Source organism: Syngnathus floridae, chromosome 14 (assembly GCF_059516105.1).
Source record: "Syngnathus floridae isolate MCC-2025c chromosome 14, RoL_Sflo_1.0, whole genome shotgun sequence".
NCBI classification, from domain to species: domain Eukaryota; kingdom Metazoa; phylum Chordata; class Actinopteri; order Syngnathiformes; family Syngnathidae; genus Syngnathus; species Syngnathus floridae.
In genome coordinates, this window is record NC_142426.1 from 118,820 (window position 1) to 238,615 (window position 119,796).

At 47.7% G+C, this 119,796-nt stretch overlaps 5 protein-coding genes and 5 long non-coding RNA genes across 12 annotated transcripts in view; 9 read left to right on the forward strand and 1 right to left on the reverse strand.

Annotated features, from left to right (window-relative positions):
* Nucleotides 1–928, forward strand: part of LOC148386868 (uncharacterized) — an 8,088-nt gene extending 7,160 nt beyond the window's left edge. Inside the window, exon 7 of the long non-coding RNA XR_015862665.1 lies at nt 1–928. This exon is cut by the window's left edge and continues 140 nt beyond it. This is a non-coding gene — a long non-coding RNA (uncharacterized LOC148386868).
* Nucleotides 929–5,808: 4,880 nt separating this feature from the next.
* LOC148386869 (janus kinase and microtubule-interacting protein 3-like) lies at nt 5,809–8,256 on the forward strand. Its single transcript, XM_088396533.1, has 9 exons — nt 5,809–5,868; nt 6,084–6,146; nt 6,233–6,331; nt 6,417–6,650; nt 6,771–6,836; nt 6,898–6,966; nt 7,043–7,120; nt 7,177–7,410; nt 7,490–8,256. Exons 1-9 carry the CDS (start codon nt 5,809–5,811, stop codon nt 7,604–7,606), a joined length of 1,020 nt encoding a protein of 339 aa, XP_088252659.1. The 3' UTR covers nt 7,607–8,256.
* Nucleotides 8,257–20,664: 12,408 nt separating this feature from the next.
* Nucleotides 20,665–22,726, forward strand: LOC148386870 (uncharacterized). The gene is made up of 3 exons (XR_015862729.1): nt 20,665–21,004; nt 21,117–21,193; nt 21,661–22,726. It is a non-coding gene; the product is annotated as an uncharacterized LOC148386870 (long non-coding RNA).
* A 4,888-nt stretch (nt 22,727–27,614) lies between these two features.
* LOC148386871 (janus kinase and microtubule-interacting protein 3-like) lies at nt 27,615–30,086 on the forward strand. The gene is made up of 9 exons (XM_088396534.1): nt 27,615–27,674; nt 27,896–27,958; nt 28,045–28,143; nt 28,237–28,470; nt 28,591–28,656; nt 28,728–28,796; nt 28,873–28,950; nt 29,007–29,240; nt 29,320–30,086. Exons 1-9 carry the CDS (start codon nt 27,615–27,617, stop codon nt 29,434–29,436), a joined length of 1,020 nt encoding a protein of 339 aa, XP_088252660.1. The 3' UTR covers nt 29,437–30,086.
* A 7,002-nt stretch (nt 30,087–37,088) lies between these two features.
* LOC148386872 (uncharacterized) lies at nt 37,089–39,146 on the forward strand. The gene is made up of 3 exons (XR_015862735.1): nt 37,089–37,428; nt 37,541–37,617; nt 38,085–39,146. It is a non-coding gene; the product is annotated as an uncharacterized LOC148386872 (long non-coding RNA).
* A 1,192-nt stretch (nt 39,147–40,338) lies between these two features.
* On the forward strand, nt 40,339–40,968 carry LOC148386873 (uncharacterized). Its single transcript, XR_015862759.1, has 3 exons — nt 40,339–40,404; nt 40,466–40,534; nt 40,611–40,968. It is a non-coding gene; the product is annotated as an uncharacterized LOC148386873 (long non-coding RNA).
* Nucleotides 40,969–45,628: 4,660 nt separating this feature from the next.
* LOC148386874 (uncharacterized) lies at nt 45,629–84,204 on the forward strand. 2 transcript variants are annotated; one of them, XR_015862660.1, is made up of 7 exons: nt 45,629–45,794; nt 45,918–45,995; nt 47,812–47,900; nt 52,546–52,575; nt 52,767–52,934; nt 53,047–53,123; nt 53,591–54,651. It is a non-coding gene; the product is annotated as an uncharacterized LOC148386874 (long non-coding RNA). The 2 variants fall into 2 exon arrangements; XR_015862661.1 differs by lacking the exons at nt 47,812–47,900; nt 52,546–52,575; nt 52,767–52,934; nt 53,047–53,123; nt 53,591–54,651 and adding exons at nt 83,828–83,998; nt 84,122–84,204.
* Nucleotides 59,522–61,958, forward strand: LOC148386875 (janus kinase and microtubule-interacting protein 3-like). The gene is made up of 7 exons (XM_088397003.1): nt 59,522–59,593; nt 59,821–59,883; nt 59,970–60,068; nt 60,158–60,391; nt 60,512–60,577; nt 60,639–61,151; nt 61,231–61,958. The coding sequence occupies exons 1-6, from the start codon at nt 59,525–59,527 to the stop codon at nt 60,765–60,767; spliced, it is 660 nt and encodes a 219-aa protein (XP_088253129.1). The 5' UTR covers nt 59,522–59,524; the 3' UTR covers nt 60,768–61,151; nt 61,231–61,958.
* On the forward strand, nt 79,179–80,775 carry LOC148386876 (janus kinase and microtubule-interacting protein 3-like). The gene is made up of 6 exons (XM_088395656.1): nt 79,179–79,238; nt 79,457–79,519; nt 79,606–79,704; nt 79,790–80,023; nt 80,144–80,209; nt 80,271–80,775. The coding sequence occupies exons 1-6, from the start codon at nt 79,179–79,181 to the stop codon at nt 80,397–80,399; spliced, it is 651 nt and encodes a 216-aa protein (XP_088251782.1). The 3' UTR covers nt 80,400–80,775.
* Nucleotides 84,205–111,999: 27,795 nt separating the features above from the next.
* On the reverse strand, nt 112,000–114,127 carry LOC148386877 (janus kinase and microtubule-interacting protein 3-like). Of its 2 annotated transcripts, XM_088397213.1 has the most exons (9): nt 114,004–114,127; nt 113,715–113,777; nt 113,530–113,628; nt 113,211–113,444; nt 113,025–113,090; nt 112,895–112,963; nt 112,741–112,818; nt 112,451–112,684; nt 112,000–112,371 (listed from the first exon to the last, which is right to left on the reverse strand). In XM_088397213.1, exons 1-9 carry the CDS (start codon nt 114,070–114,072, stop codon nt 112,255–112,257), a joined length of 1,029 nt encoding a protein of 342 aa, XP_088253339.1. In that variant the 5' UTR covers nt 114,073–114,127; the 3' UTR covers nt 112,000–112,254. The 2 variants fall into 2 exon arrangements, with proteins under 2 accessions (XP_088253339.1, XP_088253340.1); XM_088397214.1 differs by lacking the exons at nt 112,895–112,963; nt 113,025–113,090 and having other exon boundaries at nt 112,741–112,800; nt 114,004–114,125.
* Between the last annotated feature and the right edge of the window lie 5,669 nt (nt 114,128–119,796).

A 119,796-nucleotide genomic window follows, 5' to 3' on the forward strand; every position in this document is an offset into this window, starting at 1 on the left:
GGACGTCCAGTTAGAACTTCAGCAGGAGAAGAACAAGGTGAAAACCTCAACAGACAGACACTGCCTGCCTCCCTGCCTGCCTCCCTGCCTGCCTCCCTCCCTCCCTCCCTCCCAGATTTCCCGATGTAGATTAGACATGCGTGTGCCATGACTGTGTCAGCCTACATCAACAAATGCACCGAGGACGTCAGCACCACTAAGAATATCATCACCCGGGGGCAACCAACGACCCTGGATGACTGAGGAGGTACGTCAAACGCTACGAGCGCGGAACTCTGCCTTCAAGTCTGGCGACAAGGAGACACTGAGGACAGCGAGAGCCAACTTGAACCGTGCCATCAGGATAGCGAAGCGAGACCACAGTCGAAAATTTCAGGATCGTTTCCACGACGTCAAAAACATCAGGAGTATGTGGCAAGGCATACGGGCGATTACAGACTACAACTCACCCTCCCCCCCCCCGCTGGGTGTAGTTGATGCTGACTTTCTAAATGGTCTAAATAACTTCTTTGGGAGGTTCGAGGCACTAAACGGCACTCCAGCAGTTAAAACTGTCCCCCATCAGAAAGAGGAGGTACTCTGCCTTGACTCCGCCGATGTGTTGAAGACCCTGAGGAGAGTCAACCCCTGTAAGGCCCCTGGCCCCGACAACATTCCTGGGCGTGTGTTCAGGGAATGTGCAAGTCATCTGGCTGGGGTCATCACAGACATTTTTAACACCTCGCTGGGCCAAGCCACAGTGCCGGCGTGCTTTAAGACTGCCTCCATCATTCCGGTGCCGAAGAAACCTCAAATCACCTCATTTAATGATTACCGGCCTGTTGCACTGACTCCGGTTATGATGAAGTGCTTCGAAAGGCTGCTTAAAGGTCACATCGTTTCCAGACTCCCCCTATTATTTGACCCGTTCCAGTTTGCCGACCGGCAAAACCGCTCCACTCAGGACGCCATCTCCTCCGTTCTTCACCTGAGCCTGGCTCACCTGGAGGAGAAGAACACCCATGTGCGGATGCTGTTCCTGGACTTCAGCTCAGCGTTTAACACCATCATCCCACAGCATCTGGTAGGAAAATTGGAACACCTGGGCTTCAACACCCCCCTTCGCAACTGGCTGCTAGACTTCCTCACCAACAGACCTCAGTCAGTCCGGGTCGGACAGAACACCTCTGATGTCATCACCCTCAGCACAGGCTCCCCTCAGGGCTGCGTCCTGAGCCCCCTGCTGTTCACCCTGATGACACACGACTGCGTCCTCAGGTTCACCACCAATCACATCGTGAAGTCAGCAGACGACACAACGGTGGTGGGGCTCATCAGAGACAACAACGACCTGGACTACAGAGAGGAGGTGGAGCAGCTGGTGGGCTGGTGCAGAGAAAACAGCCTGATCCTGAATGAGGAGAAGATGAAGGAGATCGTCGTCGACTTCAGGAAAAAACAGCCTCACCACGCTCCACTGATCATCAACAGCTCAGCTGTGGAGGTGGTCAGCACCACCAAATTCCTGGGGGTCCACATCACAGAAGACCTCACCTGGACTATGAACACTACGGCACTGGTCAAGAGGGCACAGAAGCGCTTGTACTTCCTGCGGAGGATGAGGAGAGCCCACCTGCCCCCACCCATCATGAGGACGTTCTACAGGAGCACCATAGAGAGCATTCTGACAAGCTGTCTCTCTGTATGGTGTGGAGGCTGCACCGCCTCCGATTGGAAGAACGTGAGGAGAGTGGTGAGGACAGCAGAGAGGATCATAGGGGCTCCTCTTCCCTCCATTCAGGACATTTCATCTCAGCGCTGCATGTCCCGTGCCCGTAACATCATCAATGACCCATCACACCCCCACCATGGACTGTTCTCCCTGCTGCCCTCTGGGAAGAGGTTTGCAGCATCCGCTGCAGGTCCACCAGGTTCTGCAACAGCTTTTTCCCTGCTGTCATCAGACTGTTGAACACTAGAACTGTTGAGCTCTAAACTGAACTCTGCATCACACATTCACAGAACTGTACTTTATGACACTACGGACCTCTATCTTGCACTATCTCGCACTACCAACTTTACTGAACTTGTATAAACCCTTTAAATAGAAGTTTAATACATGGTTTAGCATTCCTCTGCACACTCTTGAATACTGTTTTGCCTACTTGCACTATTGCATAATTATCACTGCTGCACTTTATACTTATTTTTAATATATATATATATATATAGTATATGTATATATATATTTTTTCATAGGATATGTTACTTCTATTCAACTGCAATATCACTACTTTGTTGTAAGACGTATGCAACGGAATTTCGTTTTGTATGCACCATGTGCAGACAAGATGACAATAAAGTTTGTCTAAGTCTAAGTCTAAGTCATGTCAGGTCAGCTGTCTGGAGAGAGAGAGAAGTCAGGACCTGCGGGCGGAGCACCACCGTGCCACCGCCGCCATGACGGAACTCAAAAGCAAACTCCATGAGGAGAAGCAGAAAGAGTTAGCCATTACCAGGGAGACATTACTGCGGCAGCATGAAATGGAGCTGATGAGAGTGATCAAAATCAAAGATGGAGAGATCCAGCGACTGAATGCCTTGGTCCTCAGCCTGAGGGACGGCTCCATGGACAAGGTGATCCGCTCTATCCGTGTCTGACTATCCGCACGCCACGTCGGGCTTCGATGCGGCCGCTACCGTATTGTGTAGCTTGTCCCCAGTAAGCGTCGCGGCGCTCCGTTGCGGTCTCAACGGCCCGGTGTGGCGCAATGTCTGCTCAGGTGAGGAGGGGGGGCGCTTTGCTGGCGGAGGTGGAGGAGACGCGGCGGTGTCGGGAGACCGAGCGGTGTCGCCTCCACCAGGAGCGCGGAAGAAGCCCTGGCAGCGGCCCAGCAGGCCTGGCAGTCCCGAGCGGCCGAGCTCCGATCGGCTCATCACCAGCATCGGGAGGAGCTGAGCCGAACCAAGAGAGACTGCGAGAGGGAGATCCGCCGACTGGTAGGACTGATCAGATGCGCGGTGCGTGGCTATGTTCCCAATTTCGTTGTATACCTGCAGTGCAATGACACCTAAGGCATTCTATTCTATTCTATTTCACAAGAAGAAAATGTCCGGTTGCTCGCTTCGCTTTTGTCACAGCAAAGGTGTTCTAGTCGATTCAAGAAAAAAATTGGCCGGTTGCTCTCTTTGTTTTTGTCACAATTCTGGCAAATGAGTTTGCCCGCCTGCCTGAGCGCTCCCCGTTTGTACATCCAGACGGATGAGATCAAGCTGAAAGACAGAGCGGTTAGTGTTTTGGATGAAGCCCTGGGGCCGGCCACGTCCACCGCCTTCAGCTGCAGACTCAGGCTGCCGAGCAGCAGATCGCTGCCCTGAGGGATTCCCAAAGGGCGGGCCTAAACTACCCTGGAAGTGGGGTCAACGCCGCTACTAGCAATCCTCTTCATTGCGTAAGCCACCTCATCACACACTTGCAGTACGCATGACTTAGTTCGTTGCTGGAGGAAGGTAGCACAAAAACAGTTTTGAACTTTGAACGAGTGCTTGTGTGTGTGTGTTGCGGGGCGTTTTCAGTCTCAGGAGGATCGGGACACGCGACGGTTTCATCTGAAAATCGCTGAGCTCAGCGCAGTCATCAGGAAACTGGAGGATCGAAACGCCCTGCTTTCTGAAGAGCGCAATGAACTGGTAATTTATTGACGGCACGCTTGAAGGTTTGCGCTACGTTTGATGCGCGCCATCCAGCGAGGCACCCATTGCGCTTGCTTATTAGTTGAGCGGCGCGGCGAGTCGGTTGCCTGGTAGATGTCTTTTATTGGGAGCCAAAGCCACGATTCCGTTCAAACCGATGCAAAAGGAATGGATACGTTCTGGCCCGCGTGTTGTGCGTCTTTCACATCCCGCACTTCATGCTTGCAGCTAAAGCGACTGAGAGAAACAGAAAGCCAGTTTCTGCCACTCCTGTACAAAAACAAACGCCTGAGCAGGAAGAATGAAGAACTCTCGCTGGTGCTGTGCCGCCTTGAAAACAAAGTGCGCTTTGTCACCCAGGAGAACGAGGAGATGGCAAGCTTGGTAAGTCGACGCGGACAACGGCGGCGTGCCAACAGAGTCCACTGCATTTGTGTTCCACAGAGAAGGCCTAGTTCGCTCAATGACCTGGACCGCGGTTGCGGCCAGCAGGACGGTGAAATGGAGTTCCTTGAAGTTGTGGAGCAGCGGCACATCATCGACGACTTGTCCAAGGTCTTCAGGCAGGCGACTCGGTGCACGTACGGCAGCGCCGCGCTCGCTCGCTGTCGCCAGGAAACCTTTTCCGTCCAAAGCTTGGCCGGCGGCCGCCATCCAAAAAATTGGCCCCTTAAATTCCGACCTTTCAAGCAGGAGCATTGTGCGCACGCGTTTGAACACGCTTTAGACTTGTTTTGCCGTTTTCAGCAGCTCAAAGCTCCCGTTTTGTCAGCGCCTTTGCCACTCGCTGTGCGCTGAAAACGACGGACTTGCCCGGCTGCTCAGCCCGTCAACCATGAGCCGCGAGCGCGACGTCATTGTCCGTAGGCAGCTAGTGGCAAAATGCACCCTGTTAGAGTTGCGCTCGCTCCAACTTATTTTGCAAGAACCACACGGGAGACAAGTAAGTTCTTTTGGACACCTGCAGGTGGAGAGTCCATCCGTTGTACGAATGAAGTCTGACTCTCGGCTCCTGCACGAGCATTTTAATTAAGAGAAACAGGGTGGGTGTAAGAGTGGATTGAATAGAGGAAGCCCTTGACCTCTAGTCAAAACATAGCAAGGGGTGTTTTACGACTTTGTGTAGGAAGGGATAAGCGATAGGGATAAATAAGGGATAAATAATATTATTTATTACAGGTTGCAGTCAAAGTCAAAGCAACATAATGATACGATAAAGATAATCTGGAAAACCCTGACACACCCTGTAGTTGTCACTTTTGGAAAAGACGAGCGTCCCTCCAATCATCGCCGGTGACGTGTTTTTCAGGCTCTGGAGACAGGAGCTCATGTCAGAAATGTCATTGTGAGTCGCGTTTGTTTCTGCGCCGGAGCCATTCGTTCCCTTTGCATCCAAAGAATCTCAAAGGCGGATTATTTGTGTCGACAGGAGAGAGATTTGCTGCTACGATACCGACGTCGAGAATCTCTGAGGAGGAACAAAGCGTGAGGTCCTGCAAGGTGAGTCTGTTTGTTTGCGGCTGCTTGGTGTTGCGCAAGATGAAATGGCCTTTTTCTCGCTATCGTTCCTCTCGTCGATTCATCGTGAGGTGTCGCTTCAGTTTGTTCAGAGAGATGTTTGCTTCCGCGCCCGCAGGTCATCGAAACATTTTACGGCTACGACGAAGACGTGTTGGTGGACTCGGACGGATCGTCCTTGTCTTTTCACACCGACAGAACCCCCGACACGGAACCCGAAGAGGTAGCCCGCCATTTCTGCCAGCGTATTGGCACCAAACATTCCTCTTCAGCCTGGAATCGGACTCGTCTTTGCGTCGCGGGTGCTTTGTCGCCGGTCTGACTGATTCTGGTACTAGTGCTGTGTTGCATTGGTGTGTGCATGAAGAGGCGGAGCTTCGCTACCGCCAGCTGACGCAAGAATATCAAGCGCTGCAACGAGCCTACGCTCTGCTAGCCCAGACCAGCGAAGGGGACTACGACGCCGAGAAGGAGATCAAGGTGGCGCCCCTTTCCGCAACCCCCGGCCGGGTCGCAGCCTCCCCGTTCTCACCCAGCCTCGGGTGTTCTCTGGTCTGAAAGGAGGAGGAGGAGCCTCCCTCCTCCTCCTTTCAGACCAGAGAAAAGCTGATGGTAGAAATGGGTCACTATCAAAGCAGAGTAGCAGATCTGGAGTCAGCGCTGAAGCAACAAGGACAGGTAAGCTCATCAATGAGCACACCTTTTTCTCAGACAAAATAGCTACATTCTTCAGTCACTCATTCGTCTGGCATTACTGGACCAACCCCCCCCCCCCCCCGAACGTGGCTGGGAAAATGCGGAGAAAAGCAAATGTCATTTTCCAGTCAACCAAAGAATTTGTGGATGAAAATGACACAACATTCCAAAGCTGTCCACGCGTTTGTCTCTTCTAGAATGTCAAGTGGGTGGAGGAGAAGCAGCTGCTGCGTCAGAGCAATCAGCAGTTGGCCGAAAAGGTGACGGAAAGAAAGGCGCTGGGCGGAGTTGCTTGGCGTCACACCCGTCGGGAAGCCCCGCAGATGAGGTCTGACTGTCTTTTCAGGTCAGGCGGATGGAGGCGGAAGAAGCGCGTCTGAAAGAGCACATCCAGGATATCCGAGACCAAAACGAACTGCTTGAGTTCCGCATCCTGGAGCTGGAGGTGGGAAGACTCGCACAAGCGTGTTGAGGCCAGAGATGTGACGGACGGACGGACGGACGGACGGATGCATGCCTCTGCCTTTCAGGAGAGGGAGTGGCGCTCCCCCGTCTTGAAGTTTCTGCAAGTCCGTTTCCCAGACGGCCTCAGCCCTTTGCAGATCTACTGCGAGGCCGAGGGCGTGAGCGTACGTAAGGCGTCCCTCGCAACCCTAACCTTAACCCGAGGTCCCAGAACACCTTACATTGCTCCTTGCGCCTTTCCCCCGGACATCGTCATCAGTGATCTGATGAAGAAGCTGGACATCCTGGGCTATAACGCCGTAAGTGCATGTCGAACTCCTTATGTTCGCACTCCACGAGACTCGGCGGCTCAAATGTGACTTTTGGAAGGCTTTGCGCTGAAAGAAGCTTGTTGACGCTGTGCCTTTGGGCTCTTGCAGAATCTCACCAACGAGGAGCAGGTGGTCGTGATTCACGCCAGGACCCTTCTCACCCTAGCCGAGAAGGTAACGCGCACGTCCACGCACGCTCTCGCATTCTGCTTATGTGACAGCAGCCTTTCCTCAGTGGTTAGAATACATCAAAGTGACCAAGTCAGCACTTCAACAGAAGATGTTGGACATTGAAAGTGAGAAGGTAGACAGACACGCGACATCAGCCAAGGGGAACTCCGGCAATGTGCCCCAACAATTCTGACCTTGAGCTGTGCTAGGATATGTTCTGCAAGCAGAAGGGCTACCTGGATGAAGAGTTGGACTTCAGGAAGTGTTCCATGGACCAGGCTCATAAGGTAAGCCGCCCTCAAATCTCCCGCCGGACCACTGATGGACGAGGATTGCGGCCCAGAGGATCCTGGAGCTGGAGGCCATGTTGTACGAGGCGCTACCGCAGCGGGACTGCCCCGCCACGGACGGCGAAAAAGCCAGCCACGCTGGCGTGAATGACGTGCTGACGGCGGATCAGAGAGAAGAGCTTAGGAGCGCCGTGGACCAATGGAAGCGAGCCCTGATGTGCGAGTTGAGGGAGCGCGACGCTTGCATCCTCCAAGAGAGAATGGATCTGCTGCACAGCGCGCAACAGGTAAGGGCCCAAAGCCAGCCCGGCACTTACTTGCACGCTTACTGGCTTTTGAATGCCACTTTCCATTTGTCCGTCCTAGAGGAACAAAGAGCTGAAAGAATTCATCGAAGCTCAGAAGAGACAAATCAAACAATTGGAGGAGAAGTTTCTGTTTCTCTTTCTATTCTTCTCCTTGGCCTTCATTCTGTGGCCCTAACACCAGCTGGTGAGTGAGCTCCAGCGGCACCGCACTCGACACCTCCGATACACTGCCAGCCGGTCTCAGACGTTGGCAGACGCTCCGATGCCAACGTATACCCCCCGCCACGGTGACAGAGGCACCGCGTCACACCGGCGCTCATCCAATCAGAAGGCAGGAAAAGCAAATTCACATGCAGGGCACTTTTGAACCAGAAGAGAGCGCCACAAAAAACGGTTGTTGCCCCAAACGCGCACTAAAAAGGGTCAGAATAACAAGAGTCCCACTGGCCAGCCGGGGCCACCCGTCCAGCTGTTTCTTCAGGGGGGAAAAAAATTGGAGTCACCGGTGAGTACATTTTGCATTTAGCTCTGCTTTTCTGCTTCTGTCTTCAAGTGTGTGGCATCCTGCGATCAAAGATTCAGCCAACCCCAAAGCGGTTGACCTCAACGTCCCACCACCATGCCTACCAGAGCAGGTGACGTGATGCTTTGGACATCCTTCCGTCTCAGATGCCCAAAAGTACTCTTTGCCACATCTGCGGCAATACGGTGTCTTTTCAAAGGTGCAAATAAATCCAGCGTGGGCGGAACACGCACGTCTTCGGTTTTTCCCGCTTTGTTTGTGTGACAGCTGTTGTGAAAATTTTATACAAATAAAGTTGTATAGTACAGGTTTGGCCAAGCCGCAACTCCCGAACCGCATGCGGCTCTTTTATGTTCATATCAACATTTGTGTGTGTGTGTGTGTGTGTGGGGGGGGGGGGGGGGGGGGTTGTGCGTGTTGGCTTCACTTGAGTTCAATTTGGTATTTTGGTCAAAAGCGCATGTGGTGAAATTCCACAAAGTAGGATGGGCAAACACATTTCTTTAAACTATGAGTGTCAATTGGGCTCTTGAAATGGCAGGGAAAAGATGCACAGCAAAACGAAAATACGTAGATGAACACAGGACGTTTTAATCAGAGTGGGAAAGTTTCTATTTTTTGTTGAACGTGATGGCAAACCATTCTGCCTGATATGTCAGACCTCAGCGCATTTCAAAGATTCAAATCTTCAGCGCCATGCACTTAAGCTCACTCCATGCTAACATTGATCAGGCGTCGAACCCGCAACATCATGCTTAAGAGGTGGCCATGCTAACCAGTGCGCCATTATGTCAACGCATAATAACTGTAAGTCTACTGATCAAAACAGCGGTTACTACATGACGTCGCTACGTCGTGGTCACGTGACGCAGACAAGACGTCAATGGACGTGGGCAGAGTTAACTTGTTTAAAAGGGAGTGGGCAGAAGAAATATTTAATTTATTTAAATCTATTTTGAGTGCACACCATTATGCCAATGCATAACAACTGTAAATCTACTAAACAAAACAGCGGTTGCTATATCGTCTGCCACGTCGTGGTCACGTGACGCGGACGTGACGTCGACGCCTACTTTACATCCCACCGATCACAGGACCCCTCGGCTGCATAACCGTGCCCCCTTCCCAACCAATCGGATTTGCTATACGCGAAAACGACGCCAATGGAAAGAGCTTCCGCCCAAATTTAAATCCGTGGGCGTGGCTCGCAGCAGGAAGTAGGAAAATGGCGGCGATGTTGACAAAGACACAGCGAATGGTAACATACGACTAACAAGAGAAATATTTTTATTTTCTGCTTGCAACTGGACCGTCCAGAGCGTACACGGTAAGTACAACTCATCGTTTTTAAAAAGAAGTACTTTTGTTGCCCTGAAAAGCGAGTGAGCGTGGCGTTTGTGGGGGACGTCGAATTTCGACGATTCTTTCTGGTCAACGGTTGTAAATGATTGTGTTGATTAAAAAAGAAAACTATGTAACTCTACTTTTAACTGCCGTTTCAGGTAGATTTGGAATTGCATCACATCCAATTTTGCCTGGGAACAAACAGATTAAATAAATCTTAGTTTTGAATAAGCCACTCCTTCTCAAACAAGTAAACTCTGCCCATTTTGCGCAGTAGATGTTCTGTTAATATCTAGTATTTATACAAAGTCATAATTTAAATTGCTTTCAACCTTCATTCATCGGTTCAACCAACATTACTCGCTCTTATTACCAACTTGTATTGATTTAACTAAGCGTTTAATACTTCCTATCAGGTCTCAAATCGAGATTTGGCAAAATACAATTTCAGCAAATCCAATTTTGCCAGGGAACAAAAATAGATTAAATAAACTAAATAAGTCCTCTTCCCATTAAATAAATCAGAAAAGTCTGTCTTGTAACCAGTCCTCTTCAAACAAGTAAAGTCTGCCCATTTTGTGCCGTAGATTTTGTGTCTATGCCTAGTATTTAAACAAAATCATAATTTAAACGACTTCTTTCCTTCATTCACTTTGGAAATTTGGAATTGCAGCAAATCGAATTTTGCCAGGGAACAAAAATAGATCAATTAAACTAAATAAGTTTTCTTCCCATTAAATGAATTAAAAAAGTCTGTCTTGTAACCAGTCCTTTTCAAACAAGTAAAGTCTGCCCATTTTGTGCCGTCGATTTTGTGTTTATGCCTAGTATTTATACAAAATCATAATTTAAAGGACTTCATTCCTTCATTCACTTTGGAAATTTGGAATTGCAGCACATCAAATTTTGCCTGGGAAGAAAAGTAGATTAAATAAATTTAATAAGTCTTACTACTTCCCATTAAATAAATTAAATACGTCTTACTTGTTTCCACTCCTTTTCAAAACAGTAGTTTAAAACGAGGGCCCTTCACTCAATCTTTAACCTCAACCCCGCACGTTGTGTTGTATCTGTGAATCTTGGTTGTGGCCAAATGATAGTTTTCTTTCATTCGTTTAGGTTCCAAGAAAACTTGATGTAACTCTACTTTTAACTGCCGTTTCAGATAAGCGGGTATTACGTCGCAGTCATGTGCCGCGGATATGACGTAATTGCCCGAACCTCCGCCAAAATTCAAATCTGTTGGCGCGATGGCCGTGAGCCGCTGAGCAGCGACGATTATCAACAGAAATATCTTTATTTTCTGCTTGCAACTGGACCGTCTAGAGCGTACACGGTAAGTAACACTCATTGTGTTTAAGGAGATTTACGTTTGTAATAGCAGAAGTGTAGCCGCGTTGCGTTGTACGTGTGAAAATTGGTCGAGGCGAAATGTTAATGTTTAATTTCATTCCTTTAGGTTCCACGGTGTTTGTTGGCTGCAAGTTTTCCACTGCAAGAAGAGGCTCGTATCATTGACCAGGAGCGAGCTACAATGGTGAGTAGCCATAACATTTATGTTAAACACTTCCTATTTCATGTCTAACAGTACTTGATTTAACAAATAACCATAAATAAATACAGTGTGGGCACTGAAGTTAACATATGTGATTATACTGCCTAATCTGTCACAGAGTAGATTGTTGCAAAGTAATATAAGATCCAAAGTTGTAATTCAGAATAGTTTTCAAAAGAAGGCCATTAGAATTATATACAAGTACGATTACCCTTAACATAACAACAAGCTATTAATTAAATCACAAATTCTTCAATTCAAAGATTTGGTAGATTATCAGACAAATAATGTCTAACAGTAATTGATTTAACACATCACGATAAGTAGATTGAGTGTGGGCACTCTCAAGTTAACATATATGATTATACTGCCTAATCTGTTACAGAGTATGTTGTTGCCAAGTAATGTAGAATAGATCCAAAGTAGTAATCCAGAATAGTTTTGAAGAGGCCATTAGAATAATAAACAAATCTGATTACCTTGAACATAATAACAAGCTAAGTGTTTAATATGTCCTATGAAGTCAAAATTGGGCACCATCATGTGGTGAAATTTGGAATTGCATCACATCCAATTTTGCCTGGGAACAAACAGATTAAATAAATCTTAGTTTTGAATAAGCCACTCCTTCTCAAACAAGTAAACTCTGCCCATTTCGCGCAGTAGATGTTCTGTTGATATCTAGTATTTATACAAAGTCATAATTTAAATTGCTTTCAACCTTCATTCATCGGTTCAACCAACATTACTCGCTCTTATTACCAACTTGTATTGATTTAACTAAGCGTTTAATACTTCCTATCAGGTCTCAAGTCAAGATTTGGCAAAATACAATTTCAGCAAATCCAATTTTGCCAGGGAACAAAAATAGATTAAATAAACTAAATAAGTCCTCTTCCCATTAAATAAATCAGAAAAGTCTGTCTTGTAACCAGTCCTCTTCAAACAAGTAAAGTCTGCCCATTTTGTGCCGTAGATTTTGTGTCTATGCCTAGTATTTAAACAAAATCATAATTTAAACGACTTCTTTCCTTCATTCACTTTGGAAATTTGGAATTGCAGCAAATCGAATTTTGCCAGGGAACAAAAATAGATCAATTAAACTAAATAAGTTTTCTTCCCATTAAATGAATTAAAAAAGTCTGTCTTGTAACCAGTCCTTTTCAAACAAGTAAAGTCTGCCCATTTTGTGCCGTCGATTTTGTGTTTATGCCTAGTATTTATACAAAATCATAATTTAAAGGACTTCATTCCTTCATTCACTTTGGAAATTTGGAATTGCAGCACATCAAATTTTGCCTGGGAAGAAAAGTAGATTAAATAAATTTAATAAGTCTTACTACTTCCCATTAAATAAATTAAATATGTCTTACTTGTTTCCACTCCTTTTCAAAACAATAGTTTAAAACGAGGGCCCTTCACTCAATCTTTAACCTCAACCCCGCACGTTGTGTTGTATCTGTGAATCTTGGTTGTGGCCAAATGATAGTTTTCTTTCATTCGTTTAGGTTCCAAGAAAACTTGATGTAACTCTACTTTTAACTGCCGTTTCAGATAAGCGGGTATTACGTCGCAGTCATGTGCCGCGGATATGACGTAATTGCCCGAACCTCCGCCAAAATTCAAATCTGTTGGCGCGATGGCCGTGAGCCGCTGAGCAGCGACGATTATCAACAGAAATATCTTTATTTTCTGCTTGCAACTGGACCGTCTAGAGCGTACACGGTAAGTAACACTCATTGTGTTTAAGGAGATTTACGTTTGTAATAGCAGAAGTGTAGCCGCGTTGCGTTGTACGTGTGAAAATTGGTCGAGGCGAAATGTTAATGTTTAATTTCATTCCTTTAGGTTCCACGGTGTTTGTTGGCTGCAAGTTTTCCACTGCAAGAAGAGGCTCGTATCATTGACCAGGAGCGAGCTACAATGGTGAGTAGCCATAACATTTATGTTAAACACTTCCTATTTCATGTCTAACAGTACTTGATTTAACAAATAACCATAAATAAATACAGTGTGGGCACTGAAGTTAACATATGTGATTATACTGCCTAATCTGTCACAGAGTAGATTGTTGCAAAGTAATATAAGATCCAAAGTTGTAATTCAGAATAGTTTTCAAAAGAAGGCCATTAGAATTATATACAAGTATGATTACCCTTAACATAACAACAAGCTATTAATTAAATCACAAATTCTTCAATTCAAAGATTTGGTAGATTATCAGACAAATAATGTCTAACAGTAATTGATTTAACACATCACGATAAGTAGATTGAGTGTGGGCACTCTCAAGTTAACATATATGATTATACTGCCTAATCTGTTACAGAGTATGTTGTTGCCAAGTAATGTAGAATAGATCCAAAGTAGTAATCCAGAATAGTTTTGAAGAGGCCATTAGAATAATAAACAAATCTGATTACCTTGAACATAATAACAAGCTAAGTGTTTAATATGTCCTATGAAGTCAAAATTGGGCACCATCATGTGGTGAAATTTGGAATTGCATCACATCCAATTTTGCCTGGGAACAAACAGATTAAATAAATCTTAGTTTTGAATAAGCCACTCCTTCTCAAACAAGTAAACTCTGCCCATTTCGCGCAGTAGATGTTCTGTTGATATCTAGTATTTATACAAAGTCATAATTTAAATTGCTTTCAACCTTCATTCATCGGTTCAACCAACATTACTCGCTCTTATTACCAACTTGTATTGATTTAACTAAGCGTTTAATACTTCCTATCAGGTCTCAAGTCAAGATTTGGCAAAATACAATTTCAGCAAATCCAATTTTGCCAGGGAACAAAAATAGATTAAATAAACTAAATAAGTCTTCTTCCCATTAAATAAATCAGAAAAGTCTGTCTTGTAACCAGTCCTCTTCAAACAAGTAAAGTCTGCCCATTTTGTGCCGTAGATTTTGTGTCTATGCCTAGTATTTAAACAAAATCATAATTTAAACGACTTCTTTCCTTCATTCACTTTGGAAATTTGGAATTGCAGCAAATCGAATTTTGCCAGGGAACAAAAATAGATCAATTAAACTAAATAAGTCTTCTTCCCATTAAATAAATTAAAAAAGTCTGTCTTGTAACCAGTCCTTTTCAAACAAGTAAAGTCTGCCCATTTTGTGCCGTCAATTTTGTGTTAATGCCTAGTATTTATACAAAATCATAATTTAAAGGACTTCATTCCTTCATTCACTTTGGAAATTTGGAATTGCAGCACATCAAATTTTGCCTGGGAAGAAAAGTAGATTAAATAAATTTAATAAGTCTTACTAGTTCCCATTAAATAAATTAAATACGTCTTACTTGTTCCCACTCCTTTTCAAAAAAGTAGTTTAAAACGAGGTCCCTTCACTCAACCTTTAACCCTATTTATTCACCTTCTAGGCTAAGTTTTAAAGGCTAAGTGTTAGAGGCTAAAAGCCAGAGGCTAGGCGCCAGAGGCGAGTTTTTGTGGGCTGAAGTTTTAGTGGGGTTAGTGTGAATACAATCCAAAAGAATACAACAGAATACAATACAATAGAATATAATACATAGATTAAATTCAATAGCTCTTACTACTTCCCATTAAATAAATTAAATACGTCTTACTTGTTCCCAATCCTTTTCAAAAAAGTAGTTTAAAACGAGGGCCCTTCACTCAACCTTTAACCTCAACCCCGCACGTCACATTGTGTTGTATCTGTGAATGTCTGTTGTGGCCAAATGATAGTTTTCTTTCATTCGTTTAGGTTCCACGGTGTTTGTTGGCTATGTTTTCCACTGTCAGAAGGATGAAAATACAAAGTACAACGCTTGGACGTGGGCGAAGACGTCACCGGTGAGTCCTTCCTTCCTATTTATTAACCTTCTAGGTGCTAAAGGCTAAGTGTTAGAGGCTAAGTGTTAGAGGCTAAGTGTTGAAGGCAACACAATACGAACAACACAACACAATACGAACAACTCAACACAATATGAACAACACAATATGAACAACACAACACAATACGAACAACACAACACAATACGAACAACACAACACAATACGAACAACACAACACATTACGAACAACACAACACAATACGAACAACACAACGATACTGCACTGAACAACACGATACCGCACTGAACAACACGATACCGCACTAAACAACACGATACCGCACTGAACAACACCATGCCGCACTGAACACCATGCCACACTGAACAACACCATGCCGCACTGAACAACATTATGCCGCACTGAACAACACCATGCCGCACTGAACAACACCATCCCGCACTGAACAACACCATGCCGCACTGAACAACACCATTCCGCACTGAACAACACCATGCCGCACTGAACAACATTATGCCGCACTGAACAACACCATGCCGCACTGAACAACACCATGCCGCACTGAACAACATTATGCCGCACTGAACAACACCATGCCGCACTGAACAACACCATCCCGCACTGAACAACACCATGCCGCATTGAACAACACCATGCCGCACTGAACAACACCGTGCCGCACTGAACAACATTGTGCCGCACTGAACAACACCATGCCGCACTGAACAACACCATCCCGCACTGAACAACACCATGCCGCACTGAACAACACCATGCCGCACTGAACAACACCATGCCGCACTGAACAACACCATGCCGCACTGAACAACATTATGCCGCACTGAACAACATTATGTCGCACTGAACAACACCATGCCGCACTGAACAACACCATCCTGCACTCAACAACACCACCCCGCACTGAACAACACGATCCCGCATTGAACAACACCATGCCGCATTGAACAACACCATGCCGCATTGAACAACACCATGCCGCACTGAACAACACCATGCCGCAATGAACAACACCATCCCGCACTGAACAACACCATGCCGCACGGAACAACACCATGCCGCACTGAACAACACCATCCCACACTGAACAACATTATGCCGCACTGAACAACATTATGTCGCACTGAACAACACCATGCCGCACTGAACAACACCATGCTGCACTGAACAACATTATGCCGCACTGAACAACACCATGCCGCACTGAACAACACCATCCCGCACTGAACAACACCATGCCGCATTGAACAACACCATGCCGCACTGAACAACACCATGCTGCACTGAACAACATTATGCTGCACTGAACAACACGATCCTGCATTGAACAACACCATGCCGCACTAAACAACACCATCCTGCACTGAACAACACCATGCCGCACTGAACAACACCATTCCGCACTGAACAACACCATGCCGCACTGAACAACACCATCCTGCACTGAACAACACCATCCCGCACTGAACAACACCATGCCGCATTGAACAACACCATGCCGCACTGAACAACACCATCCTGCACTGAACAACACCATGCCGCACTGAACAACATCATGCCGCACTGAACAACACCATGCCGCACTGAACAACACCATGCCGCACTGAACAACATTATGCCGCACTGAACAACATTATGTCGCACTGAACAACACCATGCCGCACTGAACAACACCATGCTGCACTGAACAACATTATGCCGCACTGAACAACACCATGCCGCACTGAACAACACCATCCCGCACTGAACAACACCATGCCGCATTGAACAACACCATGCCGCACTGAACAACACCATGCTGCACTGAACAACATTATGCTGCACTGAACAACACGATCCTGCATTGAACAACACCATGCCGCACTAAACAACACCATCCTGCACTGAACAACACCATGCCGCACTGAACAACACCATGCCGCACTGAACAACACCATGCCACAATGAACAACACCATCCAGCACTGAACAACACCATGCCGCATTGAACAACACCATGCCGCACTGAACAACACCATCCTGCACTGAACAACACCACCCCGCACTGAACAACACGATCCCGCATTGAACAACACCATGCCGCATTGAACAACACCATGCCGCATTGAACAACACCATGCCGCACTGAACAACACCATGCCGCAATGAACAACACCATCCCGCACTGAACAACACCATGCCGCACGGAACAACACCATGCCGCACTGAACAACACCATCCCGCACTGAACAAAACCATCCCGCACTGAACAACACCATGCCGCACTGAACAACATTATGCCGCACTGAACAACACCATGCCGCACTGATTAACACCATGCCGCACTGAACAACACCATGCCGCACTGAACAACACCATGCCGCAATGAACAACACCATCCCGCACTGAACAACACCATGCCGCATTGAACAACACCATGCCGCACTGAACAACACCATCCTGCACTGAACAACACCACCCCGCACTGTACAACACCATCCCGCATTGAACAACACCATCCCGCACTTAACAACACCATGCCGCACTGAACAACACCATGCCGCACTGAACAACACCATGCCGCACTGAACAACACCATGCCGCACTGAACAACACCATGCCACAATGAACAACACCATCCAGCACTGAACAACACCATGCCGCATTGAACAACACCATGCCGCACTGAACAACACCATCCTGCACTGAACAACACCACCCCGCACTGAACAACACGATCCCGCATTGAACAACACCATGCCGCATTGAACAACACCATGCCGCACTGAACAACACCATGCCGCACTGAACAACACCATGCTGCATTGAACAACACCATGCCGCACTGAACAACACCATCCTGCACTGAACAACACCATGCCGCATTGAACAACACCATGCCGCACTGAACAACACCATCCTGCACTGAACAACACCATCCCGCACTGAACAACACCATCCCGCATTGAACAACACCATCCTGCACTGAACAACACCATGCCGCACTGAACAACACCATGCCGCACTGAACAACACCATTCCGCACTGAACAACACCATGCCGCACTGAACAACACCATCCTGCACTGAACAACACCATCCCGCACTGAACAACACCATGCCGCATTGAACAACACCATGCCGCACTGAACAACACCATCCTGCACTGAACAACACCATGCCGCACTGAACAACATCATGCCGCACTGAACAACACCATCCCGCACTGAACAACACCATCCCGCATTGAACAACACCATCCTGCACTGAACAACACCATGCCGCACTGAACAACACCATGCCGCACTGAACAACACCATTCCGCACTGAACAACACCATGCCGCACTGAACAACACCATCCTGCACTGAACAACACCATCCCGCACTGAACAACACCATGCCGCAATGAACAACACCATGCCGCACTGAACAACACCATCCTGCACTGAACAACACCATGCCGCACTGAACAACATCATGCCGCACTGAACAACACCATGCCGCACTGAACAACACCATGCCGCACTGAACAACATTATGCCGCACTGAACAACATTATGTCGCACTGAACAACACCATGCCGCACTGAACAACACCATGCTGCACTGAACAACATTATGCCGCACTGAACAACACCATGCCGCACTGAACAACACCATCCCGCACTGAACAACACCATGCCGCATTGAACAACACCATGCCGCACTGAACAACACCATGCTGCACTGAACAACATTATGCTGCACTGAACAACACGATCCTGCATTGAACAACACCATGCCGCACTAAACAACACCATCCTGCACTGAACAACACCATGCCGCACTGAACAACACCATGCCGCACTGAACAACACCATGCCACAATGAACAACACCATCCAGCACTGAACAACACCATGCCGCATTGAACAACACCATGCCGCACTGAACAACACCATCCTGCACTGAACAACACCACCCCGCACTGAACAACACGATCCCGCATTGAACAACACCATGCCGCATTGAACAACACCATGCCGCATTGAACAACACCATGCCGCACTGAACAACACCATGCCGCAATGAACAACACCATCCCGCACTGAACAACACCATGCCGCACGGAACAACACCATGCCGCACTGACCAACACCATCCCGCACTGAACAACACCATCCCGCACTGAACAACACCATGCCGCATTGAACAACACCATGCCGCACTGAACAACCCCATCCTGCACTGAACAACACCTACCCGCACTGAACAACACCATGCCGCACTGAACAACATTATGCCGCACTGAACAACACCATGCCGCACTGATTAACACCATGCCGCACTGAACAACACCATGCCGCACTGAACAACACCATGCCGCAATGAACAACACCATCCCGCACTGAACAACACCATGCCGCATCGAACAACACCATGCCGCACTGAACAACACCATCCTGCACTGAACAACACCACCCCGCACTGTACAACACCATCCCGCATTGAACAACACCATCCCGCACTTAACAACACCATGCCGCACTGAACAACACCATGCCGCACTGAACAACACCATGCCGCACTGAACAACACCATGCCGCACTGAACAACACCATGCCACAATGAACAACACCATCCAGCACTGAACAACACCATGCCGCATTGAACAACACCATGCCGCACTGAACAACACCATCCTGCACTGAACAACACCACCCCGCACTGAACAACACGATCCTGCATTGAACAACACCATGCCGCATTGAACAACACCATGCCGCACTGAACAACACCATGCCGCACTGAACAACACCATGCTGCACTGAACAACACTATGCTGCACTGAACAACACCATGCCGCACTGAACAACACCATGCCGCACTGAACAACCCCATCCTGCACTGAACAACACCTACCCGCACTGAACAACACCATGCCGCACTGAACAACATTATGCCGCACTGAACAACACCATGCCGCACTGAACAACACCATGCCGCACTGAACAACACCATGCCGCACTGAACAACACCATGCCGCAATGAACAACACCATCCCGCACTGAACAACACCATGCCGCATTGAACAACACCATGCCGCACTGAACAACACCATCCTGCACTGAACAACACCACCCCGCACTGTACAACACGATCCCGCATTGAACAACACCATCCCGCACTGAACAACACCATGCCGCACTGAACAACACCATTCCGCACTGAACAACACCATGCCGCACTGAACAACACCATGCCGCACTGAACAACACCATGCCGAGCTGAACAACACCATGCCGCACTGAACAACATTGTGCCGCACTGAACAACACCATGCCGCACTGAACAACACCATCCCGCACTGAACAACACCATGCCGCATTGAACAACACCATGCCGCACTGAGCAACACCATCCTGCACTGAACAACACCATCCCGCACTGAACAACACCATGCCGCACTGAACAACATTATGGCGCACTGAACAACATTATGCCGCACTGAACAACACCATGCCGCACTGAACAACACCATGGCGCACTGAACAACACCATGCCGCACTGAACAACATTATGCCGCACTGAACAACATTATGCCGCACTGAACAACACCATGCCGCACTGAACAACACCATGCCGCACTGAACAACACCATGCCGCACTGAACAACACGACGTCGCACTGAACAACACGACGCCGCACAGAACAACACGACGCCGCACAGAATAACACAACACCGCACAGAACAACACAATACCGCACAAACAGTTTTAGATAATATTACGTCGCAGTCATGTGACGCGGACATGACGTCAATAGGCGGAATACACGGCAAAATTATACTCCGTGGGCTTGGCTTGCAACAGGAAGTAGGAAAGCGGCAATTCTGGCAAACAAGACACAGCGGTTAGTAACACGATGACTAACAAGGCAAATATTTTTGTTTTCAGCTTGCAACTTGACCGTCTAGAGCGTACAAGGTAATTACAACTGTTTTTTTTTGAGCCCTGAAAAGCGAGGGAGTTTGGCGTTTGGGAGGAACGTCGAACTCGGCGTCTGCTTCCAGCCACAGACGCCAAATTTCGACGATTATTTCGACTGGTCAACGGTTGTAAATTATTGCGTTGACTAAAAACTTTATTTAACTCTACTCTTAACTTTGCCGTTTCAGATATGCGGGTATTACACCGCGGAAATGACGTCAATAGGCTGAACTCTCGCCAAAATTCAAATCTGTGGGCGCAATGGCCTTGAGCGAGACACCGGATACAAACACGACGATTATCAACAGAAATATCTTTATTTTCTGCTTGCAAGTGGACCGTCTAGAGCGTACACGGTAAGTACAACTCATTGTGTTTAAAAAGATTTACGTTTGTGTAGTTTGCGTTGCGTTGTATCTGTGAATGTTGGTTGAGGCTAAATGTTAATGTTTAATTTCATTCCTTTAGGTTCCACGGTGTTTGTTGGCTGTATGTTTTCCACTGCAAGAAGAGGCTCGTATCATTGACCAGCAGGAGCTACAATGGTGAGTACCCCTTTCGTCTTCCATTTATGTTAAACACTTCCTATTTCATGTCTAACAGTACTCGATTTAACAAATAACCATAAATAAATACAGTGTGGGCAGTCAAGTTAACATATGTGATTATCCTGCCTAATATGTTTATCACAAATATGTCACTAATCACTAATATGTTTATTTGTTTATCACAACACCTTTGGACCTTCAGCAATCGATTATTTCCCTTCATCTACAGAGAGACAGAACGATGGTGTCTTAAACATCTCATTCATTTCACCAAATAACTTCACGCAGGTGGATAACGGCCGTCTCGGTCACGCTATGTTGCGTGATGCAGTTTTGAAGAACCAAATGCATTTATTCAATGAATAAGTCAAGCTAGTTCTATGTTTATGATGTTGTAAGTTACGGTACCGATTGAAGTTGAGTTCGAAGCCAGTGGAAAACAGCGCTGCGTTTGTGCTCTCCAGGTACAAATGTTGTGATCTCTGACTGACGACCGGGCGAGACTCGAGTAAGAGATGTCCAAACGAGCTCCGGCAGGGCGGGCCAAGGCGGAGCGAACGGACGCCCTTCAGGCCGCCAATGACGAGCTGAGAACCAAACTGATGGACGTCCAGTTAGAACTTCAGCAGGAGAAGAACAAGGTGAAAACCTCAACAGACAGACACTGCCTGCCTCCCTGCCTGCCTCCCTGCCTGCCTCCCTCCCTCCCTCCCAGATTTCCCGATGTAGATTAGACATGCGTGTGCCATGACTGTGTCAGCCTACATCAACAAATGCACCGAGGACGTCAGCACCACTAAGAATATCATCACCCGGGGCAACCAACGACCCTGGATGACTGAGGAGGTACGTCAAACGCTACGAGCGCGGAACTCTGCCTTCAAGTCTGGCGACAAGGAGACACTGAGGACAGCGAGAGCCAACTTGAACCGTGCCATCAGGATAGCGAAGCGAGACCACAGTCGAAAATTTCAGGATCGTTTCCACGACGTCAAAAACATCAGGAGTATGTGGCAAGGCATACGGGCGATTACAGACTACAACTCACCCTCCCCCCCCCCCGGTGGGTGTAGTTGATGCTGACTTTCTAAATGGTCTAAATAACTTCTTTGGGAGGTTCGAGGCACTAAACGGCACTCCAGCAGTTAAAACTGTCCCCCATCAGAAAGAGGAGGTACTCTGCCTTGACTCCGCCGATGTGTTGAAGACCCTGAGGAGAGTCAACCCCTGTAAGGCCCCTGGCCCCGACAACATTCCTGGGCGTGTGTTCAGGGAATGTGCAAGTCATCTGGCTGGGGTCATCACAGACATTTTTAACACCTCGCTGGGCCAAGCCACAGTGCCGGCGTGCTTTAAGACTGCCTCCATCATTCCGGTGCCGAAGAAACCTCAAATCACCTCATTTAATGATTACCGGCCTGTTGCACTGACTCCGGTTATGATGAAGTGCTTCGAAAGGCTGCTTAAAGGTCACATCGTTTCCAGACTCCCCCTATTATTTGACCCGTTCCAGTTTGCCGACCGGCAAAACCGCTCCACTCAGGACGCCATCTCCTCCGTTCTTCACCTGAGCCTGGCTCACCTGGAGGAGAAGAACACCCATGTGCGGATGCTGTTCCTGGACTTCAGCTCAGCGTTTAACACCATCATCCCACAGCATCTGGTAGGAAAATTGGAACACCTGGGCTTCAACACCCCCCTTCGCAACTGGCTGCTAGACTTCCTCACCAACAGACCTCAGTCAGTCCGGGTCGGACAGAACACCTCTGATGTCATCACCCTCAGCACAGGCTCCCCTCAGGGCTGCGTCCTGAGCCCCCTGCTGTTCACCCTGATGACACACGACTGCGTCCTCAGGTTCACCACCAATCACATCGTGAAGTCAGCAGACGACACAACGGTGGTGGGGCTCATCAGAGACAACAACGACCTGGACTACAGAGAGGAGGTGGAGCAGCTGGTGGGCTGGTGCAGAGAAAACAGCCTGATCCTGAATGAGGAGAAGATGAAGGAGATCGTCGTCGACTTCAGGAAAAAACAGCCTCACCACGCTCCACTGATCATCAACAGCTCAGCTGTGGAGGTGGTCAGCACCACCAAATTCCTGGGGGTCCACATCACAGAAGACCTCACCTGGACTATGAACACTACGGCACTGGTCAAGAGGGCACAGAAGCGCTTGTACTTCCTGCGGAGGATGAGGAGAGCCCACCTGCCCCCACCCATCATGAGGACGTTCTACAGGAGCACCATAGAGAGCATTCTGACAAGCTGTCTCTCTGTATGGTGTGGAGGCTGCACCGCCTCCGATTGGAAGAACGTGAGGAGAGTGGTGAGGGCAGCAGAGAGGATCATAGGGGCTCCTCTTCCCTCCATTCAGGACATTTCATCTCAGCGCTGCATGTCCCGTGCCCGTAACATCATCAATGACCCATCACACCCCCACCATGGACTGTTCTCCCTGCTGCCCTCTGGGAAGAGGTTTGCAGCATCCGCTGCAGGTCCACCAGGTTCTGCAACAGCTTTTTCCCTGCTGTCATCAGACTGTTGAACACTAGAACTGTTGAGCTCTAAACTGAACTCTGCATCACACATTCACAGAACTGTACTTTATGACACTACGGACCTCTATCTTGCACTATCTCGCACTACCAACTTTACTGAACTTGTATAAACCCTTTAAATAGAAGTTTAATACATGGTTTAGCATTCCTCTGCACACTCTTGAATACTGTTTTGCCTACTTGCACTATTGCATAATTATCACTGCTGCACTTTATACTTATTTTTAATATATATATATATATATATATATATATAGTATATGTATATATATATATTTTCATAGGATATGTTACTTCTATTCAACTGCAATATCACTACTTTGTTGTAAGACGTATGCAACGGAATTTCGTTTTGTATGCACCATGTGCAGACAAGATGACAATAAAGTTTGTCTAAGTCTAAGTCTAAGTCATGTCAGGTCAGCTGTCTGGAGAGAGAGAGAAGTCAGGACCTGCGGGCGGAGCACCACCGTGCCACCGCCGCCATGACGGAACTCAAAAGCAAACTCCATGAGGAGAAGCAGAAAGAGTTAGCCATTACCAGGGAGACATTACTGCGGCAGCATGAAATGGAGCTGATGAGAGTGATCAAAATCAAAGATGGAGAGATCCAGCGACTGAATGCCTTGGTCCTCAGCCTGAGGGACGGCTCCATGGACAAGGTGATCCGCTCTATCCGTGTCTGACTATCCGCACGCCACGTCGGGCTTCGATGCGGCCGCTACCGTATTGTGTAGCTTGTCCCCAGTAAGCGTCGCGGCGCTCCGTTGCGGTCTCAACGGCCCGGTGTGGCGCAATGTCTGCTCAGGTGAGGAGGGGGGGCGCTTTGCTGGCGGAGGTGGAGGAGACGCGGCGGTGTCGGGAGACCGAGCGGTGTCGCCTCCACCAGGAGCGCGGAAGAAGCCCTGGCAGCGGCCCAGCAGGCCTGGCAGTCCCGAGCGGCCGAGCTCCGATCGGCTCATCACCAGCATCGGGAGGAGCTGAGCCGAACCAAGAGAGACTGCGAGAGGGAGATCCGCCGACTGGTAGGACTGATCAGATGCGCGGTGCGTGGCTATGTTCCCAATTTCGTTGTATACCTGCAGTGCAATGACACCTAAGGCATTCTATTCTATTCTATTTCACAAGAAGAAAATGTCCGGTTGCTCGCTTCGCTTTTGTCACAGCAAAGGTGTTCTAGTCGATTCAAGAAAAAAATTGGCCGGTTGCTCTCTTTGTTTTTGTCACAATTCTGGCAAATGAGTTTGCCCGCCTGCCTGAGCGCTCCCCGTTTGTACATCCAGACGGATGAGATCAAGCTGAAAGACAGAGCGGTTAGTGTTTTGGATGAAGCCCTGGGGCCGGCCACGTCCACCGCCTTCAGCTGCAGACTCAGGCTGCCGAGCAGCAGATCGCTGCCCTGAGGGATTCCCAAAGGGCGGGCCTAAACTACCCTGGAAGTGGGGTCAACGCCGCTACTAGCAATCCTCTTCATTGCGTAAGCCACCTCATCACACACTTGCAGTACGCATGACTTAGTTCGTTGCTGGAGGAAGGTAGCACAAAAACAGTTTTGAACTTTGAACGAGTGCTTGTGTGTGTGTGTTGCGGGGCGTTTTCAGTCTCAGGAGGATCGGGACACGCGACGGTTTCATCTGAAAATCGCTGAGCTCAGCGCAGTCATCAGGAAACTGGAGGATCGAAACGCCCTGCTTTCTGAAGAGCGCAATGAACTGGTAATTTATTGACGGCACGCTTGAAGGTTTGCGCTACGTTTGATGCGCGCCATCCAGCGAGGCACCCATTGCGCTTGCTTATTAGTTGAGCGGCGCGGCGAGTCGGTTGCCTGGTAGATGTCTTTTATTGGGAGCCAAAGCCACGATTCCGTTCAAACCGATGCAAAAGGAATGGATACGTTCTGGCCCGTGTGTTGTGCGTCTTTCACATCCCGCGCTTCATGCTTGCAGCTAAAGCGACTGAGAGAAACAGAAAGCCAGTTTCTGCCACTCCTGTACAAAAACAAACGCCTGAGCAGGAAGAATGAAGAACTCTCGCTGGTGCTGTGCCGCCTTGAAAACAAAGTGCGCTTTGTCACCCAGGAGAACGAGGAGATGGCAAGCTTGGTAAGTCGACGCGGACAACGGCGGCGTGCCAACAGAGTCCACTGCATTTGTGTTCCACAGAGAAGGCCTAGTTCGCTCAATGACCTGGACCGCGGTTGCGGCCAGCAGGACGGTGAAATGGAGTTCCTTCAAGTTGTGGAGCAGCGGCACATCATCGACGACTTGTCCAAGGTCTTCAGGCAGGCGACTCGGTGCACGTACGGCAGCGCCGCGCTCGCTCGCTGTCGCCAGGAAACCTTTTCCGTCCAAAGCTTGGCCGGCGGCCGCCATCCAAAAAATTGGCCCCTTAAATTCCGACCTTTCAAGCAGGAGCATTGTGCGCACGCGTTTGAACACGCTTTAGACTTGTTTTGCCGTTTTCAGCAGCTCAAAGCTCCCGTTTTGTCAGCGCCTTTGCCACTCGCTGTGCGCTGAAAACGACGGACTTGCCCGGCTGCTCAGCCCGTCAACCATGAGCCGCGAGCGCGACGTCATTGTCCGTAGGCAGCTAGTGGCAAAATGCACCCTGTTAGAGTTGCGCTCGCTCCAACTTATTTTGCAAGAACCACACGGGAGACAAGTAAGTTCTTTTGGACACCTGCAGGTGGAGAGTCCATCCGTTGTACGAATGAAGTCTGACTCTCGGCTCCTGCACGAGCATTTTAATTAAGAGAAACAGGGTGGGTGTAAGAGTGGATTGAATAGAGGAAGCCCTTGACCTCTAGTCAAAACATAGCAAGGGGTGTTTTACGACTTTGTGTAGGAAGGGATAAGCGATAGGGATAAATAAGGGATAAATAATATTATTTATTACAGGTTGCAGTCAAAGTCAAAGCAACATAATGATACGATAAAGATAATCTGGAAAACCCTGACACACCCTGTAGTTGTCACTTTTGGAAAAGACGAGCGTCCCTCCAATCATCGCCGGTGACGTGTTTTTCAGGCTCTGGAGACAGGAGCTCATGTCAGAAATGTCATTGTGAGTCGCGTTTGTTTCTGCGCCGGAGCCATTCGTTCCCTTTGCATCCAAAGAATCTCAAAGGCAGATTATTTGTGTCGACAGGAGAGAGATTTGCTGCTACGATACCGACGTCGAGAATCTCTGAGGAGGAACAAAGCGTGAGGTCCTGCAAGGTGAGTCTGTTTGTTTGCGGCTGCTTGGTGTTGCGCAAGATGAAATGGCCTTTTTCTCGCTATCGTTCCTCTCGTCGATTCATCGTGAGGTGTCGCTTCAGTTTGTTCAGAGAGATGTTTGCTTCCGCGCCCGCAGGTCATCGAAACATTTTACGGCTACGACGAAGACGTGTTGGTGGACTCGGACGGATCGTCCTTGTCTTTTCACACCGACAGAACCCCCGACACGGAACCCGAAGAGGTAGCCCGCCATTTCTGCCAGCGTATTGGCACCAAACATTCCTCTTCAGCCTGGAATCGGACTCGTCTTTGCGTCGCGGGTGCTTTGTCGCCGGTCTGACTGATTCTGGTACTAGTGCTGTGTTGCATTGGTGTGTGCATGAAGAGGCGGAGCTTCGCTACCGCCAGCTGACGCAAGAATATCAAGCGCTGCAACGAGCCTACGCTCTGCTAGCCCAGACCAGCGAAGGGGACTACGACGCCGAGAAGGAGATCAAGGTGGCGCCCCTTTCCGCAGCCCCCGGCCGGGTCGCAGCCTCCCCGTTCTCACCCAGCCTCGGGTGTTCTCTGGTCTGAAAGGAGGAGGAGGAGCCTCCCTCCTCCTCCTTTCAGACCAGAGAAAAGCTGATGGTAGAAATGGGTCACTATCAAAGCAGAGTAGCAGATCTGGAGTCAGCGCTGAAGCAACAAGGACAGGTAAGCTCATCAATGAGCACACCTTTTTCTCAGACAAAATAGCTACATTCTTCAGTCACTCATTCGTCTGGCATTACTGGACCAACCCCCCCCCCCCCCCCCCCCCGAACGTGGCTGGGAAAATGCGGAGAAAAGCAAATGTCATTTTCCAGTCAACCAAAGAATTTGGGGATGAAAATGACACAACATTCCAAAGCTGTCCACGCGTTTGTCTCTTCTAGAATGTCAAGTGGGTGGAGGAGAAGCAGCTGCTGCGTCAGAGCAATCAGCAGTTGGCCGAAAAGGTGACGGAAAGAAAGGCGCTGGGCGGAGTCGCTTGGCGTCACACCCGTCGGGAAGCCCCGCAGATGAGGTCTGACTGTCTTTTCAGGTCAGGCGGATGGAGGCGGAAGAAGCGCGTCTGAAAGAGCACATCCAGGATATCCGAGACCAAAACGAACTGCTTGAGTTCCGCATCCTGGAGCTGGAGGTGGGAAGACTCGCACAAGCGTGTTGAGGCCAGAGATGTGACGGACGGACGGACGGACGGACGGACGGACGGATGCATGCCTCTGCCTTTCAGGAGAGGGAGTGGCGCTCCCCCGTCTTGAAGTTTCTGCAAGTCCGTTTCCCAGACGGCCTCAGCCCTTTGCAGATCTACTGCGAGGCCGAGGGCGTGAGCGTACGTAAGGCGTCCCTCGCAACCCTAACCTTAACCCGAGGTCCCAGAACACCTTACATTGCTCCTTGCGCCTTTCCCCCGGACATCGTCATCAGTGATCTGATGAAGAAGCTGGACATCCTGGGCTATAACGCCGTAAGTGTATGTCGAACTCCTTATGTTCGCACTCCACGAGACTCGGCGGCTCAAATGTGACTTTTGGAAGGCTTTGCGCTGAAAGAAGCTTGTTGACGCTGTGCCTTTGGGCTCTTGCAGAATCTCACCAACGAGGAGCAGGTGGTCGTGATTCACGCCAGGACCCTTCTCACCCTAGCCGAGAAGGTAACGCGCACGTCCACGCACGCTCTCGCACGCTCTCGCATTCTGCTTATGTGACAGCAGCCTTTCCTCAGTGGTTAGAATACATCAAAGTGACCAAGTCAGCACTTCAACAGAAGATGTTGGACATTGAAAGTGAGAAGGTAGACAGACACGCGACATCAGCCAAGGGGAACTCCGGCAATGTGCCCCAACAATTCTGACCTTGAGCTGTGCTAGGATATGTTCTGCAAGCAGAAGGGCTACCTGGATGAAGAGTTGGACTTCAGGAAGTGTTCCATGGACCAGGCTCATAAGGTAAGCCGCCCTCAAATCTCCCGCCGGACCACTGATGGACGAGGATTGCGGCCCAGAGGATCCTGGAGCTGGAGGCCATGTTGTACGAGGCGCTACCGCAGCGGGACTGCCCCGCCACGGACGGCGAAAAAGCCAGCCACGCTGGCGTGAATGACGTGCTGACGGCGGATCAGAGAGAAGAGCTTAGGAGCGCCGTGGACCAATGGAAGCGAGCCCTGATGTGCGAGTTGAGGGAGCGCGACGCTTGCATCCTCCAAGAGAGAATGGATCTGCTGCACAGCGCGCAACAGGTAAGGGCCCAAAGCCAGCCCGGCACTTACTTGCACGCTTACTGGCTTTTGAATGCCACTTTCCATTTGTCCGTCCTAGAGGAACAAAGAGCTGAAAGAATTCATCGAAGCTCAGAAGAGACAAATCAAACAATTGGAGGAGAAGTTTCTGTTTCTCTTTCTATTCTTCTCCTTGGCCTTCATTCTGTGGCCCTAACACCAGCTGGTGAGTGAGCTCCAGCGGCACCGCACTCGACACCTCCGATACACTGCCAGCCGGTCTCAGACGTTGGCAGACGCTCCGATGCCAACGTATACCCCCCGCCACGGTGACAGAGGCACCGCGTCACACCGGCGCTCATCCAATCAGAAGGCAGGAAAAGCAAATTCACATGCAGGGCACTTTTGAACCAGAAGAGAGCGCCACAAAAAACGGTTGTTGCCCCAAACGCGCACTAAAAAGGGTCAGAATAACAAGAGTCCCACTGGCCAGCCGGGGCCACCCGTCCAGCTGTTTCTTCAGGGGGGAAAAAAATTGGAGTCACCGGTGAGTACATTTTGCATTTAGCTCTGCTTTTCTGCTTCTGTCTTCAAGTGTGTGGCATCCTGCGATCAAAGATTCAGCCAACCCCAAAGCGGTTGACCTCAACGTCCCACCACCATGCCTACCAGAGCAGGTGACGTGATGCTTTGGACATCCTTCCGTCTCAGATGCCCAAAAGTACTCTTTGCCACATCTGCGGCAATACGGTGTCTTTTCAAAGGTGCAAATAAATCCAGCGTGGGCGGAACACGCACGTCTTCGGTTTTTCCCGCTTTGTTTGTGTGACAGCTGTTGTGAAAATTTTATACAAATAAAGTTGTATAGTACAGGTTTGGCCAAGCCGCAACTCCCGAACCGCATGCGGCTCTTTTATGTTCATATCAACATTTGTGTGTGTGTGTGTGGGGGGGGGGGGGGGGGGTTGTGCGTGTTGGCTTCACTTGAGTTCAATTTGGTATTTTGGTCAAAAGCGCATGTGGTGAAATTCCACAAAGTAGGATGGGCAAACACATTTCTTTAAACTATGAGTGTCAATTGGGCTCTTGAAATGGCAGGGAAAAGATGCACAGCAAAACGAAAATACGTAGATGAACACAGGACGTTTTAATCAGAGTGGGAAAGTTTCTATTTTTTGTTGAACGTGATGGCAAACCATTCTGCCTGATATGTCAGACCTCAGCGCATTTCAAAGATTCAAATCTTCAGCGCCATGCACTTAAGCTCACTCCATGCTAACATTGATCAGGCGTCGAACCCGCAACATCATGCTTAAGAGGTGGCCATGCTAACCAGTGCGCCATTATGTCAACGCATAATAACTGTAAGTCTACTGATCAAAACAGCGGTTACTACATGACGTCGCTACGTCGTGGTCACGTGACGCAGACAAGACGTCAATGGACGTGGGCAGAGTTAACTTGTTTAAAAGGGAGTGGGCAGAAGAAATATTTAATTTATTTAAATCTATTTTGAGTGCACACCATTATGCCAATGCATAACAACTGTAAATCTACTAAACAAAACAGCGGTTGCTATATCGTCTGCCACGTCGTGGTCACGTGACGCGGACGTGACGTCGACGCCTACTTTACATCCCACCGATCACAGGACCCCTCGGCTGCATAACCGTGCCCCCTTCCCAACCAATCGGATTTGCTATACGCGAAAACGACGCCAATGGAAAGAGCTTCCGCCCAAATTTAAATCCGTGGGCGTGGCTCGCAGCAGGAAGTAGGAAAATGGCGGCGATGTTGACAAAGACACAGCGGATGGTAACATACGACTAACAAGAGAAATATTTTTATTTTCTGCTTGCAACTGGACCGTCCAGAGCGTACACGGTAAGTACAACTCATCGTTTTTAAAAAGAAGTACTTTTGTTGCCCTGAAAAGCGAGTGAGCGTGGCGTTTGTGGGGGACGTCGAATTTCGACGATTCTTTCTGGTCAACGGTTGTAAATGATTGTGTTGATTAAAAAAGAAAACTATGTAACTCTACTTTTAACTGCCGTTTCAGATAGATTTGGAATTGCATCACATCCAATTTTGCCTGGGAACAAACAGATTAAATACATCTTAGTTTTGAATAAGCCACTCCTTCTCAAACAAGTAAACTCTGCCCATTTTGCGCAGTAGATGTTCTGTTAATATCTAGTATTTATACAAAGTCATAATTTAAATTGCTTTCAACCTTCATTCATCGGTTCAACCAACATTACTCGCTCTTATTACCAACTTGTATTGATTTAACTAAGCGTTTAATACTTCCTATCAGGTCTCAAATCGAGATTTGGCAAAATACAATTTCAGCAAATCCAATTTTGCCAGGGAACAAAAATAGATTAAATAAACTAAATAAGTCCTCTTCCCATTAAATAAATCAGAAAAGTCTGTCTTGTAACCAGTCCTCTTCAAACAAGTAAAGTCTGCCCATTTTGTGCCGTAGATTTTGTGTCTATGCCTAGTATTTAAACAAAATCATAATTTAAACGACTTCTTTCCTTCATTCACTTTGGAAATTTGGAATTGCAGCAAATCGAATTTTGCCAGGGAACAAAAATAGATCAATTAAACTAAATACGTTTTCTTCCCATTAAATGAATTAAAAAAGTCTGTCTTGTAACCAGTCCTTTTCAAACAAGTAAAGTCTGCCCATTTTGTGCCGTCGATTTTGTGTTTATGCCTAGTATTTATACAAAATCATAATTTAAAGGACTTCATTCCTTCATTCACTTTGGAAATTTGGAATTGCAGCACATCAAATTTTGCCTGGGAAGAAAAGTAGATTAAATAAATTTAATAAGTCTTACTACTTCCCATTAAATAAATTAAATACGTCTTACTTGTTTCCACTCCTTTTCAAAACAGTAGTTTAAAACGAGGGCCCTTCACTCAATCTTTAACCTCAACCCCGCACGTTGTGTTGTATCTGTGAATCTTGGTTGTGGCCAAATGATAGTTTTCTTTCATTCGTTTAGGTTCCAAGAAAACTTGATGTAACTCTACTTTTAACTGCCGTTTCAGATAAGCGGGTATTACGTCGCAGTCATGTGCCGCGGATATGACGTAATTGCCCGAACCTCCGCCAAAATTCAAATCTGTTGGCGCGATGGCCGTGAGCCGCTGAGCAGCGACGATTATCAACAGAAATATCTTTATTTTCTGCTTGCAACTGGACCGTCTAGAGCGTACACGGTAAGTAACACTCATTGTGTTTAAGGAGATTTACGTTTGTAATAGCAGAAGTGTAGCCGCGTTGCGTTGTACGTGTGAAAATTGGTCGAGGCGAAATGTTAATGTTTAATTTCATTCCTTTAGGTTCCACGGTGTTTGTTGGCTGCAAGTTTTCCACTGCAAGAAGAGGCTCGTATCATTGACCAGGAGCGAGCTACAATGGTGAGTAGCCATAACATTTATGTTAAACACTTCCTATTTCATGTCTAACAGTACTTGATTTAACAAATAACCATAAATAAATACAGTGTGGGCACTGAAGTTAACATATGTGATTATACTGCCTAATCTGTCACAGAGTAGATTGTTGCAAAGTAATATAAGATCCAAAGTTGTAATTCAGAATAGTTTTCAAAAGAAGGCCATTAGAATTATATACAAGTACGATTACCCTTAACATAACAACAAGCTATTAATTAAATCACAAATTCTTCAATTCAAAGATTTGGTAGATTATCAGACAAATAATGTCTAACAGTAATTGATTTAACACATCACGATAAGTAGATTGAGTGTGGGCACTCTCAAGTTAACATATATGATTATACTGCCTAATCTGTTACAGAGTATGTTGTTGCCAAGTAATGTAGAATAGATCCAAAGTAGTAATCCAGAATAGTTTTGAAGAGGCCATTAGAATAATAAACAAATCTGATTACCTTGAACATAATAACAAGCTAAGTGTTTAATATGTCCTATGAAGTCAAAATTGGGCACCATCATGTGGTGAAATTTGGAATTGCATCACATCCAATTTTGCCTGGGAACAAACAGATTAAATAAATCTTAGTTTTGAATAAGCCACTCCTTCTCAAACAAGTAAACTCTGCCCATTTCGCGCAGTAGATGTTCTGTTAATATCTAGTATTTATACAAAGTCATAATTTAAATTGCTTTCAACCTTCATTCATCGTTTCAACCAACATTACTCGCTCTTATTACCAACTTGTATTGATTTAACTAAGCGTTTAATACTTCCTATCAGGTCTCAAGTCAAGATTTGGCAAAATACAATTTCAGCAAATCCAATTTTGCCAGGGAACAAAAATAGATTAAATAAACTAAATAAGTCTTCTTCCCATTAAATAAATCAGAAAAGTCTGTCTTGTAACCAGTCCTCTTCAAACAAGTAAAGTCTGCCCATTTTGTGCCGTAGATTTTGTGTCTATGCCTAGTATTTAAACAAAATCATAATTTAAACGACTTCTTTCCTTCATTCACTTTGGAAATTTGGAATTGCAGCAAATCGAATTTTGCCAGGGAACAAAAATAGATCAATTAAACTAAATAAGTCTACTTCCCATTAAATAAATTAAAAAAGTCTGTCTTGTAACCAGTCCTTTTCAAACAAGTAAAGTCTGCCCATTTTGTGCCATCAATTTTGTGTTAATGCCTAGTATTTATACAAAATCATAATTTAAAGGACTTCATTCCTTCATTCACTTTGGAAATTTGGAATTGCAGCACATCAAATTTTGCCTGGGAAGAAAAGTAGATTAAATAAATTTAATAAGTCTTACTAGTTCTCATTAAATAAATTAAATACGTCTTACTTGTTCCCACTCCTTTTCAAAAAAGTAGTTTAAAACGAGGTCCCTTCACTCAACCTTTAACCCTATTTATTCACCTTCTAGGCTAAGTGTTAAAGGCTAAGTGTTAGAGGCTAAAAGCCAGAGGCTAGGCGCCAGAGGCGAGTTTTTGTGGGCTGAAGTTTTAGTGGGGTTAGTGTGAATACAATCCAAAAGAATACAACAGAATACAATACAATAGAATATAATACATAGATTAAATTCAATAGCTCTTACTACTTCCCATTAAATAAATTAAATACGTCTTACTTGTTCCCAATCCTTTTCAAAAAAGTAGTTTAAAACGAGGGCCCTTCACTCAACCTTTAACCTCAACCCCGCATGTCACATTGTGTTGTATCTGTGAATGTCTGTTGTGGCCAAATGATAGTTTTCTTTCATTCGTTTAGGTTCCACGGTGTTTGTTGGCTATGTTTTCCACTGTCAGAAGGATGAAAATACAAAGTACAACGCTTGGACGTGGGCGAAGACGTCACCGGTGAGTCCTTCCTTCCTATTTATTTACCTTCTAGGTGCTAAAGGCTAAGTGTTAGAGGCTAAGTGTTAAAGGCAACACAATACGAACAACACAACACAATACGAACAACTCAACACAATATGAACAACACAATATGAACAACACAACACAATACGAACAACACAACACAATACGAACAACACAACACAATACGAACAACACAACACATTACGAACAACACAACACAATACGAACAACACAACGATACTGCACTGAACAACACGATACCGCACTGAACAACACGAAACCGCACTAAACAACACGATACCGCACTGAACAACACCATGCCGCACTGAACACCATGCCACACTGAACAACACCATGCCGCACTGAACAACACCATGCCGCACTGAACAACATTGTGCCGCACTGAACAACACCATGCCGCACTGAACAACACCATGCCGCACTGAACAACACCATGCCACAATGAACAACACCATCCAGCACTGAACAACACCATGCCGCATTGAACAACACCATGCCGCACTGAACAACACCATCCTGCACTGAACAACACCACCCCGCACTGAACAACACGATCCCGCATTGAACAACACCATGCCGCATTGAACAACACCATGCCGCATTGAACAACACCATGCCGCACTGAACAACACCATGCCGCAATGAACAACACCATCCCGCACTGAACAACACCATGCCGCACGGAACAACACCATGCCGCACTGAACAACACCATCCCGCACTGAACAACACCATCCCGCACTGAACAACACCATGCCGCATTGAACAACACCATGCCGCACTGAACAACCCCATCCTGCACTGAACAACACCTACCCGCACTGAACAACACCATGCCGCACTGAACAACATTATGCCGCACTGAACAACACCATGCCGCACTTAACAACACCATGCCGCACTGAACAACACCATGCCGCACTGAACAACACCATGCCGCAATGAACAACACCATCCCGCACTGAACAACACCATGCCGCATTTAACAACACCATGCCGCACTGAACAACACCATCCTGCACTGAACAACACCACCCCGCACTGTACAACACCATCCCGCATTGAACAACACCATCCCGCACTGAAAAACACCATGCCGCACTGAACAACACCATGCCGCACTGAACAACACCATGCCGCACTGAACAACACCATGCCGCACTGAACAACACCATGCCACAATGAACAACACCATCCGGCACTGAACAACACCATGCCGCATTGAACAACACCATGCCGCACTGAACAACACCATCCTGCACTGAACAACACCACCCCGCACTGAACAACACGATCCCGCATTGAACAACACCATGCCGCATTGAACAACACCATGCCGCACTGAACAACACCATGCCGCACTGAACAACACCATGCTGCACTGAACAACACTATGCTGCACTGAACAACACCATGCCGCACTGAACAACACCATCCTGCACTGAACAACACCTACCCGCACTGAACAACACCATGCCGCACTGAACAACACCATGCCGCACTGAACAACACCATGCCGCACTGAACAACACCATGCCGCAATGAACAACACCATCCCGCACTGAACAACACCATGCCGCATTGAACAACACCATGCCGCACTGAACAACACCATCCTGCACTGAACAACACCACCCCGCACTGTACAACACGATCCCGCATTGAACAACACCATCCCGCACTGAACAACACCATGCCGCACTGAACAACACCATTCCGCACTGAACAACACCATGCCGCACTGAACAACACCATGCCGCACTGAACAACAACATGCCGCACTGAACAACACCATGCCGCACTGAACAACATTGTGCCGCACTGAACAACACCATGCCGCACTGAACAACACCATCCCGCACTGAACAACACCATGCCGCATTGAACAACACCATGCCGCACTGAGCAACACCATCCTGCACTGAACAACACCATCCCGCACTGAACAACACCATGCCGCACTGAACAACATTATGGCGCACTGAACAACATTATGCCGCACTGAACAACACCATGCCGCACTGAACAACACCATGGCGCACTGAACAACACCATGCCGCACTGAACAACATTATGCCGCACTGAACAACATTATGCCGCACTGAACAACACCATGCCGCACTGAACAACACCATGCCGCACTGAACAACACCATGCCGCACTGAACAACACGACGTCGCACTGAACAACACGACGCCGCACAGAACAACACGACGCCGCACAGAATAACACAACACCGCACAGAACAACACAATACCGCACAAACAGTTTTAGATAATATTACGTCGCAGTCATGTGACGCGGACATGACGTCAATAGGCGGAACTCACGGCAAAATTATACTCCGTGGGCGTGGCTTGCAACAGGAAGTAGGAAAGCGGCAATTCTGGCAAACAAGACACAGCGGTTAGTAACACGATGACTAACAAGGCAAATATTTTTGTTTTCAGCTTGCAACTTGACCGTCTAGAGCGTACAAGGTAATTACAACTGTTTTTTTTTGAGCCCTGAAAAGCGAGGGAGTTTGGCGTTTGGGAGGAACGTCGAACTCGGCGTCTGCTTCCAGCCACAGACGCCAAATTTCGACGATTATTTCGACTGGTCAACGGTTGTAAATTATTGCGTTGACTAAAAACTTTATTTAACTCTACTCTTAACTTTGCCGTTTCAGATATGCGGGTATTACACCGCGGAAATGACGTCAATAGGCTGAACTCTCGCCAAAATTCAAATCTGTGGGCGCAATGGCCTTGAGCGAGACACCGGATACAAACACGACGATTATCAACAGAAATATCTTTATTTTCTGCTTGCAAGTGGACCGTCTAGAGCGTACACGGTAAGTACAACTCATTGTGTTTAAAAAGATTTACGTTTGTGTAGTTTGCGTTGCGTTGTATCTGTGAATGTTGGTTGAGGCTAAATGTTAATGTTTAATTTCATTCCTTTAGGTTCCACGGTGTTTGTTGGCTGTATGTTTTCCACTGCAAGAAGAGGCTCGTATCATTGACCAGCAGGAGCTACAATGGTGAGTACCCCTTTCGTCTTCCATTTATGTTAAACACTTCCTATTTCATGTCTAACAGTACTCGATTTAACAAATAACCATAAATAAATACAGTGTGGGCAGTCAAGTTAACATATGTGATTATCCTGCCTAATATGTTTATCACAAATATGTCACTAATCACTAATATGTTTATTTGTTTATCACAACACCTTTGGACCTTCAGCAATCGATTATTTCCCTTCATCTACAGAGAGACAGAACGATGGTGTCTTAAACATCTCATTCATTTCACCAAATAACTTCACGCAGGTGGATAACGGCCGTCTCGGTCACGCTATGTTGCGTGATGCAGTTTTGAAGAACCAAATGCATTTATTCAATGAATAAGTCAAGCTAGTTCTATGTTTATGATGTTGTAAGTTACGGTACCGATTGAAGTTGAGTTCGAAGCCAGTGGAAAACAGCGCTGCGTTTGTGCTCTCCAGGTACAAATGTTGTGATCTCTGACTGACGACCGGGCGAGACTCGAGTAAGAGATGTCCAAACGAGCTCCGGCAGGGCGGGCCAAGGCGGAGCGAACGGACGCCCTTCAGGCCGCCAATGACGAGCTGAGAACCAAACTGATGGACGTCCAGTTAGAACTTCAGCAGGAGAAGAACAAGGTGAAAACCTCAACAGACAGACACTGCCTGCCTCCCTGCCTGCCTCCCTGCCTGCCTACCTCCCTCCCTCCCAGATTTCCCGATGTAGATTAGACATGCGTGTGCCATGACTGTGTCAGCCTACATCAACAAATGCACCGAGGACGTCAGCACCACTAAGAATATCATCACCCGGGGCAACCAACGACCCTGGATGACTGAGGAGGTACGTCAAACGCTACGAGCGCGGAACTCTGCCTTCAAGTCTGGCGACAAGGAGACACTGAGGACAGCGAGAGCCAACTTGAACCGTGCCATCAGGATAGCGAAGCGAGACCACAGTCGAAAATTTCAGGATCGTTTCCACGATGTCAAAAACATCAGGAGTATGTGGCAAGGCATACGGGCGATTACAGACTACAACTCCCCCCCCCCCCCCCGGTGGGTGTAGTTGATGCTGACTTTCTAAATGGTCTAAATAACTTCTTTGGGAGGTTCGAGGCACTAAACGGCACTCCAGCAGTTAAAACTGTCCCCCATCAGAAAGAGGAGGTACTCTGCCTTGACTCCGCCGATGTGTTGAAGACCCTGAGGAGAGTCAACCCCTGTAAGGCCCCTGGCCCCGACAACATTCCTGGGCGTGTGTTCAGGGAATGTGCAAGTCATCTGGCTGGGGTCATCACAGACATTTTTAACACCTCGCTGGGCCAAGCCACAGTGCCGGCGTGCTTTAAGACTGCCTCCATCATTCCGGTGCCGAAGAAACCTCAAATCACCTCATTTAATGATTACCGGCCTGTTGCACTGACTCCGGTTATGATGAAGTGCTTCGAAAGGCTGCTTAAAGGTCACATCGTTTCCAGACTCCCCCTATTATTTGACCCGTTCCAGTTTGCCGACCGGCAAAACCGCTCCACTCAGGACGCCATCTCCTCCGTTCTTCACCTGAGCCTGGCTCACCTGGAGGAGAAGAACACCCATGTGCGGATGCTGTTCCTGGACTTCAGCTCAGCGTTTAACACCATCATCCCACAGCATCTGGTAGGAAAATTGGAACACCTGGGCTTCAACACCCCCCTTCGCAACTGGCTGCTAGACTTCCTCACCAACAGACCTCAGTCAGTCCGGGTCGGACAGAACACCTCTGATGTCATCACCCTCAGCACAGGCTCCCCTCAGGGCTGCGTCCTGAGCCCCCTGCTGTTCACCCTGATGACACACGACTGCGTCCTCAGGTTCACCACCAATCACATCGTGAAGTCAGCAGACGACACAACGGTGGTGGGGCTCATCAGAGACAACAACGACCTGGACTACAGAGAGGAGGTGGAGCAGCTGGTGGGCTGGTGCAGAGAAAACAGCCTGATCCTGAATGAGGAGAAGATGAAGGAGATCGTCGTCGACTTCAGGAAAAAACAGCCTCACCACGCTCCACTGATCATCAACAGCTCAGCTGTGGAGGTGGTCAGCACCACCAAATTCCTGGGGGTCCACATCACAGAAGACCTCACCTGGACTATGAACACTACGGCACTGGTCAAGAGGGCACAGAAGCGCTTGTACTTCCTGCGGAGGATGAGGAGAGCCCACCTGCCCCCACCCATCATGAGGACGTTCTACAGGAGCACCATAGAGAGCATTCTGACAAGCTGTCTCTCTGTATGGTGTGGAGGCTGCACCGCCTCCGATTGGAAGAACGTGAGGAGAGTGGTGAGGACAGCAGAGAGGATCATAGGGGCTCCTCTTCCCTCCATTCAGGACATTTCATCTCAGCGCTGCATGTCCCGCGCCCGTAACATCATCAATGACCCATCACACCCCCACCATGGACTGTTCTCCCTGCTGCCCTCTGGGAAGAGGTTTGCAGCATCCGCTGCAGGTCCACCAGGTTCTGCAACAGCTTTTTCCCTGCTGTCATCAGACTGTTGAACACTAGAACTGTTGAGCTCTAAACTGAACTCTGCATCACACATTCACAGAACTGTACTTTATGACACTACGGACCTCTATCTTGCACTATCTCGCGGCTCAAATGTGACTTTTGGAAGGCTTTGCGCTGAAAGAAGCTTGTTGACGCTGTGCCTTTGGGCTCTTGCAGAATCTCACCAACGAGGAGCAGGTGGTCGTGATTCACGCCAGGACCCTTCTCACCCTAGCCGAGAAGGTAACGCGCACGTCCACGCACGCTCTCGCATTCTGCTTATGTGACAGCAGCCTTTCCTCAGTGGTTAGAATACATCAAAGTGACCAAGTCAGCACTTCAACAGAAGATGTTGGACATTGAAAGTGAGAAGGTAGACAGACACGCGACATCAGCCAAGGGGAACTCCGGCAATGTGCCCCAACAATTCTGACCTTGAGCTGTGCTAGGATATGTTCTGCAAGCAGAAGGGCTACCTGGATGAAGAGTTGGACTTCAGGAAGTGTTCCATGGACCAGGCTCATAAGGTAAGCCGCCCTCAAATCTCCCGCCGGACCACTGATGGACGAGGATTGCGGCCCAGAGGATCCTGGAGCTGGAGGCCATGTTGTACGAGGCGCTACCGCAGCGGGACTGCCCCGCCACGGACGGCGAAAAAGCCAGCCACGCTGGCGTGAATGACGTGCTGACGGCGGATCAGAGAGAAGAGCTTAGGAGCGCCGTGGACCAATGGAAGCGAGCCCTGATGTGCGAGTTGAGGGAGCGCGACGCTTGCATCCTCCAAGAGAGAATGGATCTGCTGCACAGCGCGCAACAGGTAAGGGCCCAAAGCCAGCCCGGCACTTACTTGCACGCTTACTGGCTTTTGAATGCCACTTTCCATTTGTCCGTCCTAGAGGAACAAAGAGCTGAAAGAATTCATCGAAGCTCAGAAGAGACAAATCAAACAATTGGAGGAGAAGTTTCTGTTTCTCTTTCTATTCTTCTCCTTGGCCTTCATTCTGTGGCCCTAACACCAGCTGGTGAGTGAGCTCCAGCGGCACCGCACTCGACACCTCCGATACACTGCCAGCCGGTCTCAGACGTTGGCAGACGCTCCGATGCCAACGTATACCCCCCGCCACGGTGACAGAGGCACCGCGTCACACCGGCGCTCATCCAATCAGAAGGCAGGAAAAGCAAATTCACATGCAGGGCACTTTTGAACCAGAAGAGAGCGCCACAAAAAACGGTTGTTGCCCCAAACGCGCACTAAAAAGGGTCAGAATAACAAGAGTCCCACTGGCCAGCCGGGGCCACCCGTCCAGCTGTTTCTTCAGGGGGAAAAAAATTGGAGTCACCGGTGAGTACATTTTGCATTTAGCTCTGCTTTTCTGCTTCTGTCTTCAAGTGTGTGGCATCCTGCGATCAAAGATTCAGCCAACCCCAAAGCGGTTGACCTCAACGTCCCACCACCATGCCTACCAGAGCAGGTGACGTGATGCTTTGGACATCCTTCCGTCTCAGATGCCCAAAAGTACTCTTTGCCACATCTGCGGCAATACGGTGTCTTTTCAAAGGTGCAAATAAATCCAGCGTGGGCGGAACACGCACGTCTTCGGTTTTTCCCGCTTTGTTTGTGTGACAGCTGTTGTGAAAATTTTATACAAATAAAGTTGTATAGTACAGGTTTGGCCAAGCCGCAACTCCCGAACCGCATGCGGCTCTTTTATGTTCATATCAACATTTGTGTGTGTGTGTGTGTGTGTGTGGGGGGGGGGGGGGGTGCGTGTTGGCTTCACTTGAGTTCAATTTGGTATTTTGGTCAAAAGCGCATGTGGTGAAATTCCACAAAGTAGGATGGGCAAACACATTTCTTTAAACTATGAGTGTCAATTGGGCTCTCGAAATGGCAGGGAAAAGATGCACAGCAAAACGAAAATACGTAGATGAACACAGGACGTTTTAATCAGAGTGGGAAAGTTTCTATTTTTTGTTGAACGTGATGGCAAACCATTCTGCCTGATATGTCAGACCTCAGCGCATTTCAAAGATTCAAATCTTCAGCGCCATGCACTTAAGCTCACTCCATGCTAACATTGATCAGGCGTCGAACCCGCAACATCATGCTTAAGAGGTGGCCATGCTAACCAGTGCGCCATTATGTCAACGCATAATAACTGTAAGTCTACTGATCAAAACAGCGGTTACTACATGACGTCGCTACGTCGTGGTCACGTGACGCAGACAAGACGTCAATGGACGTGGGCAGAGTTAACTTGTTTAAAAGGGAGTGGGCAGAAGAAATATTTAATTTATTTTAATCTATTTTGAGTGCACACCATTATGCCAATGCATAACAACTGTAAATCTACTAAACAAAACAGCGGTTGCTATATGACGTCTGCTGCGTCGTGGTCACGTGACGCGGACGTGACGTCGACGCCTACTTTACATCCCACCGATCACAGGACCCCTCGGCTGCATAACCGTGCCCCCTTCCCAACCAATCGGATTTGCTATACGCGAAAACGACGCCAATGGAAAGAGCTTCCGCCCAAATTTAAATCCGTGGGCGTGGCTCGCAGCAGGAAGTAGGAAAATGGCGGCGATGTTGACAAAGACACAGCGGATGGTAACATACGACTAACAAGAGAAATATTTTTATTTTCTGCTTGCAACTGGACCGTCCAGAGCGTACACGGTAAGTACAACTCATCGTTTTTAAAAAGAAGTACTTTTGTTGCCCTGAAAAGCGAGTGAGCGTGGCGTTTGTGGGGGACGTCGAATTTCGACGATTCTTTCTGGTCAACGGTTGTAAATGATTGTGTTGATTAAAAAAGAAAACTATGTAACTCTACTTTTAACTGCCGTTTCAGATAGATTTGGAATTGCATCACATCCAATTTTGCCTGGGAACAAACAGATTAAATAAATCTTAGTTTTGAATAAGCCACTCCTTCTCAAACAAGTAAACTCTGCCCATTTTGCGCAGTAGATGTTCTGTTAATATCTAGTATTTATACAAAGTCATAATTTAAATTGCTTTCAACCTTCATTCATCGGTTCAACCAACATTACTCGCTCTTATTACCAACTTGTATTGATTTAACTAAGCGTTTAATACTTCCTATCAGGTCTCAAATCGAGATTTGGCAAAATACAATTTCAGCAAATCCAATTTTGCCAGGGAACAAAAATAGATTAAATAAACTAAATAAGTCCTCTTCCCATTAAATAAATCAGAAAAGTCTGTCTTGTAACCAGTCCTCTTCAAACAAGTAAAGTCTGCCCATTTTGTGCCGTAGATTTTGTGTCTATGCCTAGTATTTAAACAAAATCATAATTTAAACGACTTCTTTCCTTCATTCACTTTGGAAATTTGGAATTGCAGCAAATCGAATTTTGCCAGGGAACAAAAATAGATCAATTAAACTAAATAAGTTTTCTTCCCATTAAATGAATTAAAAAAGTCTGTCTTGTAACCAGTCCTTTTCAAACAAGTAAAGTCTGCCCATTTTGTGCCGTCGATTTTGTGTTTATGCCTAGTATTTATACAAAATCATAATTTAAAGGACTTCATTCCTTCATTCACTTTGGAAATTTGGAATTGCAGCACATCAAATTTTGCCTGGGAAGAAAAGTAGATTAAATAAATTTAATAAGTCTTACTACTTCCCATTAAATAAATTAAATACGTCTTACTTGTTTCCACTCCTTTTCAAAACAGTAGTTTAAAACGAGGGCCCTTCACTCAATCTTTAACCTCAACCCCGCACGTTGTGTTGTATCTGTGAATCTTGGTTGTGGCCAAATGATAGTTTTCTTTCATTCGTTTAGGTTCCAAGAAAACTTGATGTAACTCTACTTTTAACTGCCGTTTCAGATAAGCGGGTATTACGTCGCAGTCATGTGCCGCGGATATGACGTAATTGCCCGAACCTCCGCCAAAATTCAAATCTGTTGGCGCGATGGCCGTGAGCCGCTGAGCAGCGACGATTATCAACAGAAATATCTTTATTTTCTGCTTGCAACTGGACCGTCTAGAGCGTACACGGTAAGTAACACTCATTGTGTTTAAGGAGATTTACGTTTGTAATAGCAGAAGTGTAGCCGCGTTGCGTTGTACGTGTGAAAATTGGTCGAGGCGAAATGTTAATGTTTAATTTCATTCCTTTAGGTTCCACGGTGTTTGTTGGCTGCAAGTTTTCCACTGCAAGAAGAGGCTCGTATCATTGACCAGGAGCGAGCTACAATGGTGAGTAGCCATAACATTTATGTTAAACACTTCCTATTTCATGTCTAACAGTACTTGATTTAACAAATAACCATAAATAAATACAGTGTGGGCACTGAAGTTAACATATGTGATTATACTGCCTAATCTGTCACAGAGTAGATTGTTGCAAAGTAATATAAGATCCAAAGTTTTAATTCAGAATAGTTTTCAAAAGAAGGCCATTAGAATTATATACAAGTATGATTACCCTTAACATAACAACAAGCTATTAATTAAATCACAAATTCTTCAATTCAAAGATTTGGTAGATTATCAGACAAATAATGTCTAACAGTAATTGATTTAACACATCACGATAAGTAGATTGAGTGTGGGCACTCTCAAGTTAACATATATGATTATACTGCCTAATCTGTTACAGAGTATGTTGTTGCCAAGTAATGTAGAATAGATCCAAAGTAGTAATCCAGAATAGTTTTGAAGAGGCCATTAGAATAATAAACAAATCTGATTACCTTGAACATAATAACAAGCTAAGTGTTTAATATGTCCTATGAAGTCAAAATTGGGCACCATCATGTGGTGAAATTTGGAATTGCATCACATCCAATTTTGCCTGGGAACAAACAGATTAAATAAATCTTAGTTTTGAATAAGCCACTCCTTCTCAAACAAGTAAACTCTGCCCATTTCGCGCAGTAGATGTTCTGTTAATATCTAGTATTTATACAAAGTCATAATTTAAATTGCTTTCAACCTTCATTCATCGGTTCAACCAACATTACTCGCTCTTATTACCAACTTGTATTGATTTAACTAAGCGTTTAATACTTCCTATCAGGTCTCAAGTCAAGATTTGGCAAAATACAATTTTTTTTGTGCCGTCGATTTTGTGTTTATGCCTAGTATTTATACAAAATCATAATTTAAAGGACTTCATTCCTTCATTCACTTTGGAAATTTGGAATTGCAGCACATCAAATTTTGCCTGGGAAGAAAAGTAGATTAAATAAATTTAATAAGTCTTACTACTTCCCATTAAATAAATTAAATACGTCTTACTTGTTTCCACTCCTTTTCAAAACAGTAGTTTAAAACGAGGGCCCTTCACTCAATCTTTAACCTCAACCCCGCACGTTGTGTTGTATCTGTGAATCTTGGTTGTGGCCAAATGATAGTTTTCTTTCATTCGTTTAGGTTCCAAGAAAACTTGATGTAACTCTACTTTTAACTGCCGTTTCAGATAAGCGGGTATTACGTCGCAGTCATGTGCCGCGGATATGACGTAATTGCCCGAACCTCCGCCAAAATTCAAATCTGTTGGCGCGATGGCCGTGAGCCGCTGAGCAGCGACGATTATCAACAGAAATATCTTTATTTTCTGCTTGCAACTGGACCGTCTAGAGCGTACACGGTAAGTAACACTCATTGTGTTTAAGGAGATTTACGTTTGTAATAGCAGAAGTGTAGCCGCGTTGCGTTGTACGTGTGAAAATTGGTCGAGGCGAAATGTTAATGTTTAATTTCATTCCTTTAGGTTCCACGGTGTTTGTTGGCTGCAAGTTTTCCACTGCAAGAAGAGGCCCGTATCATTGACCAGGAGCGAGCTACAATGGTGAGTAGCCATAACATTTATGTTAAACACTTCCTATTTCATGTCTAACAGTACTTGATTTAACAAATAACCATAAATAAATACAGTGTGGGCACTGAAGTTAACATATGTGATTATACTGCCTAATCTGTCACAGAGTAGATTGTTGCAAAGTAATATAAGATCCAAAGTTGTAATTCAGAATAGTTTTCAAAAGAAGGCCATTAGAATTATATACAAGTATGATTACCCTTAACATAACAACAAGCTATTAATTAAATCACAAATTCTTCAATTCAAAGATTTGGTAGATTATCAGACAAATAATGTCTAACAGTAATTGATTTAACACATCACGATAAGTAGATTGAGTGTGGGCACTCTCAAGTTAACATATATGATTATACTGCCTAATCTGTTACAGAGTATGTTGTTGCCAAGTAATGTAGAATAGATCCAAAGTAGTAATCCAGAATAGTTTTGAAGAGGCCATTAGAATAATAAACAAATCTGATTACCTTGAACATAATAACAAGCTAAGTGTTTAATATGTCCTATGAAGTCAAAATTGGGCACCATCATGTGGTGAAATTTGGAATTGCATCACATCCAATTTTGCCTGGGAACAAACAGATTAAATAAATCTTAGTTTTGAATAAGCCACTCCTTCTCAAACAAGTAAACTCTGCCCATTTTGCGCAGTAGATGTTCTGTTAATATCTAGTATTTATACAAAGTCATAATTTAAATTGCTTTCAACCTTCATTCATCGGTTCAACCAACATTACTCGCTCTTATTACCAACTTGTATTGATTTAACTAAGCGTTTAATACTTCCTATCAGGTCTCAAGTCAAGATTTGGCAAAATACAATTTCAGCAAATCCAATTTTGCCAGGGAACAAAAATAGATTAAATAAACTAAATAAGTCCTCTTCCCATTAAATAAATCAGAAAAGTCTGTCTTGTAACCAGTCCTCTTCAAACAAGTAAAGTCTGCCCATTTTGTGCCGTAGATTTTGTGTCTATGCCTAGTATTTAAACAAAATCATAATTTAAACGACTTCTTTCCTTCATTCACTTTGGAAATTTGGAATTGCAGCAAATCGAATTTTGCCAGGGAACAAAAATAGATCAATTAAACTAAATAAGTCTTCTTCCCATTAAATAAATTAAAAAAGTCTGTCTTGTAACCAGTCCTTTTCAAACAAGTAAAGTCTGCCCATTTTGTGCCGTCAATTTTGTGTTAATGCCTAGTATTTATACAAAATCATAATTTAAAGGACTTCATTCCTTCATTCACTTTGGAAATTTGGAATTGCAGCACATCAAATTTTGCCTGGGAAGAAAAGTAGATTAAATAAATTTAATAAGTCTTACTAGTTCCCATTAAATAAATTAAATACGTGTTACTTGTTCCCACTCCTTTTCAAAAAAGTAGTTTAAAACGAGGTCCCTTCACTCAACCTTTAACCCTATTTATTCACCTTCTAGGCTAAGTGTTAAAGGCTAAGTGTTAGAGGCTAAAAGCCAGAGGCTAGGCGCCAGAGGCGAGTTTTTGTGGGCTGAAGTTTTAGTGGGGTTAGTGTGAATACAATCCAAAAGAATACAACAGAATACAATACAATAGAATATAATACATAGATTAAATTCAATAGCTCTTACTACGTCCCATTAAATAAATTAAATACGTCTTACTTGTTCCCAATCCTTTTCAAAAAAGTAGTTTAAAACGAGGGCCCTTCACTCAACCTTTAACCTCAACCCCGCACGTCACATTGTGTTGTATCTGTGAATGTCTGTTGTGGCCAAATGATAGTTTTCTTTCATTCGTTTAGGTTCCACGGTGTTTGTTGGCTATGTTTTCCACTGTCAGAAGGATGAAAATACAAAGTACAACGCTTGGACGTGGGCGAAGACGTCACCGGTGAGTCCTTCCTTCCTATTTATTTACCTTCTAGGTGCTAGAGGCTAAGTGTTAGAGGCTAAGTGTTAGAGGCTAAGTGTTAAAGGCAACACAATACGAACAACACAACACAATACGAACAACTCAACACAATATGAACAACACAATATGAACAACACAACACAATACGAACAACACAACACAATACGAACAACACAACACAATACGAACAACACAACACATTACGAACAACACAACACAATACGAACAACACAACGATACTGCACTGAACAACACGATACCGCACTGAACAACACGATACCGCACTAAACAACACGATACTGCACTGAACAACACCATGCCGCACTGAACACCATGCCACACTGAACAACACCATCCCGCACTGAACAACACCATGCCGCACTGAACAACACCATGCCGCACTGAACAACACCATGCCGCACTGAACGACACCATGACGCACTGAAAGACACCATGCCGCACTGAACGACACCATGCCGCACTGAACGACACCATGCCGCACTGAAAGACACCATCCCGCACTGAACAACACCATGCCGCACTGAACAACACCATCCTGCACTGAACAACACCATCCCGCACTGAACAACACCATGCCGCACTGAACAACATTATGCCACACTGAACATTATGCCGCACTGAACAACACCATGCCGCACTGAACAACACCATGCCGCACTGAAAAACATTATGCCGCACTGAACAACACCATGCCGCACTGAACAACACCATGCCGCACTGAACAACATTATGCCGCACTGAACAACACCATGCCGCACTGAACAACACCATCCTGCACTGAACAACACCATTCCGCATTGAACACCATGCCGCACTGAACAACACCATCCCGCACTGAACAACACCATCCCGCACTGAACAACACCATGCCGCACTGAACAACACCATGCCGCACTGAACAACACCATGCCGCACTGAACAACATTATGCCGCACTGAACAACACCATGCCGCACTGAACAACACCATCCCGCACTGAACAACACCATGCCGCACTGAACAACACCATTCCGCACTGAACAACACCATGCCGCACTGAACAACATTATGCCGCACTGAACAACACCATGCCGCACTGAACAACACCATGCCGCACTGAACAACATTATGCCGCACTGAACAACACCATGCCGCACTGAACAACACCATCCCGCACTGAACAACACCATGCCGCATTGAACAACACCATGCCGCACTGAACAACACCATCCTGCACTGAACAACACCATCCCGCACTGAACAACACCATGCCGCACTGAACAACACCATGCCGCACTGAACAACACCATGCCGCAATGAACAACACCATCCCGCACTGAACAACATTATGCCGCACTGAACAACATTATGCCGCACTGAACAACATTATGCTGCACTGAACAACATTATGCCGCACTGAACAACATTATGCCGCAGTGAACAACACCATGCCGCACTGAACAACACCATGCCGCACTGAACAACATTATGGCGCACTGAACAACACCATGCCGCACTGAACAACACCATGCCGCAATGAACAACACCATCCCGCACTGAACAACACCATGCCGCACGGAACAACACCATGCCGCACTGAAAAACACCATCCCGCACTGAACAACACCATGCCGCACTGAACAACAGCATTCCGCACTGAACAACACCATGCCGCACTGAACAACATTACGCTGCACTGAACAACACCATGCCGCACTGAACAACACCATGCCGCACTGAACAACATTATGCCGCACTGAACAACACCATGCCGCACTGAACAACACCATGCCGCATTGAACAACACCATGCCGCATTGAACAACACCATGCCGCACTGAACAACACCATCCTGCACTGAACAACACCATGCCGCATTGAACAACACCATGCCGCACTGAACAACACCATCCTGCACTGAACAACACCATCCCGCACTGAACAACACCATCCCGCATTGAACAACACCATCCTGCACTGAACAACACCATGCCGCACTGAACAACACCATGCCGCACTGAACAACACCATTCCGCACTGAACAACACCATGCCGCACTGAACAACACCATCCTGCACTGAACAACACCATCCCGCACTGAACAACACCATGCCGCATTGAACAACACCATGCCGCACTGAACAACACCATCCTGCACTGAACAACACCATGCCGCACTGAACAACATCATGCCGCACTGAACAACACCATGCCGCACTGAACAACACCATGCCGCACTGAACAACATTATGCCGCACTGAACAACATTATGTCGCACTGAACAACACCATGCCGCACTGAACAACACCATGCTGCACTGAACAACATTATGCCGCACTGAACAACACCATGCCGCACTGAACAACACCATCCCGCACTGAACAACACCATGCCGCATTGAACAACACCATGCCGCACTGAACAACACCATGCTGCACTGAACAACATTATGCTGCACTGAACAACACGATCCTGCATTGAACAACACCATGCCGCACTGAACAACACCATCCTGCACTGAACAACACCATGCCGCACTGAACAACACCATGCCGCACTGAACAACACCATGCCACAATGAACAACACCATCCAGCACTGAACAACACCATGCCGCATTGAACAACACCATGCCGCACTGAACAACACCATCCTGCACTGAACAACACCACCCCGCACTGAACAACACGATCCCGCATTGAACAACACCATGCCGCATTGAACAACACCATGCCGCATTGAACAACACCATGCCGCACTGAACAACACCATGCCGCAATGAACAACACCATCCCGCACTGAACAACACCATGCCGCACGGAACAACACCATGCCGCACTGAACAACACCATCCCGCACTGAACAACACCATCCCGCACTGAACAACACCATGCCGCATTGAACAACACCATGCCGCACTGAACAACCCCATCCTGCACTGAACAACACCTACCCGCACTGAACAACACCATGCCGCACTGAACAACATTATGCCGCACTGAACAACACCATGCCGCACTGAACAACACCATGCCGCACTGAACAACACCATGCCGCACTGAACAACACCATGCCGCAATGAACAACACCATCCCGCACTGAACAACACCATGCCGCATTGAACAACACCATGCCGCACTGAACAACACCATCCTGCACTGAACAACACCACCCCGCACTGTACAACACCATCCCGCATTGAACAACACCATCCCGCACTGAACAACACCATGCCGCACTGAACAACACCATGCCGCACTGAACAACACCATGCCGCACTGAACAACACCATGCCGCACTGAACAACACCATGCCACAATGAACAACACCATCCAGCACTGAACAACACCATGCCGCATTGAACAACACCATGCCGCACTGAACAACACCATCCTGCACTGAACAACACCACCCCGCACTGAACAACACGATCCCGCATTGAACAACACCATGCCGCATTGAACAACACCATGCCGCACTGAACAACACCATGCCGCACTGAACAACACCATGCTGCACTGAACAACACTATGCTGCACTGAACAACACCATGCCGCACTGAACAACACCATCCTGCACTGAACAACACCTACCCGCACTGAACAACACCATGCCGCACTGAACAACATTATGCCGCACTGAACAACACCATGCCGCACTGAACAACACCATGCCGCACTGAACAACACCATGCCGCACTGAACAACACCATGCCGCAATGAACAACACCATCCCGCACTGAACAACACCATGCCGCATTGAACAACACCATGCCGCACTGAACAACACCATCCTGCACTGAACAACACCACCCCGCACTGTACAACACGATCCCGCATTGAACAACACCATCCCGCACTGAACAACACCATGCCGCACTGAACAACACCATTCCGCACTGAACAACACCATGCCGCACTGAACAACACCATGCCGCACTGAACAACACCATGCCGCACTGAACAACACCATGCCGCACTGAACAACATTGTGCCGCACTGAACAACACCATGCCGCACTGAACAACACCATCCCGCACTGAACAACACCATGCCGCATTGAACAACACCATGCCGCACTGAGCAACACCATCCTGCACTGAACAACACCATCCCGCACTGAACAACACCATGCCGCACTGAACAACATTATGGCGCACTGAACAACATTATGCCGCACTGAACAACACCATGCCGCACTGAACAACACCATGGCGCACTGAACAACACCATGCCGCACTGAACAACATTATGCCGCACTGAACAACATTATGCCGCACTGAACAACACCATGCCGCACTGAACAACACCATGCCGCACTGAACAACACCATGCCGCACTGAACAACACGACGTCGCACTGAACAACACGACGCCGCACAGAACAACACGACGCCGCACAGAATAACACAACACCGCACAGAACAACACAATACCGCACAAACAGTTTTAGATAATATTACGTCGCAGTCATGTGACGCGGACATGACGTCAATAGGCGGAACTCACGGCAAAATTATACTCCGTGGGCGTGGCTTGCAACAGGAAGTAGGAAAGCGGCAATTCTGGCAAACAAGACACAGCGGTTAGTAACACGATGACTAACAAGGCAAATATTTTTGTTTTCAGCTTGCAACTTGACCGTCTAGAGCGTACAAGGTAATTACAACTGTTTTTTTTTGAGCCCTGAAAAGCGAGGGAGTTTGGCGTTTGGGAGGAACGTCGAACTCGGCGTCTGCTTCCAGCCACAGACGCCAAATTTCGACGATTATTTCGACTGGTCAACGGTTGTAAATTATTGCGTTGACTAAAAACTTTATTTAACTCTACTCTTAACTTTGCCGTTTCAGATATGCGGGTATTACACCGCGGAAATGACGTCAATAGGCTGAACTCTCGCCAAAATTCAAATCTGTGGGCGCAATGGCCTTGAGCGAGACACCGGATACAAACACGACGATTATCAACAGAAATATCTTTATTTTCTGCTTGCAAGTGGACCGTCTAGAGCGTACACGGTAAGTACAACTCATTGTGTTTAAAAAGATTTACGTTTGTGTAGTTTGCGTTGCGTTGTATCTGTGAATGTTGGTTGAGGCTAAATGTTAATGTTTAATTTCATTCCTTTAGGTTCCACGGTGTTTGTTGGCTGTATGTTTTCCACTGCAAGAAGAGGCTCGTATCATTGACCAGCAGGAGCTACAATGGTGAGTACCCCTTTCGTCTTCCATTTATGTTAAACACTTCCTATTTCATGTCTAACAGTACTCGATTTAACAAATAACCATAAATAAATACAGTGTGGGCAGTCAAGTTAACATATGTGATTATCCTGCCTAATATGTTTATCACAAATATGTCACTAATCACTAATATGTTTATTTGTTTATCACAACACCTTTAGACCTTCAGCAATCGATTATTTCCCTTCATCTACAGAGAGACAGAACGATGGTGTCTTAAACATCTCATTCATTTCACCAAATAACTTCACGCAGGTGGATAACGGCCGTCTCGGTCACGCTATGTTGCGTGATGCAGTTTTGAAGAACCAAATGCATTTATTCAATGAATAAGTCAAGCTAGTTCTATGTTTATGATGTTGTAAGTTACGGTACCGATTGAAGTTGAGTTCGAAGCCAGTGGAAAACAGCGCTGCGTTTGTGCTCTCCAGGTACAAATGTTGTGATCTCTGACTGACGACCGGGCGAGACTCGAGTAAGAGATGTCCAAACGAGCTCCGGCAGGGCGGGCCAAGGCGGAGCGAACGGACGCCCTTCAGGCCGCCAATGACGAGCTGAGAACCAAACTGATGGACGTCCAGTTAGAACTTCAGCAGGAGAAGAACAAGGTGAAAACCTCAACAGACAGACACTGCCTGCCTCCCTGCCTGCCTCCCTGCCTGCCTACCTCCCTCCCTCCCAGATTTCCCGATGTAGATTAGACATGCGTGTGCCATGACTGTGTCAGCCTACATCAACAAATGCACCGAGGACGTCAGCACCACTAAGAATATCATCACCCGGGGCAACCAACGACCCTGGATGACTGAGGAGGTACGTCAAACGCTACGAGCGCGGAACTCTGCCTTCAAGTCTGGCGACAAGGAGACACTGAGGACAGCGAGAGCCAACTTGAACCGTGCCATCAGGATAGCGAAGCGAGACCACAGTCGAAAATTTCAGGATCGTTTCCACGACGTCAAAAACATCAGGAGTATGTGGCAAGGCATACGGGCGATTACAGACTACAACTCCCCCCCCCCCCCCGGTGGGTGTAGTTGATGCTGACTTTCTAAATGGTCTAAATAACTTCTTTGGGAGGTTCGAGGCACTAAACGGCACTCCAGCAGTTAAAACTGTCCCCCATCAGAAAGAGGAGGTACTCTGCCTTGACTCCGCCGATGTGTTGAAGACCCTGAGGAGAGTCAACCCCTGTAAGGCCCCTGGCCCCGACAACATTCCTGGGCGTGTGTTCAGGGAATGTGCAAGTCATCTGGCTGGGGTCATCACAGACATTTTTAACACCTCGCTGGGCCAAGCCACAGTGCCGGCGTGCTTTAAGACTGCCTCCATCATTCCGGTGCCGAAGAAACCTCAAATCACCTCATTTAATGATTACCGGCCTGTTGCACTGACTCCGGTTATGATGAAGTGCTTCGAAAGGCTGCTTAAAGGTCACATCGTTTCCAGACTCCCCCTATTATTTGACCCGTTCCAGTTTGCCGACCGGCAAAACCGCTCCACTCAGGACGCCATCTCCTCCGTTCTTCACCTGAGCCTGGCTCACCTGGAGGAGAAGAACACCCATGTGCGGATGCTGTTCCTGGACTTCAGCTCAGCGTTTAACACCATCATCCCACAGCATCTGGTAGGAAAATTGGAACACCTGGGCTTCAACACCCCCCTTCGCAACTGGCTGCTAGACTTCCTCACCAACAGACCTCAGTCAGTCCGGGTCGGACAGAACACCTCTGATGTCATCACCCTCAGCACAGGCTCCCCTCAGGGCTGCGTCCTGAGCCCCCTGCTGTTCACCCTGATGACACACGACTGCGTCCTCAGGTTCACCACCAATCACATCGTGAAGTCAGCAGACGACACAACGGTGGTGGGGCTCATCAGAGACAACAACGACCTGGACTACAGAGAGGAGGTGGAGCAGCTGGTGGGCTGGTGCAGAGAAAACAGCCTGATCCTGAATGAGGAGAAGATGAAGGAGATCGTCGTCGACTTCAGGAAAAAACAGCCTCACCACGCTCCACTGATCATCAACAGCTCAGCTGTGGAGGTGGTCAGCACCACCAAATTCCTGGGGGTCCACATCACAGAAGACCTCACCTGGACTATGAACACTACGGCACTGGTCAAGAGGGCACAGAAGCGCTTGTACTTCCTGCGGAGGATGAGGAGAGCCCACCTGCCCCCACCCATCATGAGGACGTTCTACAGGAGCACCATAGAGAGCATTCTGACAAGCTGTCTCTCTGTATGGTGTGGAGGCTGCACCGCCTCCGATTGGAAGAACGTGAGGAGAGTGGTGAGGACAGCAGAGAGGATCATAGGGGCTCCTCTTCCCTCCATTCAGGACATTTCATCTCAGCGCTGCATGTCCCGTGCCCGTAACATCATCAATGACCCATCACACCCCCACCATGGACTGTTCTCCCTGCTGCCCTCTGGGAAGAGGTTTGCAGCATCCGCTGCAGGTCCACCAGGTTCTGCAACAGCTTTTTCCCTGCTGTCATCAGACTGTTGAACACTAGAACTGTTGAGCTCTAAACTGAACTCTGCATCACACATTCACAGAACTGTACTTTATGACACTACGGACCTCTATCTTGCACTATCTCGCACTACCAACTTTACTGAACTTGTATAAACCCTTTAAATAGAAGTTTAATACATGGTTTAGCATTCCTCTGCACACTCTTGAATACTGTTTTGCCTACTTGCACTATTGCATAATTATCACTGCTGCACTTTATACTTATTTTTAATATATATATATATATATATAGTATATGTATATATATATATTTTCATAGGATATGTTACTTCTATTCAACTGCAATATCACTACTTTGTTGTAAGACGTATGCAACGGAATTTCGTTTTGTATGCACCATGTGCAGACAAGATGACAATAAAGTTTGTCTAAGTCTAAGTCTAAGTCATGTCAGGTCAGCTGTCTGGAGAGAGAGAGAAGTCAGGACCTGCGGGCGGAGCACCACCGTGCCACCGCCGCCATGACGGAACTCAAAAGCAAACTCCATGAGGAGAAGCAGAAAGAGTTAGCCATTACCAGGGAGACATTACTGCGGCAGCATGAAATGGAGCTGATGAGAGTGATCAAAATCAAAGATGGAGAGATCCAGCGACTGAATGCCTTGGTCCTCAGCCTGAGGGACGGCTCCATGGACAAGGTGATCCGCTCTATCCGTGTCTGACTATCCGCACGCCACGTCGGGCTTCGATGCGGCCGCTACCGTATTGTGTAGCTTGTCCCCAGTAAGCGTCGCGGCGCTCCGTTGCGGTCTCAACGGCCAGGTGTGGCGCAATGTCTGCTCAGGTGAGGAGGGGGGGCGCTTTGCTGGCGGAGGTGGAGGAGACGCGGCGGTGTCGGGAGACCGAGCGGTGTCGCCTCCACCAGGAGCGCGGAAGAAGCCCTGGCAGCGGCCCAGCAGGCCTGGCAGTCCCGAGCGGCCGAGCTCCGATCGGCTCATCACCAGCATCGGGAGGAGCTGAGCCGAACCAAGAGAGACTGCGAGAGGGAGATCCGCCGACTGGTAGGACTGATCAGATGCGCGGTGCGTGGCTATGTTCCCAATTTCGTTGTATACCTGCAGTGCAATGACACCTAAGGCATTCTATTCTATTCTATTTCACAAGAAGAAAATGTCCGGTTGCTCGCTTCGCTTTTGTCACAGCAAAGGTGTTCTAGTCGATTCAAGAAAAAAATTGGCCGGTTGCTCTCTTTGTTTTTGTCACAATTCTGGCAAATGAGTTTGCCCGCCTGCCTGAGCGCTCCCCGTTTGTACATCCAGACGGATGAGATCAAGCTGAAAGACAGAGCGGTTAGTGTTTTGGATGAAGCCCTGGGGCCGGCCACGTCCACCGCCTTCAGCTGCAGACTCAGGCTGCCGAGCAGCAGATCGCTGCCCTGAGGGATTCCCAAAGGGCGGGCCTAAACTACCCTGGAAGTGGGGTCAACGCCGCTACTAGCAATCCTCTTCATTGCGTAAGCCACCTCATCACACACTTGCAGTACGCATGACTTAGTTCGTTGCTGGAGGAAGGTAGCACAAAAACAGTTTTGAACTTTGAACGAGTGCTTGTGTGTGTGTGTTGCGGGGCGTTTTCAGTCTCAGGAGGATCGGGACACGCGACGGTTTCATCTGAAAATCGCTGAGCTCAGCGCAGTCATCAGGAAACTGGAGGATCGAAACGCCCTGCTTTCTGAAGAGCGCAATGAACTGGTAATTTATTGACGGCACGCTTGAAGGTTTGCGCTACGTTTGATGCGCGCCATCCAGCGAGGCACCCATTGCGCTTGCTTATTAGTTGAGCGGCGCGGCGAGTCGGTTGCCTGGTAGATGTCTTTTATTGGGAGCCAAAGCCACGATTCCGTTCAAACCGATGCAAAAGGAATGGATACGTTCTGGCCCGCGTGTTGTGCGTCTTTCACATCCCGCACTTCATGCTTGCAGCTAAAGCGACTGAGAGAAACAGAAAGCCAGTTTCTGCCACTCCTGTACAAAAACAAACGCCTGAGCAGGAAGAATGAAGAACTCTCGCTGGTGCTGTGCCGCCTTGAAAACAAAGTGCGCTTTGTCACCCAGGAGAACGAGGAGATGGCAAGCTTGGTAAGTCGACGCGGACAACGGCGGCGTGCCAACAGAGTCCACTGCATTTGTGTTCCACAGAGAAGGCCTAGTTCGCTCAATGACCTGGACCGCGGTTGCGGCCAGCAGGACGGTGAAATGGAGTTCCTTCAAGTTGTGGAGCAGCGGCACATCATCGACGACTTGTCCAAGGTCTTCAGGCAGGCGACTCGGTGCACGTACGGCAGCGCCGCGCTCGCTCGCTGTCGCCAGGAAACCTTTTCCGTCCAAAGCTTGGCCGGCGGCCGCCATCCAAAAAATTGGCCCCTTAAATTCCGACCTTTCAAGCAGGAGCATTGTGCGCACGCGTTTGAACACGCTTTAGACTTGTTTTGCCGTTTTCAGCAGCTCAAAGCTCCCGTTTTGTCAGCGCCTTTGCCACTCGCTGTGCGCTGAAAACGACGGACTTGCCCGGCTGCTCAGCCCGTCAACCATGAGCCGCGAGCGCGACGTCATTGTCCGTAGGCAGCTAGTGGCAAAATGCACCCTGTTAGAGTTGCGCTCGCTCCAACTTATTTTGCAAGAACCACACGGGAGACAAGTAAGTTCTTTTGGACACCTGCAGGTGGAGAGTCCATCCGTTGTACGAATGAAGTCTGACTCTCGGCTCCTGCACGAGCATTTTAATTAAGAGAAACAGGGTGGGTGTAAGAGTGGATTGAATAGAGGAAGCCCTCGACCTCTAGTCAAAACATAGCAAGGGGTGTTTTACGACTTTGTGTAGGAAGGGATAAGCGATAGGGATAAATAAGGGATAAATAATATTATTTATTACAGGTTGCAGTCAAAGTCAAAGCAACATAATGATACGATAAAGATAATCTGGAAAACCCTGACACACCCTGTAGTTGTCACTTTTGGAAAAGACGAGCGTCCCTCCAATCATCGCCGGTGACGTGTTTTTCAGGCTCTGGAGACAGGAGCTCATGTCAGAAATGTCATTGTGAGTCGCGTTTGTTTCTGCGCCGGAGCCGTTCGTTCCCTTTGCATCCAAAGAATCTCAAAGGCGGATTATTTGTGTCGACAGGAGAGAGATTTGCTGCTACGATACCGACGTCGAGAATCTCTGAGGAGGAACAAAGCGTGAGGTCCTGCAAGGTGAGTCTGTTTGTTTGCGGCTGCTTGGTGTTGCGCAAGATGAAATGGCCTTTTTCTCGCTATCGTTCCTCTCGTCGATTCATCGTGAGGTGTCGCTTCAGTTTGTTCAGAGAGATGTTTGCTTCCGCGCCCGCAGGTCATCGAAACATTTTACGGCTACGACGAAGACGTGTTGGTGGACTCGGACGGATCGTCCTTGTCTTTTCACACCGACAGAACCCCCGACACGGAACCCGAAGAGGTAGCCCGCCATTTCTGCCAGCGTATTGGCACCAAACATTCCTCTTCAGCCTGGAATCGGACTCGTCTTTGCGTCGCGGGTGCTTTGTCGCCGGTCTGACTGATTCTGGTACTAGTGCTGTGTTGCATTGGTGTGTGCATGAAGAGGCGGAGCTTCGCTACCGCCAGCTGACGCAAGAATATCAAGCGCTGCAACGAGCCTACGCTCTGCTAGCCCAGACCAGCGAAGGGGACTACGACGCCGAGAAGGAGATCAAGGTGGCGCCCCTTTCCGCAACCCCCGGCCGGGTCGCAGCCTCCCCGTTCTCACCCAGCCTCAGGTGTTCTCTGGTCTGAAAGGAGGAGGAGGAGCCTCCCTCCTCCTCCTTTCAGACCAGAGAAAAGCTGATGGTAGAAATGGGTCACTATCAAAGCAGAGTAGCAGATCTGGAGTCAGCGCTGAAGCAACAAGGACAGGTAAGCTCATCAATGAGCACACCTTTTTCTCAGACAAAATAGCTACATTCTTCAGTCACTCATTCGTCTGGCATTACTGGACCAACCCCCCCCCCCCCCCCCCCCCCCCCCCGAACGTGGCTGGGAAAATGCGGAGAAAAGCAAATGTCATTTTCCAGTCAACCAAAGAATTTGGGGATGAAAATGACACAACATTCCAAAGCTGTCCACGCGTTTGTCTCTTCTAGAATGTCAAGTGGGTGGAGGAGAAGCAGCTGCTGCGTCAGAGCAATCAGCAGTTGGCCGAAAAGGTGACGGAAAGAAAGGCGCTGGGCGGAGTCGCTTGGCGTCACACCCGTCGGGAAGCCCCGCAGATGAGGTCTGACTGTCTTTTCAGGTCAGGCGGATGGAGGCGGAAGAAGCGCGTCTGAAAGAGCACATCCAGGATATCCAAGACCAAAACGAACTGCTTGAGTTCCGCATCCTGGAGCTGGAGGTGGGAAGACTCGCACAAGCGTGTTGAGGCCAGAGATGTGACGGACGGACGGACGGACGGACGGACGGATGCATGCCTCTGCCTTTCAGGAGAGGGAGTGGCGCTCCCCCGTCTTGAAGTTTCTGCAAGTCCGTTTCCCAGACGGCCTCAGCCCTTTGCAGATCTACTGCGAGGCCGAAGGCGTGAGCGTACGTAAGGCGTCCCTCGCAACCCTAACCTTAACCCGAGGTCCCAGAACACCTTACATTGCTCCTTGCGCCTTTCCCCCGGACATCGTCATCAGTGATCTGATGAAGAAGCTGGACATCCTGGGCTATAACGCCGTAAGTGTATGTCGAACTCCTTATGTTCGCACTCCACGAGACTCGGCGGCTCAAATGTGACTTTTGGAAGGCTTTGCGCTGAAAGAAGCTTGTTGACGCTGTGCCTTTGGGCTCTTGCAGAATCTCACCAACGAGGAGCAGGTGGTCGTGATTCACGCCAGGACCCTTCTCACCCTAGCCGAGAAGGTAACGCGCACGTCCACGCACGCTCTCGCATTCTGCTTATGTGACAGCAGCCTTTCCTCAGTGGTTAGAATACATCAAAGTGACCAAGTCAGCACTTCAACAGAAGATGTTGGACATTGAAAGTGAGAAGGTAGACAGACACGCGACATCAGCCAAGGGGAACTCCGGCAATGTGCCCCAACAATTCTGACCTTGAGCTGTGCCTGGATATGTTCTGCAAGCAGAAGGGCTACCTGGATGAAGAGTTGGACTTCAGGAAGTGTTCCATGGACCAGGCTCATAAGGTAAGCCGCCCTCAAATCTCCCGCCGGACCACTGATGGACGAGGATTGCGGCCCAGAGGATCCTGGAGCTGGAGGCCATGTTGTACGAGGCGCTACCGCAGCGGGACTGCCCCGCCACGGACGGCGAAAAAGCCAGCCACGCTGGCGTGAATGACGTGCTGACGGCGGATCAGAGAGAAGAGCTTAGGAGCGCCGTGGACCAATGGAAGCGAGCCCTGATGTGCGAGTTGAGGGAGCGCGACGCTTGCATCCTCCAAGAGAGAATGGATCTGCTGCACAGCGCGCAACAGGTAAGGGCCCAAAGCCAGCCCGGCACTTACTTGCACGCTTACTGGCTTTTGAATGCCACTTTCCATTTGTCCGTCCTAGAGGAACAAAGAGCTGAAAGAATTCATCGAAGCTCAGAAGAGACAAATCAAACAATTGGAGGAGAAGTTTCTGTTTCTCTTTCTATTCTTCTCCTTGGCCTTCATTCTGTGGCCCTAACACCAGCTGGTGAGTGAGCTCCAGCGGCACCGCACTCGACACCTCCGATACACTGCCAGCCGGTCTCAGACGTTGGCAGACGCTCCGATGCCAACGTATACCCCCCGCCACGGTGACAGAGGCACCGCGTCACACCGGCGCTCATCCAATCAGAAGGCAGGAAAATCAAATTCACATGCAGGGCACTTTTGAACCAGAAGAGAGCGCCACAAAAAACGGTTGTTGCCCCAAACGCGCACTAAAAAGGGTCAGAATAACAAGAGTCCCACTGGCCAGCCGGGGCCACCCGTCCAGCTGTTTCTTCAGGGGGGAAAAAAATTGGAGTCACCGGTGAGTACATTTTGCATTTAGCTCTGCTTTTCTGCTTCTGTCTTCAAGTGTGTGGCATCCTGCGATCAAAGATTCAGCCAACCCCAAAGCGGTTGACCTCAACGTCCCACCACCATGCCTACCAGAGCAGGTGACGTGATGCTTTGGACATCCTTCCGTCTCAGATGCCCAAAAGTACTCTTTGCCACATCTGCGGCAATACGGTGTCTTTTCAAAGGTGCAAATAAATCCAGCGTGGGCGGAACACGCACGTCTTCGGTTTTTCCCGCTTTGTTTGTGTGAAGGCTGTTGTGAAAATTTTATACAAATAAAGTTGTATAGTACAGGTTTGGCCAAGCCGCAACTCCCGAACCGCATGCGGCTCTTTTATGTTCATATCAACATTTGTGTGTGTGTGTGTGTGGGGGGGGGGGGGGGGGGGGGGTTGTGCGTGTTGGCTTCACTTGAGTTCAATTTGGTATTTTGGTCAAAAGCGCATGTGGTGAAATTCCACAAAGTAGGATGGGCAAACACATTTCTTTAAACTATGAGTGTCAATTGGGCTCTCGAAATGGCAGGGAAAAGATGCACAGCAAAACGAAAATACGTAGATGAACACAGGACGTTTTAATCAGAGTGGGAACGTTTCTATTTTTTGTTGAACGTGATGGCAAACCATTCTGCCTGATATGTCAGACCTCAGCGCATTTCAAAGATTCAAATCTTCAGCGCCATGCACTTAAGCTCACTCCATGCTAACATTGATCAGGCGTCGAACCCGCAACATCATGCTTAAGAGGTGGCCATGCTAACCAGTGCGCCATTATGTCAACGCATAATAACTGTAAGTCTACTGATCAAAACAGCGGTTACTACATGACGTCGCTACGTCGTGGTCACGTGACGCAGACAAGACGTCAATGGACGTGGGCAGAGTTAACTTGTTTAAAAGGGAGTGGGCAGAAGAAATATTTAATTTATTTAAATCTATTTTGAGTGCACACCATTATGCCAATGCATAACAACTGTAAATCTACTAAACAAAACAGCGGTTGCTATATGACGTCTGCCACGTCGTGGTCGCGTGACGCGGACGTGACGTCGACGCCTACTTTACATCCCACCGATCACAGGACCCCTCGGCTGCATAACCGTGCCCCCTTCCCAACCAATCGGATTTGCTATACGCGAAAACGACGCCAATGGAAAGAGCTTCCGCCCAAATTTAAATCCGTGGGCGTGGCTCGCAGCAGGAAGTAGGAAAATGGCGGCGATGTTGACAAAGACACAGCGGATGGTAACATACGACTAACAAGAGAAATATTTTTATTTTCTGCTTGCAACTGGACCGTCCAGAGCGTACACGGTAAGTACAACTCATCGTTTTTAAAAAGAAGTACTTTTGTTGCCCTGAAAAGCGAGTGAGCGTGGCGTTTGTGGGGGACGTCGAATTTCGACGATTCTTTCTGGTCAACGGTTGTAAATGATTGTGTTGATTAAAAAAGAAAACTATGTAACTCTACTTTTAACTGCCGTTTCAGATAGATTTCAAATCTGCCGTGAGCCGCTGAGCAGCGACGATTATCAACAGAAATATCTTTATTTTCTGCTTGCAACTGGACCGTCTAGAGCGTACACGGTAAGTAACACTCATTGTGTTTAAGGAGATTTACGTTTGTAATAGCAGAAGTGTAGCCGCGTTGCGTTGTACGTGTGAAAATTGGTCGAGGCGAAATGTTAATGTTTAATTTCATTCCTTTAGGTTCCACGGTGTTTGTTGGCTGCAAGTTTTCCACTGCAAGAAGAGGCTCGTATCATTGACCAGGAGCGAGCTACAATGGTGAGTAGCCATAACATTTATGTTAAACACTTCCTATTTCATGTCTAACAGTACTTGATTTAACAAATAACCATAAATAAATACAGTGTGGGCACTGAAGTTAACATATGTGATTATACTGCCTAATCTGTCACAGAGTAGATTGTTGCAAAGTAATATAAGATCCAAAGTTGTAATTCAGAATAGTTTTCAAAAGAAGGCCATTAGAATTATATACAAGTATGATTACCCTTAACATAACAACAAGCTATTAATTAAATCACAAATTCTTCAATTCAAAGATTTGGTAGATTATCAGACAAATAATGTCTAACAGTAATTGATTTAACACATCACGATAAGTAGATTGAGTGTGGGCACTCTCAAGTTAACATATATGATTATACTGCCTAATCTGTTAGAGTATGTTGTTGCCAAGTAATGTAGAATAGATCCAAAGTAGTAATCCAGAATAGTTTTGAAGAGGCCATTAGAATAATAAACAAATCTGATTACCTTGAACATAATAACAAGCTAAGTGTTTAATATGTCCTATGAAGTCAAAATTGGGCACCATCATGTGGTGAAATTTGGAATTGCATCACATCCAATTTTGCCTGGGAACAAACAGATTAAATAAATCTTAGTTTTGAATAAGCCACTCCTTCTCAAACAAGTAAACTCTGCCCATTTCGCGCAGTAGATGTTCTGTTAATATCTAGTATTTATACAAAGTCATAATTTAAATTGCTTTCAACCTTCATTCATCGGTTCAACCAACATTACTCGCTCTTATTACCAACTTGTATTGATTTAACTAAGCGTTTAATACTTCCTATCAGGTCTCAAGTCAAGATTTGGCAAAATACAATTTCAGCAAATCCAATTTTGCCAGGGAACAAAAATAGATTAAATAAACTAAATAAGTCCTCTTCCCATTAAATAAATCAGAAAAGTCTGTCTTGTAACCAGTCCTCTTCAAACAAGTAAAGTCTGCCCATTTTGTGCCGTAGATTTTGTGTCTATGCCTAGTATTTAAACAAAATTAAAATTTAAACGACTTCTTTCCTTCATTCACTTTGGAAATTTGGAATTGCAGCAAATCGAATTTTGCCAGGGAACAAAAATAGATCAATTAAACTAAATAAGTCTTCTTCCCATTAAATAAATTAAAAAAGTCTGTCTTGTAACCAGTCCTTTTCAAACAAGTAAAGTCTGCCCATTTTGTGCCGTCGATTTTGTGTTAATGCCTAGTATTTATACAAAATCATAATTTAAAGGACTTCATTCCTTTATTCACTTTGGAAATTTGGAATTGCAGCACATCAAATTTTGCCTGGGAAGAAAAGTAGATTAAATAAATTTAATAAGTCTTACTAGTTCCCATTAAATAAATTAAATACGTCTTACTTGTTCCCACTCCTTTTCAAAAAAGTAGTTTAAAACGAGGTCCCTTCACTCAACCTTTAACCCTATTTATTCACCTTCTAGGCTAAGTGTTAAAGGCTAAGTGTTAGAGGCTAAAAGCCAGAGGCTAAACGCCAGAGGCGAGTTTTTGTGGGCTGAAGTTTTAGTGGGGTTAGTGTGAATACAATCCAAAATAAATACAACAGAATGCAATACAATAGAATATAATACATAGATTAAACTCAATAGCTCTTACTACTTCCCATTAAATAAATTAAATACGTCTTACTTGTTCCCAATCCTTTTCAAAAAAGTAGTTTAAAACGAGGGCCCTTCACTCAACCTTTAACCTCAACCCCGCACGTCACATTGTGTTGTATCTGTGAATGTCTGTTGTGGCCAAATGATAGTTTTCTTTCATTCGTTTAGGTTCCACGGTGTTTGTTGGCTATGTTTTCCACTGTCAGAAGGATGAAAATACAAAGTACAACGCTTGGACGTGGGCGAAGACGTCACCGGTGAGTCCTTCCTTCCTATTTATTTACCTTCTAGGTGCTAGAGGCTAAGTGTTAGAGGCTAAGTGTTAGAGGCTAAGTGTTAAAGGCAACACAATACGAACAACACAACACAATACGAACAACTCAACACAATATGAACAACACAATATGAACAACACAACACAATACGAACAACACAACACAATACGAACAACACAACACAATACGAACAACACAACACATTACGAACAACACAACACAATACGAACAACACAACGATACTGCACTGAACAACACGATACCGCACTGAACAACACGATACCGCACTAAACAACACGATACCGCACTGAACAACACCATGCCGCACTGAACACCATGCCACACTGAACAACACCATCCCGCACTGAACAACACCATGCCGCACTGAACAACACCATGCCGCACTGAACAACACCATGCCGCACTGAACGACACCATGACGCACTGAAAGACACCATGCCGCACTGAACGACACCATGCCGCACTGAACGACACCATGCCGCACTGAAAGACACCATCCCGCACTGAACAACACCATGCCGCACTGAACAACACCATCCTGCACTGAACAACACCATCCCGCACTGAACAACACCATGCCGCACTGAACAACATTATGCCACACTGAACATTATGCCGCACTGAACAACACCATGCCGCACTGAACAACACCATGCCGCACTGAAAAACATTATGCCGCACTGAACAACACCATGCCGCACTGAACAACACCATGCCGCACTGAACAACATTATGCCGCACTGAACAACACCATGCCGCACTGAACAACACCATCCTCCACTGAACAACACCATTCCGCATTGAACACCATGCCGCACTGAACAACACCATCCCGCACTGAACAACACCATCCCGCACTGAACAACACCATGCCGCACTGAACAACACCATGCCGCACTGAACAACACCATGCCGCACTGAACAACACCATGCCGCACTGAACAAAACCATGCCGCACTGAACAACACCATCCCGCACTGAACAACACCATGCCGCACTGAACAAAACCATTCCGCACTGAACAACACCATGCCGCACTGAACAACATTATGCCGCACTGAACAACACCATGCCGCACTGAACAACACCATGCCGCACTGAACAACACCATGCCGCACTGAACAACACCATGCCGCACTGAACAACACCATCCCGCACTGAACAACACCATGCCGCATTGAACAACACCATGCCGCACTGAACAACACCATCCTGCACTGAACAACACCATCCCGCACTGAACAACACCATGCCGCACTGAACAACACCATGCCGCACTGAACAACACCATGCCGCACTGAACAACACCATGCCGCAATGAACAACACCATCCCGCACTGAACAACATTATGCCGCACTGAACAACATTATGCCGCACTGAACAACATTATGCCGCACTGAACAACATTATGCCGCACTGAACAACATTATGCCGCAGTGAACAACACCATGCCGCACTGAACAACACCATGCCGCACTGAACAACATTATGGCGCACTGAACAACACCATGCCGCACTGAACAACACCATGCCGCAATGAACAACACCATCCCGCACTGAACAACACCATGCCGCACGGAACAACACCATGCCGCACTGAACAACACCATACGCACTGAACAACACCATGCCGCACTGAACAACAGCATTCCGCACTGAACAACACCATGCCGCACTGAACAACATTACGCTGCACTGAACAACACCATGCCGCACTGAACAACACCATGCCGCACTGAACAACATTATGCCGCACTGAACAACACATGGCCGCACTGAACAACACCATGCCGCATTGAACAACACCATGCCGCATTGAACAACACCATCCTGCACTGAACAACACCATGCCGCATTGAACAACACCATGCCGCACTGAACAACACCATCCTGCACTGAACAACACCATCCCGCACTGAACAACACCATCCCGCATTGAACAACACCATCCTGCACTGAACAACACCATGCCGCACTGAACAACACCATGCCGCACTGAACAACACCATTCCGCACTGAACAACACCATGCCGCACTGAACAACACCATCCTGCACTGAACAACACCATCCCGCACTGAACAACACCATGCCGCATTGAACAACACCATGCCGCACTGAACAACACCATCCTGCACTGAACAACACCATGCCGCACTGAACAACATCATGCCGCACTGAACAACACCATGCCGCACTGAACAACACCATGCCGCACTGAACAACATTATGCCGCACTGAACAACATTATGTCGCACTGAACAACACCATGCCGCACTGAACAACACCATGCTGCACTGAACAACATTATGCCGCACTGAACAACACCATGCCGCACTGAACAACACCATCCCGCACTGAACAACACCATGCCGCATTGAACAACACCATGCCGCACTGAACAACACCATGCTACACTGAACAACATTATGCTGCACTGAACAACACGATCCTGCATTGAACAACACCATGCCGCACTGAACAACACCATCCTGCACTGAACAACACCATGCCGCACTGAACAACACCATGCCGCACTGAACAACACCATGCCACAATGAACAACACCATCCAGCACTGAACAACACCATGCCGCATTGAACAACACCATGCCGCACTGAACAACACCATCCTGCACTGAACAACACCACCCCGCACTGAACAACACGATCCCGCATTGAACAACACCATGCCGCATTGAACAACACCATGCCACATTGAACAACACCATGCCGCACTGAACAACACCATGCCGCAATGAACAACACCATGCCGCAATGAACAACACCATGCCGCACTGAACAACACCATGCCGCACGGAACAACACCATGCCGCACTGAACAACACCATCCCGCACTGAACAACACCATCCCGCACTGAACAACACCATGCCGCACTGAACAACACCATGCCGCAATGAACAACACCATCCCGCACTGAACAACACCATGCCGCATTGAACAACACCATGCCGCACTGAACAACACCATCCTGCACTGAACAACACCACCCCGCACTGTACAACACCATCCCGCATTGAACAACACCATCCCGCACTGAACAACACCATGCCGCACTGAACAACACCATGCCGCACTGAACAACACCATGCCGCACTGAACAACACCATGCCGCACTGAAAAACACCATGCCACAATGAACAACACCATCCAGCACTGAACAACACCATGCCGCATTGAACAACACCATGCCGCACTGAACAACACCATCCTGCACTGAACAACACCACCCCGCACTGAACAACACGATCCCGCATTGAACAACACCATGCCGCATTGAACAACACCATGCCGCACTGAACAACACCATGCCGCACTGAACAACACCATGCTGCACTGAACAACACTATGCTGCACTGAACAACACCATGCCGCACTGAACAACACCATCCTGCACTGAACAACACCTACCCGCACTGAACAACACCATGCCGCACTGAACAACATTATGCCGCACTGAACAACACCATGCCGCACTGAACAACACCATGCCGCACTGAACAACACCATGCCGCACTGAACAACACCATGCCGCAATGAACAACACCATCCCGCACTGAACAACACCATGCCGCATTGAACAACACCATGCCGCACTGAACAACACCATCCTGCACTGAACAACACCACCCCGCACTGTACAACACGATCCCGCATTGAACAACACCATCCCGCACTGAACAACACCATGCCGCACTGAACAACACCATTCCGCACTGAACAACACCATGCCGCACTGAACAACACCATGCCGCACTGAACAACACCATGCCGCACTGAACAACACCATGCCGCACTGAACAACATTGTGCCGCACTGAACAACACCATGCCGCACTGAACAACACCATCCCGCACTGAACAACACCATGCCGCATTGAACAACACCATGCCGCACTGAGCAACACCATCCTGCACTGAACAACACCATCCCGCACTGAACAACACCATGCCACACTGAACAACATTATGGCGCACTGAACAACATTATGCCGCACTGAACAACACCATGCCGCACTGAACAACACCATGCCGCAATGAACAACACCATGCCGCACTGAACAACACCATGCCGCACGGAACAACACCATGCCGCACTGAACAACACCATCCCGCACTGAACAACACCATCCCGCACTGAACAACACCATGCCGCACTGAACAACACCATGCCGCAATGAACAACACCATCCCGCACTGAACAACACCATGCCGCATTGAACAACACCATGCCGCACTGAACAACACCATCCTGCACTGAACAACACCACCCCGCACTGTACAACACCATCCCGCATTGAACAACACCATCCCGCACTGAACAACACCATGCCGCACTGAACAACACCATGCCGCACTGAACAACACCATGCCGCACTGAACAACACCATGCCGCACTGAAAAACACCATGCCACAATGAACAACACCATCCAGCACTGAACAACACCATGCCGCATTGAACAACACCATGCCGCACTGAACAACACCATTCTGCACTGAACAACACCACCCCGCACTGAACAACACGATCCCGCATTGAACAACACCATGCCGCATTGAACAACACCATGCCGCACTGAACAACACCATGCCGCACTGAACAACACCATGCTGCACTGAACAACACTATGCTGCACTGAACAACACCATGCCGCACTGAACAACACCATCCTGCACTGAACAACACCTACCCGCACTGAACAACACCATGCCGCACTGAACAACATTATGCCGCACTGAACAACACCATGCCGCACTGAACAACACCATGCCGCACTGAACAACACCATGCCGCACTGAACAACACCATGCCGCAATGAACAACACCATCCCGCACTGAACAACACCATGCCGCATTGAACAACACCATGCCGCACTGAACAACACCATCCTGCACTGAACAACACCACCCCGCACTGTACAACACGATCCCGCATTGAACAACACCATCCCGCACTGAACAACACCATGCCGCACTGAACAACACCATTCCGCACTGAACAACACCATGCCGCACTGAACAACACCATGCCGCACTGAACAACACCATGCCGCACTGAACAACACCATGCCGCACTGAACAACATTGTGCCGCACTGAACAACACCATGCCGCACTGAACAACACCATCCCGCACTGAACAACACCATGCCGCATTGAACAACACCATGCCGCACTGAGCAACACCATCCTGCACTGAACAACACCATCCCGCACTGAACAACACCATGCCACACTGAACAACATTATGGCGCACTGAACAACATTATGCCGCACTGAACAACACCATGCCGCACTGAACAACACCATGGCGCACTGAAAAACACCATGCCGCACTGAACAACATTATGCCGCACTGAACAACATTATGCCGCACTGAACAACACCATGCCGCACTGAACAACACCATGCCGCACTGAACAACACCATGCCGCACTGAACAACACGACGTCGCACTGAACAACACGACGCCGCACAGAACAACACGACGCCGCACAGAATAACACAACACCGCACAGAACAACACAATACCGCACAAACAGTTTTAGATAATATTACGTCGCAGTCATGTGACGCGGACATGACGTCAATAGGCGGAACTCACGGCAAAATTATACTCCGTGGGCGTGGCTTGCAACAGGAAGTAGGAAAGCGGCAATTCTGGCAAACAAGACACAGCGGTTAGTAACACGATGACTAACAAGGCAAATATTTTTGTTTTCAGCTTGCAACTTGACCGTCTAGAGCGTACAAGGTAATTACAACTGTTTTTTTTTGAGCCCTGAAAAGCGAGGGAGTTTGGCGTTTGGGAGGAACGTCGAACTCGGCGTCTGCTTCCAGCCACAGACGCCAAATTTCGACGATTATTTTGACTGGTCAACGGTTGTAAATTATTGCGTTGACTAAAAACTTTATTTAACTCTACTCTTAACTTTGCCGTTTCAGATATGCGGGTATTACACCGCGGAAATGACGTCAATAGGCTGAACTCTCGCCAAAATTCAAATCTGTGGGCGCAATGGCCTTGAGCGAGACACCGGATACAAACACGACGATTATCAACAGAAATATCTTTATTTTTTGCTTACAAGTGGACCGTCTAGAGCAGGGGTCACCAACCTTTCTTAAATCGAGAGCTACTTCCTGGGTACTGATTAAGGCAAAGGGCTACCAGTTTGACACAGACTTCTGAAATAGCCAATTTGCCTTTTTTTTCATTTGCGCATATTTGTCCGACCACGCAACTGCAGTGCACCGCCGAACGCAACAGTAACGTGTCGCACAACGCGCAACTGCACCGCACTGGTTGCATTATTGTGACAGAGCCGTCGCAGAAATTTTGAAAATATTTTTAAAGTCCTAATGTACTTTCCAAAATTTAAGTCGACCTCAGTGCGCAGGGAGCTTAATTTTGTCTGATCGCGCAACTACAGCGCACCGCCGAACGCGCAACAGTAGCGCGTCGCCGACCGCACAACTGCACTGCGCTGGTCGCATTATTGTGACAGAGCCGTCGCTAAAATTTAGAAAATATTTTTAAAGTCCTGATGTACTTTCCAAAATTTAAGTGGACCTCAGTGCGCAGGGAGCTTAATTTAGTCCAATCGCGCAACCGCAGGGCGCCGGGCGCTCACTGCCGCATTGCTTTAAGACCGTCTTTGTGTTTTAGGATGGCTTTACTGCTCCCACTTGCTTTCTTTGGAGGAATGATTAGGGGTTAATACAGTCCTCAAAGTAACGAAAATACAATAACAACGGAGTCAGTCGGCATCCATGCCGCGCGGTCGGGTTTTCTCGGGTCCTCCCGGCTCATCTTGCGAGGTTCGACCTCCGAACTTTGTTCGACAACCGAAGCAAAAAATCTCAAATTTTATGTTAGAATTCCGATTTGTTCGAGAACCAGGACGTTCGAAAACCGAGGTTTGACTGTAAAATAAATAGATACAGCTCACTGACAAGTCCCACTATTTGAGCTAATTTTAGAACAGTCCTGCGGGCGACTCATACGGTCCTCACGGGCGACCTGGTGCCCGCGGGCAACGTGTTGGTGACCCCTGGTCTAGAGCATACACGGTAAGTACAACTCATTGTGTTTAAAAAGATTTACGTTTGTGTAGTTTGCGTTGCGTTGTATCTGTGAATGTTGGTTGAGGCTAAATGTTAATGTTTAATTTCATTCCTTTAGGTTCCACGGTGTTTGTTGGCTGTATGTTTTCCACTGCAAGAAGAGGCTCGTATCATTGACCAGCAGGAGCTACAATGGTGAGTACCCCTTTCGTCTTCCATTTATGTTAAACACTTCCTATTTCATGTCTAACAGTACTCGATTTAACAAATAACCATAAATAAATACAGTGTGGGCAGTCAAGTTAACACATGTGATTATCCTGCCTAATATGTTTATCACAAATATGTCACTAATCACTAATATGTTTATTTGTTTATCACAACACCTTTGGACCTTCAGCAATCGATTATTTCCCTTCATCTACAGAGAGACAGAACGATGGTGTCTTAAACATCTCATTCATTTCACCAAATAACTTCACGCAGGTGGATAACGGCCGTCTCGGTCACGCTATGTTGCGTGATGCAGTTTTGAAGAACCAAATGCATTTATTCAATGAATAAGTCAAGCTAGTTCTATGTTTATGATGTTGTAAGTTACGGTACCGATTGAAGTTGAGTTCGAAGCCAGTGGAAAACAGCGCTGCGTTTGTGCTCTCCAGGTACAAATGTTGTGATCTCTGACTGACGACCGGGCGAGACTCGAGTAAGAGATGTCCAAACGAGCTCCGGCAGGGTGGGCCAAGGCGGAGCGAACGGACGCCCTTCAGGCCGCCAATGACGAGCTGAGAACCAAACTGATGGACGTCCAGTTAGAACTTCAGCAGGAGAAGAACAAGGTGAAAACCTCAACAGACAGACACTGCCTGCCTCCCTGCCTGCCTCCCTGCCTGCCTCCCTCCCTCCCTCCCAGATTTCCCGATGTAGATTAGACATGCGTGTGCCATGACTGTGTCAGCCTACATCAACAAATGCACCGAGGACGTCAGCACCACTAAGAATATCATCACCCGGGGCAACCAACGACCCTGGATGACTGAGGAGGTACGTCAAACGCTACGAGCGCGGAACTCTGCCTTCAAGTCTGGCGACAAGGAGACACTGAGGACAGCGAGAGCCAACTTGAACCGTGCCATCAGGATAGCGAAGCGAGACCACAGTCGAAAATTTCAGGATCGTTTCCACGACGTCAAAAACATCAGGAGTATGTGGCAAGGCATACGGGCGATTACAGACTACAACTCACCCTCCCCCCCCCCCCCCCCGGTGGGTGTAGTTGATGCTGACTTTCTAAATGGTCTAAATAACTTCTTTGGGAGGTTCGAGGCACTAAACGGCACTCCAGCAGTTAAAACTGTCCCCCATCAGAAAGAGGAGGTACTCTGCCTTGACTCCGCCGATGTGTTGAAGACCCTGAGGAGAGTCAACCCCTGTAAGGCCCCTGGCCCCGACAACATTCCTGGGCGTGTGTTCAGGGAATGTGCAAGTCATCTGGCTGGGGTCATCACAGACATTTTTAACACCTCGCTGGGCCAAGCCACAGTGCCGGCGTGCTTTAAGACTGCCTCCATCATTCCGGTGCCGAAGAAACCTCAAATCACCTCATTTAATGATTACCGGCCTGTTGCACTGACTCCGGTTATGATGAAGTGCTTCGAAAGGCTGCTTAAAGGTCACATCGTTTCCAGACTCCCCCTATTATTTGACCCGTTCCAGTTTGCCGACCGGCAAAACCGCTCCACTCAGGACGCCATCTCCTCCGTTCTTCACCTGAGCCTGGCTCACCTGGAGGAGAAGAACACCCATGTGCGGATGCTGTTCCTGGACTTCAGCTCAGCGTTTAACACCATCATCCCACAGCATCTGGTAGGAAAATTGGAACACCTGGGCTTCAACACCCCCCTTCGCAACTGGCTGCTAGACTTCCTCACCAACAGACCTCAGTCAGTCCGGGTCGGACAGAACACCTCTGATGTCATCACCCTCAGCACAGGCTCCCCTCAGGGCTGCGTCCTGAGCCCCCTGCTGTTCACCCTGATGACACACGACTGCGTCCTCAGGTTCACCACCAATCACATCGTGAAGTCAGCAGACGACACAACGGTGGTGGGGCTCATCAGAGACAACAACGACCTGGACTACAGAGAGGAGGTGGAGCAGCTGGTGGGCTGGTGCAGAGAAAACAGCCTGATCCTGAATGAGGAGAAGATGAAGGAGATCGTCGTCGACTTCAGGAAAAAACAGCCTCACCATGCTCCACTGATCATCAACAGCTCAGCTGTGGAGGTGGTCAGCACCACCAAATTCCTGGGGGTCCACATCACAGAAGACCTCACCTGGACTATGAACACTACGGCACTGGTCAAGAGGGCACAGAAGCGCTTGTACTTCCTGCGGAGGATGAGGAGAGCCCACCTGCCCCCACCCATCATGAGGACGTTCTACAGGAGCACCATAGAGAGCATTCTGACAAGCTGTCTCTCTGTATGGTGTGGAGGCTGCACCGCCTCCGATTGGAAGAACGTGAGGAGAGTGGTGAGGACAGCAGAGAGGATCATAGGGGCTCCTCTTCCCTCCATTCAGGACATTTCATCTCAGCGCTGCATGTCCCGTGCCCGTAACATCATCAATGACCCATCACACCCCCACCATGGACTGTTCTCCCTGCTGCCCTCTGGGAAGAGGTTTGCAGCATCCGCTGCAGGTCCACCAGGTTCTGCAACAGCTTTTTCCCTGCTGTCATCAGACTGTTGAACACTAGAACTGTTGAGCTCTAAACTGAACTCTGCATCACACATTCACAGAACTGTACTTTATGACACTACGGACCTCTATCTTGCACTATCTCGCACTACCAACTTTACTGAACTTGTATAAACCCTTTAAATAGAAGTTTAATACATGGTTTAGCATTCCTCTGCACACTCTTGAATACTGTTTTGCCTACTTGCACTATTGCATAATTATCACTGCTGCACTTTATACTTATTTTTAATATATATATATATATATATATATATATATATATATATATATATATATATATATATATAGTATATGTATATATATATATTTTCATAGGATATGTTACTTCTATTCAACTGCAATATCACTACTTTGTTGTAAGACGTATGCAACAGAATTTCGTTTTGTATGCACCATGTGCAGACAAGATGACAATAAAGTTTGTCTAAGTCTAAGTCTAAGTCATGTCAGGTCAGCTGTCTGGAGAGAGAGAGAAGTCAGGACCTGCGGGCGGAGCACCACCGTGCCACCGCCGCCATGACGGAACTCAAAAGCAAACTCCATGAGGAGAAGCAGAAAGAGTTAGCCATTACCAGGGAGACATTACTGCGGCAGCATGAAATGGAGCTGATGAGAGTGATCAAAATCAAAGATGGAGAGATCCAGCGACTGAATGCCTTGGTCCTCAGCCTGAGGGACGGCTCCATGGACAAGGTGATCCGCTCTATCCGTGTCTGACTATCCGCACGCCACGTCGGGCTTCGATGCGGCCGCTACCGTATTGTGTAGCTTGTCCCCAGTAAGCGTCGCGGCGCTCCGTTGCGGTCTCAACGGCCCGGTGTGGCGCAATGTCTGCTCAGGTGAGGAGGGGGGGCGCTTTGCTGGCGGAGGTGGAGGAGACGCGGCGGTGTCGGGAGACCGAGCGGTGTCGCCTCCACCAGGAGCGCGGAAGAAGCCCTGGCAGCGGCCCAGCAGGCCTGGCAGTCCCGAGCGGCCGAGCTCCGATCGGCTCATCACCAGCATCGGGAGGAGCTGAGCCGAACCAAGAGAGACTGCGAGAGGGAGATCCGCCGACTGGTAGGACTGATCAGATGCGCGGTGCGTGGCTATGTTCCCAATTTCGTTGTATACCTGCAGTGCAATGACACCTAAGGCATTCTATTCTATTCTATTTCACAAGAAGAAAATGTCCGGTTGCTCGCTTCGCTTTTGTCACAGCAAAGGTGTTCTAGTCGATTCAAGAAAAAAATTGGCCGGTTGCTCTCTTTGTTTTTGTCACAATTCTGGCAAATGAGTTTGCCCGCCTGCCTGAGCGCTCCCCGTTTGTACATCCAGACGGATGAGATCAAGCTGAAAGACAGAGCGGTTAGTGTTTTGGATGAAGCCCTGGGGCCGGCCACGTCCACCGCCTTCAGCTGCAGACTCAGGCTGCCGAGCAGCAGATCGCTGCCCTGAGGGATTCCCAAAGGGCGGGCCTAAACTACCCTGGAAGTGGGGTCAACGCCGCTACTAGCAATCCTCTTCATTGCGTAAGCCACCTCATCACACACTTGCAGTACGCATGACTTAGTTCGTTGCTGGAGGAAGGTAGCACAAAAACAGTTTTGAACTTTGAACGAGTGCTTGTGTGTGTGTGTTGCGGGGCGTTTTCAGTCTCAGGAGGATCGGGACACGCGACGGTTTCATCTGAAAATCGCTGAGCTCAGCGCAGTCATCAGGAAACTGGAGGATCGAAACGCCCTGCTTTCTGAAGAGCGCAATGAACTGGTAATTTATTGACGGCACGCTTGAAGGTTTGCGCTACGTTTGATGCGCGCCATCCAGCGAGGCACCCATTGCGCTTGCTTATTAGTTGAGCGGCGCGGCGAGTCGGTTGCCTGGTAGATGTCTTTTATTGGGAGCCAAAGCCACGATTCCGTTCAAACCGATGCAAAAGGAATGGATACGTTCTGGCCCGCGTGTTGTGCGTCTTTCACATCCCGCACTTCATGCTTGCAGCTAAAGCGACTGAGAGAAACAGAAAGCCAGTTTCTGCCACTCCTGTACAAAAACAAACGCCTGAGCAGGAAGAATGAAGAACTCTCGCTGGTGCTGTGCCGCCTTGAAAACAAAGTGCGCTTTGTCACCCAGGAGAACGAGGAGATGGCAAGCTTGGTAAGTCGACGCGGACAACGGCGGCGTGCCAACAGAGTCCACTGCATTTGTGTTCCACAGAGAAGGCCTAGTTCGCTCAATGACCTGGACCGCGGTTGCGGCCAGCAGGACGGTGAAATGGAGTTCCTTCAAGTTGTGGAGCAGCGGCACATCATCGACGACTTGTCCAAGGTCTTCAGGCAGGCGACTCGGTGCACGTACGGCAGCGCCGCGCTCGCTCGCTGTCGCCAGGAAACCTTTTCCGTCCAAAGCTTGGCCGGCGGCCGCCATCCAAAAAATTGGCCCCTTAAATTCCGACCTTTCAAGCAGGAGCATTGTGCGCACGCGTTTGAACACGCTTTAGACTTGTTTTGCCGTTTTCAGCAGCTCAAAGCTCCCGTTTTGTCAGCGCCTTTGCCACTCGCTGTGCGCTGAAAACGACGGACTTGCCCGGCTGCTCAGCCCGTCAACCATGAGCCGCGAGCGCGACGTCATTGTCCGTAGGCAGCTAGTGGCAAAATGCACCCTGTTAGAGTTGCGCTCGCTCCAACTTATTTTGCAAGAACCACACGGGAGACAAGTAAGTTCTTTTGGACACCTGCAGGTGGAGAGTCCATCCGTTGTACGAATGAAGTCTGACTCTCGGCTCCTGCACGAGCATTTTAATTAAGAGAAACAGGGTGGGTGTAAGAGTGGATTGAATAGAGGAAGCCCTTGACCTCTAGTCAAAACATAGCAAGGGGTGTTTTACGACTTTGTGTAGGAAGGGATAAGCGATAGGGATAAATAAGGGATAAATAATATTATTTATTACAGGTTGCAGTCAAAGTCAAAGCAACATAATGATACGATAAAGATAATCTGGAAAACCCTGACACACCCTGTAGTTGTCACTTTTGGAAAAGACGAGCGTCCCTCCAATCATCGCCGGTGACGTGTTTTTCAGGCTCTGGAGACAGGAGCTCATGTCAGAAATGTCATTGTGAGTCGCGTTTGTTTCTGCGCCGGAGCCGTTCGTTCCCTTTGCATCCAAAGAATCTCAAAGGCGGATTATTTGTGTCGACAGGAGAGAGATTTGCTGCTACGATACCGACGTCGAGAATCTCTGAGGAGGAACAAAGCGTGAGGTCCTGCAAGGTGAGTCTGTTTGTTTGCGGCTGCTTGGTGTTGCGCAAGATGAAATGGCCTTTTTCTCGCTATCGTTCCTCTCGTCGATTCATCGTGAGGTGTCGCTTCAGTTTGTTCAGAGAGATGTTTGCTTCCGCGCCCGCAGGTCATCGAAACATTTTACGGCTACGACGAAGACGTGTTGGTGGACTCGGACGGATCGTCCTTGTCTTTTCACACCGACAGAACCCCCGACACGGAACCCGAAGAGGTAGCCCGCCATTTCTGCCAGCGTATTGGCACCAAACATTCCTCTTCAGCCTGGAATCGGACTCGTCTTTGCGTCGCGGGTGCTTTGTCGCCGGTCTGACTGATTCTGGTACTAGTGCTGTGTTGCATTGGTGTGTGCATGAAGAGGCGGAGCTTCGCTACCGCCAGCTGACGCAAGAATATCAAGCGCTGCAACGAGCCTACGCTCTGCTAGCCCAGACCAGCGAAGGGGACTACGACGCCGAGAAGGAGATCAAGGTGGCGTCCCTTTCCGCAACCCCCGGCCGGGTCGCAGCCTCCCCGTTCTCACCCAGCCTCGGGTGTTCTCTGGTCTGAAAGGAGGAGGAGGAGCCTCCCTCCTCCTCCTTTCAGACCAGAGAAAAGCTGATGGTAGAAATGGGTCACTATCAAAGCAGAGTAGCAGATCTGGAGTCAGCGCTGAAGCAACAAGGACAGGTAAGCTCATCAATGAGCACACCTTTTTCTCAGACAAAATAGCTACATTCTTCAGTCACTCATTCGTCTGGCATTACTGGACCAACCCCCCCCCCCCCCCCCCGAACGTGGCTGGGAAAATGCGGAGAAAAGCAAATGTCATTTTCCAGTCAACCAAAGAATTTGTGGATGAAAATGACACAACATTCCAAAGCTGTCCACGCGTTTGTCTCTTCTAGAATGTCAAGTGGGTGGAGGAGAAGCAGCTGCTGCGTCAGAGCAATCAGCAGTTGGCCGAAAAGGTGACGGAAAGAAAGGCGCTGGGCGGAGTCGCTTGGCGTCACACCCGTCGGGAAGCCCCGCAGATGAGGTCTGACTGTCTTTTCAGGTCAGGCGGATGGAGGCGGAAGAAGCGCGTCTGAAAGAGCACATCCAGGATATCCGAGACCAAAACGAACTGCTTGAGTTCCGCATCCTGGAGCTGGAGGTGGGAAGACTCGCACAAGCGTGTTGAGGCCAGAGATGTGACGGACGGACGGACGGACGGACGGATGCATGCCTCTGCCTTTCAGGAGAGGGAGTGGCGCTCCCCCGTCTTGAAGTTTCTGCAAGTCCGTTTCCCAGACGGCCTCAGCCCTTTGCAGATCTACTGCGAGGCCGAGGGCGTGAGCGTACGTAAGGCGTCCCTCGCAACCCTAACCTTAACCCGAGGTCCCAGAACACCTTACATTGCTCCTTGCGCCTTTCCCCCGGACATCGTCATCAGTGATCTGATGAAGAAGCTGGACATCCTGGGCTATAACGCCGTAAGTGTATGTCGAACTCCTTATGTTCGCACTCCACGAGACTCGGCGGCTCAAATGTGACTTTTGGAAGGCTTTGCGCTGAAAGAAGCTTGTTGACGCTGTGCCTTTGGGCTCTTGCAGAATCTCACCAACGAGGAGCAGGTGGTCGTGATTCACGCCAGGACCCTTCTCACCCTAGCCGAGAAGGTAACGCGCACGTCCACGCACGCTCTCGCATTCTGCTTATGTGACAGCAGCCTTTCCTCAGTGGTTAGAATACATCAAAGTGACCAAGTCAGCACTTCAACAGAAGATGTTGGACATTGAAAGTGAGAAGGTAGACAGACACGCGACATCAGCCAAGGGGAACTCCGGCAATGTGCCCCAACAATTCTGACCTTGAGCTGTGCCTGGATATGTTCTGCAAGCAGAAGGGCTACCTGGATGAAGAGTTGGACTTCAGGAAGTGTTCCATGGACCAGGCTCATAAGGTAAGCCGCCCTCAAATCTCCCGCCGGACCACTGATGGACGAGGATTGCGGCCCAGAGGATCCTGGAGCTGGAGGCCATGTTGTACGAGGCGCTACCGCAGCGGGACTGCCCCGCCACGGACGGCGAAAAAGCCAGCCACGCTGGCGTGAATGACGTGCTGACGGCGGATCAGAGAGAAGAGCTTAGGAGCGCCGTGGACCAATGGAAGCGAGCCCTGATGTGCGAGTTGAGGGAGCGCGACGCTTGCATCCTCCAAGAGAGAATGGATCTGCTGCACAGCGCGCAACAGGTAAGGGCCCAAAGCCAGCCCGGCACTTACTTGCACGCTTACTGGCTTTTGAATGCCACTTTCCATTTGTCCGTCCTAGAGGAACAAAGAGCTGAAAGAATTCATCGAAGCTCAGAAGAGACAAATCAAACAATTGGAGGAGAAGTTTCTGTTTCTCTTTCTATTCTTCTCCTTGGCCTTCATTCTGTGGCCCTAACACCAGCTGGTGAGTGAGCTCCAGCGGCACCGCACTCGACACCTCCGATACACTGCCAGCCGGTCTCAGACGTTGGCAGACGCTCCGATGCCAACGTATACCCCCCGCCACGGTGACAGAGGCACCGCGTCACACCGGCGCTCATCCAATCAGAAGGCAGGAAAAGCAAATTCACATGCAGGGCACTTTTGAACCAGAAGAGAGCGCCACAAAAAACGGTTGTTGCCCCAAACGCGCACTAAAAAGGGTCAGAATAACAAGAGTCCCACTGGCCAGCCGGGGCCACCCGTCCAGCTGTTTCTTCAGGGGGGAAAAAAATTGGAGTCACCGGTGAGTACATTTTGCATTTAGCTCTGCTTTTCTGCTTCTGTCTTCAAGTGTGTGGCATCCTGCGATCAAAGATTCAGCCAACCCCAAAGCGGTTGACCTCAACGTCCCACCACCATGCCTACCAGAGCAGGTGACGTGATGCTTTGGACATCCTTCCGTCTCAGATGCCCAAAAGTACTCTTTGCCACATCTGCGGCAATACGGTGTCTTTTCAAAGGTGCAAATAAATCCAGCGTGGGCGGAACACGCACGTCTTCGGTTTTTCCCGCTTTGTTTGTGTGACAGCTGTTGTGAAAATTTTATACAAATAAAGTTGTATAGTACAGGTTTGGCCAAGCCGCAACTCCCGAACCGCATGCGGCTCTTTTATGTTCATATCAACATTTGTGTGTGTGTGTGTGTGGGGGGGGGGGGGTTGTGCGTGTTGGCTTCACTTGAGTTCAATTTGGTATTTTGGTCAAAAGCGCATGTGGTGAAATTCCACAAAGTAGGATGGGCAAACACATTTCTTTAAACTATGAGTGTCAATTGGGCTCTCGAAATGGCAGGGAAAAGATGCACAGCAAAACGAAAATACGTAGATGAACACAGGACGTTTTAATCAGAGTGGGAAAGTTTCTATTTTTTGTTGAACGTGATGGCAAACCATTCTGCCTGATATGTCAGACCTCAGCGCATTTCAAAGATTCAAATCTTCAGCGCCATGCACTTAAGCTCACTCCATGCTAACATTGATCAGGCGTCGAACCCGCAACATCATGCTTAAGAGGTGGCCATGCTAACCAGTGCGCCATTATGTCAACGCATAATAACTGTAAGTCTACTGATCAAAACAGCGGTTACTACATAACGTCGCTACGTCGTGGTCACGTGACGCAGACAAGACGTCAATGGACGTGGGCAGAGTTAACTTGTTTAAAAGGGAGTGGGCAGAAGAAATATTTAATTTATTTAAATCTATTTTGAGTGCACACCATTATGCCAATGCATAACAACTGTAAATCTACTAAACAAAACAGCGGTTGCTATATGACGTCTGCCACGTCGTGGTCACGTGACGCGGACGTGACGTCGACGCCTACTTTACATCCCACCGATCACAGGACCCCTCGGCTGCATAACCGTGCCCCCTTCCCAACCAATCGGATTTGCTATACGCGAAAACGACGCCAATGGAAAGAGCTTCCGCCCAAATTTAAATCCGTGGGCGTGGCTCGCAGCAGGAAGTAGGAAAATGGCGGCGATGTTGACAAAGACACAGCGGATGGTAACATACGACTAACAAGAGAAATATTTTTATTTTCTGCTTGCAACTGGACCGTCCAGAGCGTACACGGTAAGTACAACTCATCGTTTTTAAAAAGAAGTACTTTTGTTGCCCTGAAAAGCGAGTGAGCGTGGCGTTTGTGGGGGACGTCGAATTTCGACGATTCTTTCTGGTCAACGGTTGTAAATGATTGTGTTGATTAAAAAAGAAAACTATGTAACTCTACTTTTAACTGCCGTTTCAGATAGATTTGGAATTGCATCACATCCAATTTTGCCTGGGAACAAACAGATTAAATAAATCTTAGTTTTGAATAAGCCACTCCTTCTCAAACAAGTAAACTCTGCCCATTTTGCGCAGTAGATGTTCTGTTAATATCTAGTATTTATACAAAGTCATAATTTAAATTGCTTTCAACCTTCATTCATCGGTTCAACCAACATTACTCGCTCTTATTACCAACTTGTATTGATTTAACTAAGCGTTTAATACTTCCTATCAGGTCTCAAATCGAGATTTGGCAAAATACAATTTCAGCAAATCCAATTTTGCCAGGGAACAAAAATAGATTAAATAAACTAAATAAGTCCTCTTCCCATTAAATAAATCAGAAAAGTCTGTCTTGTAACCAGTCCTCTTCAAACAAGTAAAGTCTGCCCATTTTGTGCCGTAGATTTTGTGTCTATGCCTAGTATTTAAACAAAATCATAATTTAAACGACTTCTTTCCTTCATTCACTTTGGAAATTTGGAATTGCAGCAAATCGAATTTTGCCAGGGAACAAAAATAGATCAATTAAACTAAATGAGTTTTCTTCCCATTAAATGAATTAAAAAAGTCTGTCTTGTAACCAGTCCTTTTCAAACAAGTAAAGTCTGCCCATTTTGTGCCGTCGATTTTGTGTTTATGCCTAGTATTTATACAAAATCATAATTTAAAGGACTTCATTCCTTCATTCACTTTGGAAATTTGGAATTGCAGCACATCAAATTTTGCCTGGGAAGAAAAGTAGATTAAATAAATTTAATAAGTCTTACTACTTCCCATTAAATAAATTAAATACGTCTTACTTGTTTCCACTCCCTTTCAAAACAGTAGTTTAAAACGAGGGCCCTTCACTCAATCTTTAACCTCAACCCCGCACGTTGTGTTGTATCTGTGAATCTTGGTTGTGGCCAAATGATAGTTTTCTTTCATTCGTTTAGGTTCCAAGAAAACTTGATGTAACTCTACTTTTAACTGCCGTTTCAGATAAGCGGGTATTACGTCGCAGTCATGTGCCGCGGATATGACGTAATTGCCCGAACCTCCGCCAAAATTCAAATCTGTTGGCGCGATGGCCGTGAGCCGCTGAGCAGCGACGATTATCAACAGAAATATCTTTATTTTCTGCTTGCAACTGGACCGTCTAGAGCGTACACGGTAAGTAACACTCATTGTGTTTAAGGAGATTTACGTTTGTAATAGCAGAAGTGTAGCCGCGTTGCGTTGTACGTGTGAAAATTGGTCGAGGCGAAATGTTAATGTTTAATTTCATTCCTTTAGGTTCCACGGTGTTTGTTGGCTGCAAGTTTTCCACTGCAAGAAGAGGCTCGTATCATTGACCAGGAGCGAGCTACAATGGTGAGTAGCCATAACATTTATGTTAAACACTTCCTATTTCATGTCTAACAGTACTTGATTTAACAAATAACCATAAATAAATACAGTGTGGGCACTGAAGTTAACATATGTGATTATACTGCCTAATCTGTCACAGAGTAGATTGTTGCAAAGTAATATAAGATCCAAAGTTTTAATTCAGAATAGTTTTCAAAAGAAGGCCATTAGAATTATATACAAGTATGATTACCCTTAACATAACAACAAGCTATTAATTAAATCACAAATTCTTCAATTCAAAGATTTGGTAGATTATCAGACAAATAATGTCTAACAGTAATTGATTTAACACATCACGATAAGTAGATTGAGTGTGGGCACTCTCAAGTTAACATATATGATTATACTGCCTAATCTGTTACAGAGTATGTTGTTGCCAAGTAATGTAGAATAGATCCAAAGTAGTAATCCAGAATAGTTTTGAAGAGGCCATTAGAATAATAAACAAATCTGATTACCTTGAACATAATAACAAGCTAAGTGTTTAATATGTCCTATGAAGTCAAAATTGGGCACCATCATGTGGTGAAATTTGGAATTGCATCACATCCCATTTTGCCTGGGAACAAACAGATTAAATAAATCTTAGTTTTGAATAAGCCACTCCTTCTCAAACAAGTAAACTCTGCCCATTTCGCGCAGTAGATGTTCTGTTAATATCTAGTATTTATACAAAGTCATAATTTAAATTGCTTTCAACCTTCATTCATCGGTTCAACCAACATTACTCGCTCTTATTACCAATTTGTATTGATTTAACTAAGCGTTTAATACTTCCTATCAGGTCTCAAGTCAAGATTTGGCAAAATACAATTTCAGCAAATCCAATTTTGCCAGGGAACAAAAATAGATTAAATAAACTAAATAAGTCCTCTTCCCATTAAATAAATCAGAAAAGTCTGTCTTGTAACCAGTCCTCTTCAAACAAGTAAAGTCTGCCCATTTTGTGCCGTAGATTTTGTGTCTATGCCTAGTATTTAAACAAAATCATAATTTAAACGACTTCTTTCCTTCATTCACTTTGGAAATTTGGAATTGCAGCAAATCGAATTTTGCCAGGGAACAAAAATAGATCAATTAAACTAAATAAGTCTTCTTCCCATTAAATAAATTAAAAAAGTCTGTCTTGTAACCAGTCCTTTTCAAACAAGTAAAGTCTGCCCATTTTGTGCCGTCGATTTTGTGTTAATGCCTAGTATTTATACAAAATCATAATTTAAAGGACTTCATTCCTTCATTCACTTTGGAAATTTGGAATTGCAGCACATCAAATTTTGCCTGGGAAGAAAAGTAGATTAAATAAATTTAATAAGTCTTACTAGTTCCCATTAAATAAATTAAATACGTCTTACTTGTTCCCACTCCTTTTCAAAAAAGTAGTTTAAAACGAGGTCCCTTCACTCAACCTTTAACCCTATTTATTCACCTTCTAGGCTAAGTGTTAAAGGCTAAGTGTTAGAGGCTAAAAGCCAGAGGCTAGGCGCCAGAGGCGAGTTTTTGTGGGCTGAAGTTTTAGTGGGGTTAGTGTGAATACAATCCAAAAGAATACAACAGAATACAATACAATAGAATATAATACATAGATTAAATTCAATAGCTCTTACTACTTCCCATTAAATAAATTAAATACGTCTTACTTGTTCCCAATCCTTTTCAAAAAAGTAGTTTAAAACGAGGGCCCTTCACTCAACCTTTAACCTCAACCCCGCACGTCACATTGTGTTGTATCTGTTGTCAAACGCACCTCTTGCATTAAGGTGCCCCCGGCTTCCCGGTAACGGGTTTGTTTTAGCCGGGTTCGGAGATTCGTCCGTAATCTAACCACCCGAGTTAAATTAACTCCACCGGAATCAATCTAATTTCTGTACGACGCCAATCCCTCTCAAGTCACCCGAAGCTCGAGCCGAGTAACTCAATTCGAGGCAAGACTTCGAAGTGACCGCATCGTATTGATGGCTCCCCGCTAGTGTTTGAAGTTCTTATTTTGTTACGGATATTTTTTAGATGTCTTTGTTAAGACCTCAGGGATTCGTTTGTATAGCGCACCCAAGCACTAGTTTTTGCCGAAGTAAATGTTGATATGGGTCCGTTCCACTTGGTCGCTCATGCAGCGAGCCGACCAACTTTTTCATTCGAAAGAGAATCGAATTAATAAAAGTGTGACAATAATAGCATTTAAGAAGAAAATTAATGCACTTTATATGATTAATTCTAACTTCCTATACGTAGATCTAGCACTTGACCGTCGGAGTTCTTCACCCCACTTAATTGCTTCAAAAAGAATAGCAACTTTCTTAAACCGAATAAAAATGTCGTGCTCTATTTAGATTTGCCCAATAATTAATTTGGAAGGCAAGTCTACTTTTTGATCGTGTCCCATTTAGCTTTTGACGCGGCCCGACAAAAAGGGGAACTGGGCCGCGCCCGACGGACAGTTGAAATACTTTTATCCTCCGCCAACTTCACTGATTTATTTCAATCGTCGTCGTTCTGTTATTTAAAGGAAGTAATTTCTCAACCGAATTCACTTTTAACGAAATCAACTCTTCCGTTAAATATTTACAAAAGTTTTTAATTCTCTAACTTGCTCAGAGTTACTTTTTACGCGGCCCGTCAAAAAGGGGAAGCGGGCCTGAGCCTTTCAAATAGTTAAATAACTTTCCATTCTACACAACCCAATAATCTGATTTAAACACTTCCTTTAATTTATTCAGACGAAATAACTTTCGAACGGATCGCAATTCACTCGTGGCTCAAATAACTACGGAAGTTATTTAAGTCTCTAACTTGTTCAAAGTTCCTTTTTACGCGGCCCGTCAAAAAAAAGGGGAAGCGGGCCTGAGCCTTCGGTTGCATATTCAGTACAAATCCGCGCACAACGAAGTAAGTAATATACAAAACACATTTATTGAAAAAAAAAAAACATGGAATAGAATTACAAATCTCAATTACTCCAGAAACTGAACAATTTCACTCACTGATACCCGTGTTAATAAAATCATTCAATCCCAGAACAATTCGATTGCAAAACACAGTTCATAAAAAAGGGAAGAGGTAAATACCAGCTACGTGCTATTTTTGGTGGAAGCAAAGTCGAGTGATCAGTTCGATCTTGCTTCTAAAATCCGAATTAGGGAAACAGGCTGGCCACGAGGGAACCGGCGGCCCGATGACTATTCCCCCCTCTCGCTTAAATACATAAAATATGGAAATCCCTCTCACCTATCTCTCTTTATAAAGTTGTCCAGTCCAATTTTTGGGAGTAAATCCAAGTTAATTTCAGTCCAGTGATCCTGCGTCTCACACAAAGATCTTCGGGACTTTGGAAAAAATCTTGAAACTCCTCCGGGCCTCTTCACGTATAAGCGCTCTTTTGGGGGAAAGAGCCCTGAGCTGTTTCTGCCGGATCTTTTATAGACCCCTCGGTCCCCCCCTCCCCTTTCTTTTCTCCTGTACTTTCCCTATAGGGTAAGACTGCCCAGTTTTCCCACGCCTATAGAAGGGACTGGCCAGCTTTCTCACGCCTATAGAGGGACTGGCCAGCTTTCTCACGCCTATAGAGGGAACTGGCCAGTTTCCCCACGCTTGGTTATCTGTGGCCTTCAGCAGCTGTTTCCGCCCTGACCACGCAGTACTTTCCACCAAATGCACAGCTAGTGGCAAAACCTTTCACTTCCCCTTTTCTTCTCTTTCTCCTACATAAAAATAACTTTTTAAAGTTACGCTTCAATTTACTCTAAAATAAAAATCCAAACCCTTGACCTACTTTTCTAAACAATTTATGTCACGCCACTATTCTCATAGTGACGGGTCTCTTAATCGAATTGACAAATAATATTGCTTAAAGCGGTTACAGTATACATTTTTAGCCAAGCAAAAGAATCAAAAATAAAAATCACATTTGTGCTTCTCCAAACAATTTATGTCACGCCACTATTCTCATAGTGACGGGTCTCTTGATCGAATTGACAAATAATATTGCTTAAAGCGGTTACAGAATACATTTTTAGCCAAGCAAAAGAATCAAAATAAAAATCACATTTGTGCTTCTATGCGTGACTCACCCTCTGACACCGTGCTACTCTTTTTATTTCTATTTTACCATGTTTAGCTTATTGGCTCCTCTTTTGGTCTCACGTTTTGGTCTGGCGCCATCTTTTGGACAAATTTGGAATTTCAGCTCTGCCAATTTATTCCTGTGAACAATCCATATTCTACCATTTGCACCATCTCTGCCCCCATGTTACATGACATCCTCCCCTTGGATTGAAAACAGGTATAAACTATCCCTGATTCCCAAGAGCTACTCAGCCATGTCGTCGTCGTCTGAGATATTCACAACCTCAGCGGTCGTTGAAGTAGGGCAGGCCGCTGCCATGTCTCCCTGTCGGGCGATCTCTGCGAGGGCGTTGATCAGGCGCGACAACCGACCAGCAGCGTTGTCGTCGTCAGCGTGGTTCTCCTCGGCGAGAGCTCCCAGCTCCGGTGGTGTCGATCCCTCTGTGGCCACACTCTCGACATCTGCCTCTCCATTCTCAGCCTCGCTCCCGCGTCCTCCGTCTCGAGCCTCATCGTCGTCCTCAGACTCAGACGGAGCTGCATCCACATCCAGCGGGCTTATCAGCCGTACGGGGCTGATGGGTGAGTCGAGGGGAGGATCATTATTGTAGCCAGGCCCTCCATACGTACGGCTGCCGTCTGGATCCCGACGCCCCTCGCAACCCTCACATGGCTCTCTGCACCGGACGTAAGACCCATCCTGGGTCCAATGTCCAACACACCGTCCTCCTCCCCGACGCGCAGGCCGGACAAGCCCCACAGGGGCCTCGTTGGGCATCTCCATAGGTCGGTGTAATCCATATCCTGCGTTTGGGTGCGTGTAAAAGTCAGCCGGGAGAAAGCGATGAGGAGCGCTCACTGTCAAACAGCGCCCACATTGCCAATGTGAAGTGACGCATCGGGTGCCGTTCTGTTGACGCCAGGTCATGTGAATCAAAGGCCAGATAGTGCCGTAGGTTCTTCCTGCTCCATGCATGAGAACCGTACGTGCCATCAGGGGCCCTGTGGTTGTCTCGAGCAGAGTCGCGGTGGTCATCAAATCCGCACATCCTTCCCAGCCGAGATGGTCCAAGCTGGACTGCTCTCCCTCTTTTACATACAGACCGTCAGGGACCAGCCAAGCCAAACTAAAGCCGGTCTGATAACAACAGCTTCCCATATAAGATCTCCCGATCACCCAGGCCAATTTCATATTGGTCATTCCGCATAGGATGCATTTAGGTGCATCCGCAATACGGTGTATAGTCTGTAACACATGGAAGCACAAATTTTAACATTTTTCAGGTTACACTTCAAACAATCACCCCTCTGCCAGCCCCTCTTCTATACAATAGAGGGGCTTCTCTGCGGCTGCCCTCCCGCCTCTCGGGGCGGGAGGGGAAAAAAAACAGAGTATGTAAAAAACCAGGTTATCATTGCCAATTGGTCCACCACTTCGGTCCAAAGTAACACAGACAATGACCCCCATACTATGCACCAGAGTACGAGTTTGGCCGTACGCCATCTCCACGCGACAGAGGTGCGGGCATGCTGGTCAAGTCTGGCTACCATCTTTATAACATACATGGCCATTCCTATCACTAATATTGCTTCTAATATGACAACCCCGAAAACAACATAATAAACAAAAATTGACACCACTTCCAAAACACTCCACAAAATAAGCAATACAATTTCGGCAATACCTCTGGGTGTATTAGGGTCAACATACATTCGGCCATGCATGTAGACTACAAAAAGACCCAAACCCATCGTGTGTCTTGTGTATAAAAATCTCAAAATCAAAACCTTGAATATTGATATGACCAAAATCACGGGGCGAGTGAGTTGTTGCAAATCCCAAGACCCAGAACAGCAGTAGGCTGTCCATATACTAAATAAAACCCAATATTGAACTTCGTTACTCACTCTCATCGCTCCTGGCCTCCCTCTTGGATTTAAAAACCCACTTGAGCTGTTTGTTGCCATTATTAGTTCCCTTTTTTGTTTTTCTCTTTTGTCTCTTGAAGTTCCGGTCTCTGAGCTGTCAGGCTCAAATGCCCTACTGCCGCCCGACTTCTCCTTTTAATAAGACGTTCCGACCACCCCTCTTGTGGGCTGTCATTTGCCTAACTAAAGACGCCCCACTCTCGCGGGGGTCGAATAAAATCTTCTTAATACTTCCTTTTATGGCAATGCACAGAGTCGCTGCTATTCCTATCAATGCAAACCCTACTAGCACCCACGCCCAGATTGGCCCCAGTACTACCTCCAAGGCACCGGCGACCACATCACCAAAGGCCTCAACCGCGGCACTTGTTACTGACTGCAGCGCCGCCCCTATTTTCTCATACCAAGTGCAATCATGAATGTTTTCTCCATGGCCACATTTTATCCAATGCTCTGAAGGGGAGAAACATGTTCTGTTATTGAAAATTCTATTGGGGCCAATCCAATCAAAACCCATAAACTGCCGCCCCTCACACAGACTCTTTCGGAACGCACGCCCTTCAGCAATCTGTATCAGCGCAGGCAGCCGATAGGGGATAGACACTGGCTCGCTTAAATTTAGCAACCCTTCATTTTGTACCCAGGTATTACAAGGCGCCCGGTTTCTAGCGGGCTGACGCCTCCACCTGTTTTGTGGCGAGACGTACTCCCACAAAGCTCCTTCTACACTCCTGTATCCTTCATCTTGATATTTATCTAAACAATATTCTTTCCAATTAGGCAGTGTAACACATTGTTCACGAGCTAAGGTAATCAAACATTTTGTTTTCTCAGTGTTACAAGTCATCGCCCAGGGCCGAGGATTCACATAAATATATGGGGAGTACATTCCTGTGGGCTTGATATCAGTCTCTTTTGAATATACCGTTGACATAAATTGGTATTGAACCCAGTAATTTGTTGTTACATTTAAACAGGGTATAACCCATTGCTTCATTTCATACCCATTAAATCCCCACCATGTCTTGGCGGGGTCTCGAACTTTTATTTCAGACCATGCCTGTAAAATTCCTTTCACTGTTTTGTTTGCTAAGAGACTGGCACAGTTGTGAACCCACCTGGTGCCCAAGACGGATCGCTTGATCTCATCCAGGTCACATCTTGGCGACTTCCCAACTGTCCAATCCCTCCCATGCAATCCAGCATAAATTTTCCCCACTACACATTGGTCAATTCTGTCAAATTCTCCCGGAGTTACCGTCAACAAATCGGCAGGAGTGGGTAACCGTTGAACCCATAAGTGCCTTGCTGACGGGTATAACCGGTGTCTGCCCTGGTAACTGCTGGGCACAGCAATCCGTGTTTCTACCTGCCATAACCATGGAAATGAACTATTTAGCCAAAATTCAAAATCTACTGGTTCCTTATTTGGGTTGAACTTCCTCCCTCCCCTTGTTGACACTGCGACAGGGGACTTCATTTTTTGGAATTTAAAGGCCCACATTATCACATGATAATTATTCTCACAAAATTGTCCCACGTTAAAGTAACACGCATTTAACCTACTAAAAACTCTCTGACAGTCCCAAAATACTGACTTCTGGCTGTCGGACAAACTTCTCGGCACCCGGTTAAGGCGACGCTTACTTAAATAATCCTGAGTTTTTTCGCAAACCAAATCTAAACAACTCCAGCACGGCTCCCATCCGGGATAAGTGCCACGGCACGTGGAGTTTTTCATTGGGGCCGGGAATGAAAATTCATCCGGCCTCTTTCCACTCTTTTCCCAATACCCTCCTTTTGATTCGGGCAACGGGACACACGAGGCATTGCTATACCATTCCGCATGCTCTTTGCCCATTTTCAAAATCCAATTTCTTTTAACAATTTTCTCTTCACGTTTGTTCTTGCAAATCAAGCTTATTGTTAGGTTAGCAAAGTTTTCTGGCGCTTTGAAGTACCTCATATCACAAGCACTGATGTTACTTCTTATTTGCCCTGTCCAATTCACGTGACCCAAATGTTCGGGAAAGTGAGTTACTTCACTCACTATTTCCCTTTTTGTCTTAAACCGTCTTTCCTCCTCGTCTCCTGCGCGCGGAATTGCTCCTGGTTCCAGTGGCAAGGCGATCATCTTCTCTCGTCGTCGCAGCACCGATGTCCAATATTGTCTGGTAGCGATGTCTGGTGCTATGGATGTATTCCATTTCACGGTGACGCTTCCAAAGTCCACTGCCCAACAGGTTTGATTGAAGAGCTTCGTTCCATCGTACTCGACATTAATCATCTCCATCGGGTCATAGCGGGCCGCGCTCTTCCAAAATGTAAAGCTGAGTAGGATGCTTGTTAAAATGACTGAAAGTATTATAGCTGTCAGCCAATCCGTCACCAGGGTCTTCTTCCATGATATCGCCGGCTGAGGAAAAATAGATGGTCTCCATCCAATTGTGCTCCAATCCATTGGAGGGTTGTCGGGTAGATTCGGTGGTTCGTCGCAAAAAGGCGAAGCGCTGGGAATCTCATACCCGCTGTCTGCAAATAAAGTTGCTCCTCGACTTTCAAAGTTCGGCTCTGGATTTCTGCTCACGGGAACTGTATTCGCGTAAATTGGCTCCAGAGCTATCCATTCCTGGTTTGCATAAATCTCTTGCTCTTCCTCCACAAAAAACGGATTCCTCCAGTTCTTTCCATCGTTGTCTGTGGAAGCCCCGGTCCCGGGGCTCAGCCCAACCGCTGGTCCCGCTAGGTCGCCACCAGCGGGATCATCCGTGTAGCCTGGGAGGGTCATTGGTGACCCCCCACTCTCCAGGCTCATTGTTCTCCTTCTCTTTGCTCCGCGCGGGAAGTTCATGGTTGGTCACTCCTCAGGGCTGAATGAAGATCTGGTTCTTCTCTTCTGGCTTTATAGGAGATCTTCCAGCCCCTCCTCCTTTCCTGACTCCTCCCTTGTGCCAAAGAAACCGTCCTCCTCTTTGGCTGGGCCCTTCTTCCGGCGGTCTCCTGGTTTTCTTTCTGTTAGTAGTTATGTACAGTCCATTAACAATACATTGTTATAGTACTTCTATATACACCTGTATACATACACCGCTATATGCACACTCATTTTTATATACACATATGTACACCTTCTTCTCTTTTTTTTTTTCTCTCAGTCGTTCTCCCCCTTGGAATCTGGCCGGCTCCACAGCCTAGTCAGTTCCTCTACTGCGGCCCGACCCCTTTTTTTCTTTTGGGGTTCTGTTTTAGTGGACCACACTGCATAATAGGAGGCCTTTTGAGCCAACGTTCCCAGCGGCCTATTGGATGCAGACGGTCCTGGTTCCTCGGGCCTGGTGTCTACCGCATCATTCGACATGTTGTTCTCTTGGCTACCGACTTGTTTCCTGGTTTCGGCGGCTTTGCGCTTCATTTCTGCCAGCACTGGACATGTCTTAAGGGTGCGGTGACGCTCCGGACCCCATCTGGTGTTTCCTTTTCCATCACATCCAGGCGTGGGACACACCTCGAGGCTTCCCGCATACACCGGGCAAGATCTAAATGAGCGGTGGTGAGTTGCCCCTGGTCGGGCGCTACCGCTCCCGTCGCAACCAGGAGTAGGGCAATTTGCCGGATACAACTTCGTCCAATCAAAGGGGGTCCAGTCCAGTAGAATCTTCCCGGGTCGGTCACTTACGCCACCGCCCTCTGCCTTTGGACATGCTACTAGGTTTTCCCCCGGGACTTCTGTTTCCGGGGGGACAGAGGTGATTTGACTCTCCACTTGGACTCCTGCTTCTGGCAGGAGTGAAGTGGTTTGACTTTCCACTTGGATTCCCGGTTCTGGCGGGAGAGAAGTTGGTTGAATTTCCACTTGGACTCACGGTTCTGGCGGGAGAGAAGTTGGTTGAATTTCCACTTGGACTCCGGCTCCTGGCAGGAGAGAAGTGGTTTGACTTTCCACTTCAGTGCTGCCTTTTTCAACGTTATTCTCCTCCCTCAACACTGACCGGAGCATGTTCCCTACAGCTGGACTTTTCTGTGCCAAGCCCTGGCCGGGATCTTCTTCCCATTCTTTTGCTTCTGACCGGTCAAGGTCATCCGTCTGTTTGGCCTTTCCTCGAGGTTCCATCGCTGCTACTGTGTCTGGCTCTTCCCTTGTTTGTATTTGTTCACTAGGAATATCCCGTACTTGGGGCCCGATGTTTCCCATGACTGCAAGCTGGCCAAGCCTTTTGGCCTCCAATTTGATTCCCAGGGAATATATTCCTTCGTAGGGAATGATTGCCATTTTCACTGTAATCCCTACCAGTGCTGCTTCACCCTCATTCACTATAAGGACTGATCCGACTTTATTCCCAGGGGCAAAACAGTACATTCCTTTTTTCGTCACATACTGGAAGTCTTTGTTACTCGTGTCCAAAACACTTCGATAGCAGTACATGTTGCTCACGGTCGGGCTTGTTTCCGCAGGGGCTGCCTCCACTTTGACCAATGGTGCGTCCTTGCACGCCACCAACTGGGCTATAGCCCGAGCCCAAGTCATGGGCCTCCAAGGTCCTTCTAGCAGGTCTCCCAGGGCGGCTTTCCCCCCTGCCGAAAGGACCGACGCACGAGCAAACAAGGCCATTTCGTTGGCCTTTCCTGTACAACTGTTGGGGGCAGGCTGGCCGTCTGGCCCTGGCCACGGCCAACAATGGCCCAAGGCTGCATAAAGGTTCTTCATAGCCTGATTATTATCATACGCCGGCCAAGATGCTCCTCCCAACACTGGATAGAGGGTCGCCAGGGGGGTCATTGCCCTGGTGATTTGCCATCCCTCTGCTTCTCCGACTTTCAATAATTTTCCTCTTGTCATGCGATCTAAACACATGAGGCAATATTTCAGCTCATCGCCGTCCCACACACACGTGCACGAGCTAATTTGTCGAGCCCGTACATCCGTAGTTGGTCCGATCTCCCACTGTGAAAAAAACACCATTCGTGCCAAGATGGTAATTCGACACTGGTGGCATACCATGGCATCTAATACTTTGACTGGAAGCTTGTCCTCATTCCTCTGGGCAAATTCCAGCTCTCTTACTTCGGTGGTCAGTACAGGTGGCATCATGAAGCCTACTCCTGACCACATAGTAGGCAACAAGTTGGGTGTCAAACAAATGACACAAGCTTCGTCGACCCATGTCCAGTGAAAATGTTCTGGTCCACCGGGTGTGCAACCCCGCTTGGCCAATCTCACCAGATTTAGGGCCCTTCCGGTCTGGATCCCATTTGGTGTTCTTCTTACGATGACCGCACCCTTGTGTGCGGCCATGCGCACGAAGGCCGGGATTGTTCTGTAGTCCGTTGCCATATGTTTTCTTTGGATTACTTCTTGGCTTGAATTGGGTCAGCCGATAACGGCTTCAGCTGTTCAACTCCTTGGATACCTTTCTTCCTCAAACGTACTGTGTTTTTATCCAACACTTCACTGACGATGTCCGAGCAGTCGTACTTGGCCTTCACCGCTGTTTTGCTGTTCAGGTCCCTCGACTTGATCCACACCTTCTGTCCAACACTGAACTGGCACTTCTCTTTATTCTGGGACGAGCCGTCTTGGGTTCTGCCCACTTCCTGGGACACAAAGAGTCGTTGATTGAGTTCTTCGGACGGGGAGGGCCGGCTGCTCCTACTCCTCCCGTTCAGGTCTGCAACCAAATCAAGTAGTTTAGTACTCCACTCTTTCCCGTTTGCATTTTTTCCCAACCAGGTTTTGACTAGACCTATACTTCTTTCAGCCACCCCGTTTGCTTGTGGCGTGTAAGGGGGCGAATAGACTCTGACTATTCCCCACCTACGACACCACTCGTCCACCTGGGCGTTTTTGAAATGAGTTCCATTGTCTGTTCTCAACTCTCTTGGGATTCCTAGCCACATGCACCCGTCTTCTAGTGTCTTGATCACACTGTTTGCATTGGCTTTTCTTACTGCTTTCAGCCCGACGTGTCCTGACATCGAGTCAACCAGCACAACAAGGTATTTCTCACCCTTTGCGCCACTTATTCCCATGGGGCCAGCTACGTCCATACAAACCGAGCCCCACGGCACAGTATTCCTGATCGTCAATCCGTCCGTGCGTCGTCCTCTTCGCCCTGCGTTGTATTTGTTGCACGGATTACAATCCCGCAGAACCGCACGAATCATTCGGTCAGGGACCCAGAGTTCCAGCTTCTCTAACTCTTTCCGCGTAGGCAGTGGACCCGCGTGGCCTAGTGCTTCATGCACTGCCGACACGACTTGCCTCACGCTCTTGTCTGGGACCACTTTTCCGCGAGGGGTCTTGTCCCATTTTTCTGCTCCTACAACTATTATTCTTCTTTCCTGGACGTATCGATCAACTTCGTTATTCCCTCTCCAATGAGCTCCTTCTTTTACATGAGATTTCTGGTGAACCACATCCAGACTCAAATTTAGCCGTAACTCGGCTATTTTTTTCCACACTTCATAGTGGGCCACTAGTTTTCCTTTCGCGCCCTCAAAGCCATTCTCTTCCCAAATGGCTAGATCGAATTTGAGAGCTTGCGCGCAATAATGACTGTCAGCTATAAGTCTTACGCGTCCAGCGTGATTTTTTTCCGCTTCTAACAGTCCTTCCAGCACTGCCGTGGCCTCTCCTGCTTGCGCGCTGCCGGGTGTCTTTCCTTTGCGGCGGCAACGCTCCACTCCATTTTGCTTCAGAATAAAACCCCAGTGGGCATTCTGCTCTCCTTCCTTTTTTGACCCATCGGTGTAAAGAGTCCATTCATAGGGCTTCTCTTCATCCATGCTCTTTTTGAGTATCGGCTTCTTTGTGGAGGTTGTAGTTGGTCCAATTTCCAAGTCGGGGTCTAGTAGGATGTCCTCCCATCTGCCCCATCGGATGTTGGTCGCTTTAGTGCTCTCGATTGTAGTCTTTCTTAGAAAACGATGCACGTTACTTCCCGTCTGGACTTTGATACCTTGTCCTTGGGCCAGGTCTTTTAAATTACTCCAGTACCTTGCCAACACTGCAAGTTCTTTCTCCTCCTGGGGGAATTTTTTCTCGACGCTGGACAGGGTGTAGGTCCACAAGGCCACCAAACCGGCACCTTCGTTGCTGACCGACACCATTGCATCATTTTCTTCGCACTGCACCCTTGCGACCAGTCTTACTGTCAAACTTCGTGGCTCCAGCCGCACGGCTTCTCGGACGGCCTGTTTCAAATTATTCAAGTTCTGATTGTCACTGTCTGACCACTGCCACTTTGTTGGTTTTTGGCCCTCCGGAGTTTTCTTCAAGCGGCTGTACAGTGGCCTTGCATGCTTCTGATAGTGAGGAACATGATCCCGCACATAATTGCACAGTCCAAGTATTCGCTGCAACTCTGTTTCTGATCTCGGGGGCGAGATCTGTTCGATTTTCTGTCGAAATCCTTCTGAGATTCCTAGGTTTTCAGTCACTTGAAATCCCAAGTAATCCACTTGGAATCGGGCTAGTTGGCATTTCTTGAGATTCAGCTTGAGGCCGGCAGCGGAGACTCGTTCCACCACTTTCTGCAGCAAGTCCAAATGTTCCTCCTCTTCGTCATTTGAAACAAACACATCATCGATGTACACCGTAACATCCAAACCACTCAGAACTTGTAAAACCGCTGATTGAAATACATTTGGGGAGTTTTTGTATCCTTGTGGCAATCTTTGCCACACGTATGATTTCCCTTTGTGCGTGAATGCTGTTTTTCCTTGTGATGTTTTGGCCAGTCGTAGTGAAAAGAACCCGTTTGCTAAATCAATGCATGATTTGTATTTCTTCACTCTTAAAGTCTTTAGGGATGCCTGGGGATTTATGAGGCTCGCTCGATTAGCCACCGTCCGGCGGTTAAGAGCTTTAAAGTTTATAACTGGCCTCCATCCTCCCCCTGACGCCTCTGTTTTTTTCACTGCCTGAATTGGGCTGTTGGTCACTGGATTTGATTCTTCCCGAATGATGCCAAGCTGTAGGAGTTCCTTTACGATTGTTTCCATTTCAGCCACTGCTTCGGGATTCAAGGGATATTGTCTCACCGGTGGATGTACTCCTCCTTCAATTGTGTGGATGTATTTTGATCCAAGGTCACCACAGTCGTTCTTGAAATGCGCCACAGCTGCCTTCTCCAATATAGCGGTCAATTTCTGCTTCCCATCTGGAGACAGGTCGCTGTTTTGGACCAATTGGACCCGGACGGAATCCACATCCACAGGTTTGTACCACTCATTCAGTGGCATGGTTTTAGTTGGACCCACTCGGACTGTTTTTGCTTTGATGTTTTCCAACCTTGCTTTTACTGGCTGACGCTGATGTGCTGGTTTTTTCAGATCTTCGGCGTCTCTCAATGTCAGCAAATTGTGGGGCCCTTTCACCCAAACGATTCTTTTCCAGACTCCAATCGGCATGTTGGTCACTGATCCATCTGCCATCATAACAGTTAGGTGTCCTATCACTTTCAAGGCTTTGCGGGTCATCGACACCTCGGCTCCGGTATCTACTAAATATGGAGCTCCATCAATATCAGTGTAGAGATTGTCTCCCTCTCTGTACACGCCTGACAGGGTGACCCGCGCCTCGTTTTCACTTATTTTCTGGGCCCAGCAGGGGCCGCAGCCTTGCGAGCCTCTGCCAGGGCCTTCCTTTCTTCTGGTGACATTTTGTCATACACATCTTTTGCCACATAACCAGTTGAGTTCACTTTACCATAAAGTGGTTTGGGATTATTTTGGGTGTTCTGTCTCTGATTATCATTAAATTTTTGCCCCTTCCCATAAGTTGGCCGTGGTGGTGGTTTCCGACCTGCTTGTGTATCCTCTGTGCGAGTGCGAGTGCTGCCCGATGGATTCGGCTTTTGTCTCTCCATGTAGTGTTTTGTTACTCTGTCCCATTTCTTTATGGATTCTTCGATTCGTGCCAGAGTTGCCTCCGCACCCAGCTTCACAAAAGTGGTGTCCTTGTCCTCGGTTACTGCTCTCAATACTCGCACGTATCTGTTTGGGCTTATCACTTGCTTCAACTTATGCCACACATTCAGCAAGGTGAGACCCTGTTTTAATGCTTCTTTAGCTCTGGTTATATGTGCATCTTCGTCGTCTTCTTCATCATCCACCCACCTCTGGTAGGCTTCCTGGGCTGTCTCATCCCTTCCAATGGGCTCGGCTGTAATATATTGTAGCCACAACTTCTTTGACAACTCTCCGCCCGGACCGTCTTTAATTACTGGCCAGGTTGCCAATAAATATTCTTTGACGCTTTCCTTTTGGTACTTTACGCGCACCATTCCTTTCAGAGTTTTAAAGGCTCGTGTCTCTCTTTCCAGGTCATTTCCAGGCATCCCTGTATTTTCCAAATAAGTCACTCCCAGTTGCGTGGTGCTCGGCTGAGCTTGTTGGGTGAAGTTTCCAATTGTGTTGGTTTGTGTGGACATTGCGGGATTAACAGTGTGTGTGTCCAAATCTTCACACGCTCTCAGTTCTGCTTGAGCGGCATCATACACACCCTGCTTCATCCTCCGCAACAATACGTCATACATTACGGTCACAAAGCCTTCCCTAAAATTTTTTGTCAAATCTGTGTAACTTACTAGAGTGTGGTAGGCTGGTGTGTTTAACACATTCATTGCCTCCCTGTAAGTTAGTTTCACCGGGACGTCTAAATTTCTTTCTATTTTTTCCCACCAGGCCGGCGGGAAAGGGTATTCTTTCTGTTTGACTTCTGGGATGTAGGTTTTCCTTCCATCCTTGGTTTCCACCCATCCTAATTGAACTTCCCTTGCCAGCCTTTCCGAAGCCTGGAAAATGCTTAGCACTGGCTGTTGCTTTTTGGCTCCTTTCCGGGTTGCTCCTAGCACAACTCTCGGTGGGGGGTCATTAGGATCAGGAGGGCCCACTGCCGACATCACCGAAGCCTGATCTTCCTCTTCGGAGACCACGTCATCACTTGAGGTGGCCGCCTCCCTGCCTTCTCCCTCTCCATCATTATCACCCTCTTCCTCGTTGGATGTATGAGCATGTTCAGTGGCCCCAACTTCGGTGTTCCTCGATCCTATTTGTTGACGTGGGCCCTGAACCGTGGAGGGTCTATTTTTGGGAGTAGACGTCAGGCGTGCTCGGTAAGAGGTACCAGCCACTTTTCGGTTTGATTTTAAAACCACTCTCTTCTCTCTGGCCATTCTTCTCCCTCTTTCCTGAGGTGGTTTCTCTGGAGCCGGGACCTCGGTTGGTGCCGGATCCGGCCCCCCTGGTCTAGTTATCTCTGGGTTGATTTTGTTGGCCACGGTCTCGTCCTCATCCCCTGCCGTTGGGGATGGTGTCCTTGACCGTACGGTCCTTACTTGCAATACTGGGGTAAAACTTGAGGCTGCCCCTTTTTCCTCTTCGGTTCGAATTACTCTGACCGATGGATGGGGCAGGACTGTCACCTTCTGTTGTGTTTGCTGTTCCATTTTCTGCTCTTTCCGAGCCACCAGTAGAGCTTGGTCATATGTGGCTTCCAGAGCTACTAATTCCCTCTCTCTTCTTTGAGAGGCTGATATTGCCAACACAAACTCCAGCCCTTCCACCGCTGTGATCGGGGTGGCTATCTGCAGCTTATAAGCCCCTGCAATTGCTGTTTCTGCAATTTTCCATGACATCCGTCCAGATCTGACGCCATTCACTTCCGTAACTATTCTTCTGGCTCCCCTCTCGATGGCAGCATCCACCGTTTTCTCCAGAATTTTTGTCATCATCTTCAGGTAGTCCTGCTGGTCCAGGTCTGCACTCCACTTCTGCACGACGGCATGTATTATCATGTGGTATTTTGATCTTCCCCCACTTGTGAAGATGAAGGTAAGATCCTCCGGGTCATGTTCCATTTGTCGTCTTGCATCTTGTAGGTCCTCAATATATTTTTCACCGGCCATCAACCTCAGCCGTGAATCAAAGGTCTGGTTCCAGGCACGGAATTTGTCGTTGGTGAAAACAATGAGGGCGTCTCCTGTCAGTGACCAAATATCTCCGACAAACTGGCACATCAGCACTCCGTTGCCCACAATCACTTTCTTGGTTGATTCTTCCGGCAAAGACGGTAGGGGGTCTTTCCTAATAAGGGGATTGAGCTTCGGTGCAAAGGCGCCTCCGCGCCTGGTGTCCTTGGCCTCCCATACCTCCTCTGTGTCTCTGCTCGTGCCCAGCCCTTCTTCCTCGTTAGGCACTTCCTCTTCTTCTTCACTGGAGAATACCGGTTGATTCGTCTTTTTCTCCAAAATACTTCTCATCCTTGTCAGGTGCTGCAGGCACTCGTAATAGCGAGGCACTGCCTGCACTTCTCCAGGTAATGGAGTTGCAAGCTCGCTCTGGATGCCAGATTCGTTGGTCAGCATTTTCACTGTTGAGTCCAGATCTGTGCTTGTGCTTATTATTTTTATCATATTACATTCCTCCACCATTTTTGCCCCCCATTCACACCAGTCAGGTGCTTCTCTTCGAGTGTAGCCCCTTTCAGGGTGGGCTGACACTATTATTGAAAGTCCATCCTCTCCTGGCTGCTCGGCAAAAAATCTTCCATCTTTCTCGATGGCTTCTTTCATCCGCGTCGAGAGGCATTCCGCCTCTATTGACGGGTTAGATCCCACTATGTATTCAGTCCATTTTTGAGGCCACTTCTCCAAGCCTCCTCCATACAATATTACACATGCTGGTTCTTCATGTCGTCTCAAAGGGTCCGGATTAGACCCCTCCTTTCTGGTTCCTTCCATAGGATTACCAGGTTCGAGGTCCAGTCCTCTTCCACTGCTAGCCATCTTTTCAATGAATAGCAGTTTTTCCAGTTGTAGGGTCGAGCTGTCTCCTTTCGAAGCCTTTCCGTGCGCACTCGGAACAGGGTCGATTCAGCTCTTAGTTACTCAGCGGCGCCCTTTGCGTCGCCTCTACTCAGAACACCAATATGAGAACTCTTGCCTCAGTTATTGATGCTCTCAACGGTGGGATGCACGTTTTTTCTTTTTCTTTTTTTTCCCACCAGGTTCTTTTACTGACAGGAAATCCTAACAAGGGTATACTCAAAAGCAAATTGTAATTCAAACGTTATTGTAGCGAACAGGAACTGACGACTAATCATCAGTCCTAAACCACTCAGCCCTACAATTCTTGGGAACCTGTAAGTCACAGAGGGTCGCCAACAGTTAAGAATCATAAACCATACAAGCCTTAGAAGAATCGTCTTGGCCGTTTACTATCCCTGGTGAGCTTCAATTGTAGTCCTCAACAAGCGGAAAAAGGGAAAGGGCGGAAAGAGGGAAAATCCATCTGTGAGTTCAGCGGGCAGAAGTCCGTAATCCTTTGATGCGTCCGGGAACAAAAAATTTTTGTAATCCACAATGTGTCGTGGAACAAAAAAAAATTTTTGTAATCCACAAAAGGAATTCAGCAACAAAAATCTTGTAATCCACAGTGTGTCCAGGAACAAAAAAAAAAATTTTTGTAATCCACAAAAGGAATTCAGCAACAAAAATCTTGTAATCCACAGTGTGTCCAGGAACAAAAAATTTTTGTAATCCACAATGTGTCTCGGAACAAAAAATTTGTAATCCACAAAAGGAATTCAGCAACAAAAATCTTGTAATCCACAGTGTGTCCAGGAACAAAAAAAAAAAAAAAAATTTTGTAATCCACAATGTGTCTTGGAACAAAAAATTTGTAATCCACAAAAGGAATTCAGCAACAAAAATCTTGTAATCCACAGTGTGTCCAGGAACAAAAAAAAAAAAAAATTTGTAATCCACAAAAGGAATTTAGCAACAAAAATCTTGTAATCCACAGTGTGTCCAGGAACAAAAAAAAAAAAATTTTGTAATCCACAATGTGTCTTGGAACAAAAAATTTGTAATCCACAAAAGGAATTCAGCAACAAAAATCTTGTAAGGGGGAAATTAGTATATATTATATAATGAAATTAAGAAGGAAAAAGGGAAAAAGAAGAGGGGAGAAAAGCCTTCTTTTCTTTCTTTTTTATCTTTCAAAATAAAAAGCCCTCTCTTCTGTCGGTCTCCTAATTGTCTGACTCCTCCTCGGCTTTGGTTTTGGCATGAAATCTAAAACATTCGCAGGCTCCTCGTCAACTGGTTCATCTTCTGTATTTATACCCAATATCCGTGCCCATGTACCGGCCCCTCTTTCTTTTGCAAGTTCTGCCGCATACTCTGCGTATACTACAAACATTACTTTCAGCACCCCATACAAGTACAAGCTGTGGAGGAACTCCTCCTTACTCATGCCTAAAGTAATGTGCTGAGGGGCTACGGTCACCGTTTACTATGACACAATACAGTTCTAATCCTCCCGTGCTATCAAGGTTCTTTTCTAGGAAACTCTATTCCTTAAAGAGACTGTACTTATGTCACTCAAGGCCGTTCTGACATTTATTTGTATCAGTGAGTGGAATTAAAACAGCTTCTGGGAAGAAAAAACTGGAAAACTCCACACAGGTTCGTTTTGGAGCTGTGAGCAAAACAAAAAAAAATGTTCTTCTATTTTCTTATTTTTATTTTTTCTAAACTTTTAATCACAACCCCCCTCCTACTCGTTGGGCGCCAAAATGTCAAACGCACCTCTTGCATTAAGGTGCCCCCGGCTTCCCGGTAACGGGTTTGTTTTAGCCGGGTTCGGAGATTCATCCGTAATCTAACCACCCGAGTTAAATTAACTCCACCGGAATCAATCTAATTTCTGTACGACGCCAATCCCTCTCAAGTCACCCGAAGCTCGAGCCGAGTAACTCAATTCGAGGCAAGACTTCGAAGTGACCGCATCGTATTGATGGCTCCCCGCTAGTGTTTGAAGTTCTTATTTTGTTACGGATATTTTTTAGATGTCTTTGTTAAGACCTCAGGGATTCGTTTGTATAGCGCACCCAAGCACTAGTTTTTGCCGAAGTAAATGTTGATATGGGTCCGTTCCACTTGGTCGCTCATGCAGCGAGCCGACCAACTTTTTCATTCGAAAGAGAATCGAATTAATAAAAGTGTGACAATAATAGCATTTAAGAAGAAAATTAATGCACTTTATATGATTAATTCTAACTTCCTATACGTAGATCTAGCACTTGACCGTCGGAGTTCTTCACCCCACTTAATTGCTTCAAAAAGAATAGCAACTTTCTTAAACCGAATAAAAATGTCGTGCTCTATTTAGATTTGCCCAATAATTAATTTGGAAGGCAAGTCTACTTTTTGATCGTGTCCCATTTAGCTTTTGACGCGGCCCGACAAAAAGGGGAACTGGGCCGCGCCCGACGGACAGTTGAAATACTTTTATCCTCCGCCAACTTCACTGATTTATTTCAATCGTCGTCGTTCTGTTATTTAAAGGAAGTAATTTCTCAACCGAATTCACTTTTAACGAAATCAACTCTTCCGTTAAATATTTACAAAAGTTTTTAATTCTCTAACTTGCTCAGAGTTACTTTTTACGCGGCCCGTCAAAAAGGGGAAGCGGGCCTGAGCCTTTCAAATAGTTAAATAACTTTCCATTCTACACAACCCAATAATCTGATTTAAACACTTCCTTTAATTTATTCAGACGAAATAACTTTCGAACGGATCGCAATTCACTCGTGGCTCAAATAACTACGGAAGTTATTTAAGTCTCTAACTTGTTCAAAGTTCCTTTTTACGCGGCCCGTCAAAAAAAAGGGGAAGCGGGCCTGAGCCTTCGGTTGCATATTCAGTACAAATCCGCGCACAACGAAGTAAGTAATATACAAAACACATTTATTGAAAAAAAAAAAAACATGGAATAGAATTACAAATCTCAATTACTCCAGAAACTGAACAATTTCACTCACTGATACCCGTGTTAATAAAATCATTCAATCCCAGAACAATTCGATTGCAAAACACAGTTCATAAAAAAGGGAAGAGGTAAATACCAGCTACGTGCTATTTTTGGTGGAAGCAAAGTCGAGTGATCAGTTCGATCTTGCTTCTAAAATCCGAATTAGGGAAACAGGCTGGCCACGAGGGAACCGGCGGCCCGATGACTATTCCCCCCTCTCGCTTAAATACATAAAATATGGAAATCCCTCTCACCTATCTCTCTTTATAAAGTTGTCCAGTCCAATTTTTGGGAGTAAATCCAAGTTAATTTCAGTCCAGTGATCCTGCGTCTCACACAAAGATCTTCGGGACTTTGGAAAAAATCTTGAAACTCCTCCGGGCCTCTTCACGTATAAGCGCTCTTTTGGGGGAAAGAGCCCTGAGCTGTTTCTGCCGGATCTTTTATAGACCCCTCGGTCCCCCCCCTCCCCTTTCTTTTCTCCTGTACTTTCCCTATAGGGTAAGACTGCCCAGTTTTCCCACGCCTATAGAAGGGACTGGCCAGCTTTCTCACGCCTATAGAGGGACTGGCCAGCTTTCTCACGCCTATAGAGGGAACTGGCCAGTTTCCCCACGCTTGGTTATCTGTGGCCTTCAGCAGCTGTTTCCGCCCTGACCACGCAGTACTTTCCACCAAATGCACAGCTAGTGGCAAAACCTTTCACTTCCCCTTTTCTTCTCTTTCTCCTACATAAAAATAACTTTTTAAAGTTACGCTTCAATTTACTCTAAAATAAAAATCCAAACCCTTGACCTACTTTTCTAAACAATTTATGTCACGCCACTATTCTCATAGTGACGGGTCTCTTAATCGAATTGACAAATAATATTGCTTAAAGCGGTTACAGTATACATTTTTAGCCAAGCAAAAGAATCAAAAATAAAAATCACATTTGTGCTTCTCCAAACAATTTATGTCACGCCACTATTCTCATAGTGACGGGTCTCTTGATCGAATTGACAAATAATATTGCTTAAAGCGGTTACAGAATACATTTTTAGCCAAGCAAAAGAATCAAAATAAAAATCACATTTGTGCTTCTATGCGTGACTCACCCTCTGACACCGTGCTACTCTTTTTATTTCTATTTTACCATGTTTAGCTTATTGGCTCCTCTTTTGGTCTCACGTTTTGGTCTGGCGCCATCTTTTGGACAAATTTGGAATTTCAGCTCTGCCAATTTATTCCTGTGAACAATCCATATTCTACCATTTGCACCATCTCTGCCCCCATGTTACATGACACTGTGAATGTCTGTTGTGGCCAAATGATAGTTTTCTTTCATTCGTTTAGGTTCCACGGTGTTTGTTGGCTATGTTTTCCACTGTCAGAAGGATGAAAATACAAAGTACAACGCTTGGACGTGGGCGAAGACGTCACCGGTGAGTCCTTCCTTCCTATTTATTTACCTTCTAGGTGCTAGAGGCTAAGTGTTAGAGGCTAAGTGTTAGAGGCTAAGTGTTAAAGGCAACACAATACGAACAACACAACACAATACGAACAACTCAACACAATATGAACAACACAATATGAACAACACAACACAATACGAACAACACAACACAATACGAACAACACAACACAATACGAACAACACAACACATTACGAACAACACAACACAATACGAACAACACAACGATACTGCACTGAACAACACGATACCGCACTGAACAACACGATACCGCACTAAACAACACGATACTGCACTGAACAACACCATGCCGCACTGAACACCATGCCACACTGAACAACACCATCCCGCACTGAACAACACCATGCCGCACTGAACAACACCATGCCGCACTGAACAACACCATGCCGCACTGAACGACACCATGACGCACTGAAAGACACCATGCCGCACTGAACGACACCATGCCGCACTGAACGACACCATGCCGCACTGAAAGACACCATCCCGCACTGAACAACACCATGCCGCACTGAACAACACCATCCTGCACTGAACAACACCATCCCGCACTGAACAACACCATGCCGCACTGAACAACATTATGCCACACTGAACATTATGCCGCACTGAACAACACCATGCCGCACTGAACAACACCATGCCGCACTGAAAAACATTATGCCGCACTGAACAACACCATGCCGCACTGAACAACACCATGCCGCACTGAACAACATTATGCCGCACTGAACAACACCATGCCGCACTGAACAACACCATCCTGCACTGAACAACACCATTCCGCATTGAACACCATGCCGCACTGAACAACACCATCCCGCACTGAACAACACCATCCCGCACTGAACAACACCATGCCGCACTGAACAACACCATGCCGCACTGAACAACACCATGCCGCACTGAACAACATTATGCCGCACTGAACAACACCATGCCGCACTGAACAACACCATCCCGCACTGAACAACACCATGCCGCACTGAACAACACCATTCCGCACTGAACAACACCATGCCGCACTGAACAACATTATGCCGCACTGAACAACACCATGCCGCACTGAACAACACCATGCCGCACTGAACAACATTATGCCGCACTGAACAACACCATGCCGCACTGAACAACACCATCCCGCACTGAACAACACCATGCCGCATTGAACAACACCATGCCGCACTGAACAACACCATCCTGCACTGAACGACACCATCCCGCACTGAACAACACCATGCCGCACTGAACAACACCATGCCGCACTGAACAACACCATGCCGCAATGAACAACACCATCCCGCACTGAACAACATTATGCCGCACTGAACAACATTATGCCGCACTGAACAACATTATGCTGCACTGAACAACATTATGCCGCACTGAACAACATTATGCCGCAGTGAACAACACCATGCCGCACTGAACAACACCATGCCGCACTGAACAACATTATGGCGCACTGAACAACACCATGCCGCACTGAACAACACCATGCCGCAATGAACAACACCATCCCGCACTGAACAACACCATGCCGCACGGAACAACACCATGCCGCACTGAACAACACCATCCCGCACTGAACAACACCATGCCGCACTGAACAACAGCATTCCGCACTGAACAACACCATGCCGCACTGAACAACATTACGCTGCACTGAACAACACCATGCCGCACTGAACAACACCATGCCGCACTGAACAACATTATGCCGCACTGAACAACACCATGCCGCACTGAACAACACCATGCCGCATTGAACAACACCATGCCGCATTGAACAACACCATGCCGCACTGAACAACACCATCCTGCACTGAACAACACCATGCCGCATTGAACAACACCATGCCGCACTGAACAACACCATCCTGCACTGAACAACACCATCCCGCACTGAACAACACCATCCCGCATTGAACAACACCATCCTGCACTGAACAACACCATGCCGCACTGAACAACACCATGCCGCACTGAACAACACCATTCCGCACTGAACAACACCATCCTGCACTGTACAACATGATCCCGCATTGAACAACACCATCCCGCACTGAACAACACCATGCCGCACTGAACAACACCATTCCGCACTGAACAACACGACGTCGCACTGAACAACACCATGCCGCACTGAACAACACCATGCCGCACTGAACAACACCATGCCGCAATGAACAACACCATCCCGCACTGAACAACACCATGCCGCATTGAACAACACCATGCCGCACTGAACAACACCATCCTGCACTGAACAACACCACCCCGCACTGTACAACATGATCCCGCATTGAACAACACCATCCCGCACTGAACAACACCATGCCGCACTGAACAACACCATCCCGCACTGAACAACACCATGCCGCACTGAACAACACCATGCCACACTGAACAACACCATGCCGCACTGAACAACACCATGCCGCACTGAACAACATTGTGCCGCACTGAACAACACCATGCCGCACTGAACAACACCATCCCGCACTGAACAACACCATGCCGCATTGAACAACACCATGCCGCACTGAGCAACACCATCCTGCACTGAACAACACCATCCCGCACTGAACAACACCATGCCGCACTGAACAACATTATGGCGCACTGAACAACATTATGCCGCACTGAACAACACCATGCCGCACTGAACAACACCATGGCGCACTGAACAACACCATGCCGCACTGAACAACACCATCCCGCACTGAACAACACCATGCCGCACTGAACAACACCATGCCGCACTGAACAACACCATCCTGCACTGAACAACACCATCCCGCACTAAACAACACCATGCCGCACTGAACAACATTATGGCGCACTGGACAACATTATGCCGCACTGAACAACACCATGCCGCACTGAACAACACCATGCCGCACTGAACAACACCATGCCGCACTGAACAACACCATGCCGCACTGAACAACACCATCCCGCACTGAACAACACCATGCCGCACTGAACAACACCATGCCGCACTGAACAACACGATCCCGCATTGAACAACACCATCCTGCACTGAACAACACCATGCCGCACTGAACAAAACCCTGCCGCACTGAACAACACCATTCCGCACTGAACAACACCATCCTGCACTGAACAACACCATCCCGCACTGAACAACACCATGCCGCATTGAACAACACTGCAATTCCAAATTTCCAAAGTGAATGAAGGAAAGAAGTCGTTTAAATTATGATTTTGTTTAAATACTAGGCATAGACACAAAATCTACGGCACAAAATGGGCAGACTTTACTTGTTTGAAGAGGACTGGTTACAAGACAGACTTTTCTGATTTATTTAATGGGAAGAGGACTTATTTAGTTTATTTAATCTATTTTTGTTCCCTGGCAAAATTGGATTTGCTGAAATTGTATTTTGCCAAATCTCGATTTGAGACCTGATAGGAAGTATTAAACGCTTAGTTAAATCAATACAAGTTGGTAATAAGAGCGAGTAATGTTGGTTGAACCGATGAATGAAGGTTGAAAGCAATTTACATTATGACTTTGTATAAATACTAGATATTAACAGAACATCTACTGCGCAAAATGGGCAGAGTTTACTTGTTTGAGAAGGAGTGGCTTATTCAAAACTAAGATTTATTTAATCTGTTTGTTCCCAGGCAAAATTGGATGTGATGCAATTCCAAATCTATCTGAAACGGCAGTTAAAAGTAGAGTTACATCAAGTTTTCTTTTTTAATCAACACAATCATTTACAACCGTTGACCAGAAAGAATCGTCGAAATTCGACGTCCCCCACAAACGCCACGCTCACTCGCTTTTCAGGGCAACAAAAGTACTTCTTTTTAAAAACGATGAGTTGTACTTACCGTGTACGCTCTGGACGGTCCAGTTGCAAGCAGAAAATAAAAATATTTCTCTTGTTAGTCGTATGTTACCATCCGCTGTGTCTTTGTCAACATCGCCGCCATTTTCCTACTTCCTGCTGCGAGCCACGCCCACGGATTTAAATTTGGGCGGAAGCTCTTTCCATTGGCGTCGTTTTCGCGTATAGCAAATCCGATTGGTTGGGAAGGGGGCACGGTTATGCAGCCGAGGGGTCCTGTGATCGGTGGGATGTAAAGTAGGCGTCGACGTCACGTCCGCGTCACGTGACCACGACGTGGCAGACGTCATATAGCAACCGCTGTTTTGTTTAGTAGACTTACAGTTGTTATGCATTGACATAATGGCGCACACACCAAATAGATTTAAATAAATTAAATAATTCTTCTGCCCACTCTCTTTTAAACAAGTTAACTCTCCCCGCGGATTTGAATTCCGGCGAAAGTTACGCCCATCGACGTCACGTATGTCACGTGACCACGACGTGGCAGATGTCATATAGCAACCGCTGTTTTGTTTAGTAGATTTACAGTTGTTATGCATTGGCATAATGGTGTGCACTCAAAATAGATTTAAATAAATTAAATATTTCTTCTGCCCACTCCCTTTTAAACAAGTTAACTCTGCCCACGTCCATTGACGTCTTGTCTGCGTCACGTGACCACGACGTAGCGACGTCATATAGTAACCGCTGTTTTGATTAGTAGACTTACAGTTATTATGCGTTGACATAATGGCGCACTGGTTAGCATGGCCACCTCTTAAGCATGATGTTGCGGGTTCGACGCCTGATCAGTGTTAGCATGGAGTGACCTGAAGTGCATGGCGCTGAAGATTTGAATCTTTGAAATGCGCTGAGGTCTGACATATCAGGCAGAATGGTTTGCCATCACGTTCAACAAAAAATAGAAACTTTCCCACTCTGATTAAAACGTCCTGTGTTCATCTACGTATTTTCGTTTTGCTGTGCATCTTTTCCCTGCCATTTCGAGAGCCCAATTGACACTCATAGTTTAAAGAAATGTGTTTGCCCATCCTACTTTGTGGAATTTCACCACATGCGCTTTTGACCAAAATACCAAATTGAACTCAAGTGAAGCCAACACGCACAACCCCCCCCCCCCACACACACACACACACAAATGTTGATATGAACATAAAAGAGCCGCATGCGGTTCGGGAGTTGCGGCTTGGCCAAACCTGTACTATACAACTTTATTTGTATAAAATTTTCACAACAGCTGTCACACAAACAAAGCGGGAAAAACCGAAGACGTGCGTGTTCCGCCCACGCTGGATTTATTTGCACCTTTGAAAAGACACCGTATTGCCGCAGATGTGGCAAAGAGTACTTTTGGGCATCTGAGACGGAAGGATGTCCAAAGCATCACGTCACCTGCTCTGGTAGGCATGGTGGTGGGACGTTGAGGTCAACCGCTTTGGGGTTGGCTGAATCTTTGATCGCAGGATGCCACACACTTGAAGACAGAAGCAGAAAAGCAGAGCTAAATGCAAAATGTACTCACCGGTGACTCCAATTTTTTTCCCCCCTGAAGAAACAGCTGGACGGGTGGCCCCGGCTGGCCAGTGGGACTCTTGTTATTCTGACCCTTTTTAGTGCGCGTTTGGGGCAACAACCGTTTTTTGTGGCGCTCTCTTCTGGTTCAAAAGTGCCCTGCATGTGAATTTGCTTTTCCTGCCTTCTGATTGGATGAGCGCCGGTGTGACGCGGTGCCTCTGTCACCGTGGCGGGGGGTATACGTTGGCATCGGAGCGTCTGCCAACGTCTGAGACCGGCTGGCAGTGTATCGGAGGTGTCGAGTGCGGTGCCGCTGGAGCTCACTCACCAGCTGGTGTTAGGGCCACAGAATGAAGGCCAAGGAGAAGAATAGAAAGAGAAACAGAAACTTCTCCTCCAATTGTTTGATTTGTCTCTTCTGAGCTTCGATGAATTCTTTCAGCTCTTTGTTCCTCTAGGACGGACAAATGGAAAGTGGCATTCAAAAGCCAGTAAGCGTGCAAGTAAGTGCCGGGCTGGCTTTGGGCCCTTACCTGTTGCGCGCTGTGCAGCAGATCCATTCTCTCTTGGAGGATGCAAGCATCGCGCTCCCTCAACTCGCACATCAGGGCTCGCTTCCATTGGTCCACGGCGCTCCTAAGCTCTTCTCTCTGATCCGCCGTCAGCACGTCATTCACGCCAGCGTGGCTGGCTTTTTCGCCGTCCGTGGCGGGGCAGTCCCGCTGCGGTAGCGCCTCGTACAACATGGCCTCCAGCTCCAGGATCCTCTGGGCCGCAATCCTCGTCCATCAGTGGTCCGGCGGGAGATTTGAGGGCGGCTTACCTTATGAGCCTGGTCCATGGAACACTTCCTGAAGTCCAACTCTTCATCCAGGTAGCCCTTCTGCTTGCAGAACATATCCTAGCACAGCTCAAGGTCAGAATTGTTGGGGCACATTGCCGGAGTTCCCCTTGGCTGATGTCGCGTGTCTGTCTACCTTCTCACTTTCAATGTCCAACATCTTCTGTTGAAGTGCTGACTTGGTCACTTTGATGTATTCTAACCACTGAGGAAAGGCTGCTGTCACATAAGCAGAATGCGAGAGCGTGCGTGGACGTGCGCGTTACCTTCTCGGCTAGGGTGAGAAGGGTCCTGGCGTGAATCACGACCACCTGCTCCTCGTTGGTGAGATTCTGCAAGAGCCCAAAGGCACAGCGTCAACAAGCTTCTTTCAGCGCAAAGCCTTCCAAAAGTCACATTTGAGCCGCCGAGTCTCGTGGAGTGCGAACATAAGGAGTTCGACATACACTTACGGCGTTATAGCCCAGGATGTCCAGCTTCTTCATCAGATCACTGATGACGATGTCCGGGGGAAAGGCGCAAGGAGCAATGTAAGGTGTTCTGGGACCTCGGGTTAAGGTTAGGGTTGCGAGGGACGCCTTACGTACGCTCACGCCCTCGGCCTCGCAGTAGATCTGCAAAGGGCTGAGGCCGTCTGGGAAACGGACTTGCAGAAACTTCAAGACGGGGGAGCGCCACTCCCTCTCCTGAAAGGCAGAGGCATGCATCCGTCCGTCCGTCCGTCCGTCCGTCACATCTCTGGCCTCAACACGCTTGTGCGAGTCTTCCCACCTCCAGCTCCAGGATGCGGAACTCAAGCAGTTCGTTTTGGTCTCGGATATCCTGGATGTGCTCTTTCAGACGCGCTTCTTCCGCCTCCATCCGCCTGACCTGAAAAGACAGTATGACCTCATCTGCGGGGCTTCCCGACAGGTGTGACGCCAAGCGACTCCGCCCAGCGCCTTTCTTTCCGTCACCTTTTCGGCCAACTGCTGATTGCTCTGACGCAGCAGCTGCTTCTCCTCCACCCACTTGACATTCTAGAAGAGACAAACGCGTGGACAGCTTTGGAATGTTGTGTCATTTTCATCCACAAATTCTTTGGTTGACTGGAAAATGACATTTGCTTTTCTCCGCATTTTCCCAGCCACGTTCGGGGGTTGGGGGGGGGGGGGGGGGGGTTGGTCCAGTAATGCCAGACGGATGAGTGACTGAAGAATGTAGCTATTTTGTCTGAGAAAAAGGTGTGCTCATTGATGAGCTTACCTGTCCTTGTTGCTTCAGCGCTGACTCCAGATCTGCTACTCTGCTTTGATAGTGACCCATTTCTACCATCAGCTTTTCTCTGGTCTGAAAGGAGGAGGAGGGAGGCTCCTCCTCCTCCTTTCAGACCAGAGAACACCCGAGGCTGGGTGAGAACGGGGAGGCTGCGACCGGGGGTTGCGGAAAGGGGCGCCACCTTGATCTCCTTCTCGGCGTCGTAGTCCCCTTCGCTGGTCTGGGCTAGCAGAGCGTAGGCTCGTTGCAGCGCTTGATATTCTTGCGTCAGCTGGCGGTAGCGAAGCTCCGCCTCTTCATGCACACACCAATGCAACACAGCACTAGTACCAGAATCAGTCAGACCGGCGACAAAGCACCCGCGACGCAAAGACGAGTCCGATTCCAGGCTGAAGAGGAATGTTTGGTGCCAATACGCTGGCAGAAATGGCGGGCTACCTCTTCGGGTTCCGTGTCGGGGGTTCTGTCGGTGTGAAAAGACAAGGACGATCCGTCCGAGTCCACCAACACGTCTTCGTCGTAGCCGTAAAATGTTTCGATGACCTGCGGGCGCGGAAGCAAACATCTCTCTGAACAAACTGAAGCGACACCTCACGATGAATCGACGAGAGGAACGATAGCGAGAAAAAGGCCATTTCATCTTGCGCAACACCAAGCAGCCGCAAACAAACAGACTCACCTTGCAGGACCTCACGCTTTGTTCCTCCTCAGAGATTCTCGACGTCGGTATCGTAGCAGCAAATCTCTCTCCTGTCGACACAAATAATCCGCCTTTGAGATTCTTTGGATGCAAAGGGAACGAACGGCTCCGGCGCAGAAACAAACGCGACTCACAATGACATTTCTGACATGAGCTCCTGTCTCCAGAGCCTGAAAAACACGTCACCGGCGATGATTGGAGGGACGCTCGTCTTTTCCAAAAGTGACAACTACAGGGTGTGTCAGGGTTTTCCAGATTATCTTTATCGTTAGCTGCCTACGGACAATGACGTCGCGCTCGCGGCTCATGGTTGACGGGCTGAGCAGCCGGGCAAGTCCGTCGTTTTCAGCGCACAGCGAGTGGCAAAGGCGCTGACAAAACGGGAGCTTTGAGCTGCTGAAAACGGCAAAACAAGTCTAAAGCGTGTTCAAACGCGTGCGCACAATGCTCCTGCTTGAAAGGTCGGAATTTAAGGGGCCAATTTTTTGGATGGCGGCCGCCGGCCAAGCTTTGGACGGAAAAGGTTTCCTGGCGACAGCGAGCGAGCGCGGCGCTGCCGTACGTGCACCGAGTCGCCTGCCTGAAGACCTTGGACAAGTCGTCGATGATGTGCCGCTGCTCCACAACTTGAAGGAACTCCATTTCACCGTCCTGCTGGCCGCAACCGCGGTCCAGGTCATTGAGCGAACTAGGCCTTCTCTGTGGAACACAAATGCAGTGGACTCTGTTGGCACGCCGCCGTTGTCCGCGTCGACTTACCAAGCTTGCCATCTCCTCGTTCTCCTGGGTGACAAAGCGCACTTTGTTTTCAAGGCGACACAGCACCAGCGAGAGTTCTTCATTCTTCCTGCTCAGGCGTTTGTTTTTGTACAGGAGTTGCAGAAACTGGCTTTCTGTTTCTCTCAGTCGCTTTAGCTGCAAGCATGAAGTGCGGGATGTGAAAGACGCACAACACGCGGGCCAGAACGTATCCATTCCTTTTGCATCGGTTTGAACGGAATCGTGGCTTTGGCTCCCAATAAAAGACATCTACCAGGCAACCGACTCGCCGCGCCGCTCAACTAATAAGCAAGCGCAATGGGTGCCTCGCTGGATGGCGCGCATCAAACGTAGCGCAAACCTTCAAGCGTGCCGTCAATAAATTACCAGTTCATTGCGCTCTTCAGAAAGCAGGGCGTTTCGATCCTCCGGTTTCCTGATGACTGCGCTGAGCTCAGCGATTTTCAGATGAAACCGTCGCGTGTCCCGATCCTCCTGAGACTGAAAACGCCCCGCAACACACACACACAAGCACTCGTTCAAAGTTCAAAACTGTTTTTGTGCTACCTTCCTCCAGCAACGAACTAAGTCATGCGTACTGCAAGTGTGTGATGAGGTGGCTTACGCAATGAAGAGGATTGCTAGTAGCGGCGTTGACCCCACTTCCAGGGTAGTTTAGCCCCGCCCTTTGGGAATCCCTCAGGGCAGCGATCTGCTGCTCGGCAGCCTGAGTCTGCAGCTGAAGGCGGTGGACGTGGCCGGCCCCAGGGCTTCATCCAAAACACTAACCGCTCTGTCTTTCAGCTTGATCTCATCCGTCTGGATGTACAAACTGGGAGCGCTCAGGCAGGCGGGCAAACTCATTTGCCAGAATTGTGACAAAAACAAAGAGAGCAACCGGCCAATTTTTTTCTTGAATCGACTAGAACAACTTTGCTGTGACAAAATCGACTAGAACACCTTTGCTGTGTCAAAAGCGAAGCGAGCAACCGGACATTTTCTTCTTGTGAAATAGAATAGAATAGAATGCCTTAGGTGTCATTGCACTGCAGGTATACAACGAAATTGGGAACATAGCCACGCACCGCGCATCTGATCAGTCCTACCAGTCGGCGGATCTCCCTCTCGCAGTCTCTCTTGGTTCGGCTCAGCTCCTCCCGATGCTGGTGATGAGCCGATCGGAGCTCGGCCGCTCGGGACTGCCAGGTCTGCTGGGCCGCTGCCAGGGCTTCTTCCGCGCTCCTGGTGGAGGCGACACCGCTCGGTCTCCCGACACCGCCGCGTCTCCTCCACCTCCGCCAGCAAAGCGCCCCCCCTCCTCACCTGAGCAGACATTGCGCCACACCGGGCCGTTGAGACCGCAACGGAGCGCCGCGACGCTTACTGGGGACAAGCTACACAATACGGTAGCGGCCGCATCGAAGCCCGACGTGGCGTGCGGATAGTCAGACACGGATAGAGCGGATCACCTTGTCCATGGAGCCGTCCCTCAGGCTGAGGACCAAGGCATTCAGTCGCTGGATCTCTCCATCTTTGATTTTGATCACTCTCATCAGCTCCATTTCATGCTGCCGCAGTAAAGTCTCCCTGGTAATGGCTAACTCTTTCTGCTTCTCCTCATGGAGTTTGCTTTTGAGTTCCGTCATGGCGGCGGTGGCACGGTGGTGCTCCGCCCGCAGGTCCTGACTTCTCTCTCTCTCCAGACAGCTGACCTGACATGACTTAGACTTAGACTTAAACAAACTTTATTGTCATCTTGTCTGCACATGGTGCATACAAAACAAAATTCCGTTGCATACGTCTTACAACAAAGTAGTGATATTGCAGTTGAATAGAAGTAACATATCCTATGAAAATATATATATATACATATACTATATATATATATATATATATATATTAAAAATAAGTATAAAGTGCAGCAGTGATAATTATGCAATAGTGCAAGTAGGCAAAACAGTATTCAAGAGTGTGCAGAGGAATGCTAAACCATGTATTAAACTTCTATTTAAAGGGTTTATACAAGTTCAGTAAAGTTGGTAGTGCGAGATAGTGCAAGATAGAGGTCCGTAGTGTCATAAAGTACAGTTCTGTGAATGTGTGATGCAGAGTTCAGTTTAGAGCTCAACAGTTCTAGTGTTCAACAGTCTGATGACAGCAGGGAAAAAGCTGTTGCAGAACCTGGTGGACCTGCAGCGGATGCTGCAAACCTCTTCCCAGAGGGCAGCAGGGAGAACAGTCCATGGTGGGGGTGTGATGGGTCATTGATGATGTTACGGGCACGGGACATGCAGCGCTGAGATGAAATGTCCTGAATGGAGGGAAGAGGAGCCCCTATGATCCTCTCTGCTGTCCTCACCACTCTCCTCACGTTCTTCCAATCGGAGGCGGTGCAGCCTCCACACTACACAGAGAGACAGCTTGTCAGAATGCTCTCTATGGTGCTCCTGTAGAACGTCCTCATGATGGGTGGGGGCAGGTGGGCTCTCCTCATCCTCCGCAGGAAGTACAAGCGCTTCTGTGCCCTCTTGACCAGTGCCGTAGTGTTCATAGTCCAGGTGAGGTCTTCTGTGATGTGGACCCCCAGGAATTTGGTGGTGCTGACCACCTCCACAGCTGAGCTGTTGATGATCAGTGGAGCGTGGTGAGGCTGTTTTTTCCTGAAGTCGACGATGATCTCCTTCATCTTCTCCTCATTCAGGATCAGGCCGTTTTCTCTGCACCAGCCCACCAGCTGCTCCACCTCCTCTCTGTAGTCCAGGTCGTTGTTGTCTCTGATGAGCCCCACCACCGTTGTGTCGTCTGCTGACTTCACGATGTGATTGGTGGTGAACCTGAGGACGCAGTCGTGTGTCATCAGGGTGCACAGCAGGGGGCTCAGGACGCAGCCCTGAAGGGAGCCTGTGCTGAGGGTGATGACATCAGAGGTGTTCTGTCCGACCCGGACTGACTGAGGTCTGTTGGTGAGGAAGTCTAGCAGCCAGTTGCGAAGAGGGGTGTTGAAGCCCAGGTGTTCCAATTTTCCTACCAGATGCTGTGGGATGATGGTGTTAAACGCTGAGCTGAAGTCCAGGAACAGCCTCCGCACATGGGTGTTCTTCTCCTCCAGGTGAGCCAGGCTCAGGTGAAGAACGGAGGAGATGGCGTCCTGAGTGGAGCGGTTTTGCCGGTCGGCAAACTGGAACGGGTCAAATAATAGGGGGAGTCTGGAAACGATGTGACCTTTAAGCAGCCTTTCGAAGCACTTCATCATAACCGGAGTCAGTGCAACAGGCCGGTAATCATTAAATGAGGTGATTTGAGGTTTCTTCGGCACCGGAATGATGGAGGCAGTCTTAAAGCACGCTGTGGCTTGGCCCAGCGAGGTGTTATAAATGTCTGTGATGACCCCAGCCAGATGACTTGCACATTCCCTGAACACACGCCCAGGAATGTTGTCGGGGCCAGGGGCCTTACAGGGGTTGACTCTCCTCAGGGTCTTCAACACATCGGCGGAGTCAAGGCAGAGTACCTCCTCTTCCTGATGGGGGACAGTTTTAACTGCTGGAGTGCCGTTTAGTGCCTCGAACCTCCCAAAGAAGTTATTTAGACCATTTAGAAAGTCAGCATCAACTACACCCACCGGGGGGGGGAGGGTGAGTTGTAGTCTGTAATCGCCCGTATGCCTTGCCACATACTCCTGATGTTTTTGACGTCGTGGAAACGATCCTGAAATTTTCGACTGCGGTCTCGCTTCGCTATCCTGATGGCACGGTTCAAGTTGGCTCTCGCTGTCCTCAGTGTCTCCTTGTCGCCAGACTTGAAGGCAGAGTTCCGCGCTCGTAGCGTTTGACGTACCTCCTCAGTCATCCAGGGTCGTTGGTTGCCCCGGGTGATGATATTCTTAGTGGTGCTGACGTCCTCGGTGCATTTGTTGATGTAGGCTGACACAGTCATGGCACACGCATGTCTAATCTACATCGGGAAAACTGGGAGGGAGGGAGGCAGGCAGGGAGGCAGGCAGGGAGGCAGGCAGGGAGGCAGGCAGTGTCTGTCTGTTGAGGTTTTCACCTTGTTCTTCTCCTGCTGAAGTTCTAACTGGACGTCCATCAGTTTGGTTCTCAGCTCGTCATTGGCGGCCTGAAGGGCGTCCGTTCGCTCCGCCTTGGCCCGCCCTGCCGGAGCTCGTTTGGACATCTCTTACTCGAGTCTCGCCCGGTGGTCAGTCAGAGATCACAACATTTGTACCTGGAGAGCACAAACGCAGCGCTGTTTTCCACTGGCTTCGAACTCAACTTCAATCGGTACCGTAACTTACAACATCATAAACATAGAACTAGCTT

Bases quoted from the DNA above. Each gene is read 5' to 3' on its own strand.
- LOC148386871 (XM_088396534.1), top strand. From the start codon at position 27,615: ATGGGTCACTATCAAAGCAGAGTAGCAGATCTGGAGTCAGCGCTGAAG. The intron at 28,144-28,236 runs GTGGGAAGACTC...TCTGCCTTTCAG, and splicing joins TCCGCATCCTGGAGCTGGAG to GAGAGGGAGTGGCGCTCCCC. The intron at 28,471-28,590 runs GTAAGTGTATGT...GGGCTCTTGCAG, and splicing joins ACATCCTGGGCTATAACGCC to AATCTCACCAACGAGGAGCA.
- LOC148386875 (XM_088397003.1), top strand. From the start codon at position 59,525: ATGGTAGAAATGGGTCACTATCAAAGCAGAGTAGCAGATCTGGAGTCA. The intron at 59,884-59,969 runs GTGACGGAAAGA...CTGTCTTTTCAG, and splicing joins ATCAGCAGTTGGCCGAAAAG to GTCAGGCGGATGGAGGCGGA. The intron at 60,069-60,157 runs GTGGGAAGACTC...TCTGCCTTTCAG, and splicing joins TCCGCATCCTGGAGCTGGAG to GAGAGGGAGTGGCGCTCCCC.
- LOC148386877 (XM_088397213.1), bottom strand. From the start codon at position 114,072: ATGGTAGAAATGGGTCACTATCAAAGCAGAGTAGCAGATCTGGAGTCA. The intron at 112,819-112,894 runs GTAGACAGACAC...GAGCTGTGCTAG, and splicing joins TGGACATTGAAAGTGAGAAG to GATATGTTCTGCAAGCAGAA. The intron at 112,372-112,450 runs GTAAGGGCCCAA...TGTCCGTCCTAG, and splicing joins TGCTGCACAGCGCGCAACAG to AGGAACAAAGAGCTGAAAGA.
- LOC148386876 (XM_088395656.1), top strand. From the start codon at position 79,179: ATGGGTCACTATCAAAGCAGAGTAGCAGATCTGGAGTCAGCGCTGAAG. The intron at 79,239-79,456 runs GTAAGCTCATCA...TGTCTCTTCTAG, and splicing joins CGCTGAAGCAACAAGGACAG to AATGTCAAGTGGGTGGAGGA. The intron at 80,024-80,143 runs GTAAGTGTATGT...GGGCTCTTGCAG, and splicing joins ACATCCTGGGCTATAACGCC to AATCTCACCAACGAGGAGCA.
- LOC148386869 (XM_088396533.1), top strand. From the start codon at position 5,809: ATGGGTCACTATCAAAGCAGAGTAGCAGATCTGGAGTCAGCGCTGAAG. The intron at 6,967-7,042 runs GTAGACAGACAC...GAGCTGTGCTAG, and splicing joins TGGACATTGAAAGTGAGAAG to GATATGTTCTGCAAGCAGAA. The intron at 7,411-7,489 runs GTAAGGGCCCAA...TGTCCGTCCTAG, and splicing joins TGCTGCACAGCGCGCAACAG to AGGAACAAAGAGCTGAAAGA.